The sequence below is a fragment of the Mytilus galloprovincialis genome, chromosome 1, assembly GCF_965363235.1.
Source record: "Mytilus galloprovincialis chromosome 1, xbMytGall1.hap1.1, whole genome shotgun sequence".
NCBI lineage: Eukaryota > Metazoa > Mollusca > Bivalvia > Mytilida > Mytilidae > Mytilus > Mytilus galloprovincialis.
In genome coordinates, this window is record NC_134838.1 from 112,960,441 (window position 1) to 113,066,473 (window position 106,033).

The 106,033-nt window shown below is 32.5% G+C and overlaps 2 protein-coding genes across 2 annotated transcripts; both read left to right on the forward strand.

Moving 5' to 3' along the window:
* The first annotated feature begins 570 nt into the window (after positions 1-570).
* Positions 571-105,384, forward strand: LOC143065269 (uncharacterized). Its single transcript, XM_076238780.1, has 12 exons — positions 571-718; positions 4,018-4,149; positions 7,462-7,692; positions 7,962-8,093; positions 13,461-13,589; positions 20,299-20,433; positions 22,577-22,807; positions 23,424-23,555; positions 25,064-25,192; positions 25,983-26,121; positions 31,819-31,871; positions 105,320-105,384. The coding sequence occupies exons 1-12, from the start codon at positions 661-663 to the stop codon at positions 105,382-105,384; spliced, it is 1,566 nt and encodes a 521-aa protein (XP_076094895.1). The 5' UTR covers positions 571-660.
* LOC143052105 (uncharacterized) lies at positions 58,046-95,705 on the forward strand. Its single transcript, XM_076225070.1, has 8 exons — positions 58,046-58,182; positions 67,074-67,205; positions 68,145-68,378; positions 75,097-75,228; positions 76,841-76,972; positions 78,535-78,669; positions 80,247-80,381; positions 95,569-95,705. The coding sequence occupies exons 1-7, from the start codon at positions 58,125-58,127 to the stop codon at positions 80,357-80,359; spliced, it is 936 nt and encodes a 311-aa protein (XP_076081185.1). The 5' UTR covers positions 58,046-58,124; the 3' UTR covers positions 80,360-80,381; positions 95,569-95,705.
* Positions 105,385-106,033: the final 649 nt, after the last annotated feature.

Consider the following 106,033-nt stretch of genomic DNA (forward strand, 5'->3'; position numbering starts at 1 on the left):
CTTTATCAGATGACAATACCAATGCTAAAATAAGGCTTACGCATAGTTATATTCTTTAAGTCAGCAACAGACCCGCGATATCACGGGTGTGTTCTAGTTAAAACAAAAAAAAAGGTTAAGTACAGATCAGAGAGTACGCCCACTTCCTGACTGCTAGTTCAAAGGTAATAATGACATGCATCTTAGACCAGAAAATTAATAAATACTCATCCAACAATGTTTTTTTTCTTGTATGCCTACATTTTTTGATTCGTCAGTAAACTACATGCAAAAATGTTGCCATTCAATCAATCAACCTATCGACCACTCAACATTCATCTTATTCATAGTCAATCATTCAATTATCATTCAAAGAATTTAAATAACGATTGAAAATTTTTATTTGACAGGTCATCTATTCGTTTCTATGCTTTTGAAAAATTTACTTTAACAAACGTTTGAATAATCTACCTTCAAATGTGACCTCTCGTTCAGATGAAAGATAAAAGAATTAGTTAAGGTATTTGTGAATATTGATATTGAAAACATCGGAAATCGTACATAAAAGTAACATGAACAGATAAAACACCTTTATCACCAATGTTTAAGCAAGGAAATGGATGACCGTAATTACGGTATTAAATTACTTAAATTACTTCCCGATTCTGTTTGATCACTAAAATGAAGACTCCACCTTTTTATGTAATACTTATCTGTGGATTTTTATTTATATTATTCAGTAAGTAATCAATTATGTATATTTTTCTTAATCATCTTTCTATACGTTTTTTGCAGAAAAAAAATAGATACACACAGTGAATTTATGGGTTGTTGTTGATCTGTCATGCAAGGACGTTACAAAGAGAAATGGCGATGTATTTTTTTCATTATATTAGCTTCCTTGATTTCATGTTGCGCTCATATGAACCAATTATTATTCTTTTTTTTTCTTAACAATATCTTTATTGCACTTTTCTTTGCTGTTATGACAAATTACTCGACCTACAGCAGTTGGCCGAGTATCCCTGTGAATTAGTCACTGGATAACTAGATAACTTATTCAGTAAATTCATATTTATATGTAGTTTGTTAGTTTTACAATTCATAGTTATTACTAACATTTTTGCAAAATATATTGTCTCATGAACAGGAAAGTGTACAGTTTTGTCCGGTTCTGTTTCTAAAGATTAGCACTTTGTGATCATTGACCTTAACCTTTTGTTGGAACCCGTTAAAGATGGTTGATGAGTTGTCCTGAATAATTTATGCGTTTTATTGATTCTCACGAACAGCCTAAACTATTGTCAAATATTATATGTGGTAAGTATCTAATTTTAATTGAACATTCATTTGATTAATTATGCATAAATGAGTTTGGAGACAAAATTCTGTACATACATATTCAGTAATCATGCTGTTTTGGTTTATTACCACGTGTCCAGATACATTATCAGCTTTTGCTAAATTTTTTCTATATATGAAAGTAGTTTATATCTAGCTATTCATGATCATAAGTATCTTTTTACATCATTTAGAAATTTGTATGTGTTTAAAATTCATTTCTGAAAACTGCATAAGCGTCTACATATGATATGTGGGTACTTTTATAAATTGAATAGATTTAGATAGCTAGGAAGAGATTTATGTCGTGCTACATATGGTCAATTAATTTATAGCCCAGTACTAAAGTTTTAAAATTAAATATATGTGACCCAATCTTGATTTTGTATACGTTTTTTTAAATCTTTTATGTAAATTTGGGATATCGAAACAACCGAAGCTAAAAAAGTAAGATTGTGTAAAGTAAGTGACTTAACAGCTGTTATTCGATCTATCAATTTCTTTTTTCCCAATCAAATATTTTTTGTTTTACTAATTCATTATTTTTTCAATATTTAATTTGTCACATTTGTCTTTATTTAATCCAAAGTAGATATCCAAACTTTTAATTGGTCCTTTGCTCCAGTGGATATTTTCATTTTTTGTTTCTTTACTATGTTTAATAGATATAGGAAGATGTGGTGTGAGTGCCAATGAGACAACTCTCCATACAAATAACAATTTAAAAAGTAAACCATTATAGGTTAAAGTACGGCCTTCAACACGGAGCCTTAGCTCACACCGAACAACAAGCTATAAAGGGCCCCAAAATTACTAGTGTAAAACCATTCAAACGGAAAAACCAACGGTCTAATCTATATAAACAAAACGAGAAACGAGAAACACGTTTATATTACATAAACAAACGACAACTACTGTACATCAGATTCCTGACTTAGGACAGGTGCAAACATTTGCAGCGGGATTAAACGTTTTAATGGATCCAAACCTTCTCCCTTTTTCTGAAACAATAGCATAACATCACAACAAAGAAAAACATACGATAAAATATCAATTGGCAGACTTAACTCAATCAAAAAATATGATTAAACAATGAACGAATAAATTTGATCTGCGATATCTGAATACAAATGCAGTCTACCTAACCATATATCTTCTGTTTTAGATTTATTCAGTTTTAAAACAGAAAGTGTTCCAAATATTTCTATTAGGTTCAATGCTAGGTGAATTTCATTTTTAAAACTGATAAAGAGGGTTGTGCCATCAGCTAATTGGGAAATATTTAGACTAAGCGATTTTTCATCACGTATAATTTGAAACCCTTTAATGTTAGAATCTTGTCCTACTCTACAGGCCAGGATTTCAACTGCTAGTACAAAAATATGAGTACTTAACGAACATCCTTGTTTTATTCCACAGTGAAGACTATAGGTTTCTGAGATCCAGTCGTTATTAGACAGGCACCTTTAGTTACATCATATAAAGTTTTTACTCATTTTAAGAAGGAGTGTGGTACTATGGTTCTCCAAATTGTAATAGGGATTCATACATGAACGGCCACTAAAGAACAAATGCTTTGAAAAAGCCTATGAACAATAAAACCCCGTCTATATTAAATTTTTCTTAGTAGTCTATTATATCTTGAATCTGGCGAATGTTAAAACCTATGTACCGAATTTTTTTGTGATGTGGGTAAGCGGTAAACAAAGGTGTCTACCAATTACATAATTCACATTATATTTTTACTGTAGTGATATTTTTCCCAATTCCAATAATCGATTAATTTGCATCCCACTGTAATGGCTATCCAATTGAACGTATACGTGGCAATTGAAACGCTCATTTAAACGCGTAATATGTTTATCTAAATATACTAGTCAACAAAAGAAACGATACACGTCTTCTTTTTCGAATTCAAGATAACGCTTTCATTATATACGACCAATATTGAAGATGGTTATACTGAATGACCACGGAACTACAAGTCCGTTTACAAAAAATCATTTTTTTGCTTCCATGACGCCATTTGGCGAAATAAAAAAAAAATGACAAAATATCCAAAAAACGACAATTTTAAAAACAGAAGTTTCAACTAATGATGCCTACCTTTCATTTAAAGGTAAAGACAATCTTTGCCATCAATTTGTTTTTAAAAATCGGTTTCTTCGTTTATTTGTAAATCGAAATTCCGCCCCATAAGAAATCGGTAAAATGTATAATACATTATCTTTTCATTTACCATATAAAATATAAATAAATTGAAAATCAAATACACGGTATCAAACTTGTAACTATCTAAAAGGTTCGAAATTTACAGTGTGGTGTTTTCTTATCTAAATCATTGATTTGAGACGTAAAAACATGTAAATTTTTTTATTTTTTGAGATTTCAAAATAATTCGAAGTACTTTGAAAATTGTGTGTCTATTTAAATCCAATTTTCCGCAAAAAAAATTTGAATCCTGTGAACATTTACGCGAAATTTAGTTTCTTTCTGACAGGTTTTTATTTTCATTATCATATGCACACGTGCACATATGGCAAATGAAAATTTTTAAAATAGTGCATCTCATTTTGTATTATACTAAATACTTTTTGATCAATTTGATTCCAAAGTCGTGTATCGTTTCTTTTGTTGGCTAGTATATTTAACAATTGGTCATGTCTGCAAGCCGCATCATTTTTTTTTCTCTTTCAGAAACTGATACCAGTTCGTTGAAAATAGATGTCGAGTTATGTTCTAACAGTTGTAAATTCAATAATTCAGCGTGCGATGATAAAGGGCAATGTAAATGTACGCCTGGTTGGTATGGAGACGGGTGCAATTATAGTAAGTAACTATTGCAATATTTGGCGAGGAGGCTCTTACTAAATTAGTGAGTCAACTATCTTAATTCACAGTGCCTCAGTTAAGTATTCAACTCTGTTCCTACAGGACATTTCACCAAAATAAATCCAAAAGGTTTGTAAAATGCATATATATCTATGTCAGAAGCTGATATATTCATAGGTGTTCTCTATTTTTACATTTTCAAACCGATTGCAAAAAAATGTTCACTTCACTAGAGAATTATTTGTTCTGTACATGTATCTGTATTTTCTACATATGTAAATGATTGTGCACGTGACATGATGTGATGAGTTGGTGTGCGCACAAGCTAGTCGCACATGCTGGGGAGTGTTGATTTAAACTCCTCAGTTGTAGTGACGCACACTAAAGACTCCTCCAGATGGTTACAATCTACTCCAGTGGGCACAAGAAATAGAGTTTTTGATCTGATCGGTCATAATGATTGGAACTCGTTTGTTGTTAAGAACTTGCTGGCCTAAAATGTTCTTAGTGATAAAGTTATTAAAGGTTGTTCTATTTTGTCCTTTTGGTCTGTGAAATTAATAAGGTTGTCGCACTGGTATCTTCCCCTCGACCTTTGAAAAAAGAAAAAAAATCAGTCATTGCTGTTTTAGTCTTCATTGTAGTGACTGAAGCCGAAGTTCTGATAGTATTTGCGTCATCACTTGATTTATAGTCTATAGCGATATATCTATACCCTCTCTTTCCTATTGATTTCAACTCATTGATGTCTTTTTGCGTATGCGAGTCCCATATAATTGTACATACTCCATAATTGATTGTTAATGGCTTTATATGCTGTTTACGGCATTCCCTAGGGCAATGTTGTAAGTTTCTTTATGCAAATGGAAAATTATGCAGCACATATACAAACTGTCTTAAACCAGTTGAAATGTACGACAACAGGAGCATGTCTATAAACATTCCATAATGGTCAACCTAATCGTCAAAAGTTTTCCCAAATGATGATTTCAAATACCTCTTCATGATTGCAATAATGTGCCCCGTAAAAATAGGCATTAACTAGTTTGTGTGTGGTAGCCGTTTGACACATTCAGTGACACATTCAACCAACTAGTAAGTCCTTTAACAAACAAGAAGGCAAATAGTTAAATAAAAATGGACAGTTTGAATTTTCACATAATTTATTTCCTTGTTAATACAACGTTTTTATTTGATGCGGATTTAAATCAAATTGGTATCCGGTAATTTTGTCTTTCATTTTATAAACTTTACGGACCGCAGACAGTAAAATATTAAATATTACTTCGTTTCTACAATATCTGATATTGCATTTATATTCGCTTATTTATCGCGGAAGTCGGCTGGTACATCACATTTTGTCATAAAAGAATACATGTATCTTTAAACCATCCACAATTTTTAAACAGGGAAATACTTTCATCTGGAAAGGTGATACAATCTATAGATTCCGCAATCGTTAGCGGCAGCAACTATGTAATATGATGTTATTGCGACGTTATGTAGTTTAACTCTTTTTTTTCGGGAAATTACACAGTTTCAAGACCTGCAATATATTTGATTTATTTGACGTTTGTAACGTCAGATTTGCCAGAGATTTGGAACTTAAAATAAATTTGAGTCCAACATATACATAAGTAATAAAGAAGGTGTTTGTTTTATTTTCAACTTTTTCGTTTTGTTACCGATAACTTTTTCAATACACGTCTATCTTATTCAGTCTGCTTTTTTGTTGATATGGTTCAAAAGTGTTTCTCGTTTCTCGTTTTTTTATAAAGATTAGACCGTTGGTTTTCTCACTTGAACAAATTTACAATAGTAATTATTTGGGCCCATTATAGTTTGCTGTTCATCGCGAGTCAAGGCTTCATGTTGGAGATTGTACTTTGACCAATAAAGGTTTACTCTTACAAATTGTGACTTGAATCGAGATATCAAAAAAAGAAGATGTGGTATGATTGCCAATGAGAACACACTTTACAAGAGACCAACATTACACAGAAATTAACACTGATAGGTCACCGTACAGCCTTCGCCAATGAGTTGTCTTATTGGCACTCGAACCAAATCTTCTTCTATCTACACCAGAATATCAGAATGATTGAAAGGCGATGCGGAGTATATAGATATAGGACGATGTGGTATGAGTGCCAATGAGACAACTCTCCAAACAAATAAAAAATTATCAAAAGTAAACCATTATAGGTCAATGTATGGCCTTCACCACGGAGCCGTGGCTCACACCGAACAACAAGCTATAAAGGGCCCAAAAATTACTAGTGTAAAACCATTCAAACGAGAAAACCAACGGTCTTATCTATATAAAAAAAAACGAGAAACGAGAAGCACATACAAATGTATAAATTACATAAACAAACGACAACTACTGAACATCAGATTCCTGACTTAGGACAGGTGCAAACATTTGCAGCGGGATTAAACGTTTTAATGGTACCAAACCTTCTCCTTTTTTTCTAAAACAATAGTATAACATCACAACATAGAAAACACACAATAGAATAATAATTGAGAGGCTTAACTCAATCAAAAAACGTAAATTACCACACTATGACCGAATAAATTTGATCTGCGATACCTGAATACAAATACATAGTTAATAAAATTATTAGGGACAAACATTCAAGGCCAAAAGCAAACAAACAAGTCCAAAAAAAGCCATGGCAAGACACCACCGCGAAAGGTTTACATGCATGATCATTCTACTCACACATTATCCCCTTTATAATTAAAGCTTCTGATGTTCAATATATATTGAATTTTGAATTCATGCGTTTTTTAAACGTGTTCTTCTATGACCACGATATAACGTTAACCTTAAGGCTGAAAAGCCTGTTTAGTGCTACTGGTTATGTTGTTCTTATAAATTTGTGTGAAACTATTTCAAGATTTTTGGAACAAAAGAAGACGAAAACAACTTGGCATCACCGACTTTATTTTGTTGCTAAAAACAATTCCAATATTAGAATGTAATTAAACCATCAAAATTATTCAAGCGTGATTCCGTTGTTCATGTTACATTCAAACAGTAGATCAGTAAATATATATCTTTCACGGAATAAACATATATCCACCAGCGATAAAACATTCAAGAAATAAATTTCATTTCTTTTTCTTATTTGTTTTTAAGAAAATATGTTGCTTCATTCAGAACATTGAGCTAAAACGAATACTTTAAAAGACGACAAAATATAACCATTTTATTAAAAAAATAAACAACGTATAAAATACTCATAGTTACAGGAAGAAGCATACACAAAACCTAAAAACATTAGAATAACTGTCTTTCAGCCAACGATTGTAAATTGGCGGAAGGAGGCATAAATTACAATGGAAGTGTTAATATCAGTCAAGGTGGGTTTCCATGTCTGTATTGGAACGATAGTACCTATCATAAAGACTTTCCTATGCAGCACAATTATTGTCGGGCACTAGCTGAGGAGGATGGAGGAATACCCTGGTGTTATCTGAATCAAGAGAAAAGTGGCCGCTATTGGGATTACTGTAATATTCCTATATGTGGTAAGAGCACGAAGAATGATCTTTCTATTGAAATAATGTAAAACCGGAATATGTGCTGATAGAAAACATCTTATAATTATTGTAGTATTAGAATAATTGTGACATTGTCGAAGTCAACGTATTGTATATGACGTATCACTTAGCAATCACACAACACAAACTAAACATTATATGGATAATGTATATATATCTATTGATAATGTATATCTATTGGTTATGAAAACAGAAAGAAAACATAATATTGAATTTGACCATTTTCTTTCTTTGAGTGTGTGAAACAGGAAAATTTGGAGAAAACTGTGAACATAGCTGTCACTGTAAGACATCTGGTTGTGGCATTGTAAATGGTCATTGTTATGATCCTGGATGTGTGGATGGTTGGTCTGGTGACAGATGTGATGGTATGTACATGTACATGCGAATATTGGAAAACGTTTAATAATAATATAAGAAAAAGTGGCACCTACATACTTAGCAATTTACTTTATAAAAGGTTTTGCACTTTATCATCATTGTAAAGCCTTCGAGAAGTGTTATTTTATATAAATAAGATTTGTTCGAAGAAAATGTGATCTTTTCTTATATAAATCATATGCAACGCTCATTAAAAGCCATGAAACTATCTACTAACTATCATAAAATCCCTTTATACAACACTTTAACGTTACTATGTATTAGATTCAATCTGCAAAATCGTGTCGAAAAGACTTTAAGCTAAACAAAACATGAGAAATTTAAATTGATAGGTAAACATGGTTCTCAAAGGTAAGTCTACATTATTTTAGTGAAAATGGCAAATGCATGCTTTCTTATTCAAATTTTGTTTTATTTATTCGATAGATAGATTATGTTTTCTAATTCAAATTTTCAAATAAATCATACTTAAGAAAAAATATATTTAATACACATAATATTTATCACTACTTCATCGTCTAAATAAAGTTTTTGCGTTCGGATGTTAAATTAATTACATCCTATTTCATGTTCAAATTATATGGTCTTCTTTTAAGTTATCAATTGGTGTTTCCACCTTCGTAGTGGAAGATTGCATGTATTCAAAGCCTCAATTATTGGCAGAGAGGTCAAATAGTTTTCCGGGGGAGGTTTTTATTATGCTGAAAGTCATCTAGATTTGTTTTGCCTATTGCAGTCATCTGTTTTACAATATAGATCATAAAATGAGAATAGAAATTGGGAATATGTCAATGAGACATCAACACGACCAAAGAGCAGATGACAGCCGAAGGCTATCAATGGGTCTTCAATGCAGCAAGAAAATCCCGCACTCGCAGGTGGTCTTCAGCTGGCCTCTAAATAAAAATGTATAATAGTTCAGTGAATTGAAAATGAACTTCATACTAAACTCAAAACATAAATAAACTAAAATCAAATACAAAAACAAAAACAAGAGGTTCTAAAACATATAAATGAACTAAAATTATAAAACATGCAAGACTAACAATAGTCAGAGGCTCCTGACTCTGGACATGCGCAAACATGCGGCGGGGTTAAAAATCTTTTGTGAGATCTCAACCCTCCCCTTATACTTCTATCCAATGTAGATAAAACAGAACACAGTATACACACAGTAAAACTCAGTTTAAAAGACGTCCGAGTCCGATGTCAAAATAGGTAGCAAAAGAAACTATTAGTAACTAAAATGACAATGATACATACATTAACAAAGTCAACTAGCAGTTACTGACATGTCAGCTGAAGACCGCATTCAAACTGATTGACAAATAATGTCTTCATCATGGATATGGAATCATACCATCATATAAAATACAAGATATATATGAAACAGCCTTGAATGTAGTGGTCAATCATGACATCCGTCAAGTCCATGTTAACATGTGACGTCGAAGTCATTACAAGTTCTCGCAAATTACGATTTTTAATTAAATTTATTCGTCATTGGGTCGTAACCTCAGGGTGACATAGACATGGATGCCCATTTACGATCCTGCTTCTCTGTACCGCTTCTGTACAGTGTAAGTATTTAAACATGAAATAGTCCAGCAACAGCTTTATGACATATATCTGTCTGCAAATTACATATGGTATGTTTCAGATTTTCAGTGTTCAGCTTCATTCAAATAAAAACACTTATTCTATTTTAGTAAAAATAAGTATGGGTATGAATTCGAAGTATGTCATACTTTAAAAACATAAAAATAAATGAGTTCAAGACATTTGTAGGACTTTAATAACCTGGGATAAATTGTCTAAAGCAAATGACTTATTCACTAGAAATATCGATCATGGCTTTATCAAAATGTTTTTTTTTATGTAAGCGTCAGTCATTCTATAACACAAAATGACGCCGATGTCAAACGAGTGCAAAATTAATCAAACTATCGAGCGCGATTTTCCTTTTCCTGACCTATTGACCATTTTGCTTAATCAACGTGTGGTTGGTTCGATTGCAAGTCCCCACTAGTCAAAATTAATGTAGAACATTAAATTTTCTTTATTTGTTTACAAATTTCCTATTGTAAAGTCACATAAAAAGACTACCATGTCTGATGACGTCTCATAAGAAGAACACATATCTGATTAAGGAAAAAGGAGAATTAAGTATGTCCGAATAGTTTATATCATTTGTATGAACTGAGAAACTCAATCACCCAACAAAATCTCGTGTAATTCAATATTTCCTAATCGTCGACAGTTTTTTTTTAATATTAACCAAACCATGTGCCTGTCTGTCTCAGAACTTAAAAAACCTTGCAATCCTAAATGGTTGTATTTAACATATATGTCGTATGAACAAAGAATGAGGTTGTTAAATTTGATATATATATATATATATAATAAAAAAAAGAAGATGTGGTATGATTGCCAATGAGACAACTCTCCACAAGAGACCAAATGACAAAGAAATTAACAACTATAGGTCACCGTACGGCCTTCAACAATGAGCAACGCTCATACCGCATAGTCAGCTATAAAAGGCCCCAAAACGACAATGTAAAACAATTCAAACGAGAATGGTAAGAATGAAAACATATAAGCATATAAAACAAAAAATAGTGTATAATTCACTAAATTTCCGGTCGACCGATAAACTTAATAATACAAATAGTGGAAATATCGAGAACGCGCTGACTAGTATCAATTTGAAGACGAGTTCGTACATGTATACATGTGTAGCGAAGCACAGTTTAATAATCAATAATCGATGTCCCCTTCTGACATTATAGTATCACCTGCTAGTTCCTAATACCCTGGTTACATGCGCTTACGATATTTATAGATTATCGTTGATCATCTCAACGAGATTGATTTTCTCGCTTGAGCCGGCAATCGGATTGAGATGACCAATGATAATCTGTTTATCGATTTTTTACCTATGACGACGTTGTCAATTTCATGTCAATTTCGTTAGCAACGCCACGTACCTGCTTAGTTTCTAGCGGTAATTTTCCTTCTCAAGCGAGTAGCATGATATGACAAATATCACAGAAAATATCAAAGGAAAAATGCACAAAATAGCGATAAAATCCGATTCTGGTGTTTCCTTAGCTACAGTATAATTTTGTCATCATGAGTCCAAAAAGTGGTTTCTCATTTGTTGGAATCTTAAAGTTGTTAAAGCAAAGATTTGTTCTTTTTGAACGCAGCTCGTGCTACTTTAACCCTTTTTCCAAGATCAGTTACTTTGGTTTGCAACTTGTTGATTGTATTGTTGTTCGTTAATGATGTTATATTTTGATGTATTTTAATGGATAGTTGTCTCATTGCCAATCATATCACAGCTTTGGATTTTTGGCAAGGCAAAACGTTATCACTTTTAAAAAACTGTATTGCTAGTTCATAGTGCTATACGAAACATTTATCCATACGCTTGGTCAATCATTAGTACAGTTATAACACCGCCTTTTTGTTGGAATCGATTACAAGGCTAGCAAATAACTGTTTGTTTTGGATAAAAACTGCTCAGATTTGAAATTTGAAGTGTTTACATAACCAAACAATAATTTCCATTACAAAAAAATAGTTCAAATAGTTTTGTTATACGCATAAGATAGGCGAAAGATACCAGAGGGACATTCAGACTCATAATTCGAAAATCAACTGACAACGCCATGGTTACAAAAGAAAATGACCAAAAGACAACAATAGTTCACAAAACACAACATAGAAAGACTGAGAAACATGAACCCCAACTAAAGCTTTGATGATCTCAGGTGATCAGGAAGGGTAAGTACATATGTCGTGTTGCTCATGTTAGTACATACCCAGTTATAAGTCTAATTCGATAGGTCACATTCGTGAAAAAAGGGACATGATTTTAGTTTCGACAGTAAGAACATATTCGTTATCATCTTTGATACAAATGTTCCATAACGGTCAACCAACTCGTGATGGCGTCCGTAAAATGAACGACTTATTTTAACTCTACCATTTGGAACACTTGGTTTAATAGCTTCCTTGTGAGCATCAACACTCATTCAAGAAAATTTTTGATAGAAAATACGAGCCTGGGGATATCGTTTCAATTGAAAGATATATACTTCCTTTTTAGGCGCTGCTGGACTACATAGAAATGAAAACTTCAAAAATTCGAAAGCTAACATCGTCTCTTTTTTCAAAAAAATTGCTTCCAACCGACCCTCATTGTCAATTTTTAAATATAAGTCAAGATATGAGGCAAACTTCACGATTTCTGTTGTATCCTGTATCTCAAGTTCGATGGGATAAATGCGTTCAACAGTCACCAAATTTTGAATGAGAGAATATCATCTATAAAGCTAGAAATTAATTAACAAGATACTGCTTACTTCATATCTTTCTCCTTCAGACGTTTGAATATGAATAATGGAACAAGTCGGCAAGTATAAGGTTAAGAAAGTTCCCCTGAAAGTTTCGAGTGTTTGTTTAATTACTCGCTCTCCATACCTTACAGATGGGTAAATTGAAAAAGCCAAGACATTTGTTTTTTTTATATTTTTGGTTCCCATTAGTAAGAGGTGTAAAATCATTCGTAGACGACCTAGCTCTCTGTCGGGGTGTCGAACTTAGTAGAGCAGCCACTAATCATTAACAATTATTTGTTTATTGACCTGTTATTTTAAATTTGTTCAATGAAAATATTGTATTTCTAATAACCTTTGAGAGCACAAGTGTTTACATTCTTTCATCACGGGTTTCCCTTCGCACTCGCACCATGCAGTATGCTCTAGTTTTAATGAGATGTCTCATAGTTAAGGTTACTGTTTATAGGAAAATACCGACGAATTAGTGTCTAGGAAGTCAATAATTCGTAATCTTTTAAAGTAAAACTTCGCTATTTAAGTTTATAAAAATTACAAAAATACTGAACTCCGAAGAAAATTCAAACTGGAAATTTCCAAATCAAATGGCAAAATCAAAAGCTTAAACACATCAAACAAATAAACACGTTCAGCTTTGTTTTTTTTTTTAATTAGAAGTTCCATATGACTTTGATTGTAAGAATCATTCTTAAGTTTATCTAAAAATTAAAAAAAAGATGTTAGTATTAGATATTCAATCTAATGTTGAAGACAAAGAGTATAATGAATGATAAAAAAAGGATGCCCAAATTGGGGAACTTCTATGTTTTTATAACAAATTATGTGTAATTACCTGTATTTTTAAAACTATGCTCCTGTAACATTCTTTCGATTCAGTTTTCTAATGAACTTATAATTAGAAAACTTAATTACCTTGACTTACTTTTCAATTCCATTCGTGATTTTCTTCTTAGTTAACTTGAGGTATTTTGTTATTTTTCTTTTCAGAATGTCAAATTGGTAGATTTGGAAACAATTGTGAACAGATTTGTCATTGTAAGACGCCTATCTGTACTGATATATCTAAAAAATGTAAAAATGGATGTTCAGAAGGTTGGAAAGGAGACAACTGTGATGGTAATTAGACATGTAGCACACTCTGCAATTTCGCAAGCATTTTATCAACAAATATATGACACTTATTGTAAAATAATTAGTGAATACTATAGGGAATTAAAACTGGTTTTGCATCAAACATAGAGAAGCTCAAAAGTCCATTAAAGTTGCTTATTTGGAAGCATTTTAAGATACATCAATCTTTAAAAGAATATCACTAAATTTTTATATTTCATACTAGTAACAAACAAAACGAAACGTAGGTAAATTTCAAATTACCATTCACTTTCGATGAATAAGTACTTTTTAATTACCTAAATCATTAATATTGATTTTGTCATCAGTAGATTAAAAGCAAACTGAATAGTATTGTTATAAAAATATGCACTTTTGTTGATCTACAATCGGTTGATTCCTGAATCTTGGTATTGCACAAGGTCATGTTGTCCTGTGACTGTTTCTGCCGTCTTTACACTAAATCCATTGGATTTTGGATGTGTACCAATTAATAATTTAGTCTTAGATGTATGACTTTTTTATTAATTGGTATTGGCTTTGAAATATCTGTCAGTAGCTGTGAGTACTCACAAATTTGTACTTAGCGTTTTGTTATTGTTCTAATGTACAAGTTCCTGGCCACGTTCACTCTATATTTTTGTTATATGCATTTCTATTTGTATCCCTCTGAGATGAATTAACCACTTTTCAATTGATTTTGATAGTTTGTTCTTATGTTTTACTGTTACAATACTTATCAAAGGTATCAGGATAACAATTTAGTACGCCAGACGCGCGTCTCGTCTACATACGCTCAGATCAAAATAGTTATAAAGCCAAACAAGTCCAAATTTAAGAGCATTGAGAACCCAAAATTCAAAAAAATTGTACCAAATACGGCTAAGGTTATCTATTCCTGGGATAAGAAAATTCTTAGTTTTTCGAAAAATTCAAATTTTGTAACAGACAATTTTTAAACAAATGACCATATAATTGATATTCCTGTCAACACCGAAATGCTGACTACTGGGCAGGTGATACCCTCGTGATGTCCCAGGTTAGGGACGGTTGGGATTTTGCTAACAAGTTTTACCCCGATACATTATGTGTGTATGTGCCTGTCCCAAGTCGGGAGCCTGTAATTCAGTGGTTGTCGTTCGTTGCTGTGTTACATATTTGGTTTTTGTTCTTTTTGTACATTATTTAGGACGTTAGTTTTCTCGTTTGAACTGTTTTATATTTGTTATTTTTGGGCTGTTATAGCTGACTATGCGTAATGGGCTCTGTTAAAGACCGTACATTGACTTATAACTGTTGATTCCTGTGTCATTTGGTTTCTTGTGGCAATCTTCTCATTTTATATGTACAATATGATTATAGTATGTCTAAATATATTGCAAACAGAAACCTTTGAATCGACATAATAGTGTGAAATGTCTCTCAATGGCCACTCACTGAGTAAGCAACACATATGAGTCGATGTTTTGACCTACAAAATAGTGTTTCAATTTATCACGTTAAATATAAAAAATTCTATTTCAGTTTCAATGCCTTGAATCTTTGAGATATTTGGATTATAACACTTTTGAAAAGAGATGCAAGTAATTTGAACTACCTTTTTCGAGTTTTTTCATATGCTTTTTGTACTTATGTTAGTTGAATGGGGATTTTTTTAATTGCAAAATGTTGTAAAAGTATGTGACTTCAAAAAATCCCACACTTATATGTTTTACAAGGCACTTGTATTGAAGAACTTTACCCGTATCTTGTTTGTCACATGTGTTTTATCGTGTTACTCGGAATTCTCAAGTGTATACGTTGAATAAAAAATATGAAATACAAAACGAGGCGAGATGCAAGAGCTGCTTCAACAGTACTTGTTAGATATATTTATAAACTAGGAAAACCAGTAAAAATATCGACAAATATTGTATTTGTTTTTAAAAATAAATCATCTTGAAATATATGATAATATATTAAAAATATGTATTTTGCTTATGAAACTAGAACCGGTATCTATTCCTCGCCTAGGATTAATTGCATTTGCCAATTCTCCAAAATATTGGCATGACTGTATAAACAAGCTAGCTATAAAACCAGGTTTATATACGACCCATCATTTTTTTTTTCGGGAATGCCAGTACCAAGATTGATAGTGTTTGATTTTGTCGAATTTTATGGAGTTTCCAATTTCGGATTTGCCTTGGTTTTCGGTATTTATAATAAGTTTCTAATAAAAAGGTATTTAATTTAGCTCATAAAAGTTTGTTTTGCGATAATAACATTGCAGTGTTAATTAAATAAGTATTTTGATATTAATAGTTATCAAAGGTACCAGGCCTGTAATTTGATACATGAGACGCGCGTTTCGTCTTCTCATCAGTGACGCTCAGATCAAAATAGTTAGAAAGTCAAACAAGTTTAAAGTTGAAAACTTGAATCGTTCTATCTTTTTAAAAAACTTTTCAAAGCTGATTAAAAATCATTTGATCTGTAATTACTTGTCCAAAGTAAGCCTTCTAACAACACGTGCTAAAATAATCTTTATACGTAAATGTTCATGGGCTCGACAATAAACCATACATCACCGAAGACTTGATCAATTTGCTGGAGTTTCTCATTTGCATATTGTTGAATATGGAAATAATATTCCAGCAGGTTGTCGGCATTCCTATGCGAACCAACAGTGCTCCTCCCGTCGACCTTTTCTTATTTTGTTAGAGTTTTTAATTTTGAAATAAACCACAGATAAAGCTTCTTCAGTCTTATTTCAAGAACTGTACCTCGAATAAGAACTACAGCAGTCAATAAAACCTAGTCATCCGATCTTTAAAATGAATGACATTGATCTTCATAAGTTGCTACTCATAAACACTTCGGTATTATTTTTTCAAATAATGGGTTATAGAATATTCATACTGAATATATAGTTAAAGGTGCATACAATAGAAGAAATATCGGTAGGAAGATGCGTTTTATACTCAATAGGTTCACATTGTATTTTTCATATATCCGACCAATATTAGAGTACGGGGTGGGATGTCATTTTGGATAACCAAACACAATACTTGATTAGTAAAGTGGAAAATGTTTAAATTGACGCTATTAGAATTGTAACGGGTGGGAATAAATTAACTTCGATACAGATGCTTTATGAGGAAACGGGTTGGGAAACACTTTTAGAACGAAGGGAAAACATAAACGCACTATGTTTTATAAAATGGTGAATAAGGAAACTCCTGATTATATATAACTTGGTACCAAATCAAATAGTTAATTTACACAACCATTTCACAAGTACAAAAATTCTTACTGAAGTGCAAGAGATTAACAAGTTAAATTGTTATTTACTGTAAATTCAGAAATTATTGCGAGGTTTTTATTATTGGGAAAAAATGCGTCAGAGTTGTAAACGCAATAATTTAAACTCGCATTTTGAAATATTTTTTCTGAATTAAACAGAATTTTTCTCAAAATCGTTAAATTAAAATCGCATTTCAGTCTTATATGACAAAATCGCAATAATAAATGCTCGCAATAATTACTGAATTTACAGTACTATTTTTTACAAAGTTCAATAGACATGTGTGTAGTATCTAAGTGTTTTTTTGTTTTACTTTTTTCTTCTTTTGTTGTATTTTCATTATTTTCAAAATATATTTGTTTTCTCCTTTCCTTTTCTGTTATTTTTGTTCCATATCATTGTAACATTGCATGCTTTATTTATATAATCGTTAACTCGAGTTGGAATATCAAGGAAACGGATTAATATAAGCTATGTACAGCTTGTTTCCGAATCCTATTATTATTGTGTATTTTGTATGATGATATTTCTGTAATGATGATGCATACATATGTTTAAACTACAGCAGTCATCCAAGTACAAGAATTTATGACAAACGAGACGATTTCAATTTTCAAATTATAAATGTTCCCATTTTAGCAGCACTATATCAATTTCACCCTTGCATAGAGTATATAACTTTCTCAACTCATACGCTTTGTACGGGCTTGTAGCAGATACTATGAATTTTTACAACGTCATCGGTGTTTGATGAACCACTTGATTAGTCAGGGTTTAATCAAAGAACGTCCTATCCTTTTATCAAAAGATTCATCAGAAAGTACAAAGACTTATAAAATTACTCAGTGACTACTTCACAAACAATACAAGATGGTCTTAAGTAAGCGATTCTTATATCCTATCCTTTTATCAAAAGATTCATTAGAAAGTACAAAGACTTATAAAATTACTCAGTGACTACTTCACAAACAATACAAGATGGTCTTAAGTAAGCGATTCTAGGTGCTTAAGTCATGTTTTTCTTTTACTTGTATTTGTTCTATTATAAAATTGGAAAAGGAAACATGTTCCGTTGTGACGTAGACTGAGATCGATATCTTCACATTTAGCTTTCTGGTAAATGGCTTTTGGTGTTCCTGGTACGAGTGTGTCCAGATGTGCAATAACGACGAATGATGTTTTTACATTTCTGTTTTAATTTTCTTTACATATGTATTTATATTTTACTTAATTTGTATTTAAGCGGGAAATGATGTTTGAATTTACTGTGTGTACTATCAACTACATTACTTTTTTGTTAGCGTTGTGATCAGATTTATTTAAATTTTAAGCCAGTTGTGTTTCAATAATCATTGATATGGTCAAAATTTAATTTTATTTAATTGTTGAAATACTTAGGCTTTTCTAACACAGGAATAGATTACCTAAACTGTATATTGGGGGAGGGGGAATTTTAGGCCCTCAATGCTCTTCACTTCCTCACTTCCTACTTTTTATGGCCTTTAACATTTTTTTATTCGAGCGTCACCGATGAGTCTTTTGAAGACGAAACGCACATCTGAAGCAAATACAAAATTACAATTCTGGTATCAAGGATGATTTAATTTACTAATTATTTATGGTTGGGTAGCACATTCATTTTGTATCAAAATAACGGAACTTTACACAAGAGGAAGATTTAGCTATCCTCGAAAAATGTATATCAGGAATATGACAGTTGTTTTCATTCGTTTCGTTGGTTAATATAGTCTAGTTTTATTTTTTCTGGTTATATGGACTTCCTCAATTAGATTTAACCTTGAAGATTGTGTTTTTTTTTTTGTTAGTATGTTTAAGGCACATGTTTTTAATTTCATTCAAAAGTTTTTCAATAGCTTTGACATTTTATTGCATATCATAATTTTGCACTAATTTTAATTACTGATATATAGTCCTTATGTTTCGTTTGAGTGAATGCAAATCTTTACTGAAACAAACGTCCAGTTAGTGAGTCTATTGCATCTTACTTCTGTATATTTTCCTATACAATAACTACATAAAAACCTCTATGTAAATCCAAATTCGACATTAAAGTAATGTCAAGTATAAATATTGGCTATGAAACAACTAACAACTTGAGATAAATTACGTGGATGTAAGCAGGTTTTTGCTTGTATATAGAGACGTGTGTCGTTTTTGCAGTTCAATTTTAATTTTACGTCACATATTTTCTATAATATTAAGGTTTGGACTTTGTGCTGGCCATTCCATACCATGAAATTGATTTTGTTCCATGTAATCTTTCACAATTTTGGCACTATGGACCGGGGCATTGTCATCTTGGTATATGTAACTGTCAGCGGTGAAATGACAAGCAATAACAGGCCAAACAAAATTGTCAACAATTTCAATATACTTTAAAGCATTTGTATTACCAGTTACAAGAGTAATAGTACCAACACCTCCATAGGTAATGCAGCCACAGATCATCAAACTCAGTCGTGACCCACGACCAGGATTTAAGCAAGGAGGAGTCCACTCCTCACTAGGTCGTCTCCAGACTAAAACACGATTATCCATTCCAATTTCTACCTTACATTCATCACTATATATGACCCTTGTCCAATAATCTTCCACAGTTTTGTGCCTGGCCAATTTTCACCATGCAAGCCTTTTTTTACATTTGTAGCACGAATTCTGATTGATTGCTTTACTAAAGCAATCAATTACAACACGTTTTTGAATCCTTCATCATACAATTTTCGCTGAACAGTACGCGTAGACACTGGTTTTTATCTAGATTCATTAAAAACAGCAGTTAGTTCATGCAGGGGACATTTACTGACAGTGGTGCAAAGTTTGCGAGTATCCCGCGGTGTTAGCAAATTTGGCTTTCCCGTTCTCTCCTTGTTTTCCGAACTCCTCTGACCTTTAAAACGATTTAAAACCCCATAAATTATTGGAAGTGGATGTCTCGTTTGTCGTGCGATGTCAGGTCCTTTCATACCAGCCTTATGTGGTGTTGCAATGGCATTTTTCTCAGACAATGACAGTTCCTTGCGTTTTGGGGCCATTCTCAAAACTATACGAAATGAAAACAAAGCAGACGATTGACCTACCTCAAAACTTTCATATTGTGCAAAAAGAAAGATAACTCCAACTTATTTACAGAGAAAACGGCTTTAGAAGTTGTCACTTCCAACCCGCATTTGACATGACGTCGTTACATTATCTTCATTTTTGGCACAGTAGTATCATTAATTCTTGCTGGCCTATAAACTCTGACTCACTGACACTGCAATATTAGGTATATGTACCATTGTTTGTCATTTTTGTCAGTTGTTTACCACTCGTTTGATGTGTTTCAGGTTTTGATTTTGCAAGTTAGGGACTTTCTGTTCGATGTTGTTATTGTTATTTTACATTTTTACAATACCGGATTTTTTGTAGAATGTACGCCTCATAGGTTTGGTCAAAATTGTGAAAAATCTTGCCATTGCCTGCTTGGAGGATGTGATAATAAAACTGGGGTCTGTTTCAAATCAGGGTGTTTACAGGGATGGAATGGTGAAAGTTGTAATTATAGTAAGTGTTAGTTCATAAGTTATAATAGTTATTTTTGATTGCAAAAGAGGGACGAAAGATACCAAAGGGACAGTCAAACTCATAAATCTAAAACAAACTGACAACGCCATGGCTAAAAATATAAAAGACAAACAGAAAAACAATAGTACACATGACACAACATAGAAAACTAAAGAATAAACAACACGAACCCCAATTGTCATATATCTTATCTGCAGAACAACAAAAAAAAGGACGGAATCAATAATTTCACACAAGGAGAATTTCAAAAAGTCTTTAAACATATAGTATTCTATCCCCATATCACAAACTTTTGTATTTACATTGTGGTTTTAAAACCTTACAGAAAATATGGCGACTTCCTTTATTTGTGCGAATAAAATGTCCATGGAATAGTTTTTAATTCTTTTCATTGGATAAGGGACATGAACAAACCAATACATATATATATTTCACAAATTTCAGAAAACAAAGTGTCAATGAAACAGACATTAGGTTGTTAGAAAGATTGAATTGGCAACTAAACCACTCAAGAGTATGATATCAGTACTCATGGTATTGTGGTATCATGAATGGCATGAATACTAATGATTTGCGATGAATATTGGCAAAAGATCGAACATTCATATAACACACATTTTGATAGATTACAGATCGCAAGTTTAATGTTATACGTTACATTAAGTAAAACAAGGTGGTTTGTATTATCATCAGATCATAATCTTCCCTCAAACAAAAAGACTGCCGTTAGAGAAATATGTTAATTGTCCTTGATTTAATGACTTTCAATTTCCAAATCTTCATTTGCTCTTACATCATAATAAGAAGTCACAGCTTTAAAAAAAAATATGCTTTTATCGTTTTCTGCTTTACAAATTGCATAATCGTATTACATCTCAATCATATTGAACGCACAGCGAACCGATGTTGAAGCAAATGTCTAAAATTAAAAAAAGAATTAAAGTTCCAGAAGCAAAAGGATTTCTTTTTTCAACAACAGAATTAAATAGTTATTTCAATTATTGGCTTTTTACAATATCATTCATGAGTCCAAGCTCCTCTTGATGTTCCCTGTTACATTCCACTAATCTCTCGAGGAAGTAATTAGTTGTAAAATCCATAATTACATCACATATAAATTAAATGATATCACTCACAATGCTTATTCATATGTTTTCTAGTACCTTTTGATAACTATTATTTGTGTGTTTCTCTGTCCTGTATGTTCTCCCATTTATTTGTATTGTAGTCCTGTCATGTTATGTTGTCAATTTAATGATAAATTTAACATTGTCATAAAAGCGGAAGGTTTGGTTAGCAAAAAAAAACCAGGTTCAATCTACCATTTTCTATCTTAAAACGCCTGTACCAAGTCAGGAAAATAGCCATTATTATATTATTGTTCGTTTCTGTGTGTATTGCATTTTAGTGTTGTGTTTGTGTTATGTCGTTGTTCCCCTCCCCCGGGTTGGTATTTTCTCAATCGATTTATAAATTTGGAAAAACGTTATACTACTGTTGCCTTTATATCTAATGGTTGCCAAAACATTATTTTTAATTGTCAAACAAACATGTTTGTTGTACTCTTCTATTGAACTCCTTAAGAAAAATGAGAGAACATTGACATTTTTTTGTCTTTTGATTAGATATAGAATCGGCTTTGTAAATTGAAAAACCAACAATTGATAAAAAATTTAAAAAATCAATTCTTCTATGCAAACATTTTTATATCCAAATATCAAATGTCTTGATTTTAACATAAAAGTTAATTTAATCTTCTTTACAACTTCATTTATTTTATTCTAAAAATTTTCTAAATACGTAAACAGTATAAAGAAATGCTCATTATCTTCTTCTTGTGTACAGAAATTACAAAAAATAGTGCTACAAAATTATGTTTTAGATTTGAAGAAATAATATGATGAGTTGATTATGCTAAAATGTCCAAACCTTTTGCAGCTAAAAAAATATTTTCACTAAGTATGTCATAAGTGATTAATTCGTGACGTCATAATGTAGGAGACATTTCGTTAAATTTAAACTAAGGCTCTTGAACACGACAAAACAAATCAATACTAGAAAATACTGTACCGGCAGTAGCGTACACAAAACAAGGTAAAATTTAAAAAAAACTTTCTTTCAGCTTACGATTGTAAATTTGGAGAAGGAGACATAAATTACCGCGGAAATATAAGTGTAAGTGAAAGTGGATTTCCATGTCTGTTTTGGAACGATACCACATATCATAAGTACTATCCTATGCAGCACAACTATTGTCGGACACTATCTGACGACGATGGAGGAATACCCTGGTGTTATATTAATCAAGAGAAAATTGGTCGCTATTGGGATTACTGTGATATTCCGATATGTGGTAAGATTAAGTATATAACTTTTATTTGATTTTACATATCCTTCACATGATCATTCTGATTGGTATTATATAGAAATATAAATATTTGGTAACACAAAACGAATCGAAATAGTCTCAATAACCCAATAAAAGGGTCAAACTCTGTGAAAATCATTCCCACAGAGCTATAAATACTACACAAAAACATGTTCATGAAACCAAGCATAACTGCTCTCTAACATCATTCAGATAGTTGAATCATATCTTTTATGTCTAGCTTACAGGTTTACACATGCTGAAGCCAATTGAACAAAATACTCCAATGACCTGTTTTTATGAATATTGAGCCAAAATGTCACTTTCATAAGATTCGGTCTTCAAAGACATAGTTAAGAAGATTCCTTTCATCAAAACCTTAAATTAATTTGATGATTCGAAACATCTATAATTTTGACCATTTTTTGGAGGAAGACTTAAAACTGTATCATATATAAAATCATATCGCAATAATTTTGCCATATTCCAGTTAAACATGTATTTTGGAATACACATACAAGAAGACATGAGCACTCTAATTACATGTTATGTTTAATATGTCAGTGAAATACATTAAACTGTTATTTGTAACATTTTTAAGTGTGTGAACCCGGAAGATTTGGAGCAAACTGTCAAACGCGCTGTCACTGTAAGACATCTGGCTGCCGTATTGCAGATGGTCTCTGCAATGAGCCGGGATGTGTAGATGGTTGGTCTGGTGATAGTTGTGATGGTATGTATTTATTAAGCTTTAATGAGATCATTGAAGATTAAGAGAACCTGGTACCTTTGGTAACTATTTTACACCACTGGGTCGATACAACTGCTGGTGGACGTTTCGTCCCCGAGGGTATCACCTGGTATTAAAGAGATAATAAAGAAGTCATTATTTGTGACATACATGTAAATTGACTTCATGTCACATATTGTGTTTTGTTAAAGAAATTTGTCCGATTTGTGGGACTTGTTTTTGCAATGACTTTAAGCTTTAAATAGATATAAAGAGGATGTGGTGTGAGTGCCAATGAGACAACTCTCCATCCAAATAACAATTTAAAAAATGTAAACCATTATAGGTCAATGTACGGCCTTCATCACGGAGCCTTTGCTCACAGCGAACAACAAGCTATAAAGGGCCCCAAAATTACTAGTGTAAAACCATTCAAACGGAAAAACCAACGGTCTAATCTATATAAAATTTACAAAAAACCGAGAAACGAGAAACACGTATAAATTACATAAACAAACGACAACTACTGTTCATCCGATTTCTGACTTAGGACAGGTGCAAACATTTGCAGCGGGATTAAACGTGTTAATGGATCCAAACCTTTTCCCTTTTCTGACAAAATAGCATAACATCACAACATAGAAAAACACACGATAAAATATCAATTGGCAGGCTTAACTCAATCAAAAAACGTACATTAATACACTATAAACGAATAAATTCGATCTGCGATATCTGAATGCAAATGTTAATAAAATATTAGGGACAAATATTCAAGGCCAAAAAGCAAACAAACAAGTTCAAACAAATCCATGTCAAGACACCACTGCGAAATATTTAACCTTTCGAAAATATTCACTTTAGAAAAAAAACGGTTTTATACAGTAGTAAGAAGAAGTGATATTCCAAATAATCAAAGCTGGTATATAGACAAGATCCATTTACATATAAAATAACAAAAAAATATTATAAACATTATCAACAGGTCGAATTAACAATAAAATACGATTTGAGAGTACTCGCAGTTACTGACAGCTAGTTAAAAGCCAAAAACAATTAATAATAAAAAAAAATCATGCATCAAAGACTAAAATCAACTAAAACACAAGCCAGGGATTTATTATTTTAACGTCATGAACAGTCAGCGAAGACATGACTTGTGCAATGCCAACAATAAATGTATCGAAAGGTAGTAGGATGGTGAGGAGCGACTTCTATAGAGATAAAAATTAACGCTTATATAGATAAAGTACCTTAGATTTGAAGTCCGAAAAAAGCACATGATATGTCCCATATGTGTTATTATATTTTTGCTAAGTCATCAAATGTATCCATAAGGTAGAATAATTATTGAAGCTAGCTGAGAACTGTGATGTTGAATACAGTATATAAAATATCATACTATCTTTATAATTGTACTGTAGTTCTATATTTGTTTAACATGTTCATGTTGAACTGTTTTCTATAAACCTTAATAGTTTGAAAACGAATTCTTGCGATTTACTTTTCAGAATGTCAAATTGGTAGATTTGGAAACAATTGTGAACAGATTTGTTATTGTAATACTTCTGCCTGTACTGATATATCTAGTAAATGTAAAGATGGATGTTCAGGAGGTTGGAAAGGAGACAACTGTGATGGTAACTACAACTTATTAATCTTGAAGTTCTGCAGAAATTTATTACAAATGAACACAGGAGTAAAAAACTAATTTACGAATAGTATTGCTTGTTGTGTTTCTAATGAGTAAATATCTAGTTTTTCGTCCACTGAGTCCTTGTTCCATTTTTATTTGATAAATAAAAGAATAAGTGCTCAGTACGTTGGAATTTCTTATCTACGTTTCTCCTTGTCGACCTCTTCTTTGTGTATATGAGTGGAATGCCTTCAGTTGTTTGTTAAAAACAAGAAAACCAAGGATGCTTGATCATTTCACATACTGATAATGTGCTTCGTGTTGCTTATTCTTTAGTTTTCTATGTTGTGTCATGTGAACTATTGTTTGTTTGTTTGTATTTTTCTTTTTTAGCCATGGCGTTGTCAGTTTATTTTCGATTTATAAGTTTGACTGTCCCTCTGGTATCTTTCGTCCGTCTTTTATAGTTGTTGATTGATAATGTAACCTTTGTGTTTGGTCAATACAGTTCGTCCTCATTCAATATGCTTCTATTAGGTCGATACAAATAAAACTTTATTGTATAATAACCAAACTGGATTCGTACACTTCCAAATATTCATGAGCTAATTGTCAGGATTATTTGAACCAACACACAATTTCTATATATTATCAAATGGATACAATGCAAGAGCAAGGTAACTGGAAGTACTCAGAAATAATTTTGGGCCGCGAAAACTGATATTGACACGAGGATCAACATGTGTGTGTACTGTGTGAAATTCACTTTTGGTATCATTCCTTAATATTTTAAGGCTTAGAAAAATCAGAATCTCAAACAACTACTATAGAAAGAGATGGAATTCTGATGTCTTATGGATTATTTGGAGGAGTTTTAACAACAATAAATGTAATATCTGCTGGTGTGTATATCGGAGCGTGCTTCTATCACAGGTAAATGTAGTATAAAATACATCGAAATTGCATTCAACTGATAAATTCAACAACACTTACCGTTATCTTGAGGATATTTTTTCGTTAAATAATCAAGAATTTTCTAAATATACTGCCACAATTTACCAAAAGAAACTTACTTTCAATAAATCAAATTTAAACGTTAATAACTGTCATTTCATAGATTTAGATATTTCGGTATTAAACGGGAAATTCCAAACTAACATTTACGACTAAAGGGACGATTTTTGTTCCCTATTTTTACGTTTATCTTATGGTGTTTATATTTCACAACGCGATTGCTATTCTTTGGTCTGTTGGGACATCTTTGTATTACTGGTAAATTTAAATTTACCACAAATAATTTAAAATCTTTAATAAATTATTCCATAGATATTGAAATTTGGTTTGGAAGTTTGTTGAACTTGTAGAAAACTTATTTCAAACGGAATAGCACATCCTAATTTTTACGGAGATGTTGTTTAGCGTGCGCGAAAATTTAGAAACGATCTTGGTAAACTTATCGATCCTTTAAATAAACTTATTCTAAAAAAAATACCAATTCAACACTGTAATTAGATCATTAAATATTGTTTTTATTGGTATTAATTTTGATATTGTTATCAGTAAATTAAAAACAAACTAAATATTACTGTTATATACATATATACATTCATAGATCCACAGTCTGTCGATACCTGTATCTTGGCAGTCCACAATGTCATGTTTTTCTCTGACTGTTTAAGACGTCTTTACACTTATTTCATTGGATGCTTGGCGTTTACCAAATGAAAATGTAGTCTGAGAAGCATGATTTTTTTATACTTGTTAGTAGCTTTGGGTTAGCTCTTAGTAACTGCGAGTACTCTCAGATCTGCACTTTTCGTTTTGTCGTTGTGATATACAAGTACCCCGCAACGTCACCTCTGTTTTTGTTAGATGCAATTTCTATTTGTATCCATCTGATAAGTTAGGCGTTTTCAACTGGTTTTTTTTGTTGTTTTTCTTATGTTGAACTGCTACACCACTGTCCCAGGTTAGGGGATTGTTAGCATCTTGCTAACATGTTTATCCTCGTTACATTCTGTATGTATGTACCAGCCCCATGTCAGAATCCTGTAATTCAGTGGTTGTCGTTCGATAAATACTGTGTTACATATTTGTTTTTCGATCTTTTTTGGACATATATAAGGCCGTTACATTTGTAGTTTTTTCGTTTTAATTGTTTTACATTTGTCATTTCGTGGCCTTTTAAAGCTGACTATGCGGTGTGGGCTTTGTTTAATTGTTAAAGGTCGTACAATGACCTATAGTTGTAAATGTCTGTGCCATATAGTCTTTGGTGGAGATATGTCTCATTGGCAACCATACCACATCTGTTTATAAGTTTTAGTATTCGTCTATATAAAGATAGATATTATTAAAACGTTGTCAATGTAAATAGCTTGATAATAAAATTAATAGATTCTGAAATATACAGTTCCGACCTTATTTTATTAGACATTCGTGAAAATACAATATATACTTCGCAAAGTGCTAGCGGATATATATTTTATCAGGTACCCTGTCATTTACGTTTGCTGGTATTTAATAAAGTTTATAACATAGCAAATATATGTATATACTGATGGAAACGTTTATACATTTAATAAAACAAAGTTTGGGAAAATATCTTCATACGCTTTAAAACTTCATAGTTATCTGAATTATATAGGATTGCAAAGAAATATTTACTACTGTATTACAAAATCATTATTTCACAATAAGCAGGTTATTTATACAATAAGTAAACTTAAAGTTTTAAACACTTTATTGGAGAGTTTTGCCCATAAACTATCAGTATATGACCGCCACTGACATGATTTGTTTATAAAATAGAAGTCATATTACACGAGTATCTTTTTTTAAATTTTACTGTTAATGAACCAATGCATGCATATGTACTGAACTAAGTCTTGCATGTAATTTTTTTTATATTGATCACAAATCTATAACTTATTATAAACAAATGTAATTCCATTCAGTGTTTGATCGCCAGCTAATGAACGTTCGAGATTGTTGCCAAGGTTTACCGTATCGTGACATTGATAAACAAAACAAATACAGAACACATGTAAAACGTATTATGTTTTCCATGCGATCCCATTTTTCAATTAAACTACCCCTTGACAGTTGTTTATTGATTTGTTGTATCAATTTTGATTTCTATTTACCTTTAATACCTTGTATATCCTATTTCCTAAATCCGCTTTACCGATGATACACGGTGTTTATAAGCACGTGTTTTTCATTTAATTGTCGTTGTGAATATTACTTTTGCAGTTTATTCTGTTCTTTTGGTGGTATCCATTTGCCAACCCTTATGTGTTAATGCTCTAATACAATTTTTGTAACCTGTCTTTCATTTTTGCTAATATGCTTTTTATGCCCTTTGTGTTCTTTCTTATATATGACGTGGCTCTTTATCTATACATTCCTTCATTGTGTTATTGTTTTATTAAAATTCGGTATTATTGTCTTTTATTTTTGCTATTGTGCTTTGTCTCAGTTTCTTTCTTCCATGTGATGTGACTCTGTACATCCCGTCATTGTGTTACTATGTCTTGGTAAATGTTTGTTTATATATCTGTTTGTTTTTATAAGGATAAAGATAATGACTACTGTACTCTTATTTTTTTTTCTTCATTTTTACCTGTTTTGTATGACCGTCTGTACCCACATCGATTACAATATATTAGAATTTTTTATACGACTGCATTATATATACAAGTGATAGGGTAAACTAACTAATAAAACAGGTTAAATCCAAGATTACACTAATACCCTGACAGTGTCCTGTCGGAAATGAAAATGCTAAATACTTTTTTTATATTGGAAGGATTTACTTGAAATTTAGAATCAAGCAAGATGGCATCTTATCTTTGATAAATAAAATTTTTAAAATTTTTAAAATATTTATAAGAGTTAGAAAACATGATATGACCAACTTGACTTTGAAACTACTAATGTCCTGACCGGTATGAAACGGATAAAAGATGTTTGTTATTGACAGGATAGACTTAAAATTTAATACCAAGAAAGATTAAAACATTTAATACAAAAATATAATTTTTTTTTTCTTTCAAGAGTTAGAAAACCTAACCTGACTAACTACGTCTTTTCCGAGACTTATGTCCTGACCGTTGTAAAATGCTTATAGGTTTTTGTATTCTTTAAAGGATCAATTTCAAATTTGATATCAAGGAAGATTATAATACTTAATATAGAGATACAAGAAAAAGATTTTAACAAAATAATTTAAAGAGTTAGAAAACTTGACCTGACCAATTAATGTCCTGACCGATTCAGTAAATGTAAATAACTTTTTTATTATTGAAAAACAATTACTTAAGTTCCCTACCAAGGAAGATGATAGCATTAGATATAGGCATTTATGAGAAAAAAATGTTTGTTAATTTTTGAAATGTTAGAAAAATTGACCTGACCAACTTGATCTTTGTCATGATGAATGTCCTGACCTTTATAAAAATGTCAATAACCTTTTTGTTATTTAATGGGATATTACCAAGTTTGGTATCAGGGAAGACTACAACACTTAGTATAAAAATGTAAAATATAAATATTTTAAACTTGAAAGAACTTGAATGCACTTTTCATAATTCATAATATATTTGCAGAAGAAAGCCAAAAGACAGTGACATAATAAAATTATGTTTACTATACGTTTTTATATTTCTATGTGATTCTTACATAATTCTGCTTTGAATGCTTGTGAAAACATTATCTTGAAATCAAAGAAGCCCATTTCCTGTTCCTATTTATGTAATTTGACATGTTTAATCCCTCATTAACTAAAAACACAAATATTGAGTGAAAAAAACAAGAAAAATATAGGTAAGCAAACACTCCAGTTTGGGGGTGTTAATTTTAATCAATATAGGTGTGATTAAATTTTAATTGTTCATGTCACTGTCTTTTGACTTTATTGCATTCTTCACATCTTTATCCTTTCATTATTAAATGTAGTAAAAGTGCATTCACTTAGTATCTAAATCATCTCTATTCACATATCTCTTTTCTGTTATCTAACTTGGTTATATCCCTTTAAATAACAAAAAAATTATTGGCAATTGTATGACAGTTAAGACATTCATCATGATAAAGATCAAGTTGGTCAGGTCAGTTTTTCTAACATTTCAAAAATTAACAAACAGTGGGTTTTTTTTCATAAATTCTTATAAAGGCCAAATAAAGTAAGAAATTGAAGATCATTGAGGATCAATAATTCATAAAAGTTTTGCCAAATACAGCTAAGGTACTCTTATCCTGAGGTAGAAAAGCCTTAGTTTTTTAAACAAAACTTTAAAGTTTTGTTAACAGTCAATTTATAATTATGAACATATCATTGATAACTCAAGTCAACACGGAAGTGCTGACTACTTTGAAATTTTTAATTTTCCTTGGTAAGGAACTTTAATAAAGTCAATTCTTTCAATAACAAAAAAGTTATTAACATGTTCTACATCGGTCAGGACCTTAGTCAGGGCAGAGTCGACGACGTTGGTCAGCTCAAGTTTTCTGAAACTTAAAATTAGTTTATTGAATATTTTTTCTTATATCTCTATATTCAAAGTTTGAATCTTCCTTGAAATAAAATTTGAAGTCGATTCTTCAAAGAATAAAAAGGCTATTAGCATTTTACATCGGTCAGGACATTTGTCACGGGATGACGTAGTTGGTCAGGTCAAGTTTTCTAACTCTTAAAAATATTTTTTTTCCTTTTTCTTCTTATATTTTTGTATAAAATATTTTAATCTACCCTGTCAATAACAAAACATTTTTTAGCCGTTTCATTTCGGTCAGGTTATTAGTAGTTTCAAAGTCAAATTGGTCAGGTCAAGTTTTCTAACTCTTATAAATATCTTTTTTATTTTTTTTTTATTTCATTTATTAAAAATAAGTTCTCATGTTGCTTAGTTCCAAATTTCAAGTTATTCCTTCCAATGATAAAAAAGTAATAAGCATTTTCATTTCCGTCAGGACATTATCAGGACATTGTCAGGACATTAGTGTAACCCTTAAATCCACAATTTTTTACATAAGAAAAGGTCTGTACTAAGTCAGGAATATGACAGTTGAGCTTTTGATTTTGCCATTTGATTAGGGACTTTCTGTTTGAATTTTCCTCGGAGTTCATTTATTTAGTGATTTAACTTTTGACATCACGGTTTCCACTTCGTGTTTGCGCTGTGTTGTGGCCGAAGTTATAGCAAGAAATCTTGTAGTTATGAACACTGCATACAGGAAAATATATGTAAATTAGTGTCTTGGAAGTCAATAGTTTAATATTGGTACTTTATGACGATATTGATAATAAAAAAAAGGATCGTCTTTGATGAAGCATCCACGATCACTTTTTTTTTTTAGAGTAAAGTGTAGCCATTCAAGTATATGAAACATTCTTTTTTCAATTTTAAAGCGTCATTTTACTTTTAACTCTGAATTAGCGAATTTTTCAATTTTATTCATACAATTAGAAGATATAATGTATATTCCTTTTCAACAAAAAGGATGTAAGCCATTAAAAAATTTGTACGAATACCAGTGAATAACAATTATTTTATCGATTTTTATGTGACAGTCAGCCAGTTACATACTTAGAATAATCCTCGTTTTATTTGTTTTTTACATTGAAAGGAGAAGAATCAGAAAACACATTGCAATATATGAGGATCTACAGCTTAAATCTGGTACGTTTTTAGATGCTACATTTTTGTAATACAGTAATTTGTGTGAAAGGGGGAATGTAACTAAATGTCTTAAATATGAACAAGTATCACAAGGAGCGACATTATTGTCTGTATATTAGGAATTGCTTAACTTTCATCACGTAAGTTTTAATGACATCCTGTGATTTCCCTATAGAAGCCTTCGGTCCAGTTTTGTTTGGCGTTTTGCCAATTGATAATACAAGTCCATTAAGATTGGAGTCTAGTGCACATGTTACATGGGGGTTAAAGTGCCCAACCTCGGTGTTGACAGGATAGTGATACAGTAGTAAGCTATGAAGACCACTCGGTCATCGAATTGCCCACTTCCTTTGAACTCGTGTGGAAAGTTGTCTTATTTGCACATCGCCTTTATTCATACTGATGGCTAATTAATGTAGATAGTAATCTCAGTAATATTGCTTTATCATTTACAAAATTGAATGTCTTACAAACTCCACTGCTTGTATATTAATTGGAGAGAAATATGTGTTAAATCGAGAGAAAAAAAAACCTAATGATTTAGAAAGCCAACTGCAGTATACGTTGACATTCTGATTTCCAAGAATGTGTACAGAAGCACGCAGCGTGAGCTGCCTCGTTTTGTCATACAAAACATTCTAACACTTTTGGAAACAGTTAACGTACAGTCATCTATAGCTGAGATCTCATGTTAATACAACAGAAAATATATACGTGATAGAAAGGAAAAGAGTTTGAATATCATTTTTTTAACATCAAATCAATTTTAATACTAATATTTTTTGACAGTTATTTTAAAATCCCTTACTTTACAAATGTATTACAAAACACCAAGGCTTTTCCCGCAAATTTAGTAACTTTAAACTTTTTTATCTCCTTTGTAGCAAAAGCTTTAATCAAGGTTAACCCATTTGTATTTAAATGTTAAACACGCTGACCAGATCTCATTTCTATTGAATTCAATGTACAGAACTAGCCATTTTTTTTAAAATGCTTTTTACTTTAAAAAATAATTTAAACAATGCCTTGGTGTCATCTAAGTTGTCTCCCCTTATATGATAACGTAGAAAACAACGATTCATGGGAAATGCCTGTACCAAGTCAGGAATATGACAGTTGTTATCCATTCATTTTTAATGTGTTTAAGCTTGATACTTTTCCGTTTGATCAGGGACTTTCCGTTTAAAGTGTCCTCGCAGTTCAGTGTTTTTGTGATTTTTCTTTTTTCTTTTTGTACTGTAAGGAATGCTGTAACTATGCGATACTCGTCACATGTGACGGCAGATCGTTCTGTTTTGTTTATGTACCTATCGCGAACAAAGATGATGACCTTGAGAAAGATGTAAAGATACTAAGGGTTATCGGGTTAACAAACTCATCATAGATATCAGGATTGAAGTTTTATGTTAACGCAAGACGCGCGTTTCGTCTACAAAACACTCATCAGTGACTTTCTGAAATTCTTTATTATTTCACCCCTTATTTTATTGATTTTGTATTTACATTGTGTCATAGATCAAATTTATTCGTTCAGTGCATATTCACTTCTATGTTGTGATGTTACACTATTATTATAGGTTATAGTGAATATAGGTACCTATTAAAACGTTTACACCAGCTGCGTTTGTTCGTACTAAGTCATGTGATCCATGATGTTCAGTGGTTGTTGATTGTCGTATGGTTCATAAATGTTTCTCGTTTTTATACAGATTAGCCTTTTGTTTTCATGTTTAATCGGTTTTACACCAGTCATTTTGTTTACACTTTGTAGCTTGTTGATCGATTTGTGAGAAGGCGCCGTGTTGAAGACCGTACTTTGACCTATTATGGTTAACTTTAATAAATTGTGACATGAAATGAGAGTATTTGGCACTCATTACACATCATCTTATACCTATTTGTTATACTTTAAGAACCATTGTAACCAACTGTGTTACACATTTTGTCGTCTTGTTCCATTATTCATATGAAGCGAATCACACAGGATTTTCTAACGTAGAATTAAAAAGTCTAGCATTTTCACTAAACGGCTATATAGAGGATATCCTCTAATACTGATTTGTGACTTTGTTAAATGCATTTATCCCTTTGCAAAAATAAAGAATTAAGCAGATACAGTAAAGTCTACTTTATATCTTAACTTACATCTGGAATAAGGAAAGAGGGTGGGTTTAATACAAAGCTGTATACGATATTATTCCATCTTCTCAATTGTGAACTGTCCATTCTTATGTAGAACATTTCATCAGCGACTGTATATTGAGGATATATCACCCAGTTAATATCAACTCCTGTTTTTGTATGTCCTATTATTGTTCCTTGATATAGGTTGTATTTCTGTAAATATAGACAATGCCATTCCCATTGGAACTCCCTTTGCGGCTAAAACGGTGCCACGGTGCCAAAACAATGGACTGTGCGTTATATTTTCAACATTCATACGCCCCAAACTTGTATATCACCCGACAAGAGGTGTTGTTTGAGAAACAGTTGTACTTACAAAATTAAAGTGCAATGTATAGGGATTTGCTTTTAACAAGGCTATTTAACCAAGATTTCCAAGTGGTGAAGTTAAGATCACCCCTTCGAAAATTTAACGGACACCATCACATGCTGGTTGACAGTTATGGAATATTTGTTTTCGCAGATGATGACGGATAAGTTCCAATTTTTGTAACCATAGTTCCTTCCTGGCATCCTCAAAAGTGATCTCCCGAATTAGGTTTATCACCGGGTGTGTACTTACACGATCAACACGACTGGTGCAACTTGTGGAACTGAACCAGTCTGCTCTTCTGGAACACCTGCAATCAACTGATTACGGGTTGCTCAGTTTTTTCCCTTTTGTGTGTATTGTATACTGTTGTAAATATAAAAAACGAAGACGTGGTATGATTGCCAATGAGACAACTCTCAACAAGAGACCAAAATCACATAGAAATTAACAACTATAGGTCATCTTTCGGCCTTTAAAAATGAACAAAACCCATATCGCATAGTCAGCTATAAAAGGCCCACAAATGACAATGTAAGACAATTCAAACGAGAAAAACTAACGACCTAATATATAATTATGTAAAAACAATGAATTAGTTTTTTAGGTATTTTTTTAGCCAGGGCATTGTTAATTCGTCTAATGAGTATAAATACATAAACATAAATTACGTGGATGTAAGCAACTATTGGTGACCGTTAATATTATAAAAATGGGAATCCCTAGTAGTCAGCTATATGGTGTCCCGAAATGACAAAGAAAACAAACGGATCAACTTTTCGGGTTGACCTTTCAAAAATGCCTTTTCAAAGGACAATTTATATAATATGGATCGTATGTTTTTCAATTTAGAAGATCTTCAAGAAAATAAATTATAAAAACAAGGGTGTCATATCATGTTTATAATAAGGATTCTACAGATTTGTATATATTATTTTTGTATGTAATTAATATTTATTATTTTACAATTTACAAGAGAGGCTAAATATACAAATGATACATTCATTCTCATCAGTCGAAAAATAGATAAACAACGCCATGGTAAAATTAAACGAAAAAGCAAAAAAAAAACAAACTAACAGAATACACGGCATAACAAAATATAGAAAACTAATGACTCGGTAACATTCACTCACTTAAATATGGGGGGATCTCAGTTATCTAGTAGGGAAAGCAGATTCTGCTTCCCATGTGACTCCTGTTGCGTTGCTTAAATAAATCCAAACTCTGTGATCAGTCTAATTCGGTACGTCAGATTCGGGATTGTAGTTACGATGATTGTAATATATCCATGGTCATCTGTAAAACACATATTCCATAATGATAAACCCCCATGTAATAGCCTACGTAAAGTATTTAAATGTTTGAGTTCAAAATCACCACTCCGAACTCTTGGTTTAATAGCATCCTTCTAAACAGCAACCATTCATAAGAGAAACTATGACAGGAAAAATATGCGAAGATAACATTCGTTGTTATCTCTAGAAATCAGTAGAAAACATATCGAACAAGTTAAAATATGTACAGCGTTAAAAACAGAAAAGTAACAGAAAAAAGAAAGAAAATCGTCTTTTCTGTTGTAATATTAAGAAACTAATGAAAAAAATAGCTGTTTTGCATAGCAATAACAAACAACTAGTACGTTGTTAAATGGGTATTTACAGTGTCCATAGTAATATGAATTATTTAGTATAACAATGTTGTGTTTAACAACATACATATTACATTTTCAAATTAAAACTTTTTTTAAAGTCAGAAAAATTGATTTTTGACTCACCAAGTTAAATTGACTAATACTATGGTATTAATGAATGGGTGTTTTTATAATGGCCATGTTATATGTCCAAGGTCTGTAATAATGGTCGTGGAAGTCTGTAATGGCCCGAGGCAACGCCTCACCAATATAAAGCTTTGAATATACCAAATATCCAAGATATTAAGTTGAAAGAGATATGTGTTAAAAACAGGATGAACATTGATCCCTTTATATGGTTCTTTAATGTTGGTTGCTAGTTACTAAATTCAATAAAATACAAAAAGGCATTATACTCTTTACAACTTAGTTTTATTAACTTTATCAAAAACCCAAACAGGGCTTAATACAGACAAACTTGGCATTAATACAGGGCCATAACAGAAAAACAAGGCCATTACAGAAAAAAACAGGGCCATTACAGATCTAGAAGCTCTAAAGAGCCTGTGTCGCTCACCTTGGTCTATGTGCATATTAAACAAAGGACACAAATGGATTCATGACAAAATTGTATTTTGGTGATGGTGATGTGTTTGAAGTTCTTACTTTACTGAACGATTTTGCTTCTTACAATTATATCTATCATGAACTTTGCCCATTAGTAACAGAGAACTATATTTGGTAAAAATTTACATAAATTTACCAAATTAATGAAAATTGTTAAAAATTGACTGTAAAGGGCAATAACTCCTTAAGGGGTCAATTGACCATTTAGGTCATGTTGACTTATTTGTAGATCTTACTTTGCTGAACATTATTGCTGTTTACAGTTTATCTCTAACTATAATAATATTCAAGATAATAACCAAAAACAGCAAAATTTCTTCAAAATTACCAATTCAGGGGCAGCAACCCAACAACCGATTGACCGATTCATCTGAAAATTTCAGGGCAGATAGTTCTTGACCTGATTAACATTTTTATCCCCTGTCAGATTTCCTCAAAATGCTTTGGTTTTTGAGTTATAAGCCAAAAACTGCATTTTACCCCTATGTTCTATTTTTAGCGGTGGCGGCCATCTTGGTTGGTTGACCAGGTCACGCCACACATTTTTTAAATTAGTTACCCCAAAGATGATTGTGGTCAAGTTTGGATTAATTTGGCCAAGTAGTTTCAGAGGAGAAGATTTTTGTAAAAGATTACTTTAATTTACGAAAAATGGTTAAAAATTGACTATAAAGGGCAATAACTCCTAAACGGGTCAACTGACCATTTTGGTCATGTTGACTTATTTGTAGATCTTACTTTGTTGAACATTATTGCTGTTTACAGTTTATCTCTATCTATAATAATATTCAAGATAATAACCAAAAACAGCAAAATTTCCTCAAAATTACCAATTCAGGGGCAGCAACCCAACAACCGATTGACCGATTCATCTGAAAATTTTAGGGCAGATAGATCTTGACCTGATAAACATTTTTATCCCGTCAGATTTCCTCAAAATGCTTTGGTTTTTGAGTTATAAGCCAAAAACTGCATTTTACCCCTTTGTTCTATTTTTAGCCGTGGCGGCCATCTTGGTTGGTTGACCAGGTCACGCCACACATTTTTTAAACTAGATACCCCAAAGATGATTGTGGCCAAGTTTGGATTAATTTGGCCAAGTAGTTTCAGAGGAGAAGATTTTTGTAAAAGATTACTTTAATTAACGAAAAATGGTTAAAAATTGACTATAAAGGGCAATAACTCCTAAACGGGTCAACTGACCATTTTGGTTATGTTGACTTATTTGTAGATCTTACTTTGCTGAATATTATTGCTGTTTACAGTTTATCTCTAACTATAATAATATTCAAGATAATAACCAAAAACAGCAAAATTTCTTCAAAATTACCAATTCAGGGGCAGCAACCCAACAACCGATTGACCGATTCATCTGAAAATTTCAGGGCAGATAGATCTTGACCTGATAAACATTTTTACCCCATGTCAGATTTGCTCTAAATGCTTTGATTTTTGAGTTATAAGCCAAAAACTGCATTTTACCCCTATGTTCTATTTTTAGCCGTGGCGGCCATCTTGGTTGGTTAACCGGGTCACGCCACACATTTTTTAAACTAGATACCCCAATGATGATTGTGGCCAAGTTTGGTTTGATTTGGCCCAGTAGTTTCAGAGGAGAAGATTTTTGTAAAAGTTAACGACGACGGACGACGACGACGGACGACGACGACGGACGACGACGGACGACGACGGACGACGGACGCCAAGTGATGAGAAAAGCTCACTTGGCCCTTCGGGCCAGGTGAGCTAAAACCAGGTCCATTACAGAAAAAACAGGGCCATTACAGAAAAACAGGGCCATTACAGAAAAAAAACAGGACCATTACAGAGAATATGTAATTTCTAATAAACAGTCACTTTTGACAATATTGCACTTAGTTGGTTAAAAAAATGTTATATTTTGTTGTAAAGAATCTTGGAAATAAATTTTGAAACAACCTCTTAGTTAATTTATTCCCATAAAATATTATCGTGTGGGTAATAATAAAACGGGTGTATGAGAAAACATCATAGTGTGTACAGTTATTACACTCGCCTATTGTGTATGTCCAGGGCCTATTGAAATGAAATAATATGTAGGTCTCTTTTATTTTTCCAGGTCAATCAGTTCAAAGACAAACCGTAAACAACGATGACACGTACTACGAATTACAATAAAGACTGTGCGAGTGTTGATTGACCAATTAATGAAGATAATTGGATTATTTCCAAGTTTTTGATTTTTATAGTATATTTTGAATAATTTAAGGGGATTCATTAAAATACGAAGGATAAAAGATTAACAATTTCCAAAACAATTAAAAACCAATTGTTCATAGAACCATTGGTGGTCTTTCCACCAGTAAGGATCTTTTTTATATGAAAATATTAAAATTCGGTTTTATATGTCAATTTTATCGTCAAATGATAGCTTATTGAACGCTGATTCCAAAAAAAATATGGTTTCTATACAAAAAGGTATAAATAAGGGATCATTTTTTACTTCCGGTTTAAAAGATGTTACTTCCGGTATGTTTTGATAGTTTGCTTGACACAGATTCCAAAAATAGATGGTTCTATATACTTTAACATTAAATTAGTACAAAAATGGCTTCTTCGGGTTTACAAAAGGGGACTTCCGGTTGGCTTTTTCAAGGTCACCTTGCTTGCAACCTTTTGCAAAAAGTTCAATAGCTTTATCAAGTATACATAAGAGGAAAAAGCAAAGTTTAAAATCTAGAACGTTGAATTTATCTATGACCTTGAGCTCAATTTCAAGATCATCAACCAAGGACTTCAAATCAAAAAACTCTAGGCCTCTACTTTATATAGATAATGAGTTATATTACCATACAACTAATATTAGATATAAAAGGGGGAATAACTCGCATGAAATGTTACGTACCCTTTTAAGTAAAATTTACGTGTTACGACGTGTCGCAACTAACAATTGTCTGAAACTATTTTGTCGATATCTTGTATGATTTCTGAAAATAAGAGATAACAAGCCAAAATTAAAAATTTGAAAATGACCTTGACCTCATTTTCATATTTTTGAACCAAGGACCTCATATCAAAAGACCCTAGGCCTCTATCACTTATGGTTTTCCAGTTACAAATTTATTTCACTTATTTCAATTCAAAAGGGGAAATAACTCTCATATGGAGTCTTCGTAAAGCGTCGGTCAAAATAAACCTAACATTCTGAGGATATTTGGAAAAATAAATGTGTCGCTTTCTTTTAAGGTTGCGGAGGAGATCTGATAACAAGAAAAACAGTGTTTGGGAAGATAACTCTTACAAAGAAAAGTGTTCGGTCAAACAGGGTCAGTTTCAAAAGCGTATAGACTCTATGATATCATATACAATAAAACTAAGCGACATCTTTTGAAACCTTTTTACACCGCAAGAAAAAAATTAGGCGGAAGAAAAAAAGAAAAAAAATAATCAGAACAAAATCAATAAGTCTTTCCTTACGTAAAGGTGGAAAGACCTAATAATCAGAACAAAAGCTATAGGTCTTTCAACCGAAAAGGTTGAAAGACCTAATTATTGAATTCAAGCAGTTATCTATGTATCCAATTCTTCACTGTACATAATGGGAATTATGCAACTGTAAAATATCTGACCAACGGTCTAAACAGTTTATTGTATGCATGTGGGAATAACGGTATGTGCCGTTTGGAAATAATAACACAATAGCAATCATATGTCACTTTAAAACCCAATGACGTAAATAGTCTTTGCTTTGGTTGAACAAATAGCACGTTCAAAACGTTGTACTAAAAAATGGAAAAACAATGTACTCTACACATAATAACATCAGGCTCAATGTGTTTTAGCGTAAATTATACTCGGTTCACTTGGACATTTATGAACCTTATTGCATAATTGTCATGACCATTGCTATATTTTCTATTTTATTTCTTGTTTAAGATTAAAAATACGAAAGCGAGACGTGAAAGGGTAGCAATAGCAAGCGAGCAAGAACTAAAAATTCCTAGTAAACCACTCCCGGTATACTTTAAGTTTATCTATCAAGACAACAATAGTTAAATTGTTTTTTTTATGATCATTCTATCCGGTTAAACAGCATTGAATAATTTCTTCAACATTAAATGTATTTATTCGGACATTAAAAATGGACTTCATACTAAACACCAAAACATATCAATGAACAAAAACCAAAAAAACATACAAGATTGAAAAAGCCAGGGGCTCCTGATCTGGGACAGAAGTAAAAATGCAGTAGGGTTTTCTGAGATCTTAATCCTCCCCTATCCCTCTAGTCAATATAGAAAAAACAAACACACATCAATACGCACAGTATAACAGTTTAAAAAATGTTCGAGTCAAATATTAGCATAGGTAACAGAAAAATAAGTAAAATTACAATTATTTCAACATAAATGAATAAAGAACTATAACAGTTACTGACAAGCCAGCTCCAGGTCTCAATAAAACTGATTGAAAGATTATATCTTCATCATATGAACATCAAGTACTATCCATCTCGTTAGGGGTTTAGTATCATACCGTCATAAAATATACGCTAATAACGTAATCCGTAGTTTCAGAATAAATGTGGTTATTACCGACGCAAGACCATAGCTTCAAGTGAATAAATAATAATTCCAAAAATGCCATCTTTAATTTCCATTAGAATCGTAATTATAACCCTTCAGAATAATTCTGTTTAACAATTTTGAAAGGATGTATTAATTGAAAACTTGTTAGGCCGTGTTCACATTGACCTAAACTCGGTGCTGTGTTAGTGTAACTCACACATAAACTAAACACAATTACGTTCCTATTGATAAAACTCAATGTTTACAAGTAGTTTAAATCATGTTTTGTCTACATGCAGTCGATAGTCAATGTAGTCCTTGTGTAGATTAAGTGTACACAAAACTAGACATTTAGAACATTATTTTACCATGTATATTTAAAGAAAAAACGATTTTTGAATAAAATTGATATTTTTAACAATTATAAATAAGGTTCTTTACAGAAATATTTGTCTTATCTTGATATAATTAATTGTTATAAAAAAAAAACTTTACGTAGATTTATTAACCCCTTATCAAGACTCAAACAAGGTTTTCCTGAATCGACTGCATGTATACAGCAATATTTGCCACTGGTCTTTACTCAAACAAAAATTCACTCATAAATGCTTTACTAAAAAAGTGGAGGTTAATGGTTTTGTTTGTCTAGTATCTAAAATCCATTAAAATATACTTAGAAATAAAAAATAAAAATTACCCCCTCCCTTTGTCAAATACTCCTTGGAGAAAAATACCATTTGAAACAAACAGAAAAGATAGAAATATATTGATCCTTAACATCGCAATCCTTTGTCTTCGTCTGTAAGCACGCTGATGCAGCCTACGTTTTTTTTTCTCATTCGTAATCAAAACATCTTTAGTATCTTTTAACTTCTGCAAATGATCAAAAGGGCTTTTATAATGGAGCAATCACTTAACATCAAAGGGGGGAGGGGGAGGGGGCGTTTGACTCATATTTGTTTGTTTCGCGCGAACATTTTTCGATGCAAGCAATTAAATGGTTTTTTTCAATACTTAACACTATAATATATGTGGAAAGTCTGGATTCAGAATAAATTGTTTTTATCATCTGTATGACTTGAATAATTTTATTTTTATCAAATGGCTCCTCCGCCCTTTTTAAAGTCAAATGGTCGTTCACTTACTTCTAGAAAAGATGTCCGAAATATTTCCATTTGGTTCTACGTAATGAACATTTAAATGACATAGAGTTTACAAGTGTGAACAAACCTTATGTACAGGTAACTAAACAAGGTGTATAGATGTAATCACATTCAATGTGAAACCAGTGTACATTACATAGAACTAATTGTAAACATGTTTGGTTTGAACACGGCTTTAGTTAAACTATTCTGATTAATTCCTCGTTAACAATAGTCATGTACATAATATAAGCTCATAACTAGCACAGAGTATTGATATTGAATTAAAATGAAGGCTACGTTAAATAGTTATGTAGTATTTAGGAATGGCTTGTTTGTTTCAAGGTAAAATATGCCTTACTTTTCAACATCGTATGGTATTTATATATCTCAAATAGTTTGATTCCCCCGTGGATGTACCAGTGTATTTGATTTTAACGCAAGAAATCGCTGATTTATTGAATCAAATATTACAACTGGTTTTTCGATTTCACAAACTAGTCAAAACATTTACTAAATTTCATCATCGGTACAATCACATCCGAGCTCCTTTGTTCTACAGGAGTGATCTGAGCCGGATCATCCTTACCAGATCACCCCAGCTTGAGTTTCTTTGTTTTGCATGCTTTCCTTTGTTTGTAATATTTTGACGGGAATGCCTAATCCACACACTTTCAAAATTTATGTAAAAAAATCCATTGTCCATACTGGGATTCGAACCCAAGACCTTTAGCATATCAACCATAGACACATAACCCTACACCAGAACGACTGGATACTAACTCTAAGCAGTTTAACATATTCAAAGGGAGCAAAATATTTTTATAAGTGGGGCTAGTATGCTGACATTTATTAAGTGGGATTTTAACCCTTTTCATAAATAAGTCGAGTTGTCCGACTAATTGTTCTATGGGATTTTACCCTTTTCATAAGTGGGGCGATTTGGTACACAAGATTGGGGCGATTATTTAGAAAGTGGCGATTTAGTGTGGGACGATTGGCCAGTGGGGCGAGTAGACATGGTTTCATATTTAAACATCGGGAGTCATAAAGGGTATACATTATAAAGTAATATATAAAGTATATTATAACGGTTGGGTGGCGTTCTAAACTAGATTTTATGAGTTTTAAATGTTTTTTCGTATAATCGAAAACAGCTGGGATGTAAAATAGTTATCCCATTCGGACTTGGTGTGTCAGTGTCAGATCACCCTCTGGCCTCCTGACACACTACGTTCTCATGGGATAATTTTTACGGACATAATTCGTTAATATAAATCAGCATGCATACATCTTAATGATTTATGAGTTGGACTGTACCTCTGGTATCTTTTGTCCCTCTTTTAAATGTTCATGCATTTCACATCCTATCTTGTATGGTAATATTCTTTACACAGCACAAATGTCGGCATTCACCTTAAATACTAACCAGATCTTTAAAAGGACTAACATCTTCATCTTCACTCCTGTATCTTTAACCTCCTATATAGGAGAACCACACCAGTGTCTTCATAGGCACCAGTATGTCTAACAGTAATATCCTCCACCTGCGTGCTTTATATATAGTGCAGTAAAAGTCCAATACCATTTAAGTTTTGTTTTATATACAAAGTTATTTACATTGTTCATTTTCCACATCACAGTTGTTGGGTTATTACACCTTTACGTTTTTCTTGTCCTTTTTCCATCCTTTTGACAGGAAACTATATCTTGTGGTGTGTAACAAAAAGAGAAGTCGGCGGCTACAGTACTCGATTTCGGCCGTTAATTTTGTATCTAGTTTTAGATTTTCCCGCAGCATTGTAATGTCCAGAAGAATTTGCATCTTTACTTTTGATGTTTGCTCATGACAGTCTACATTTATTGAACCCTTAAGAATGGCACTAACTTCATTCATTATTGAATTCCTGGTATCGGATAACCCTTCACATTCTAGGATAAAATGTTCTAGCGTTTCGTCCCCTTGGTAACATATAAGACACATCGGGTCTGTTTCATTTTCATACATTTTGATTCTGTGCGACTGCAGAATGTATGTGCCGGTTAGCATTTTTAGCTTTGGAGGAATTCTTCATATGTCTCTAGCTGATTGACATTTGATTTTTAGTAGTGGATGTAGCTTCCTTTGGTGAAATTCCGTGTAATTTAAGTGTTGAAGGCCTTTGTAGTAAGGAACCAATCTTGTTATTGAGTCACTCCAGTGTTTTTGGATAATTCGGTTTATTAATGTGATCCATTTTTCTTTCTTCATAGGTATATCAAGGTAGGTGTTGATTTCATCCATGTTATATTTTGTTAGGATCTTTTTGATTTGTATAAACCAGCTATTACTGTCCAGCGACTTAACACTGATTTGTTTCCACGCCAGTTGTTTTTCCGTGCTGCTTTCATCTTGGTTACAGATGTTATTAAATAATCCCAGTGCTCTTTTGTCAATTTGCGCTTCGACGGTTAGTATTCTTGATAGTATGTACACCGCCGGGTCTGGTGTTGATGTAGGAAGTAAAAGCAGCTGTTTCTGTAACCTTTTCTGGAATTTTTCTGGTTGAAGTAGCATGGCTGTTTTAGGTAGTAATAGTTCCATTCCGTAGAGTAACACAGGGCTAATGTATGTTTTAAACAGGTGAAACAATGTTTCTGGATCTAGTCCATTATGTCCATAGAAACCACCACCAAATAGGCCGTATGCACTTCTTTTAGCTTTCTAGATATTTTCATCCACATTCATAACAACGTTTTCCTTCATTGATGTTGTTCTAATTATCCCAAGATGTAGTGCCTGTTTGACATTTGGCATAACGTTATTTCCAATGTTGAATATGCACTCGTGGGTATTGTTCTTTTTATGAGTTTTTGACAGCAGGTTTAAAGCCACCCTTTTTTTGAGCTGTAGCTCATAGCCTTCCATGTACGCAAATCGTGCGTAATATTTATCAGCACTTGTGTGTCGTCTTCTTTTGTACTCATTAAAGCTATATCATCTGCACAGGCGCTGGCATTGCATGCTATATTACCAATCCTTATACCAAGATTTGAGTTTTCCAATCTGTCTAGTAGTGGATTTACGTACAGTTTGTATAGGTCTGTGCTGAGTATTCCACCTTGACGAACACCCAATGAGACTGGGAAGCACTCAGAGATATTTCCTCCCCATTTAATGGTACTGGCAGCATTTTGGTGCAGACTACTTATTAGTGACCAATGTTTGTCTTCGATACCTGCTTGGTACACTCTTCTCATCATATGGGTATGTATCACTTTGTCAAACGCTGATTTGGCATCTAGCAGTATTATTTGTGTTTCTGATTCACCGTCATGAACTTCACGGTACATTCGTCCACTGGTAGTGCTGAGTTCATTGGTCCTGAACCACTTGTGAATCCACGTTGATATTTATGTTGCACGGCTTTTACTGATGGTTGTGTTCCATTTTTCAGCACTGTGTCTATTATTTTGCCCACTACTGGCAGCACTGTTATTCCTCTGTAATTTCTTGCATCATTCTTACTTCCTTTGTGTTTGAAAATTGGTGTGAGGAGTCCGATTTTTAGGAGATCTGGTTCATATCCTTGTTGAAATATTTCATTTATGATGCTTTGGAGCAAGATGACCACGATTTCACCCGCATTAAATTCATCAATTGTGATGCCAAAGTAGTCAGAAGATTTACCCTTGTTGATATTTTTGATTGCGTTTGAAATTTCTTCAATTGATGCATCAGGAATGTTCTTGCCTTTGACCAGTTGATTTATTATATGAATTTCATGTATCCACATTTTGATGATAGTCGTTGTCAATGTTAATTTTTCATCGTCATCGTATGTTGCTAGTATGCGGAAATGTTCCTTGAAACCAGCTAGTATGTTTTCATCTCCAGTATAGCAGTGTCCATTCACATTCAGGTCCATTATAATTTCTCCGCCTTTTTTACGTGTATTTCTGACTAGCCTATAGAATAGTTTCATATTTCTGGTTCTAGTTTCCATGATCAGCTCTTTTTCGTTCTCTCTTCTTTTTTGCAATTTCTACACGGACTGTTTTCAAAATTGTTGTTTTGTACGTCGTTTCTCCAGGAAAAGGACATTATCTAGATCTTCATGTTTTTCCAGAATTTACCCACGCATTGTAGCTATTTCGCATCTCCTTAAGAGCAACCTGTATTACAGGTGTCCATACTTTGAGTTTCGGTTTTGCATTGTACGAGGGTTTGATGTTAGAGGATTTAATGGCTGAGTTGGCCATTATCTCACACGTCGTCTGAATAGATTCTTCCAGTCCTATCTGATTATTAGATAATTTTTCCAATATCACCTTTGATGATGTGTCGACCATAGCTTTATATAGGTCCATGTCCATTTTGTCCCATTTTATTTTAGGGGTGACGTTGCTACTTTTCCTTTGCTTTAGTGTGACCTTAGCGAAATCAAGCACACACGTCATTTGTACTGGATGATGATCTGACACATTCATTTTTACGGAATGTAGAACTGTTTTGTTTGAGTATAACTTTTGGTCTTTGAAAATGTGCAGAAAATAGTCAAGTTCTGAATTTTCTACTCCAGATGCCTTGATGAAGGTTTTTCCTGCATTGTTAAAGGACAAGTAACACTATGAAATAAAGTTCCTCAAATATCTATTTCTTTTGCTTGACGTCGCAGTATCGTTTAAGTCCTCATTTAGGTCTCTTGCAATTATTATGTCATGTGTTCCATAGTTCTTTTGGTAAAGTTCGTAGAGTTGGTCAATACATTCTAAAAATTCATCAACATGGTCTCGCCTCCCTTGGGCGGTAGGTAAACTGACACCAGCAACAAGTTGTGCACACTATTGCTTTATATTTCTATGCATTGCATCTTTTCTGATCCTTCAGATAATGGTTTTCTTAAATGATCTATACTTTCCTGTCATATGATAGCAACACCGCCATAGCCTCTTTGCACATACATTGGGTGTAAAGAGTTATTAATATCGACTCCCTTTCCTGCATAGTTGATTTCTGAGTGCAGATCACTTAACATATTAATTTGTGATTGGAAACGCCAGTGTTCTTGTAATAAGATTAAGTGATTTGATTTTAGCAGTTCATCGATTGCATGGCCACAGGTTTTGATGTTTTTACAGTTATAGGAGGCTATTAGATGTCACTTCCCCTTGTTACTATCGATATGTGTTCCTGCTATATGTTGTGCTTCTTGAGGCCTGGTCTGTCTAAAAAATGAGCATTTGTAGGTTGTATAATTTTCTCTGTGGTTGTATTGTTTAGCATCTGTTGGTTACTTATGCCTTGTTTTTGGTTGAATGGGGCAACTGCTTGGTCAAAAGGTTGTTGCGAACTATATTTCTGGTATCCTCTGTATACAAGTGGTTGACCTGTTAGGCTGTTGTTAACAGTACTACTTGGTTGCATATATCTTTGTGCATTGTTCTGTACGGGCTGCCCCACATGGGGAGCAGTTTCTGATGTGTTCTTGGTGGTAATCGGTGTTTTGTCCTATTTTGATCGCAACAGTGTATTTCTTTCGATGTTATTTATTTGAGGATTTATTTATTCCGTTTCTTTCTTGTCCTGTTTTGATTGTAACGGTGTATATCTTTCAACATTATACATTTCATGATTTATTTTCTCCATTTCATTCGTATCTGCCAAGCTAATTTTGTCCAGTTGTTAGCTTTTCGCTTAGGGTCAGAACCTTGTTGTTTATCTGTGTTTGCATAATATTGAACACATCATTCATTACCGGCTTACATGTTTGCAAAGGGTGCCTCACGTGTGTATGAACTGGTTCATTTCGGCTGGTTTCTTCTGACAAGTTGCTCATTTCAATGCTTTTCCTTAAGCTTTTTACAGTTTGTTCTAATTCACAGTTTCTTGCCTCCAGTCTCTGGCATCTTGTTTCTAGTAGTATTCTCTCTTTTTGGTATTCATTAACCACTTTTTCCCTAAGTTTAAGTTGCTCTTCAGTTTTCTTAAGTTTTAACTCTCTTTGTCTGAGTTCACTATGTTTTAGTTATAGTTCTTCTTGGGTTTGCAGTGAAGCTTTTGTTATCCTTTCTGGAAGTACAATCCTTTTCAAGACACTCTGTTTTGGATGAGGACTGTTACTAGATATTACAGTTTTTGGGGTTGTCTCAGACTCAACAGTGCTTGTATTTTCCTCAGATATGTCCTCTATTGACTCGATCAAGTTATGTTGGTTTAATCGGGAGCGTATCTGTTTTAATTACGCTAGTGGCGTCTTCCATTATTTCACTACCTATGCATGCGTTACAGTGGTTTTCATTATTTTCAATGTTCATACAGTTAGTGTGGCTCACATTATTGCATAGATCACAAACATCCCACGATGTGTTATCAGTTTGTTGATCGCACAAAAAGCACAGGTCTTTGTTGCCCATTGTAGTTTCATCTGTTCTTGATGTTGCCTCTTCTTGTAGTAGGTTATTAATTTGGTCACAGTTGGCTATTTGCAGAGTATTTGGGATAGTTAGTTTCTAACTCAGAATGGATATAGTTATGATACTGTTATCATTAAAGATGGCTTATTTTGGTATTGATATTGATTCACTTATAAGGCCTTTGAATTGGAGATCAACACAGTTATTCTAAAACCAGTTGTTATATATTGTTGCATGATACGGGTTATGTACTTTTTATACCTTTTATGATGGTATTATACTAAACTTCCTTCAGGGGAGGGATAGTGCTTGGTTTCATATGATGACGACATAACCTTTTAGGTCATGAGCTTGCATGTCAGTCACTGCCAGTATTCCTTTGTTAATTTGTGTATCATTGTCATTTATCGTAGTTTCTTTTTATGATGAGTTTATTTACAACCAGTGGGTCGATGCCACTGCTGGTGGAGATTTATTTCCCGGAGGGTATCACCATTCCAGTAGTCATCACTTTTTTTGTGCTGACATTAATTATCATTGATACTAGAACACACCCGCGAAATCGCGGGCATATACAGCTTGTGAACTGTTGTAGGAAGATTTTTTCTAAAAGATATTATGTATGGAGAATTTCATAAAAGGTATCAAAAGCCCTCTCCTTTTTTCCAAAGTCCGATATTTGTTTCCTTTCTATTAAATTCAATTATTTTCGTGTTTCTGGCCTCAGACAACAATTATTCTTCTCCTTTGCTACAATGCATCTTTTGGTAAAAGTCAAATTAAATCAAAAATTTGCACCGCTTCAAACATGAAATAAATGTAACTAAAATTAGTCTAATAAAATATGCTTCTAGGACAATCAATCAGTGCTTTTTCTTTAGAGAACCTTATTAACATGCCAATGGTAGGATATGCATTTTGTATAAATGATTTAGACCGACTTATGCTAAGTTGAGGGATGGTCGGAGGGATCCTGATCCCGAAATCCTGGGTTTAAAAACACGAAATCCCGAGATTCAGAATTTAAAGAAATTCATATCCCGAAATCCTGAAAATTGAAAAATATATTTCCGGATCCCGTAAGGATCAATTGCAATCTCCAAATCCCGAACTTAAAACACCCGATCCCGACGTCCAGAAAAAGGTCCTGCCTCCCTCTAATCTCTACCCTACATTCATTCTTGCCAAATCACTACTTTCACTTTCAACAATAAGTTTTTATGCCCCATTTATGGGCATTATGTTTTCTAGTCTGTGCGTTCGTTCGTTCGTTCTTCCGTCCGTCCGTCCGTCTGTCCCGCTTCAGGATAAATTTTTGGTCAAGGTAGTTTTTCATGGAGTTGAAGTCCAATCAACTTGAAAGTTAGTATATATATATATATATATATATATTTATTAAGAAACTACCCTTTACAACGGGGCACCTGTAGGCAGGGTACCCACAAATGCGTCTAAGAGCATATACAATGAATAATGTACAATTAAATAAAATACACATAGGACAATATCAAAGTTAAAAATTTGTTCTCTTTTAAAATAAGTCAACATTCATGTAAAACATAACAACATTATATATTAATATAAAATCTCAACATTTAGAGATCACATCAATTAAGTTGCACACGTAAATCACAGTTAGCTTAATCTTCTAAAATTGAGGATCTGTAAGTGTACATTTCACTCAGCATCTTTTTACTAAAAGTGTCAACATGTTTACAAACATTTGGATCAACCTTATAAAAACATTCACCTAGCAGTATGTTTATTTTTTCGTAGGACGGTAACTCTGTGAAGCAAAAGTCGGTGAAGTTAGTACTTAGGTACTCATTTATATCGGCACATTCTTACTTCCTATAGAAGAATATTCAGAACATTCGCGAACGAAATGTTCCACGGACTCCTCAAATTTGCCTGAACACATTTGACAAATGGTAGTCTCGGACATGTTCATTCTATACAAAACTTGATTTATGGGTAGACAATTTGTTTGTGCAAACAGTTTTAACCTTGTAGACTTAAAATCGAGCAAGTTTGACAAATAAGGCTGTCTACCAGATGCAAGGTTGAATTTGGAGAACGCATTACGACTGCTTTTATTTCTTATAACTTGAAATTCTCTTTCACTAACAAACATTCCAAAAAACTGTTTGAAAATATTCAGGTTAACATTTGAGTTGTATAAATGATCAAGAACAACAGAATTAAACACATTTTTCATATACTGGGGATATCCCCATCCTCGATGTAGCGTTAAGCCCTTTAGCTCGTCAAATATTATTCGACATAATCTATTCTTATCTAGGTCATGAAATCTAGCAAAATAAGTAAATATAGTGCCGATGTGGCATCCGTGTACTATGGACACATTCTTGTTTCAACATGTTTTACTTGTTTTAATATATATGCAACTGGTATGACCCCTTAGATAGTAAATATTTCAGAACAAATAGACAAAATACAGAGAGTCTCTGTATATTATAGTAGTATAATCGTAGTTTACAGGTGGATAAACGCGAAAACATAATTGTCTCTAAGGACCATGATATGGAGAACGCTCTGATTGGTTTATTTATTTTTCATTTTTGTTATCTATCATACAATTGGTTGTATGCATGTTTCAAACCGGAAGTATTATCTATGATTAAAAGTCAGTCTGATGACGGAATCAATATCCGGACTCCTTATTTGTCTTTTTCTCCAAAAATAACTTAATCTGAATAATCATAAGAATGGATGACAAATGCGACTATGCATGTTATCTATGGAACACAGAGGCATGCTGACTAATTTATCGTGGAAGGAAGAGAAGCGACACACAAAATGAGGTCTTCTCGTTTAATAGTATAGATGGTTATATTTATAAATTAACTGTTAACAAAATTCTGAATTTTTGAAATACTAGAATTTAATTCAATAATAATTTAGCCCGCGAAATGTTAGTCCGTGCAATTTACCTCGTATAGTTTGATCATTTGGATTCAAACCTTACACGGAGCTTGACCAAAGCTATAAGATTTACCCGCCCGCCCAGTTTCCCATTATGAATTTTTTCTGCTGCTTTTCATTTATCTTTTCAGTTTTGGGAGAATGATTATAGAACCAGCGTCATGGCATAAATAACAGACTTCAGTTTAGTGCTTTCATTTATTGTGAATGGACAGGCCGAATTTACTTTAAGCTGCTATGGATTACCCAGTGGCTCCTGATATAACTTTATTACTGCTGGATCGCCCTTCAGTAATTCAATTCAAGTTTTGATTGACAAGTTGGTTGTGTTTCTTTGTTGCAATAAATGCCATGACAAATTTACAGCCAAATAAATCTTAATTTCTTTATGCCTTTGATTCATAGTTTAATTGTTAGATTCATTACATCATAAGGTCAAACAATGAGATTACATAATTATACCTAAAGTACACTTGACATTTTATCTAGCTAAGGCCTCCTTTTCAATCTATATGCGCGTATATATATATATATATATATATATACAATAATAAGGCATTTCTACCTCAGGCATAGATTACCTTAGCTGTATTTGGCAACATTTTTAGGAATTTTGCTCCTCACTGCTCTTCAACTTCGTACTTTATTTGGCCTTTTTAACTTTTTTGGATTCGAGCGTTACTGATGAGTCATTTGTAGACGAAACGCGCGTCTGGCGTATATAGAAAATTTAGTCCTGATATCTATGATGAGTTTATTATTAACTATTCTGAAATCTGACTAGGACTTCTATTAAACTGAGTTATACTGTGTGTATTGCTGTGTGTGACAAAATTCTGTTAATGATGTTTTCATTTTAGTTTGTCCTCTCTCTCCCCAACTATGTAATTGTACAAATTTTTTTGGCAATTGTGAGGTTTAAAAGAAGGACGAAAGATACCAGAGGGACAGTCAAACACATAAATCGAAAATAAACTGACAACACCATGGCTAAAAATTAAAAAGGACAAACAGACAAACAATAATACACATGACACAACATAGAAAACTAAAGAATGAACAACACGAACCCCACCAAAAACTAAGAGTGATATATCCTGATATTGGTTTTCATTGCATACAACATGATTCTAATATTAATATAAGATAATCAATTAAACTTTGAACCACAAGTTTATTCGGACTATGATTTACTGTATTGATGAGGCTGTACATAGAATATTCAATTTGTTATTATAATAAACATGATAAATACGTCATCATTATTTTCTCAAATATTAGACACTTGCAGCCCAAAACAAGTAAACTTTGATGCCTGCTGAAACGTTTTAACCCGATGCATTTGTTTGCACTTGTCCTGTGTCAGGAATCTGTTGTTCAGTGGCTGTTGTTTGTTATTGTGGTTCATAAATGTTTCTCGTTTTTTATATAGATGATACCATTGCTTTTCCTCTTTTAATTGTTTTACACTAGTGATTTTGGGGCCCTTTTTAGCTTGTTGTTCTAGACAACCACAATCATGTGTGGCGAATGCATGTCCTTTACCTTCATTACTTTATTTGGAGCAAATGCACTTGAAAAAAGAGTAGAGAAATTTGAATAAGAATTGTTTTAAGATTTACGGAACATGTTTATAGTAAGGTAATACAGTTAAAGTTCCACAATCAGCCAATTTGGTCTTCAGTATTGCTATATGATAATTCGGAGTTGGTCACCAGCAAAGATTGCAATTTCTAGGGGAACGTTATCGGACAAACAGTTGCCAAGTGTCCACCAGAACTGTAAAATAACTACGCTTTCAATCGAGTGAATCAATTAATCCCGGTATTAGCTGTACCAACTCGCCAATATTTACGACTGGTAGGGTTTCTTATTTCCTTGAATATGTTATAACCTAGGTCGACTCTATAATCGTCAAATGTTGTGGTGCTTCGTGAAATTCTGGCTTCCACTATCACAGATATGAAATCCATTACCATCATGTTAACCAGATTATATTATCATATGGAGTAATAGTAATAGATGGACAATCTTTTAAAAGGGGTGTCTCTAAATCCCCTAAATCCTACGCTTTACAAAGTCGTCTATTAACAGGATTGAACTGATTTAGTTATGAAGGAGTCAAGTCTATAGGAACCTCCACAGTTGCAAGAATACATAAATCATCTAAAACTGAAGGCAACCCTGCTGTCATTGGAACACTTTCAACATGTGATTCAAGGACATTATCAGCTAACAACTCAACTGAGTTAGTTTATTTTCAGGATCAAGACGGGTCTTATTTCTTTCCTAATTACTAACTGTGTAACGAAATTCTATTGTTTTGCAATAGTGTCCAGACCATTTATTGTTGCAAGAACATTCTAATTGCTACAGCCTAATCAATACAAGCTTGGTTTCAGGATCTTCTTCAATATCTTGTGCTTGACGGCTTCATCGTTCCTTTAGAAAGAATCAATTATCGTAGTTCAAGGAAACATGCAGCATCTGGTGTCGGAGATACTTCATCTTCATGTTGGTTGCCTTCATGACTTCCCTCTGACAGAAAGTAGTTTTCTCTCTAAAAAAAAAAGTACACAATCACATGAGTAGTCCCGGCAATCGCTAAGTGCCGTGATTAACTCAAGACGGCCAATCGTCAGTTCCTGTTGTTTGTGAAGGAATATTGATCCATTCCAGGTCAAAGGTCAACATCTAACTGGAACGTTTCTACAACTTTTTGAAGACGGGGGTAATAATCATCCCACTATTAAGGCTATAAATCAAGGTTTTTTTCTATAACTATTTATTTATCTGGAGGTTAAGACTATGTTGCTAATGAACTTTTGGGTTTATTGTTTAAATTAGTTTACTTTGAGCGGCCTAGAAAAAGACTTGACTTGAGTTACAAGAAGCAGAGCGAGTGAACGTAATACACTATCTATGCCTGATCTTCTATAGGTCGTCTACAAGTCTTCAGTTTATCTTACTATTCCAGATTTTCATAAGCTAAGCATCTGCTTTCTGATAAGGAGCCGGATTGGTTAATATTCCTGATTTACGCAGATCAGGTAATCAGACACTGCGTCATTGGCATTATAAGTCATTTGCTTTCAGGAATCAAGGATTGAATAGGCCTTTTGTTCCTTGGAAAAAATGTGTTTAAGAACTGATGGTCAGAACGATTACTTCTCGGATTTGCAGTACAGTTTGCATAGCTTATACATTTTGTAGATAGCTCTGCTGATTCGACATGACCCAACAAACAAGTTTATGTTTATAAGGTATTCTATCAGTGACCATTATCCAGTATGCATTTCTCACAAAAGAGGGTTAAAATCGAAAAAGAAAATTCATGAATATATTACGTTCAGATCTACTAAACATTTTAATGAAAATGATTTTATCAATCACATATCACAGTCTTAATTTAATTGTGTATTAAAAATCGATGACCCGAAGAAGCACTGTTGGTTTTTTTATAGTTTTACTGAAGTATTAAATCATCATGCTCCACTCATTAAAATGAGAGTAAAATGTTTGTATCAAAATGAGTGAATGAATGATGAAATTCTAGATAGCATGAGAAAAGTGATTTGTATCATAAGAAAAAAAATATGCATAGTTGATCAAAATAAAATATCTGATATTTCGGCCTCAATTGAAACAAAAAATAGCACATAAAGGTATATTTTTTTTCATATCTGATTTAATCAGGTTAAAAATAGTCGATATGCAAATTTTCATCAAAATTTCATTATGGAATCAAAAATGAATCGTATGCCCTTAAAAGGCAGGGTTACTGTTCAAATCACATTAACATAATTATAGTCTTGATGTGCATGTAAGGTTTGCTACTGAACGTTTAGTCCAACTTCATCTGATTCATCTTTATATAATCTGAAAAACAAATTCGAGTTCATGTTGTTTTAATTTTGTAAGTCTGCTAATCTTCTGTGTAAGTTTTGCAAAAGGAAATCACGAATTCACCAACATTCCAACTGACTTCATTTTCAGAAAACAACATCTGTAACAAACACAAACTTTTAGCTACTTCTTTACAAGCAGAACCAATTACAATGAAAGTCCCAACTATGTACTGGCTTCCGAAGCTACACAAAAAACCTTACAAATATAGATTTATTTCATCTTCAAGCCATTGTTCCACTACTAAATTGTCTGTTTTAATTACTAGTACACTTGGTACAATAAAAAACCTGATAATAAATTGTTCAAATAAAGCCTTTGAAAATAGTGGAATTAATTACGTTTGGAGTGTCAAAAACTCGTTGGAAGTACTTGATAAATTGCATGCATATATTGGTGATTTTGAATCTGTTCAAAGTTTAGATTTTTCTACCCTTGATACCACTTTGCCTCATATTCTTATTAAGAAAAATTCACATCCCTTATTAACTGGGCATTTAAAAAGTCAGAATTCGAGTATATATGTTCAAACTCTTTTAGGTCATTTTTTAGTAGCAATAAACAAAAGAAATATGTCAATTGGACATGCTTTGATACTATATATGCGCTTGAATTTTTACTTGATAACATTTTTGTTCGCTTTGGAGATTTCGTATATCGTCAAGTTATTGGAATTCCAATGGGGACTAACTGTGCATCACTTATTGCGGACCTTTTTTTGTAATGTTATGAGTTACAATTTATGACTAAAATTAATAAAGACCCATCGAAACAACATTTGATACAAAAATTTAACAATACTTTTAGATATTTGGATGATATATTGGCTCTCAATAATGACGACTTCAGTATGTATACTAAAGAAATTTATCCTGGTGAATTAACTTTAAATAAAGCTAATACTAACAATGACCACTGTCCTTTCCTCGATCTTGATATCTATATCATTAACGGGAATCTTAATACAAAATTTTATGATAAAAGAGATGATTTTTCATTTCCTATCGTTAATTATCCATTTTTAGATGGTGTCGTTCCCTTGTCACCATCTAATGGTGTTTATATATCTCAACTTGTACGATTCGCTGGTGTATGTAACAACGTATTAGATTTTAGCGAGAAAAATTTATGTATTACTGAAAAATAATTACTACAGGGTTTTCGATATCAAAAACATTTACTAAATTTTATCACCGGTATAAGGAAATAATTCGTAAATATAACTCAACATGCAGACATCTTATACGTTCAGGTATTTCACATCCAATCTTTTATGGTAATATTCTTTACAAAGCACCAAAATGTCAGTATTCACCTCAAAAGCTTACAAAACCTTTAAACAGACTTATTAAGAAGGGATATAGTTACGATACTGTTGTCAGGTCATTAAAGGTTGCATATTTTGGCTTTAATATTGATTCACTTATAGGGTCTTTGCATCGGAACTAAACACATTTATTTAAAAAAAAACAGTTATTGGCATGACACGGGTGATGTTCTTCTCATATACTTTATCATAGTATGATACTAAACCCCTAACGGAAGGGATCGTGCCTGATATTCATATGATGAAGACATAATCTTTCAATCAGTTTAATTGAGGTCTGGAGCTGGCATGTCAGTTAACTGCTAGTAGTCTGTTGTTATTTATGTATTTTTGTCATTTTATTTATTTTCTTTTGTTACATCTTTTGACATCGGATTCGGACTTCTCTTGAACTGAATTTAAATGTGCGTATTGTTATGCGTTTACTTTTCTACATTGGCTAGAGGTATAGGGGAGGGTTGAGATCTCATAAACATGTTTAACCCGGCCGCAATTTTGCGCCTGTCCCAAGTCCTTTGTTAGTCTTGTATGATTTTTAATTTTAGTTTCTTGTGTATAATTCGAAGTTTAGTATGACGTCCACTATCACTGTACTAGTATACATATTTTAGGGGCCAGCTGAAGGACACGTACGGGTGCGGGAATTCTCGCTACATTGAAGACCCATTGGTGGCCTTCGGCTGTTCTCTGGTCTATGGTCGGGTTGTTGTCGCTTAGACACATTCCCCATTTCCTTTCTCAATTTTATACCTGTATTACGAATACATTTAATCCATTATAAATTTTCTTAATTCTAAAAGTTTCACATTGTGTTGATTCGTATCTAATGTTAAACAAATTCTAAGATTCTACCCTTAATATACTCTTACTAATATTTTTTTTATCGTTATGATGAAATAAATGTGTGAAAATGATTTCATATTCCTTTAAGTTTCTAAGTACTGAAAACATGTTTATCTATTCTCTTTAATTTATATAACATTTTTCTTCAGGTTTAGGTATATACATTTACCTTAAAATTTCACCTCTCGTTTAAATGAAAGATAAAAGACTTTCTTAAGGTATTTGTGAATATTGATATTAAAACCAAGAGAAATATCTTACTTTAAAGTAAAATGAACAGGTAAAACACCGTTATCACCAATGTTTAGGCAAAGAAATAAACTACTGTTTGATCTTTATCTTGTGTACACATAGTGTATTCCATTACTTCCCGATTCTGTATACATCCGAAAATGAAGTCGTCTCCTTTCCATGTAAAACTTATCTTTGGACTTATATTTGCATTGTTCAGTAAGTAATTATGTATTATAACATGTACATTTTGTCTTTTAATTATATAGACTGGAAAATTAACTTAAAAACTATAACATGTTGAATTGACAAAACTGGGCTAATATATATTGAACAAGTAAGGAAAATGACCATTTAACTACAAGGAGATGGAAATATTCTGAATCCCAATTTCCCTCATACCTTAAAGTGATACATTTTCGAAGACAACCCCCCCCCCCCTTTTTTTCTATGAAGTTAAATGGTTGCTTGCTACGTTAGCTCCTGCTTCTGAAAAACATTTATGAACCACATCAACAAACGACAACCACTAAACAACAGGTACAAACAAATGAAAATGCAGTGGATTTAAATGTTTTAACACGTGCCAACTTTCATCCTAACCAGATTTAAAATTATTATTTGTGTTGTTCTTACATTCGTGACCTTTTTTGTCAATAATAAATGAAATGTTTGCAAAGTAATGGTAACACTCCCCTGAAAAATGTATGGTCCCGCCCCTGTCAATGATAAAGGTAACCTAACCTAAGACTGTAGTGTAAAAACACAAGTTGAAAATAGACTATATTTAGTTTACTTGTTTGACTAGCTTTAACATTTGTCATTTCGGGTCTTTCTATAGCTGACTATGCGGTATGGGCTTTGTGACCTATAGTTGTTAATTTCTGTGCCATCTTGATCTCTTGTGGATAGTTGTCTCAATTGCATTTATACAGCATCCTCTTTTTTTATTTTATAAAACAGTTGGAAAGGACTTGACTCTTCTTCTAATGTATACGGTAACCAATATTTAGGCGAACTTGGACCAACAATTGCCTTTAAAAAAGAAAAGAATCTCAAAATCATGAAAGTAATATATATTAAAGTTTTATTTGCTGTATGTTTTTTTAACTTTTATTTCATATTGAATAACGTGAAAATTCCTAGTTTATAATAAAAAAAAAAACGTCCGTCAGATTTGCGCTGGATCAAATATTACAATTAAAGCTTTGGCACAGTGTAGATACTATTCTGTACGCTTTCCGGAAGTCGCGATTTTCGAAGCGAGAACTTTTTGGATCACATTTTAAATTTGTCGGATATACTATATTAAACGGTAAGATGTTCATCTGTACATTGCTTAATGATTAATTCAGCTGACATCGATACTCACAAATGGTTTATAATTAAATTTAGCACATTCATTATTCGTATCTTTGCCTTAATTAAGAGATTTTCAAGTGCATCACTAAGGAAAATCAGTTGGTGAACCTAAAAACAATCTTTTTGCACTCTTACTGTACAAATTAACGTAAACTCCAGACTTAATTTACTAGATAAAGTGTATTTTAAGTGGTGGTAAAAGTTTCAGCCAGATCTTTGAAGCCAGAAATAAGAAAATTACACTTGTTTGAATTTCTCACTGTACGATCAGTCTCGCTTATATATTTTGAAACTGTATGATCAGTCGTTATTTCACTGTATTCTAGTAGTGATTTCAAAGTTATTTACGATACATTGGAAGATGGCATTTTTCTAAATAACACAAATATATTTTAATAAATTCACATCCTGTAAACTTTTCAAACATGTTTTAGCTTCATAGGGTGTACTCGACTTACTACATTAAGTATAAGGATGTTTGAATGTGGCTGAAATAAGAAAAAGGTTTGTTTGTTTATAGAAGTTTCAGAAATGTCCTCCGTTTTACTTAAAATTGTACAAACACACAGATTAAATAGTTACTATATAAAAATGCATGAATTTACAAACATTCGAGGCCGTACTGTAGCCTATAATTGATCACAGTTCCTTCACTTTGTTTTGGATGTAGATCTGTCTCTTTCACACTCAATTGTACACCACTTTGTGAGGCGATGGTTTATAGTGATAATGAAGTCCGTCTTTCCGTTCGTCCGTTGGACCGGTACAACATGTTTCGCCGGTTTTGCAAGCGCATCTCCACATACACCACTTAATATACATTGGTGTTTCCAGACATTTTTAAATGGAGAGGGGGTCCAATCCAGGAGAAAAGAGGATTCCAAATATATGTTCCCATACAAATGCATTGAAAGTTAAAAAAAAGAGTTTCAAACCGCCGGATCCCAATTTTTTTGAATCCGTCACTGGTATAACTATTAATTATTTTTTTCTCGGATTCCGTATCATAAATATAAAAAATATAAAAAAGAAGATGCGGTATGATTGCCAATGAGACAACCGTTCACAAGAGATCAAAATGACACAGATATTAACAAATGTAGGTCACCGTATGGCCTTCAACAATAAGCAAAGCCAATACCACAGAGTCGGCTATAAAAAGCCCCGAAATGACAATGTAAAACAATTCAAACGAGAAAATTAACGGCCTTATTTATATAAAAAAAGGAATGTATTTCTGATTTTATTAAGAATATTTTATGGGATCTCTTTATATAAGATACGGACTTGAACATTGCATTATATGGGGGCACCCATCAGATATTTCCAACCGTGACCTCCAAAACCAATTGTTAAACTTTTCTAAAATTGCTCCATTTGTAATCTATTAATGTATGTATGGACCTTCTATTTCGAATATTTTGTAAACATATTTTTGATGTTTCTCTATCGTAAATACGGACTTTGTCATAACCTTATATTGGGCGTACCTATTTTATATCCACAACTTCCTTCAGACACTTGTCCCTGTGCACCTATAATTTAGTTTTTCTGGTGGTTTATTTTTTTCCAAAACATGGACTATAGAAGTGGCGGGGTATAATTTCGTTAATTCTTTCCTCAATACCTAAAGTTTTTTAACAAAGCTTTCTCTATCTATTTTTTTGTCATTTTAAAAGAGACAGGCTTGATGTATGTAATCACCAATTGATCAACGGTAGACGGTGTAAATAGTCTTTAAAAATGTAATAGTTAAACAGATAACTGCAACGACACACTAATACAGTCCACAAGCGAATCATGTATTGCTTTTTAGGCATTTGATTTTAAGTAAGACTGACGGAACAAAAATTAATTTGCCGTCTACAAAAATCATCAGAAAAATATTTGTATTGTCTGATGAAAGAAATTACACGTTATAGTTCCATGGACACAATCATAATATCACATAGACACGTATATACCTTCAAATTGCCGTTGTTTTTCAGTCAAGGTCGTTAAAAACTTCCATTTGTTGTTGTTTTTTTCTTCAAAATCACGACTGGTCATACAGACAAAAAATCTGAAATCGCTACTAGAATACAGTCAGTTTTAGACTGATCGTACAGTAATTTATTTTGGGTTCCTCAAGGAAAGCATATTTTTTTATTTGAAATACGAACATTCTACTTAAATACGGTAGGAATATTGAAACAGTATATATTTTACTGTAAACTGATGCAAATATTCGCAATAAAAGATTATCTGCTTTGTACTACGAGAGCAAAATTGTCAATCGATTTCACTTTTTTCTATGAAGTTGGTGTGATGCACGCGAATATTTTATATTCTACTGCATGTTTTTGTTACAGTTACTCATATTTATGATGTTATACATACATTTAAGATGTGCAAAGCACTTTATAGATATAGGAGTAAACAAATGATGAGAAAAAGCACCAAAACAAAACCGTTCTGTTAGCCAGTTTGAAATCCTCGCTTCGAAAATCGCGACTTCCGGATAGCGTACAGAATAGTATCTACACTGTGTTTGGGTGACTGATAATATCATGGATTACAATTTCGACAAAGTTAATAGATAAGAGTTTATAATGAAAACACAGAAAACAGAGTTCTATCATTTCAAATACCTTAAAAATAGTGAGATTTGGCAAAATAAATTGTACAGTGATTATTTGTAAGAGGGTAGAGAACTGACATACATGTATGTGTTTAAACGAACGATACAGTATTAAATGTACTATGTGGTTTCCCCCTTTTCAACTGTACGGTTTAATTTTGTACTTTATTTTATGATTTGCTATTCTAAACTTTTCTGTCTCCATATTTTAAAAATGAGGGTAATGATGTCGAGTTGTCCCATTCAAAATTTACTAAATCAATCATTACTAAGACTAACCGTCTAGGAATATTTCAGATAAGATAATGGTCGACGGGAATGTTATGTTAGAAGCAGAAAGTACTTGCATTTATGAAGTATTTGACTATACAGTGGATTTGTATTGGGGTCTTGTTACAATGTATGTAGGTTAAAGAGTAATAGTGGAAACAGGAATTAGTTACATTTCTAGATAACTCGAGTTCAATGAAGGTTTTAGAATGGGTTTCTTTCTGACAAGGTCACATGCAGCACTATATTCTTTGCATTGCCTTCATGTGTAAAAAATATTCGAAAAAAGGTTCAACATTAAATTAAATTAACTTCCTACTATAGTTTCCAGAAATAAATCAAAAAAGGGTAAAAATTACCATTCAAATGCAACAACTCCTATATGGGGTCAAATAACGATTTCTGTCATATTGACTTACTAGTATTTGTAAGTCGTACCTGGTTTGATCCTTTTAACTGTCTATCAATTAAAGTGTTCACGTTAATGAGTACAAAAACTTCAAAAATAGGCAAAACTTAAAAGTTCTTAGTTTAAACAATTATAACTCATTTTTAAAACAACATGTTTGTTATCATGTACTTATTTATACTAAATCATTGCACCTGAAGAATAACGACAGCGAGTAATAACCATATTGATACATTAAAAACTTAAAGTTTCCGGGACTAAAACTTCTAAATGGGTCCAACGAAATTTTAATAGGAGATATTATACCTATAATTGATCTTTTTTTCCAGTTTTACTTTGACTGCTTCGAGATACAAACAAAACACTGCATCTTACCCGTTGTTTCCTTTTAGTAAGAGCGGTAATGTTCGATGATGGATCTAAACCAGAGTACAATTATTAAACAAGATTCCTTAAGGATTTCAGTTAAATTTAGGAACATTAATTTCAAAACTTTCAGAAGTGACGATTCTATTGAAAGTTTAAACGACGGACGCCCGACGACGAAGACAGGCGCAAAGTGATGACAAAAAGCTCACATGGTATTTTGATCTAAACAGGAGCTCGGATTCTAGTCAGCCTGAATTTCATTATTGTTGTTTTTGGTCTGGTCAAATTTATTATCTAACACCTCTATAAAGTACAATCCCCAAATTGTGTTTGTGGAGAAACAGAAACAACGGAACACTATTCATTAAAATCGAAAACATCAATGTACCTCGTCAAAGATACATACATAACTTAGGAATTTCTATAAAAAATTCGACTATTATTTTACCTTTTGGCTCCAATTGACTAACAGTGGATCACAATAAATATGTTCAAAGCAGTGCAACACTTTATTCATTAGTAGCAACCGATTTACATTTTCAATCTAATAACTTTATTTACCCCTCCCTTATATATAGATATAGTTCCTTTCTGTAATAACAGTACTCTCATTTGTTCTAAACACCTTTACCCCATACCCTTTGGTGTTGCTTTTATATATATCAAATATTAATGAACTTTCTTTATATTATTTTATTCATTTACTGTATTTTGTTACATACATATTCATTTGCTATTTAACATATAATTGTTTTGAATTAAGGAAGACGGATTTGCTCTTATTTCCTAATCACAATTTAGTCAGGAGCCTATTTTTCAGTGGTTGTCGTTTATATTTGTTTTAATACAGATTAGACAGTTGGGTTTTCTGTTTGAATTGTTTTACATAAGTTTTTTTTTACCTGTTATAACTTGATGTTCGTTGTGAGCCTAGGCTCCATGTTGAAGTCCATACTTTAACCTATAATTATAAACATTTTATTGTTTGTGACTTGGATGGTGAGTTGTCTCATTGGCACTCATACCACATCCTCTTATCTATATTGTATAAATCTTATTTGATTTGTTTTGTAGATAAACATAACGTTTCATTTAATAAAATGTGCTTACATTAATAAACAGCAACCAAACAAAAAATTAAACATAAATTGATCTGCAGACGGCAACGTACAGTTGTAAACTAGTTTTACACTGTCAGGTTTCGTTACAATATGCTCAATTTCTTAAGGGTAGATAAAATAAGAGGCGGCCTTATGGGAGCATGGGGGCTCCCTCCTTTTGAATGGAAATTTGGTTGATTATACAGGCAATCACTGGTCAAATATAGCAGTTAACACCTCTATAACATGAATATCTTTGTAAATAAAAAAAAATTAAAAAATCAACTCATTAAAAATTATTTGTTTGTTACATTTATCAATCCAATTAACTTCAAAAGTTGCAGATCAATTTTCATAATCTATAGATCAGTTAAAAATGATAAATGTTTGGCGTAAATTTACACGAACGATATGAACTGGATTTTTTTAATGTGAAATACAAGGTTTCAAGAAAGAAACAAGAAGCTCTCAAGAGCCTGATGCGCTAACCTGTTACCATTTTGCTTAAATCTTTCATCAATGATTAATTATGCTTTTCAATATATATATAAATGAGTGGCTTAAAAAATGCTCATTCATTTTATATCTGTCATATTTTCTTCAAAAGCTAATAAATGCATTTTACCCATATGTTCCGTTTTAATCAAAGTGTCTATGTTTCTTGACGTACACGGAACTAAAATACAAAATTTATAATAGATTCAATTGAGAAGATTAAAAAACACAAACAACTTGTGAAAAAAAAATGTCTTTAAAGTGCAATAACTCCTTAATTTCAGTCATTCAAAAGTTTTTGTAGATCTTACTATGCTTAACATTTTTGCAGTTTACAGTTTATCTTTAACTTCAATAATATTCAAGATACAAAAATGTACACATGTAATAACCAAAAAAATCAAAATTTCCGTAAAATAATTAGTGACAGCAACCCAAAATTGGGTTATTCGATGTGTCTGTTAGATCTTGACCTTTTGAACATATTTACCCCATGTCAGATTTGGTCTAAATGCTTTAGTTTCTGAGATATAAGCCAAAAACTACATTTGACCCCTATGATGGATCAAAAATGCGGATACAATTCATAAACTAAATCCTATTGGAACATTCATTTAAAGTTGGGAAGTATTAGGCACAATAGTTTCAGAGGAGAAGATGTTTAAATGTGAGCAAACTTGATGAACGAATTGTGTAAAAATGTCTTTAAAGAGCCACTACTCCTTTTATGTGTCAATTGACAATTTTGATCATGTTCACTTTTTGTAGATCTTACTTTGCTAAACATTATTACTGTCAACAGTTTATACATGTATCTATCTATGATCATATTCTAGATAATAATAAAAAACTGATTTTCTTTTTTAGTGTTGATAGATCTTGACCAATTTTAACGATTTTACCCCATGCAACTTTGATATAATGATAAACGGGAGAAAACAGTGCTATCAGCAATTAGATATAGGAATATGTGGTATGAGCATCTCCATCACAGTAACACTTTTTAAAAGTAAACCATTATAGTTCAAGGTACGGCCTTCAACACGGAGATTTGGCTCACACCGAACAGCAAGCAATAAAGGGCCTCAAAAATTACTAATAATTATCCATTTTTTTCAAAATCTTTATTACAAAAGTCAATAACAATTAGCTGCCTTGTTTGCCGGTACGAACACAAACCGCTTTGCGAGTACTTGGGAGTTTGTTTTTAATACTAGAAATGGGAATATCATGAACCCTATTATAATTTCAGAATTGTTGTCAAAATGAGATATTCGAATACTCAAATAACTGTCTTAGTAGAGATTTTTTATCCAATTTGTCACGTTTGCATCAGTGTTTACAGTAGTAAGACAGAGCGTCTTTAATGACCTGACAATATTGTTTCCAATCTATTTTAGATGGAGCACCATATTTCGGTCCTTTCTTTAGAAAAGTTTTAACCTCACGGTCTTCGAAGATGTTGAGGTCTCCAGTAATGACATGACCATAGGGAACACAGCTAAAACAAACAAAAAAGATTTTTCACAGTCTCAAGTGGAAGGAACATTATTTTCTATAATTTATTGACGTCTGATGTAACTGAAGTATAATTAAAAATCAAACTTCTGCTGGTTTTTTTTTTTTATAAGAATACGAAATAATTGGTGGTTCTATATTATCAAAATATGGAGGTATTTGGCTATAGACGGAAGAGTCATTGAATATGCAAGATGAGTTAATAAAATCAATACCTCTATTTATATATTTTAATTTAAGAAAATGTCGTTTATGATTTTCAGGTTTATCGATACAAGGAAACAGCTTGTGATGACAAAAGACTGTAATAATACGGGTGTATTCATAAAACGAATTCAAAAAAAGAACTTGTATCACAACCAAAAAAATTGCATATAATTTACTTATTGCTATCTGACCCATTTTGCATAATACTTGATGTCTGCCATTATTTTTTAACAGATCAACTTAATTTTCATTTATTTTTATTGTAATATTTTCTTCGAATTTTGCATTCGACAGTAAATGAATGGCTATCAAGTAGAACGTGTTTCGTTGTTTGCTGCTGTATCGGACTGTAAACACGTTTACATACATGATATAAAAAAGAAGATGTGGTATGATTGCCAATGAGACAACTATCCACAAAAGACCAAAATGACACAGACATTAACAACTATAGGTCACCGTACGGCCTTCAACAATGAGCAAAGCCCATACCGCATAGTCAGCTATAATAGGCCCCGATAATGACGCCATTTGAGCATTCACTTTGAGTGCATTTCTTTCTAACCACCATTTTGTAAACGTTGTGTGGCGTTTGTTCTTGTTTTCTTAACGCTAAAAAAGAGAAACAAATGCATCGTTTAATCGGTGTTTACTGACACTGTTTGAACCTTCAGTACCGCATGTACATGTTGTTGGTAAACAGACTTTTTATAAACGTTATAAAGTTCATGTCTTAGAGCTTATTTTTTTTCTTTTTCAGAAACCGATTCCAGTTCATTGAAAATAAATGTCGAGTTATGTTCTAAAGGTTGTAAAGTCAATAATTCAGTGTGCGATAATACAGGGCAATGTATATGTAAGTCTGGTTGGTATGGAGACAAGTGCAATTATAGTAAGTAGTTACTCAATTATTTAGTGTGATGACTCTGAAACAATTATTAAGTCAATTATTTTAGATCACCATTTGGTTCAGTAAAGTATCCTTTTTTCTGTATTTCCAGCACTCTTCGTCAGAAATTGAGTTAAGTGTATCTTTTTATTTTGATGTTAGGAGCAGGGTTGAATTTACGTAAAGAGTTTAATGAGATATGTACTCTCTTAGTTCATCACCCCAGCAACTGTAAAATAAATGAAAGCACAAAAAAACATTTTTGTTTTGTTTTGATATCTGGTTTATGATATAAAATAAATGAATGGTATAAGTATACATTATAAGCCAGGAGCCTGCAATCCAGTGTTTATCGTTGGTTGCTGTATGTCTCAATTTTCCGTTGGAAAGTTTTTAGTGGCTTGGAGCAGAATAACAAAGAAACAAGATCCCTTTTCTATCTTGAATTCCTTAAAAATGCAATTAAGGGACCAATATTGGACCAGAATGTTATAATAAATTAATGCTACAAAGCATTTGTTTGAGTAAATAACCTGAAAAACAAGGACAATTATGTTATATTGGCATTTATTTTTTAAATTTTTTAACCGAATTAATACCGAGATGCGACATATTAGCAAAACGCAAGATCAAGAATTCCTGGAATTTTAATTTACACGTCAATCAGAGTATTGAACATATGAGAAATAAGTTTAACTCGCGAGAATTTGATATTGCTTGATATCAAATCTCGTTACGTTACTTAAATTGAAAAATAGCATTAAACTTGCCGAAGTCTCGTTTATTATCATATTAATATTAAATTATCCGCCATGGTATCAAGGATATCCAATGTTCACTCGTTATGAGAAATGTTTCGATCTTTCATCTTAATCTTTAGAAACCCTAAAGCTATTTCTAGAAACTAACTTAAACATTAAAATTGTTAACAAAACCTTTCAGCCAACGATTGCAAATTATATCAAAACGACTTGAATTACAATGGAAACATAAGTGTGGTTAAAAATGGATTCCAATGTCTGTTTTGGAACAATGGTACACATAAGCAATTTCCTATGATGCAGCACAACTACTGTCGAACACCAAGCGGAGACCCCGAAGTAATACCCTGGTGTTTTACTCAGTATATAAAGACTATCAATCGTTACTGGGATCACTGTGATATTCCTGTATGTGGTAAGGACATGTATTACTCCATTTGATTACAAATATCAATTAGCAGGATCAGTCTGTAGATTTATAAACTTAAAATATCAGTGCTGTACTACAACAATTAAACGGTCTGCATATCAATACATATTAGTCTAGTATGTGTAATCGTTACATCGCACAGTATATTTTCTTCTACAAAACAATCGTTAATCAACTCACTCCGTATAACCCCGATACAATAAATCCGGACGTTGACGCGTTCGAAGCGATAATCAGATTAAATTTTGGAAGACAACACTTTCGAATAACTATCTACATTTTTTCAGCTATATATCAATTAAGGTGCATGGTAGTTTATCTAATCAAGTATACAGCGGTTGCAAGTTTTAGATTTTTTTAGAACTTTTGATAGAACTGCTAAATGCAAAACGCACAGACATGGTGCAATTTTCTAGGTTTTATGAGGTAAAATATGTTGAATATATTTACTTACATGAAGTTTTGAGTAGCATTACTTTAAGCAATAACAAAACACTACATGTTAAATTACTACGTGCTTTCAAATACTAGTATGCCCTAGAACTCAGAATAAACACACTATCATAAACAATAATTACTGTACCCTTTCATATCCCTAAATGTGTCGAGTTCGTTGCTCTTTTACAAATTATCACTGTACAATTCGTTGACAAAACCCGTCTCGGATCCCTTTCATTTTTAGGTATTTAAGGGGCACCCGCGACTTTTTTCTGTGTTTTCTTATAAATTGTTATCTGTAAACTTTATCGAAATGGTTGACTATTACAATGTAATAGATTAGTCATTCAAAGCCAAAATTTATTTTTTTAACAAATGCACATCTGACGGGAATTTTCTTATGGAATAAGGAATTTCAGCGTTATTCCAGACGAAACAAATTTAAAAAAATAATTTATTACAGCTGATTAAACTTTAATGACTCTTACTTTTCACAATTTGGGGCTCTTTCATATACCGATGTTGGTCTAAGTTCGAAAACAGCCGTATCTCGTTATAACAAGAATTTCACAGGTACGGTCAAATCTTTTTTTCATGTATGAAACAATTTGGTAAAATATATTCACATCTTGTGTTTTAGGTTTCAAAAAGCTGTTAAGCCAAGGGGTGGAGTTGGGAACTAGGCTCTCAACTCCACGAAAATGCTCCTTTCGGCATGCGTCTTATACAGCCTCTGACAACCAAAATCGAGCTCCAACCTTCACGAGTTTATTATCTGTAAACCTGGTGAAACTGTTTCAACTAACTGGAGAAGGGGCGAAGGCGAGTCACTGGCGCCTAAAAACCAGATGGAGCTCGTCAACATTGGAGAATAGCCCATCTAGGAGGATGAAAACTCTGACTCAAAACCTCTGCTGTTTTGCGGCCATTACCCTTATGCCAGGGAAATGCTTCAGGAGACAATCTGGAGATAAATCTAGATTAGGAATCTGCAACATCCTTCCTGTACTTCCAGGATCAGAACATGTGTTCCGAAGTTAAGGACGAGGTAATCCTTACAGAAAACCTAGAGTGCTGAAGAAGGCGGTGTTGGGCTATATAGCGCACTCTTAACCACGCACAGACAGCCATTAGGACACTTGAAAACACAACCAATCGATATGGTGCTCGCCCTGTGAGGACCCACCAGACAGGTGCAGTGCCGGGTTCCCTGTCTCAAAGGAACTTATCAAATGCTACTGGAGGTACCTTTGTTTCTTCTTGTGGAGTCAGGGGACGAACAAGGAGGGCTACTGGCCGACGAAACACCAAGCCAAAATTTAAAAAAACAACCAGTCATTAACATCATGCACTGAAATGCAGAAGGGACATCTAACAATAGAGATGAACTGCAGCATTTTCTACATGATAACACTGTTAACATCTGCTGTATTCAGGAAACACACTAGCAAGAAGGAAAATCTTTTTAAGTCAGAGGATACATGTACCAAGTTTTCAGGAGTGACAGAAAAAAAAGAAAGGAGGTGTTATGACCCTAGTAAGAAACAACATAAATGCCAGGGAGATGAAAACATATATGGAGGAAGCAGAATATCTTGAAAGCAATGTCACCATCTGGCAAATCTCTCTTATAACATTGTCAACTTCTACTGTCCAAATGATAAGAAACTCTCCCTAGATATCATACAGATATTAAACAGTAACTTTCTCGTGGTAGGAGATTTTAACAGCCATTCTCATAGCTGGGGATACAACACAGTAGATAAAAGAGGAGAAACCATATAAGATTAGCAAGGTGAACACCATCTTATTCTTTTCAATGATCCAACTGATACACCAACCTTCTATTCTCGCCGCTAGCACACAACAACTACACCAGACCTAGCTTTTTGTACTGACGATATACACCAGCATATCAGTAGAATGGCGTGTGACCAGCTAGGGGCCAAAGACCATTGCTCAGTTATACTAACCATCAGAGGAACAAAAACACATATTAATGTTCAATTACCAAGATGGAATTACAAGAAGGCAAACTGAGGAAAATTTTAAACAAAAGCAAACGATAAACAAAGGACATAGTTACTGAAGGAAAGAACATCAAAAATGTCGTCAAGATATTCAATGCAAGTATAATAAGAGCGAAAAAGAAAGTATACCAAGGGGTGTGAGAAAAGACCACAATCCATACTGGTCCAATGAAATTCAAGAAACACATAATGCACTCACAATAGCAAGAGAAGAGGCTGAATCAAACCAGAGCCAGGAGAATAACATTAAACTCCAACAAAGAAAGGCAAAACACCTCAAAACAAAACTTGAATGCCAGAGGATGGAGAGAAAACACATCATCTTTGAACATGGAGAAGGATACAACAAAGCTGTGGAACTTGACTAAAGCTCTTTAAATGGTGAGGGAAGAAAAGACTAAAAGATAACTTTAGAAGTTGAAGGAAAAACGACTACATGATAAGCTGCTGCAAATGCATTTGCAAAAGGTTATGTTGAGGTAAGCAATACCAACATCCCAACATTACGTAAAAAAGATATAAGAACAGAAATTAGAGAAAGACAGAAAACACCAGCACATGAGATCATGCAGACTGACATCACAATGTCTGAGATGAAACAATCTATAAGATAGCTAAGGAAGAAAAGTCTCCAGGCCCAGATAACATCACAAATGAGATGCTAAAACACCTAGGGAACTCATCACTAAATACTTTACTGGACATATTCAACCTTAGCCAGAGACATGGGCAAGTCCAACAATGCTGGAAGGAAGTAATAATGATGCCAATACTAAAGAAAGGAAAGAACAAGTCAAAAGTCTCAACTTATCGTCCTTTTAGCCTAAAAAGTAGTTGTTGTAAATTGTTGGAGCGCATAATAAACAGCGCATGCACATGTATTTAGAGCCAGAGAATATCATTGGACATGAACAAGCTGGTTTTAGACAATACAAAAGCACAGAAGACCAGACTACATAATATCGCAGGTAGTAGAAGATATCTTCCAATATAGAGAAAGTAACGCTGGCTGTCTTTGTAGATCTACAGAAAGCATTTGACAAGGTATGGAAAGATGCACTCCTTGCAAAAATGCTTAGATATTGCATTAGTGGAAGAATGTACAAATGGACCAAATCGTACTTCTACAATAGAAGAGCCATAGTGCGGGTAGTTCGGCAATGTGGACAGAATGTACTCTTAAAAGAAGGGGTCCCACAAGGAGGAGTACTACCACCGACTCTATTCATACTCTTTATGATCGACCTAGTACAATGGCTATCAAAAGGGGCACAATCAGCACTATACGCAGACGGTCTTGTTCTCTTGTGCTCAGAAGAGTATGCATCTACAGCTAAATACATAATACAAACAGCTTTAGATATAATAGTCGCGTGGGCTAAGCAGTGGTGTGTTACCATCAACAGAGAAAAAACTGGAACACTCTTCACAGTCTCTCACAAAACCCAATCTGTCAAACTGATTTTGGGTGATACTCCACTTAAAACGGAAGACCAACAAGCATACCTTAGGGTAACTTTTGACAAAATTTGGAAACTTGCAGAAACGAAATGGGGTGCAAAAAACTTGCAATCTGTTTACCAAGGAAATGTATGACCGCACCTTAAATACAGATCTAGCGCATGGATGACTGCAGCCAAGTCTCACCATTCGACTATAGATAAAGTTCAGAATCAGGCACTACGTATCATCACAGGTGCTATGAAATCAACACCAATAAAAAGTTTTGATGCTATAGCAAACATACCACCATTAGGCAAGAGAAGGGAGTGCAAAGTCATGACACAGGCTACTAAATATCAGTGTTCACAAGACCACCCAATGAATACCAGACTGAAACAACTCTCATCAGGCAGACTCAAAAGATCCAACTTTACATTCGAGACAAGAATTACAAAGAAAACATCAGGACGCTCTACCTAAATATATCGAACCAATAGATTTCACAATGAATAACAACCCGTGTAAAGATAAACTTGGAAAAGTCACCATCCAGACCTCAGTTCCGCTCATTACCACCAAAGATGAACAGACTAGCAATGTTAAAAACACACTGACAATAAGTATGCTTGAAGAAGAGTACCCTTTAGAAACCTGGGTAAGAGAATATACAGATAGATCAGCGACAAATGCAACAACAAAACGAGGGGCTGGTATATACATTAAGTACCCCAATGGAGATCAACAAACAATCAGAGGCAATACCAACAGGCCTACATTGTTCAAACTACAAAGGTGATGAAGAAGCCCTTACTTATGCTGCACACTCCATAAAAAAAAATCGATAACACAGCCCAAGTAGTATGCATGACAGGTGCCCTCTCTGTGCTACAAGCCTTGAAGAACGACATGCTACTTCAACTCCAACAAGCTTTTTACAACATAAAAATTCAGAAGATCCCTTCACACTGTGGAGTCTATGGTAATGAACAAGCCAATAAACTTGCAAAGTGTGGTGCTGAACAACAACAGGTAGAAAATCCTGTCGGCTTCACAGAGATGAAAACTATTATCAAATCTCTGTTCAATACTTCGTGGTAACAAGACATTTACCATCAGCTAACAAGATCTGAACAAACCATCATATTTAGACTGAAGACAGGACACACCAATTTCAACCAAAACCTACACAAAGTCATGAAAGTTGTTCCATCTCCAATGTGTTCTTGTGGAGAAGCAGAGCAGGATACGGCACACCTCTTACAGTCGTGCTAGATCCATCAGGCATTGAGAGATAATATATGTCACTCAGAAACACTACTCAAAGAGAAGATATATGGACCAGTGGGTGCCCTACAGAAGACCACCAAATTTGTTGAGGAGACTGGTATTCAAGTGTATAGGCGAACGATAGAAGATCTTGTGTATTTATCACTGTCTTAGTTTTAGAAGATGATTGATTTGCAAACATGTTTAACCGAATCCCAGTATGTAACCGATGACCCCAAAGGGTGACTTGGAAATATAGATATGGTCACTTTGGTCTTCTTCCAACCAGCAGTAACCTGCAGTTCAGCCCTTGTAGAAGTTGGACGTCAATTTAGCTCTGCGAGATGTACAAGTACGTAGCCACGTACAGTCAGAATGTGAATGTTAGACACAATGCCTCGCGAAGAGAGGGTGCAACGCTCTATTCACTTAAAGAGCTATTTATGTGGGGACCGTAGTAGGCCTGTTGCAAAGTTAAAATGTTGTCCCTATCCAATAATAGTCCAAACTTCCTCAACGTAATTTTGAACTGACTCCATTATAGGACCTATCGGTTGTATACATTTATCAGCGACATGGTCGTTCGTTTTTAATGTTTGCCTTTAAAACACCACATATTTGGAAAACCTTGTAGTATGTAATGAATTACTGTACACCAAAAAATATATTAAAGCAAAATATTTGAATTTTCATAAAAAATATTAATGCTTCACTGTCTGAAATAAGTTGTACACGATGTGTTCGTTTCGAACGTCCGAATTCATTTGTATTGCGGTTATACGTGATGTACCGGAATCAAACGGAATGATTATAGATTGATACAAAACACATTCACATTTTCATTTATAATAAAACACCTGTAATGTCTTACTTATTGATACAGAAATTTCAAAGCTTTTATATACATTATCGATAAAAAAAAAAAGACGACATGCATAACCTGTCTATTAAAAATGTGGACAATGTGCACCATCTTCATTACCATTTCGGACTTTTCCAGAATTAAGTTAAACGTAAATGTCCATCTAAACATATTAACAGACATGTGAGCAGTAAATTGTCTTTCACTCCTATAAGTTGTAAATTATAAGCGTATTGCTTGCAGCAGTATTTCTATTTCTAAATGTTACAAAATGTGTAATAATATCGAAATAGAATAAATATCGCATTTATACCTACTACTAGTAATTATTTCATAGAATTGTTCACAGTAATTAGACAGCATTTTAAACAAAATTATTCAGACGAGGAATCGCAATCTAAAGTTAACAAAAACATATTTGCCGTTTGTTTTCATACTTTCTGTACATTTATAGACCTATTTCAAAAATTGTTAACGATTGTACTCTGGTAGGATATGTGCCCACCATATATATATGTATTACATAATTTGTATTTGATATACAGATGTATTTCGACCGGCAAAGTATATAATAATGCATACAAAATGACTTCACAATTTGAAACATCGACCAAATACAAATATTTTGTCTTATGTTGTTACAGTTTCGTAATTTTGTATTTAGTATGTGAACCAGGAAAGTTTGGAGAAAACTGCGAGAATATCTGTCACTGTAAGACACCTGGCTGTGATGTTACGAATGGTATATGCAATGTTCTGGGATGCGAGGATGGTTGGTCGGGAAACAGATGCGATAGTATATAATTCATCATAAAACAAATATCTAATAATTGAATTTCTATAAAAACTAACTATAATATTCAGATTTATCTTTCAAATTGATAAATGCGCAAGGTTTCATAATAATTCACTGAAGTGCAAGGTATTTTACTTTGTTCAGTCAATTAAGTTAAAACCTTTCAAATAAACCTAAAGAGCTATTTTTTTTTTTTAAATGAATAGCAAATAATTTTACTTGATTATGAACCATCAAAAACGATTGGAAACGTTATCCAACTAAAAAAATGCTTTTACATATTTTATATTATTGTCAATGTAATAGCGGATTTGAAAACGATAAGAATATGATTTTGTTTGGTTCAATCATAATTATTATATACGTTAAATAATAAAATGATCATTCGTTTTAGCAAGCCAATTTGGTTCAATTTTGTCAAAATAAACTAAGAAACATGGCTGATGAATTATGCACTTGCAAGTGAATAATTCGGCCTCATTGAATCCATATTCATGTGACCTCTAAATTTACCCCAATAGCTAGAGATTTGTTACGCATGATCAAACGGACAAGAATTTCAATATTGAAAGTGAAACAAAGGTGTACCATGTCGTTGACTAATTCGACATGACATGACAATAACATATGAATATTTTTACTTGTTTGTATATTGCATTTGTGGATTCCATCGTCCGCTGTCTTTTCGTCGTTTTATCTTTATTTAGCATGGCATTAGCAATCATTCTTTGACCTGCGAGTTGTTTGTGTGTTTTATTGATTGATTGTTGGTTGCTTAACGTCAACTATCGAGTTGTTTGAATACTATAAGTCAAGTACCAGTTCTTGGTATCTTTCGCCTCCCTTCTGAGAATGATTATTTTGACAAAAATGCATGTCAAAGAGAAAAATATTTGTGTTTGCTCGACGGAAATATGTTAAGCATATTCAGGATGAGAACAAATGAAGAAAGAGATTTCAGACTTGGTTGACTTTGAAGGACGGTTTTGGAATTTAGATTGCCAATGCAAATAGAGAGAACTTATTAGGGGATTAACATAGAAGCTTTGCATTATAACAAGCCACCAATCGACCATAAAAAAAATATTTCAAAGTCATCTTTATTTGGTCCTCATTCTACACAAGGATTTTTTTCAAAGCTGACCACTTTTCCTAATAATGACATTTTTCTGTAAGAATAACGGCAAATGTAAGCAATTTAACATCACTGTAAAAAAAATCCAAATTTGTTGCAAGAAGTACAAACAATATTTTCAAATAACACATTTAGGATTCTGGTGATCACAACACCTAAGATAACAATCGAGAAGAAAATTGAAAATCGTCTTGTAAAGAATATTTCCCATATAACTTCTATATAACGATTTTATCCATGTAGGTTATCTGAATTCACGCATGTTTATGCTAATGCGTATGTGATGTTCCTATTCCGACATGCCTTGCTACTTATTTTTATATAAAACAAAGCCAAAATAAGTTACGGAATCATATCTCTCGACTTGAGCCAGCCATAGTTCTACAATCAGGGATAATCTGTTATGAAAGAATGATAAAATGTGTTTTTTATATTATGGTTTAGATTTAGTCAAATTGTTTTGGTTGATGTTTTTAGAATGCGAAGGTGATAGATTTGGAAATAATTGTGAACAGATTTGTCATTGTAAGACGCCTGGATGTAATGATATGACTGGCCGTTGTGCATATTCAAGATGTTCAGAAGGCTGGACGGGAGACAGCTGTAGTGGTAAGAGAAAGGAAGTTATATATGTATGTTTGCGACATTAACAGGTTTTTTTAACAATAACAAGACAACATTTTTTTTATTGGCATTGTATTTATTGACCAACATAATTCACCTATAGAAATCCTTTCAAAAGCAATTATATGACTTTTTTTGTATAATGCAAATGGTTCATAATTATTTTTAAACAGAATGTAATGCTCACAGTGCTTTTGTAAGTAAATCGGTACAAATTCAAAGATGGGAAAAAATTTTACCTGCACATAAAAGATAGACTTTCGACTAAAATATCTGTATTTAGCATTGAGAGTCCTGTAAGCATTCATAAGTAGGATTTTCATTTTGAATACTTACAAAATGCAAAGGAGTAGGTCCGGTAAGGGCCGATTTTGGCTTCAAATTTCAAGTTCATCTAACGAAAGATTTTGGACACTTTTTAAACACTTCTGTGTCTATTTCAATTGATTTGATGAGTTTTTGTGAAAGATTTTTACTGATTTAATCATTAAAAACGCTCCGATTCAATTGATTTGATTAGTTTTTGTGAAAGATTTTTACTGATTTAATCATTAAAAACGCTCCGATTCAAATTTAAATATGAAAAATCTCTCAAATGAGCCAAACAACGTCACTTTTCAGATGTTTTTTGTCAAAAATAAAAGTGGCCGCATCCGTGTTCATCCTCAACCTTTATATTTGTTATGTATCATCATCAAATACAACTTACGTTTGAATATAATGAATGAACACGAATACGGCCACTTTCATTTAAGACGGAAATCGTCTAAAATTTAACAGCCTATATTTATGCATCAAAAGCATTCTACTTTCCAACAAATAGCTAAAAGATTACAATTTTACAATTTTGTAAAACTGCTTTATTTTGGGGCCAAAAAGGGGTTTTACTGAACCTTCTCCTTTCTACGATAGTTTCACTTTGGCCAAATCACCACTTCCCATTTCAACAATGTAATTACTACATTACTTTAAAAGTTAAGGCCAAATCAGCAGCTAGAAATCAGAAAGACTCTTGTGAAGAGTTGTCTCATTGGCATTCGTACCACATCTTGCTTTTAAATATATATCCCATATAATACTTGAGAAGTATACACGCGGTCTAAATGCGTAAGTATAGACACTTGGTCTATCCAACAGATTTCCAAAAAAATAAATTATCAGTCGTCTTTCGGGCGAAGTTCTACGAATAATATAAAGTTTAAAAAAGACACGGGAAAATGAAGATATAAAAATATGTTTATAGAATAAAAAACAAAATGTTCAATTGTATTGTGTAAAAGAACACGTGCAGTTATTTTAAGCATAGTAATTACAATCTAAATCACAATTTTTTTTCACATTTTTACTTTATGTGGCAGAATATCACGACCTTGTAAGTACATCAAATCTTGGAAGCCTTTTGTTGTATGGCTTTTTAAAGTATTACCAACATATGGTCCAGTAATGTTGATTATGTATAGAAGTACCACACACTTTATTTTCTTATTGTAAAATTAAATAAGATAATATGAGGAACTTTGTTACTTATGGTACTAAAACTTTTGTAGTATGTATGTCAAACAGATTCGGACCTGAATGTAAAATCCATTGTCATTGTGAAGTTGGAGGGTGTGATAACATGACAGGGGTCTGTTATGAACCAGGCTGTTCAACGGGCTGGACGGGTGCAAGTTGTAACTATAGTAAGTACTAGATATATTTAACTTGAGACAGGGCATTACGTCCGCTTTTGTAATATTATGAACTTGTCATTTTTAATGAAATAATTTTAACTGGGGGTTATAACAGAATACTCTGTCAATTTTTATTTGCTGAAAAGGGTATTATGTATTTAAGAGAAAACAGTATATTTCTTTGTGCACGCATCATTTCATTTATGTATCAAATTCCTTTGAAATAGGTTCATACGTCTAGATCTATAAGACGGTAACCAACCGGCAAAAATTCAAACGACTAAAAGAAGATGTAAGGATAACTTCTCTTACTTTTCTGATAGGATTAACACAGTTGTCTCATATTATGGCACGCAGATATTATTTACAAACACCGAACAAAAGGGAGACATTTACTTTATATAATGTGCATCAGTTGCAGGAGCAGCATATTTTTTTCATATTTTCCTTTACGCAGAGTTTATGCACTACGCCTAAACAGAAAGATCAGCTAGTTGTAGATTCGACAGTTAAAGAACTGATCTTACTTATTTGTCCCTTTTTCCGAACACGCTACTGTAAAGGCGATTCTGATTGTGGTTTTCAAATATAAAAAAAACTAATTTAATAGATTGTGAGAATATACCATACATCTTTTTTTTTTTAGCTGTCAACGCATCCAGACTTTCGCAAATTAGTTCATTCGCTCCTTCTTCTTTTCGTTCCCTATTTATGTTATGAATATATAATTGTGATATTAACATTAGTAAACTACAGTAACTGAGTAAAAAAAATATTTCCTTAGATGAAAATCCTTAAAAAATATCCTCCCCTGCTTTTTCTTAAATTTCCTGGCAAATAAATGTGACGTTTTAAACCAAATAGGGTCAAGTTGCGTGTCTCGTTGTTTTTAGTATGGAATAAAGGATCATCATAACTGAAAAATCAACCAAAACTAATTAAAAAAAAGTATAGAAGGCTAAGTAAGCGTTTACATGCAGTATTAAAGCAGAAATTATCATTTTCAGTAAAAACAACGATGAAAATGTGAAAGACAAAAACAAAAACACATCTTAATGTTCGTTCTTCATAAGTCGATATGGGTCTATTTATCTCAGAGGATTTAATCGCTCGATTCCCTAGAACTCGTTGTGAATAAAACCAAAAAAGTACTCCCTTCAGTACCAAAGACAAGAAACAATTAGATATTACAAAATACAAACGCTGATGATGTTCCTGCATTTGTTCACACAAAAACATACTATTTAGCAAATGAAATGATCATGCACAAGTTTGAACTCATGTCTATCATAAAATATAATAAATAGAAAAAATATTACTCCATATGATTAAAAACCCTTAAGCATAGTAATTACAATCTAAATCACAATTTTTTTCACATTTTTACTTTATGTGGCAATATATCACGACCTTGTAAGTACATCAAATCTTGGAAGCCTTTTCGTTGTATGGCTTTAAGTATTACCAACATATGGTCCAGTAATGTTGATTATGTATAGAAGTACCACACACTTTATTTTCTTATTGTAAAATTAAATAAGATAATATGAGGAACTTTGTTACTTATGGTACTAAAACTTTTGTAGTATGTATGTCAAACAGATTCGGACCTGACTGTAAAATCCATTGTCATTGTGAACTTGGAGGGTGTGATAATATGACAGGGGTCTGTTACGAACCAGGCTGTGCGACGGGCTAAACGGGTGCAAGTTGTAACTATAGTAAGTACTAGATATATTTAACTTGAGACAGGGCATTACGTCCGCTTTTGTAATATATGAACTTGTCATTTTTAATGAAAATAATTTCAACTAGAGGTTATAACAGAATACTCTGTCAATTTTTATTTGCTGAAAAGGGTATTATGCATATAAGAGAAAAAAGTAAATTTATTGGTGCACGCATCCTTTATTTATGTATCAAATTCCTTTGAAATAGGTTCATACGTCTAGACCTATAAGAATGTAACCAAACGGCAAAAATTCAAACGACTTAAGGAAGATTTAAGGATAACTTCTCTTACTTTTCTGATAGGATTCACACAGTTGTCTCATATTATGGCACGCAGATATTATTTACAAACACCGAACAAAAGGGAGACATTTACTTTATGTTATGTGCATCAGTCGCAGGAGCAGCATATTTTTTTTCATATTTTCCTTTACTCAGAGTTTATGCACTACGCCTAAACAGAAAGATCAGCTAGTTGTAGATTCGCTAGTTAAAGAACTGATCTTACTTATTTGTCCCTTTTTCCGTACATGCTACTGTAAAGGCGGTTCTGATTGTGGTGTTCAAATATAACAAAAACTAATTTAATAGATTGTGAGAATATACCATACATCTTTTTTTTTTTTTTTTTTTTTTTGCAGCTGTCAACGCATCCAGACTTTCGCCAATTAGTTCATGCGTTTCCTTCTTTTTTTTCGTTCCCTATTTACATTTTAAATATATAACTGTGATATCAACATTAGTAAACTACAGTAACTGAGTAAAAAAAATATTTCCTTAGATGAAAATCCTTAAAAAATATCCTCCCCTGCTTTTTCTTAAATTTCCTGGCAAATAAATGTGACGTTTTAAACCAAACAGGGTCGAGTTGCGTGTTTCGTTGTTTTTAGTATGGAATAAAGGATTGCATTATAACTGACAACTCACCCAAAACTAATAAAAACAAAAGTATAGAAGGCTAAGTAAGCGTTTACATGCGGTATGAAATCAGAAATTATCATTTTCAGTAAAAACAACGATGAGAATGTGAAAAACAAAAAAAAACTACATCTTAATGTTCGTTCTTCATAAGTCGATATGGGTCTATTTATCTCAGAGGATTTAATCGCTCGATTCCCTAGAACTCATTGTGAATAAAACCAAAAAAGTACTCCCTTCAGTACCAAAGACAAGAAACAATTAGATATTACAAAATACAATTGCTGATGATGTTCCTGCATTTGTTCACACAAAAACATACTATTTAGCAAATGAAATGATCATGCACAAGTTTGAACTCATGTCTATCATAAAATCTTATAAATAGGAAAAATATTAGTCCATATGATTAAAAACCCTTACCAAGTTGGAAAATAATAAAAAGTTATGAAACACAAGAGTCAATATAACAAAGAAGATGTGTTATGATTGCCAATGAGACAACTCTTCACAAGGGACCAAATGACACATTTACACATACAGGAAATTCGTCGTTCGTTCAACATTTAATATCGTGGTTAACCTTTACCAACGAAATCTACAAACATTGGTATCCAATGAAAGCACCGAGAATTGGTATCCAACGAATAATAATGAAACCACAGTAACTCGTTTGCTGGATACAAATAGAAATACATATACCAAAAACACGTGGACGTGACCGTGCATATGTCGAATGAACTAGGTAGACCTAGAGTATGAGACTGTGCTTGACTTTAGTTTTCAAATACACACGCACGGCAATATTCTATAAGATATCATCTGGACATTTCATCCAAGTAAAAAGTACTGGTAGATGATAATCTACATTATTATGTCATTTATTTCTATGTATTTTCTGTCTTGGGTGTTCTTGCTTTTATTTGTACTATATTCCCGTCATGTAATTTTGTCATTTTAGCGGTAACTTTAAAGTTTTCATAAAGCGCGAGGTTTGGCTAGCCACAAAACCAGGTTCTATTGAACGTTGTAATAAACCGTAAGGTTTGGCTAGCAACAAAACCAGGTTCAACCCACCATTTGTACTTAAAAAGTCATTTACCGAGTCAGGTATATGGCAGTTGTTATCTTATAGGTCGTTGATCTGTACATTTGTATGTTGAATTGTCGTTTGTTTTTTGTTGCAATTTAGTGTTCTGTTGCTTCGTTGTTTTCCTCTCATGGTTGAAGTGTTTCCCTCCGTATAGGTGTGTAGCCCGGATTTGTTTTCTCTCAGTCGATTTATGACTTTTGAACAACGGTAGACTACTGTTGCATTTATTTATACAAATAATGACAAATAAATATAACTTTACAAATAAATGCGTATATATATATCATTTTTAACCAACTATATATATTACAGTTGACTACATGATTGCAAATATATAATAATATAAAACACAGTTAAATGACAACTCTAAACGTTAACAATTTGTTAATCAAGGCAAATTAACAAAGAGGTAGGGCAAATTTGCCGGGAATTTTTTTCACAGAACGGCCAATTCAAAAAGTGCCGACAGTTAAAACTTTACTAAAAACAAAAAATAAAAATGCTTTTTGATCAATATCCCGATTTACATATATTATGATATGTGTAATCAATAGTTGATTTAACCCTCAAAGAGGATGAAAGTCCAATATGCGGAAGTTCGGGTGTTTTTTAGGTGGGAAAAACAGGGAATCCCCCCCCCCCCCCCCAGATGGACATTTCAAACCCCAAAAAATTTATGTTTCTTATGACTGTTGTAATTCATACTACTTTTTCCCTTAAAATGAAATTGGTTTAATGTGTCCTTATAACATAAAAAAATACGTTTAAAGAAAAATTGTAACATCGCTAAATTGTACCGATATAGCTCTTTAATAAGAAATATGTGGATAAGCATGGTCGTGGCTCCATCAGTAGAGCACAGAACTTCGTAATAAAGATTAAAAAAAGAGCACAGAACTTCTAATGAATGATGGTTTTGAAGAAAGGGTTCGAATCTCGTTCAGAATATTTGCATGTTTTGTGTTGTTATATTAAATTTTAATGTTTCTATTATATTTTTTCGGATGTTTGCTTAATTCATAGAGTCATTCAGGTTCATTTTGACTTTATAATTAGTATATCATTTTACATGTATTAAAGAAAAAAATGATGTATCGCTTATTGTGTGCATTCCTACATGTATGACTGTCCATACTCTTGACTTAGTTTCTATTCATGTGTTTACATTTATAACATATATTCAAGGAACAACTGCCGTCAAACTGATGTAGGTGCCTGTACTTTACAGGCACAAACTGATGTAGGTGCCTGTAACACGAGAATTGATTATAAAGCAATTAAGCCCAAATATTGCAGGTGTAGTATACACATAACTTAAAATAAGGCCATTGTATACAAGTTTCAAAACAGCACAAACAATTTTTCGAAACCTTTTTTGAACATGGTATTATATGTAACAAATGCAGTCAACATCAATATTGTCGCCAATTCACAAACTGTGTAGATACTAGTACTTAATGTTTTACCACCGTCCATACACCACTGGTGGTAAGCGGATGGTCGTAACTAAAAGTTACGACCATCCGAAGATGGGAGACAACTCTAGGGATAAGTTTTTCTTTTCCGATTTTCGTGCAGTAAAAGGTTCATTTGAGCCAAACCGCTTGTCTCATATACACTTATCGTGAGTGCGTTGATATTGAAACCAAATTTGATATACAAAATCATTCCAATTTTCGTAAAATAGTCATTCAAAAGTTCGAGCATGATGGTCGTAACTTTAAATGTGTGATGGTCGTAAATTCAACTATATTATTTTGGATGATGGTCGTAACTATGAAAGATGACCGTAACTCGAGTATTGAGACAAACTTTTATTAATGTATTTTAAAAGTAAAAGTAATAAACTCAGATGTCATATATGATTTGTTACAAACAATAGTATTTGTTACTATGATAATGGTATGCAGAAATTGAGCTAGAGAATTATTAAACACACACAGTTCTGATATATTCCAAACGTTCATCATTTAGGAGTAACAGTGAAAACTTATCAACTCGCATTAAGCCAAAAAGTATGTTAGGGTTGAGAATTAATATTCTTTTACTGTACGTTAAGGCATAGAATTATTAAATGCACGTGTATTCCCTCATATTTTTTTTTTTATTTTCGAATTTTTTTTTTATCTGCAATCATGTCGGCAGATGAAATTATTAAACGTACAATTCTGAACAATCATCTTAAACTTTTAATCAGCTATTGCAGTTCTTATAAACTATAGGCCTTTAAATATTCGGCTGTTGGTGGTTCATGCGGAAATTAAATCCACAAATACACTTCGGAGTCCCGTGTTGAGTTCAATACCGTAGCAGCTACGAATAGTGCTACGTAGATTTTGACTATTGAACGTGTAGCTATAGACTAGTTGCCACATAGATATTGATAGCAGCTACGTAGCCGCTACGATATTGAACTCAACCCAGGATTTTTGAACGTGCTGTCTTTATTTTTTTATCGATTACATAACGATTATATTTTGCGATATATCATTGATATTAGTTCTAAGTATTGGTACGGAATGAAAACTGAATCCATTGTGTCGCAATGAAAATTGTATTAACAACGAAAGTAGGAATATTGTTGATATATATTTTACACTGCAACACGCGCTGAATTTAAGAGTAAAATAAAATACTAGTTTGTAGCCAGGCTTAAGCTTGTAACCAGGATAATATGTCAGAGACTTAGGTAGAATTAAATGTACTGCGGCAACTATCACATACAAACCCCACGGTATGCAGGTGTGTAAGTTATATGTTTATATTGTATGAATGGCTACACGCTACTCATGGACTTCGTAATGGACATAACTGTCCACCTTATTATCAGCTTGATTTCACCAAATAACAATATGACTTCTAAAAATCCAGGCTAAAAATGAAGTGTATGTTCTTTAACTCAGGTACACGGCCGACACTCGGCTAACCGAGAGATTGGTCGGTTAATCTATATTGAGTATGCGGCTATATCGGCGGTTGGTCTGTTAATCGGGTTGGCTAAAGTCTGTTCATCAGGTGTTATATAAAACCCGATCTGTTAATTGGTCTGTTAAGAGTTATGAATGGCAACACAAGTATAATTTTATTGCTAAATGGGGTGTTATCGGATCAAATGGGTAGGCTCAAGACGAGCGGCTAAAATATACGAAAACAACACATGAGCAATGAAACATTACATATACGGAAACAACACATGAAATTGGAAATTGATAAAAATGGTTTCAAAAAGTGTAATATTAAAGTAATATTAATTTCATCCAAGAATGATCGTATATATCATGTTGATTCTGTTTAATTGCCATGAATGACACATATTTGTCATCTACATTGGTAACCAGTATATAAATCTAAGATAAACGTCGTAATGTAACTAAACATCAGTAAGTAAAATATATTGGGATGACAAAATATGAAAAATAAAGAAAGAATAATGAGTAAGATAAATAAAATGTAGAAAAAAATGACATAATAATTTAAAGAATACAGAAACAAAGAAATAAACAAAACCCCCCAATTTCGCGTTTTTCGACTTGCGTTTTCGCGTTTTCGACTTCGCGATTTCGCATTTTCGCGTTTTCGACTTCGCGTTTTCGATTTCGCGATTTCGCCTTATAGAATATGAACTAAACGTAATAAAATGAATTGAAACTTAAAATAATCAAATTTAGCTGCATTCGCTCCTTTCCGTTTTCTTCTTTAGAATGATTTGTAAACAACATAATATGATTAAGTAATAGAAGAAAAGAACCAATTGGATGATACTGACGAATAGGCCGTTTCAGAATCTAAAGCACTATGGGTAATTTCATTGTTCGTACCCCAAAATGAAAATAACGTCACGTCATTGGCTGAATTTTAATTGTTTGGGACGTTTTAAACCAATCACCACGCTTTGGTGTACACTTTTGAAAATATTACCCAGAATGCATTAGATTCTGAAACGGCGAATTAGGGTTTAACGTCCAGTGACAAATATCATGTTCATATGAGAACGAGAACACGTTATATGTACCCTGTGTTGTATTAGAAAGACACTTTCAGTCGGAATTGAGAACGTTCTACTTCGAATAGACACAAAAATTAAGGCTGATTGAAAACGTCAATAAAAAATTCATGCATATTCCAGAGGCCAATCAATATCACGCTTTATTGAAGTGACACATCTTTTAATGAAATGCAAAGAAAGTCAAAATAAAAAATGCTCTTTCTAAGTAATGTGGCACCGTATTGTCATTTTTGTTTACTCAGGAACATCTCATTCTTAAATTTTTTTCAAGGGGAAAATATAAAGGTAGCAAAATTATTGTCATGGCTAAATAACTCTTATCTGACACAATTCCAATTGTCCAACCCATTAACAGACTTTATTCCCATAATTTTCACTAAAACGTGGTATTATACACGTTATTTTACAATTATGAAATATTTACTAATTTATTTTTTTTGGAACCACAGTACTATTTTTTGTCCTTTAAATGATATCTAAATTAATTTGTTTCGCCTTTTATTAAAATAATTGCATAAACATAAACACTACATACTTGTGCGACGCCTTTTAGTTTTACTGAAAACTGCGCAGACTAAAAAATGTTTTAACAAGTGCAAAATGTTCTATGATAGATATCATTTTGTCAGACACTTTACTTTTTTTAATTTGGTTCTTATAACATGCCAAAAATCTGTATATTTAATAGAGTTTAACATTAAATTAAGCGTTTTACTCTTAACAGACGCATAGCCAACCCAATTAATAGACCAATCGCCCATATAGCCGCATACTCAATATAGATTAACCGACCAATCTCTCGGTTAGCCGAGTGTCGGCCGTGAGGTACGAACCTGCGAATTCGCTGGAATGGTCTAGTCTAGATGACGACCTTCATAACCTATCAATATTAACTTTTAGATTATTTTGACTCCTTACTAATGCTCTTTCGACTTAATGTATCAATCTTAGATTATAGATTTTTAAAAAAATCAGCTAGTAGGTACATCCTCAAAAAGTTTTTACAATGTTTATCTTTTCAAAAGATGCAAAATCTAAAGAAGAAGAAAAAAAAACAGGATACTGTTATTTTTACAATTTATTAAAAATGCCTTTCCTTAAAATCATTTATTTTGTAATTAAAAATGATTTGATACATTTCTTGCTCTTTATTTCTAACTTAGAATTATCATAACCAAGGCTGTGTTTCTTGTTTTAAAATGAATTCTACAGTTTTGAGAAATTTACATTGTTAATGAATTTAATCGCTTACATTCATTCAACTATTTGCCTCTGGTTAGTTTTATACATTACATTTTCAGTATATATGAATGTCATTTCATTTTGTATTGCTTCGTTCGATTCGTTCCAGTTTTCTTCTGTTTCGCACTTTACAGGTACCCCTCCCTTCACCCCTTTTAGTTTTTATCATTGGTGAAAACAACTCCACAAATATATCATATAATATCTTCATATAATAAAAGACACGTTCAAAACTCTTGACTTGCCTTGTTCGGTCCAAAACATTTTAAAATTTTGGAATTTTAAACCAATTTGAAACTTTAATCAAAATTCCCCCAAACTAAATATTTGAAAACGTGAAAATTTGAATTGATGAGTGTTAGGCAGCAACCATTTGATTTTCTGGGGGGGGAGGGGAGGGCTATGGTTTTTATTGGAAAAAAAAGTTTGTTTCCAGTTTTCGGAGAAAACAATAATTTGTTTTTGATTCTGAGAAGAAAAAAAATTGTTTGTTTCACCCTCAGCTGCCACTATATGTAATGCTAAAGTTGAAAGAAAAAAATTGTTTTCGACTTGTCGCGAAAAAAATAAATTGGAATGTTTTAATGCATCAAATTAGGTTTCAATATCATCAAACCACCGAATAGTATGTATGAGACAAGCGGTTTGACTCAAATAAACCTTTTACTACACGAAAATCGGAAAAGAAAAACTTATCCCTAGAGTTGCCTCCCATCTCCGGATGGTCGTAACTTTTAGTTACGACCATCCGCTTACCACCAGTGATACACCGGTACCTAAGTCATCAGATAATAAACCAACACAACAGAACAAATCAATTACACTACAAATCGTGATTGTAGGTATAACGTCAAGAAGCTGTTGCATCTGTATCATAACGAAGAGCCGATTTGTTAAAATGCTAGAAAAGACAATATAACATGTGTTTGTAACACAGGGTGACCTATGACCAACTGATGTAAGATGTACGGGTCTCCGGTTAAAATATATACATGTATTATCTTATCTTATCTTATAGACGATAAATAAATTTGAGATTGGAAATGGTGAATGTGTCGAAACCTTAAAATACCAGGACAAATACAGATATACATATATTCAGAATGAGAAAAACACGATTTGAATTTGTGCGATATTATTTTGCTCGATCCTTGACAAGTTACGTGGTATGGTACCTTGCATAAAAGGTTTTAATAATAAAATAAAATCAATATAAATCAAAGTACTGAAGTACTGAACATCGGATGACCGCAGGTTCTTGTGGATGGTCAAAAGCGCATGTCACAGAAACAGATCACATCTCTATACCTGAAACTTGGGTTAATTTACAGAGATATTTTTTTCTGATAGAAGTTCGTGCTTGGATGATGAATAAATGACAGGAAATTCAACCTCACCGTAATAACTATTATATTGTAGTGCAAGAAATCAGTATACCTTGGACTATTATACTTACTAGTATATAATAATAGTCGTAGAGAATACACTGGTTTGTTGTTATATATATTATTAATATTACGATTGCATGTATATATAATTTTCATCTATTTGTATATGATAATTCTATTCTACTATTATTATAGTGCAGTGCAAGTGCATGGTGGTCACTCTTCTGTAAAAAAAAATCAAAGCCTTAAAGGCTGTAAAAGCAATTGCTGCCATGTTAATATTTTGGGGACTTATTTTTCATCTACATATATAAGAATTAAACCTGACAGGACATGGTTGTCTAGTGAAAAGCAAGAAGGTTTTGACTTTATATCAATAAAAGACTTAAGCAGGAAATCATTTTTAATATGTTTTATATTTCACAAGGAGACAACAAGTTTACCAGGCTAAAGTTGGGGGTAATTATGGATTATCCCCTGGTAGTGTTTGTAACTGGGCAATAATTACTTTTATTTATTTAATTTTAACAATTTTCATAATTAATTTAAATTAACCATTCAGTTAAAACATTTGACCTTTCGAGACGCTAATGTTGAAAAATGGGACAGAAATAAAATAACTTACAAGACATAAACCTGTAAAAAATAAATATATATTTCATCTTACTAAAAATATTTTCATAGTGTTACTTTGACATCATTTCTTAAAACTAAGTCCCACACATAATTGTTTATTTGATATGTGTCATCCTCATGCGATACGAGAAGTTTTCATGTCGCTAAATAGTCTTCTTGTCGCTTAATTTATTCTTCTTGTCCGTTCTTGACGTTTCTTGTCGCTAAAATTCTTCTTGTCGTTATTAGTGAGACCGCTATTTTTAGATTACAGGTGGTCATTTACTCTACACGTATAACCTGTAGTGATTTTTATTTTACGATAAATTTATGAATGAACGATAATTTTATGAATGAACAAGAGTACCTGACCTTTTTCTGAAACACCAACACATGACCAATTAAACATATAAAATCGTATTTATTAAGATATAATTCAGTCAAATTTTCACCACTAAATCAACAACTGAAATGATTCCATATTTTGTTGAAACATCGTACAACCGGAGAACAGAAATCGCAGGTATGAAAATGCACTTTTTTCACTGGTGTTGAAAACCCAAAACTAATTTGACTATAATTTATGAATGACGGAAATTTAAGCGATAACAATACATCGGAGTGACCTCAAGGTCATCCTCTGTAAAAATCAATAGTCTTGGCATTGTTTTTTTAGGAATACATGTTTAAGGTATGCAAACAGATGATGTGACGTATTTTCATGTACTACAATAAGCATCTATCGGGCTATTTTAAAAAACATGATTTACCTATCTTATTCAATGAAATAAAATCCCGGCAAATTGGTCTTACCTCTTAAACTAGTAAAAACTGTTCATTTAAGTAAGTTGACCATACGACTAAAAATACAATATAACATTCATTGAAAGTTAATAGAGGTCGGTCATTTAAAGACGTATCAATAAATTGACGTATACACATCTGCAGATGTACCAATAAACATTATGTGATCCCGAACTTTAATTTTATACTTTCAATAATACAGATGGACAATTGCTGAATTTCTAATGCTATTATTTAAGTGTGTAGCTGACTTAATTGTTGGAAAAGAGCGGCAAAAGATACCAGAGGGACAAAGGAAAAACCAATAATAGTCTTAAGCTCGAGATCACATAACGTTTTGGGGTATATCTGCAGATGCGTATACGTCAACGTTTATGATATTGTTGATACGTTTTTAAATGAACGACTTCTATTAGAGCATTTGCATTAATCAAGTATTTGCTGGCGTATCCGTATCGACGTATCGTTTAACACGTATATCAGGAAAGGATAAATTAAGTCAAGTTGGTCCCGATGAAAATATTTTATAATGCATTTAATTTAATTGAGACCGGAGTAAAATTATTATTGTAAACAAATATATTCGATACGTATATGTCGATCCGTGCACGTATCCTGATACGTGAATAATGCAAATGCTCTTCTTACAGGTAAATAAGAAAAATATACAGTATAAAATACAATTAGCAAAGTAAATGACATTACAATATGACTAATAATGAAATTGTAGAATTTGGTGGCTCTTAACATGAAGAATGGATGTAAATCATTTTCTTAATAAGGAATTGTCATATTGTTTCTATCGATTTACAGTTCGTTAGAAAGAGTTTTCATAAATGAGTTACCATTGCCTCGAAGCACATTTATCGGATTGAAAGTATTTACCATAGTGATTTATCCTTACTGAAAGTTGTTTAAGGGGCACTAGCTGTCAAATTCATATTCACCGATTTTAAAAAAATTCTCATATTTGATTTATAACAATGTAAACATTTATTCAAACTATTAAAAGTCTAAAATAATCAATAAACAGGGCATGGTTGTGAAAATACATAGCTTCGTTTTGTGTGTATCTAAGTCTAGATGCCATCTAATTAACTATCGAGTTGACCTCTAAAGTCAATCTATGACCATAAAAACGATGTAGTGATAAATATAGATATAAATAAATTTAGCACACTCGTGCTGTTGGATTTTTCTAGGTCTATTTAATTTCGTATTATAGATGAAAAATAAATGTTCATCATCGCTTTCACCTGTATAAGATACATTTGTTGTGGATCGAATCAGACAATCAAATGATTTTGCTTTGTTTTACTTTCAATGTTGACATTCTTTTCCTTTAAAAAAACGTTACACATACAATTCACGTGTTATCCATCTCAAGCTAAGGGGTTTATTTGAAGTTCACATGAATACGGAATCAATGAAGTCGAATTATTCACCTGCAAGTGAATAGTTCGTAGTCAATATTTATTGGCTTATTTTGACAAAATTAAACCTTACTAACTGATAAAAGCGAATTATTATTTCACTATTTGCATTTCATTAATGATTTAGCCAAAACAATAGTATATTAGATTTTTCATATATCTCGTAGCAATTGCCCCTTTAATGAAACAGTATTTGATTTAAAAAAGCCGGACTAACATATTGGCTGTGCCATAAAATAAGTTGTAACATCAATTATAAACATTGAATTTGCACTGACCATGCTGACAACTTTATATTTACAAAAATGTTGTGTTATTCTAACGAAAAATGCTTAAAAGTTGACTTTTAACGAAAGAGGAAGGTTGAAATCATCCTCTTGTTTTTTAAAGAATTTGGTCGAAAACTTAAAAAGAAAGTAGGTTAGTTTAAAGTTGTTTCACTTTGAAATTCAACCTGCTATAAGCGGACTAATCATGAACACCATTTTCTTGCATATGTATTTCTGTTCTTAATCTTTGCTTTTTGAGTCTTTTAACGAATTTCCGTCATGTGTTATAGCAATAATACTAGTACTACAGTTACGCTTCCAATTTGCAAACTAAACCGAAAGATCTAAAAGTAGACAATGTTCATTCTAATGCAACAACGTTGTAACGTTCATTTTGATTGGATAACGTCACTTATTTACATGGCATCAATTGACAATTGATGCTATCGGACGAACGCGCAAGCGCAGACGGCATATGACAGATTTTAAATGCATGTTTTAACGTTGTTTTCTGTCAGTTTCATTAGAATGGAGATAACATTATTGTATTTTAAGCTCCGACGGCATCAATTGGGGATTTGATGGTCGCAAATATCCGTTTACTGTCTACGCTTACGCGTCGCCAGTAAACTTAATTTGCGATCATCAAATCCCCAATTGATGCCGTCGGAGCTTAAAATACAATACAGTTATCTCTAATTTGTACATGGACAGATGCCTTAAAACATGTATAATTCAACTATATTCAACATAGTAATTGTCATATTGGCATTTTCATTTGAGGGACATTTATAATCCTATTGAAATGTCTGTCGTCATGATAATGCAACATGGCCGCTATGCAATCGCAAAGTGACCCAAATTTACCCATATGGACAAAATCTTTTAACCATATATTAATCTGGAAAAACCTTGAAATCATGAATACTTATTCTGCTGCCTCCGGCTCAAAGTGTTGATGTGCTCCTTTTTGTGACATTTTTGCTTGTTAAGTTTGTTTGTTTTATTCGTTTAACGTTGTCGATGTGGTTGAATTTGATGCGACTGTCATACAAGTGGGAGGTTTCACTAGCTATAAAACCAGGTTAAATCCACCATTTTATATATTAGAAGATACCTGTACCAAGTCTGGAATATGACAGTTGATATTCGTTTGATGTGATTGAGCGTTTGACTTTTTCATTTGATTAGGGACTTTCCATTTTGAATTTTCCTCGGATCTTACTTTTTTTTATTTAACTTTTTTCTGGTCTAAGTTATTTCGCATTGACAATACAGATAGTCAATCGTAGTATATTTAGTCGAATTAAGATAGCAAACTAGTCAGAACCAGATAAAACAGCTATTCATAAAAGAAGTTTGTCCATTAGCCGGTCGTGAGTAAATATCAAAGAGCCTACATGGAGTATTTGGATTCTCTGAACTATGTAACTAAATGTGTTCTATATAGCTAGATCATTATAATATTATGAAGTCGAAAGTTGGAATATTAACAAAAAGGTAAATATTTATAAATCAATTTCTCCATGAATGTTTTATGTTGTTGATTGACAGATAGCAATATGAAAACTGCGTATATACATATGAAGAACTCTAAAGTGCGATGGTACTCTAAAGTGCGATGGTCACGCTAAAGTGTGATGGTCTACGCTAAAGTACGCTGGTGTCTCACGCTTAAGTGCGATGGTTTTTTTTTTTTTTTTTATTTACGATGGTAAACATCAAGCTAAATTGCGATTGACCAATAGAATAAGGTTCTAGGGATTTTAAAAAGATTAAAGAACGTTCGATATAAGTAAAGTCTTTACTTAAATATGTGACAGGCATTATAATCTACTGGTAGGATTCCGTGATCGTTTCTTTATTTAAAAGTCCTTTGACCAACCACGTAAATTGATTTCCAAAAAGGTAATTTGAGTGTCATAAAATACTTTAGTTATTGTTAATGAATTTTTAACAATTCGGGCGTATTAAATATTGCGGTAATTGGCGTAGCTTGTCGTTCACACACTATATCACTAATGGGAACACCTCTCCTTACAGTCGTCATTGTAAATAATTACAAATACAAATTTCGATTATTGTTGGAATATGTAACATTTATTTGTTGATGCATTAATTAAAATGAGAGAGAAAGATGATGTTCGACGAGCTTAATTTCTCCTTTTCTGTAGAGACTACACATCCATGTTATTTTTGCCCACAATGTACTAGGTAATGTTTTTAGCCGACAATTTATAATTTACGCATGAAAACATGTACCTTTATTTTGCCGACGTTACTTTTCAATAAAAGCGACAACATGTTAACGGTGACCTCAAAGTAAACTGCAACATAAACAGTGATTCAAATGTATCTGTTCGCTTTCAATAAAAGCAGGATACTATTTTGTATCTAAACAGTAAAATGGTTGACTGCTGTGCAGAATACAAGTTCTTCTTCCAGCTACCGAAAAAAATTACATTTGCTTCAGACGACAAAGAACGGTTAGTTTTAAGTCATTGATATTTGGTTTAAAAATTGTTAATCAAATATTTGCAATTTATCTTGCTGCGTTTTCATTTTTAGTTTGTTTAAACGACTGTTAACGTCATAATCAAACTACGTTTCGTATGTCAATACTTTAACGTGATACACCAGCGTACTTTAACGTGATACACCAGCGTACTTTAGCGTAAACCATCGCACTTGAGCGTGACCATCGCACTTTAGCGTCTCCATCGCACATTAGAGTCCTACACATATATATTATGAATCGAATATTTTATAAGATTTGTGATTCGTTAAAACTTGATCACATGAATAGTTGATTTACTCAGTTTGCACGCCAACACTGCTGTTTTTGACTTTTCGTTAAAAAAACGGCATATTGCATAGAGCGTGCAGAATGTTATTAAAATATATTCTAGAAATACTCAATTTTGAAGTTTTAATGTGGGGTTCGTGTTGCTTATTCTTTAGTTTTCTATGTTGTGTCATGTGAACTATTGTTTGTCTGTTTGTCTTTTTCATTTTTAGCCATGGCGTTGTCAGTTTATTTTCGAGTATAAGTTTGACTCTGGTATCTTTCGTCCGTCTTTTAAAGTTGTTGATTGATAATGTAACCTTTGTGTTAGGTCACTACAGTCGTCCTCATTCAATATATTCTATTCGGTCGATACAAAAAAAGGATTTATTGTATACTAACCAAACTGGATTCGTACACTTCCAAATATTCATGAGCTAATTGTCAGGATTATTTGAACAAACACACAATTTCTATATATTATCAAATGGATACAATGCAAGAGCAAGGTAACTGGAAGTACTCAGAAATAATTTTTGGCCGCGATAACTGATATTGACACGAAGATCAACATATATGTACTGTGTGAAATTCACTTTTGGTTTCATTCCTTAATATTTTAAGGCTTAGAAAAATCAGAATCTCAAACAACTACTGTAGAAAGAGATGGAATTATGATGTCTTATGGATTATTTGGAGGAGTTTTAACAACAATAATAGTAATATCTGCTGGTGTGTATATCGGAGGGTGCTTCTATCACAGGTACATGTAGTATAAAATACATCAAAATTGCATTCAACTGATTCATTCGTTAAATAATCAAGAATTTTCTAAATATACTGCCGAAATTTACCAAAAGTAACTTACTTTGAATAAATCAAATTTAAACGTTAATAACTGTCATTTCATAGATTTAGATATTTCGGTTTTACACGGGAAATTCCACACTAAAATTAACGACAAAAGGGGCGATTTTCGTTCCCTATTTTTACGTTTCCCTTTTAGCACCATCTTATGGTGTTTATATTTCACAACGCGATTGCTATTCTTTTGTCTGTTGTGAATTTTTATTTTAACGACCATTTTCTTTGTATTACTGGTAAATTTTAAAGCTAGGTATTTCGTTACAACAAATAACTTAAAATCTTTAATAAATTATTCCAAAGATATAGAAATTTGGTTTTGAAGTTTGTTGAACTTGTAGAAAACTTATTTCAAACGGGATAGCACAACCTGATTTTTTCGGAGATGTTGTTTACCGTGCCTGGACATTTAGAACTTAAACTTATCCCAAAAGGTTACCAATTCAACAGTGTAATTAGATCATTAATATTGTTTTTATTGGTATTAATTTTGATATTGTTATCAATTAATTAAAAACAAACTAAATATTACTGTTATATACATATATACATTCATAGATCCAAAATCTGTCGATGCCTGTATCTTGGCAGTGCACAATGCCATGCTTTTCTCTGACTGTTTAAGGCGTCTTTACACTAACTTCATTGGATGCTTAGCGTTTACCAATTGAAAATGTAGTCTTAGAAGCATGATTTTTTTATTACTTGTTAGTAGCTTTGGATTAGCTGCGAGTACTCTCAGATATGCACTTTTCTTTTTGTCGTTGCACATTGGGATATACAAGTACCCGGCAACGTCACCTATGTTTTTGTTAGATGCAATTCTATTTGTATCCATCTGATAAGTTTTCAATCGTTTGGTTTTTTTTTTTAAGTTTTTCTTATGTTGTACTGTTACACCACTGTCCCAAGATAGGGGATTGTTGGCATCTTGCTAACATGTTTAACCCCGCCACATTCTATATGTATGTACCTGCCCCATGTCAGGATCCTGTAATTCAGTGGTTGCCGTTCGATAATGTGTTACATATTTGTTTTTGATCTATTTTGCACATAGATAAGGCTGTTACATTAATTTTGTAGTTTTCTCGTTTTAATTGTTTTACATTGTCATTTCGTGGCCTTTTAAAGCTGACTATGCGGTATGGGCTTTGTTTATTGTTAAAGGCCGTACGATGACCTATAGTTGTTAATTTCTGTGTCATTTAGTCTTTTTTGGAGAGTTGTTTCATTGGCAACCATACCACATCTTTTTTATATCTTTTAGTATTCGTCTACATAAGATATATATTATAAAAACATTGTCAATATAAATAGCTTGATAATAAAATTAAAAGATTCTGAAATATACAGTTCCGACCTTATTTTATTAGACATTCGTGAATGAAAATACAACATATACTTTGCATAGTGCTAACGGATATATATTTTATCAGGAGCCCTGTCATTTACTTTTGATGGTATTTAATACAGTTAATAACATAGCAACTACATGTATATACTGATGGAAACGTTAATACATTTAAAAAAAAAAGTTTGGGAAAATATCGTCATACGCTTTAAAACGTCATTGTTATCTGAATTATATAGCATTGCAAAGTTATATTTATTACTGTATTACAAAATCATTATTTCACAATAAGCAGGTTATTTATACAATAAGTAAACTTAAAGTTTTAAACATTTTATTGGAGAGTATTGCCAATAAACTATCATTATATGACCGCCACTGACAGGATTTGTTTATAAAATAGAAGTCATATGACACGAGTAATTTTTTTGTATCTTACTGTTATCGAAATTAATGAACCAATGCATGCATATTGGTTTTTTTCTATGGTCGGGTTGTTGTCTCTTTGGCACATTCCCCCTTTCCATTCTCAATTTTATATATGTAATGAGCTAAGTCTTGCATGTACGTTTTTTTATATTGATCACAAATCTATAATTTATTATAAACAAATTATATTCCATTCAGTGTTTGATCGCCAGTTAATGAACGTTCGAGTTTGTTGCCAAGGTTTACCGTATCGTGACATTGATAACCAAAAACAAAATACAGAACACATGTAAAACGTATTATGTTTTCCATGCGTTCCCATTTTTCAATTAAACTACCCCTTGACAGTTGTTTATTGATTTGTTGTATCAATTTTGATTTCTATTTACTTTTAATACCTTGTATATCCTATTTCCTAAATCCGCTTTACCGATGATACACGGTGTTTATGAGCACGTGTTTTTCTTTTATTTGTCGTTGCGAATATTACTTTTGCAGTTTATTCTGTTCTTTTGGTGGTATCCATTGACCATCCCTTATGTGTTAATGCTCTAATACAATTTTTGTAACCGGTCTTTCTATTTTGCTAATATGCTTTTTATGCCCTTTGTGTTCTTTCTTATATATGACGTGGCTCTTTACCTATACATTCCTTCATTGTGTTATTGTTTCATTAAAATTCTGTATTATTGTTTTTTATTTTTGCTATTGTGCTTTGTCTTAGTTTCTTTCTTCCATGTGATGTGACTCTGTACTTATACATCCCGTCATTGTGTTACTATGTCTTGTTAAATGTTTGTTTATATATCTGTTTGTTTTATAAGGATAAAGATAATGACTACTGTACTCTTATTTTTTTTCTTCATTTTTACCTGTTTTGTATGACCGTCTGTACCCACATCGATTACAATATATTAGAATTTTTTATACGACTGTATTATATATACAAGTGAGAGGGTAAACTAACTAATAAAACAGGTTAAATCCAGGATTACACTAATGTCCTGACAGTGTCCTGTCGGAAATGAAAATGCTAAATACTTTTTTTTCATTATTGGAAGGATTTACTTGAAATTTAGAATCAAGCAAGATGGCATCTTATCTTTAAAAAATAAAATTTTTAAATTTTTAAAAATATTTATAAGAGTTAGAAAACATGATCTGACCAACTTGACTTTGAAACTACTAATGCCCTGACCGGTATGAAACGGATAAAAGATGTTTTTTATTGACAGGATAGACTTCAAATTTAATACCAAGAAAGATTAAAACATTTAATACAAAAATATAAAAGTTTTTTTTTCAAGAGTTAGAAAACCTAACCTGACTAACTACGTCTTTCCCGAGACTTATGTCCTGACCGTTGTAAAATGCTTATAAGTTTTTTTTATTCTTTAAAGGATCAATTTCAAATTTGATATCAAGGAAGATTATGATACTTAATATAGAGATACAAGAAAAAGATTTTAACAAAATAATTTAAAGAGTTAGAAAACTTGACCTGACCAACTAATGTCCTGACCGATGAAGTAAATGTAAATAACTTTTTTATTATTGAAAAAAATTACTTAAGTTCCCTACCAAGGAAGATGATAGCATTAAATATAGGCATTTATGAGAAAAAAAATGTTTGTTAATTTTTGAAATGTTAGAAAAATTGACCTGACCAACTTGATCTTTGTCATGATGAATGTCCTGACCTTTATAAAAATGTCAATAACCTTTTTGTTATTTAATGGGATATTACCAAGTTTTGTATCAGGGAAGACTAAAACACTTAGTATAAAAATGTAAAATATAAATATTTTAAACTTGAAAGAACTTGAATGCACTTTTCATAATTCATAATATATTTGCAGAAGAAAGCCAAAAGACAGTGACATAATAAAATTATGTTTATTATACGTTTTTATATTTCTATGTGATTCTAACATAATTCTACTTTGAATGCTTGTGAAAATATTACCTTGAAATCAAAAGAAGCCCATTTCCTGTCCCTATTTATGTAATTTGACATGTTTTATCCCTCATTAACTAAGAACACAAATATTGAGTGAAATAAACAAGAAAAATATAGGTAAGCAAACACTCCAATTTGGGGGTGTTAATTTTAATCAATATAGGTGTGATTAAATTTTAATTGTCCATGTCACTGTCTTTTTACTTTATTGCATTCTTCACATCTTTATCATTTCATTATTAAATGTAGTAAAAGTGCATTCACTTAGTATCTAAATCATCTCTATTCACATATCTCTTTTCTGTTATCTAACTTGGTTATATTCCTTTAAATAACAAAAAAGTTATTGGCAACTTTATAACAGTTAAGACATTCATCATGATAAAGATCAAGTTGGTCAGGTCAGTTTTTCTAACATTTCAAAAATTGACAAACAGTGATTTTTTTTTCATAAATTCTTATAAAGGCCAAATAAAGTACGAAATTGAAGATCATTGAGGACCAATAATTCATAAAAGTTTTGCCAAATACAGCTAAGGTAATCTTATCCTGAGGTAGAAAAGCCTTAGTATTTCAAACAAAACTTTAAAGTTTTGATAACAGTCAATTTATAATTATGAACATATCATTGATAACTCAAGTCAACACGGAAGTGCTGACTACTTTGAATATTATAATTTTCCTTGGTAAGGAACTTTAATAAAGTCAATTCTTTCAATAACAAAAAGTTATTAACATGTTCTACATCGGTCAGGACATTAGTCAGGGCAGAGTCGACGACGTTGGTTAGCTCAAGTTTTCTGAAACTTTAAATTAGTTTATTGAATATTTTTTCTTATATCTCTATATTCAAAGTTTGAATCTTCCTTGAAATCAAATTTGAAGTCGATTCGTCAAAGAACAAAAAAGCTATTAGCATTGTACATCGGTCAGGACATTTGTCACGGGATGACGTAGTTGGTCAGGTCAAGTTTTCTAACTCTTAAAAATATTATTTTTCCTTTTTCTTCTTATATATTTGGATAAAATATTTTAATCTACCTTGGTATCGAATTTGAAGTCTATCCTGTCAATAACGAAACATTTTTTAGCCGTTTCATTTCGGTCAGGTTATTAGTAGTTTCAAAGTCAAGTTGGTCAGGTCAAGTTTTCTAACTCTTATAAATATCTTTTTTATTTTTTTTTTTATTTTATTTATTACAAATAAGTTCTCATCTTGCTTAGTTCCAAATTTCAAGTAATTCCTTCCAATGCTAAAAAAGTATTTAGCATTTTCATTTCCGTCAGGACACTCAGGACATTATCAGGACATTGTCAGAACATTAGTGTAACCCTTATATTCACCATTTTCTACATAAGAAAAGGTCTGTACTAAGTCAGGAATATGACAGTTGAGCTTTTGATTTTGCCATTTGATTAGGGATTTTCTGTTTGAATTTTCCTTGGAGTTCATTTATTTTGTGATTTTACTTTTGACATCACGGTTTCCACTTCGTGTTTGCGCTGTGTAGTGGCCGAAGTTATAACAAGAAATCTTGTAGTTATGAACACTGCATACAGGAAAATATCTGTAAATAAGTGTCTTGGAAGTCAATAGTTTAATATTGGTACATATATGACGATATTGATAATAAAAAAAAAGGATCGTCTTTGATGAAATATCCACGATCACTTTTTTTTTTTTAGAGTAAAACCTAGCCATTCAAGTATATGAAACATTTTTTTTTTTTCAGTTTTAAAGCGTCATTTTACTTTTAACTCTGAATTAGCGAATTTTTCAATTTTATTTATACAATTAGAAGATATAATGTATATTCCTTTTCAACAAAAAGGATGTAAGCCATTAAAAAATTTGTACGAATACCAGTGAATGACAATTATTTTATCGATTTTAATGTGACAGTCAGCCAGTTACATACTTAGAATAATCCTCGTTATATTTTTTTTTTACATTGAAAGGAGAAGAATCAGAAAACACGTTGCAATATATGAGGATCTACAGTTTAAATCTGGTACGTTTTTAGATGCTACATTTTTGTAATACATTTGTGAAAGGGGGAATGTAACTAAATGTCTTAAATATGAAACCATATCAAGTATCACAAGGAGCGACATCATTGTCTGTATATTAGGAATTGCTTAACTTTCATCACGTTAGTTTTATTGACATCCTGTTATTTCCCTATAGAAGCCTTCGGTCCAGTTTTGTTTGGAGTTTTGCCAATTGATAATACAAGTCCATTAAGATTGGAGTCTAGTGCACATGTCACATGGGGGTTAAAGTGCCCAACCTCGGTGTTGATAGGATAGTGATACAGTAGTAAGATATGAAGACCACTCGGTCATCGAATTGCCCACTTCCTTTGAACTCGTGTGGAAAGTTGTCTTATTTGCACATCGCCTTTGTTCATACTGATGGCTAATTAATGTAGATAGTAATCTCAGTAATATTGCTTTATCATTTACAAAATTGAATGTCTTGCAAACTCCACTGCTTGTATATTAATTGGAGAGAAATATGTGTTAAATCGAGAGAGAAAAAAACCTAATGATTTAGAAAGCCAACTGCGGTATACGTTGACATTCTGATTTCCAAGAATGTGTACAGAAGCACGCAGCGTGAGCTGCCTCGTTTTGTCATACAAAACATTCAAACACTTTTGGAAACAGTTAACGTACAGTCATCTATAGCTAAGATCTCATGTTAATACAACAGAAAATATCTACGTGATAACGATATATCCAACGGTTTTGTACAGCCTTATATTTTTGTCACCTATAGACATATAATAATTTATCCGTTATGATTCGGGGAAAAGGAAAAGAGTTTGAAAATCATTTTTTTTTTAACATCAAATCAATTTTAATACTAATATTTCTTGACAGTTATGTTAAAATCCCTTACTTTACAAATGTATAAAACACCAAGGCTCTTCCCGCAAATTTAGTAACTTTAAACTTTTTTTATCTCCTTTGTAGCAAAAGCTTTAATCAAGGTTAACCCATTTGTATTTAAATGTTAAACACGCTGACCAGATCTCATTTCTATTGAATTCAATGTACAGAACTAGCCATTTTTTTTAAAATGCTTTTACTTTAAAAAATAATTTAAACAATGCCTTGGTGTCATCTAAGTTGTCTCCCCTTATATGATAACGTAGAAAACAACGATTCATGGAAAATGCCTGTACCAAGTAAGGAATATGACAGTTGTTATCCATTCATTTTTAATGTGTTTAAGCTTTATACTTTTCCGTTTGATAAGGGACTTTCCGTTTTAAAGTGTCCTCGCAGTTCAGTGTTTTTGTATTTTTTCTTTTTTTTTTTGTACTGTAAGGAATGCTGTAACTATGCGACACTCGTCACATGTGACGGCAGATCGTTCTGTTTTGTTTATGTACCTATCGCGAACAAATATGATGACCTTGAGAAAGATGTAAAGATACTAAGGGTTATCGGGTTAACAAACTCATCATAGATATCAGGATTGAAGTTTTATGATAACGCCAGACGCGCGTTTCGTCTACAAAACACTCATCAGTGACGCTCGCATAAAAAAATGTTAAAAAGTCCAAATAAAATACTAAGTTGAAGAGCATCGAGGAACAAAAATTCCTAAAACTTTTGCCAAACACAGCCAAGGCAAATTATTTCTGAATTTGAAAAGCCTTAGTACTTCTTTTCAATTTTAACTATTCATTTTCAATCTTGTTTAACTAGTACAAGCTTCGTTAAATCATGGACATTGCGGCATTTTGTTCAAGGATCGATATAGTTGACTTTCTGAAATTCTTTATTATTTCACCCCTTATTTTATTGATTTTGTATTTACATTGTGTCATAGATAAAATTTATTCGTTCAGTGCATATTCACTTGTTACACTATTATTATAGGTAATAGTGAATATAGGTACCTATTAAAACGTTTACACCGGCTGCGTTTGTTTGTACTAAGTCATGTGATCCATGATGTTCAGTGGTTGTTGATTGTCGTATGGTTCATAAATGTTTCTCGTTTTTATACAGATTAGCCTTTTGTTTTCATGTTTAATCGGTTTTACACTAGTCATTTTGTTTACACTTTATTGCTTGTTGATCGATTTGTGAGAAGGCGCCGTGTTGAAGACCGTACTTTGACCTATTATGGTTTACTTTAATAAATTGTGACATGAATTGAGAGTATTTGGCACTCATTACACATCTTCTTATACCTATTTGTTATACTTTGAGAACTATTGTAACCAACTGTGTTACACATTTTGTCGTCTTGTTCCATTATTCATATGAAGCGAATCACATAGGATTTTCTAACGTAGAATTAAAAGTCTAGCATGTTCACTAAACGGCTATATAGAGGATATCCTCTTATACTGATTTGTGACTTTGTTAAACGCATTTATCCCTTTGCAAAAATAAAGAATTAAGCAGATACAGTAAAGTCTACTTTATATCTTAACTTACATCTGGAATAAGGAAAGAGGGTGGGTTTAATACAAAGCTGTATACGATATTATTCCATCTTCTCAATTGTGAACTGTCCATTCTTATGTGGAACATTTCATCAGCGACTGTATATTGAGGATATACCACCCAGTTAATATCAACTCCTAATTTTGTATCTCCTATTATTGTTCCTTGATATAGGTTGCATTTCTGTAAATATAGACAATGCCATTCCCATTGGAACTCCCTTTGCGACTAAAACGGTGCCACGGTGCCACGGTGCCAAAACAATGGACTGTGCGTTATATTTTCAACATTCATACGACCCAAACTTGTATATCACCCCACAAGAGGTGTTGTTTGAGAAACAGTTGTACTTACAAAGTGCAATGTATAGGGATTTGCTTTTAACAAGGCTATTTAACCAAGATTTCCAAGTGGTGAAGTTAAGATCACCCCTTCGAAAATTTAACGGACACCATCACATGCTGGTTGACAGTTATGGAATATTTGTTTTCACAGATGATGACGGATAAGTTCCATTTTTTGTAACCATAGTTCCGTCCTGGCATCCTCAAAAGTGATCTCCCGAATTAGGTTTATCATGGTCATCTGTAAAACACATATTCCATAATGATCAACCCCCATGTAAAAGCCTACGTAAAGTATTTAAATGGTTGAGTTCAAAATCACCACTCCGAACTCTTGGTTTAATAGCATCCTTCTAAACAGCAACCATTCATAAGAGAAACTATGACATGAAACATATGCGAAGATAACATTCGTTGTTATCTCTAGAAATCAGTAGAAAACATATCGAACAAGTTAAAATATGTACAACGTTAAAAAACAGAAAAGTAACAGAACAAACCAGGAAAATCGTCTTTTCTGTTGTAATATTACGAAAATAATGAAAAAATTAGCTGTTTTTCATAGCAATAACAAACAACTAGTACGTTGTTAAATGGGTATTTACAGTGTCCATAGTAATATGAATTATTTAGTATAACAATGTTGTGTATAACAACATACATATTACATTTTGAAAATAAAACTTCTTTTAAAGTCAGAAAAATTGATTTTGACTCATCAAGTTAAATTGACGAATAAAATGTTATAATTTATTGTAAAGAGTCTTGGAAATAAACTTTTAAACAACCTCTTAGTTAATTTAATCCCGTAAAATACTATCGTGTGGATAATAATAAAAGTGCTAACCCTAACGGGTGTATGAGAAAACTTCATAGTGTGTACAGTTACTAAACTCGCCTATTGTGTATGTCCAGGGCTTATTGAAATGAAATAATATGTAGGTCTTATTTTTTCAGGTCAATCAGAACAAAGACAAACCGTAACCAACGATGACAATGAAGATTGTGCGAGTGTTGATTGACCAATTAATGAAGATAATTGGATTATTTCAAAGTTTTTGATTTTTATAGTATATTTTGAATAATTTAAGGGGATTTATTAAAATATGAAGGATAAAAGAATAACAATTTCCAAAACAATGATTCTTATTACTAGTCCGACATGTATAATGGAATATGAGGACATGAAAACTATTTGCGACACATAAGGTTTAAGTTAAAAAAAAAACATAAATTAAATTATTGAATTCAAGCAGTTATCTATGTATCAAATTCTTCACTATACATAATGGGAATTATTCAACTGTAGAATATCTGACCAACGGTCTAAGCAGTTTATTGTATGGTGAGAATAAGGGTATGTGCCGTTTGGAAATAATAACACAATAGCAATCATATGTCACTTTGAAACCCAATGATGTAAATAGTTGCTTTGGTTGAACAAATAGCACGCTCAAAACTCAAAAAAGTTGTACTCAAAAATGAGAAAACAACGTACTCTACACATAATAACATCAGGCCCAGTGTGTTTCAGCATAAATTATACTCGGTTCATTTGGACATTTATGAACCTTATTGCATACTTGTCATGACTATTGCTATCTTTTCTTTTCTATTCTATTTCTTGTTTAAAATTAAAAATACGAAAGCGAGACGTGAAAGGGTAGCAAT

Bases quoted from the DNA above. Each gene is read 5' to 3' on its own strand.
- LOC143065269 (XM_076238780.1), top strand. From the start codon at position 661: ATGAAGACTCCACCTTTTTATGTAATACTTATCTGTGGATTTTTATTT. The intron at 22,808-23,423 runs GTAAGATTAAGT...AACATTTTTAAG, and splicing joins CTGTGATATTCCGATATGTG to TGTGTGAACCCGGAAGATTT. The intron at 23,556-25,063 runs GTATGTATTTAT...TTTACTTTTCAG, and splicing joins GTCTGGTGATAGTTGTGATG to AATGTCAAATTGGTAGATTT.
- LOC143052105 (XM_076225070.1), top strand. From the start codon at position 58,125: ATGAAGTCGTCTCCTTTCCATGTAAAACTTATCTTTGGACTTATATTT. The intron at 67,206-68,144 runs GTAAGTAGTTAC...AAAACCTTTCAG, and splicing joins TGGAGACAAGTGCAATTATA to CCAACGATTGCAAATTATAT. The intron at 78,670-80,246 runs GTAAGTACTAGA...AAACTTTTGTAG, and splicing joins GGGTGCAAGTTGTAACTATA to TATGTATGTCAAACAGATTC.